Source organism: Gallinula chloropus (genome assembly GCF_964237585.1).
Source record: "Gallinula chloropus genome assembly, chromosome: 2".
NCBI lineage: Eukaryota > Metazoa > Chordata > Aves > Gruiformes > Rallidae > Gallinula > Gallinula chloropus.
Window position 1 is genome coordinate 26,107,148 of NC_140086.1, and position 143,562 is coordinate 26,250,709.

Consider the following 143,562-nt stretch of genomic DNA (forward strand, 5'->3'; position numbering starts at 1 on the left):
CCTCTCCTCATAAGGAAGGTGTTCCACTCCCTTCATCATCTTGGTGTCCCTGCACTGGACTAATTTGAGGAGTTCCCTATCCTTCTTGAACTGAGGGGCCCAGAACTGGACACAATATTCCAGGTGCGGCCTCTCACGCCAGGGCCATGTAAGACACGCATCCCCCACGCCCCCTGGGGCACTGAAGGGCCGGGCCCCGCTGCACAGAGCCCGGGCAGAGCGCCCCGCAGAAGTCTGGCGGGCAGGGGTGCAGAGGCAGGAGGCAGGCCCCCGGTCACGCCTGGGCAGGCTCTTCGGGAACGGCCCAAGGATCTCGGTCAGGGAGAACAAAACCGGCCCGGCAACGCCTGGCGCAGCGGCGTGACGCCAAACCCCGTACCTAACGGCTAGCACACGCCGGCCTGCCTCCGGGCCACCGGGAAACGGCTGGCCCGGCCCCGCCGGCCCGGCCCGGGGGATGAGGGAGCGAGCGCCCGGCCGGCTGCCGGGGACTGACCCCGGACAAACGCTCTGGTCCCCGCGCAACAACTCCCGCCCCACGGCCCAGATCCGCACAGCCGCCCGCCCGCAGCCGGCCCCGGCCCCGCGTCGGCCGCAGCCCCCCGCTCACTCACCCCGCTCGCCGCCTCGCCCCGCCACCGCTCGCTGTCGCGAAACCGAGGCTACTTTTGCGGCCGCTCTTGCTTGACGGCCGCACGGCACGCCCCGGGCAACGCGCCTTCGCTGCCATACTGAGTGTGGCGCAGAGGCCTCGCGCATGCGCCGCTTGCAGGGGGCCAGCGCCCCCGCCACACCCGCGGATCGGCGCCACGCACGCGCACTCGGATGTTTCCCAGGCGGGCGGAGTGGAGCATGCGCAGTTGAAGTAAACCGCCGCTTCCTCCCCCGAGCATGCGTACTCGGCAGTGGGTGCTGTACTCGTGCGGGAAGCCCTGCGTAGGGCGCATGCGCGGCGCGGCTAGCGGGCTGACGGGAGCCGGCGGCGGGACGATTGAGTGACGGGACTGCGGTGGCGGGGCCGGCGGCTGAGGTACGGCCGGGGGCGGGTGGCGTTGGCTGTGGGTGCCTGGGCCGCAGGCCTCCTCTCGCGGGGGCGGCTGGGGCGTTCCCAGCCTTTGAACCTGCCCGCAGGGAGATTCCCCCAGCTCCCCGCGGTCCTTATCGGGCGGCTGAGGCGGAGAGGGCCGGGCCGGCGGCGGTCTGAGGGAGAAGCACTGCACGCTGGGCCTGCTCCGAGGCCTTGCGGTTATTGCTCGTCGGAGGTGGCTTTTTTAAGTGTTAATATCGCTACCCGGGGCGACGCACTCGCTGCCCGCAGTCTGGCTGAGCCGGAGTTAATCCTGCGCCGCAGCTGCTCACGGAAAGCACTCCCCTGGTCACCGGTGTCCGTTCAGGAGAGCGGCCCGTTCAGTTTGTGCTGGAACGCTCACCGCAGCCGCCTTTAGCAGGGTCCCGCTGCTCCAGCTGCGTTGAGTTGCATGTGCGAGATCTCAGAGCGTTCCTTGCACCTGTGTTTTGGTGTAATTGCAGCTGGTAAGGTGCCTTAGAGGAGAAGAGCTCAGCGCTTGCAAAATCAGGTGCGTTCATGAGACGATTTAGGATGTGGTCTCATGGTCCGCTTAACCTGGTCAAGCTAGGTTGCTAATAAAAGGCAGGAGCAGTGCTTGTCTCGTTACCCCAGCTGTTTCCCTCCAGCTGTCCCGAACGGTATTGCAGCTCCAGGGTGCTTCAACGTATCCGTGGCTGTCTTGGAGGAAAGGGCACATTTGCTTGTCAGTGGATTTAGTTGTAATGTGGAAAAAAGCAGCTTTTTAACGAGCACTTTTTAAAAGGGATCTACATTAAGGCACGAGTGCAGATTTTTCAGAGTATTCACACATGGCTCCTTATGAAAAACATTGTGGGGCGAGGAGGGAGAAGAAAAAAGACCACACGCATTAAAATGCTAAGGGAAAGAATCTGAAGGAAGACTACGTGATCAGGAATTGCAGTAATTTTATAAACTGTTTAATCACTCCTTGCCCTGGCTGGGCCTGACTCCCATCTAAAATACCTCTTACTCATTAGCTGTTGCAAAGCCATAATGGCCTTTTTTCTGTATAGCACAGTAAAGATACAAAATACTTATGTTTTTTTGCATTTTTTGTATTTGTTATATTTTATAAAAGCTTATATTTTGAAGCTAGAGAGAGATGTTTATTGCTGGAAGCAACATTGTCTTTTCATAGAATCATAGAATCATAGAATGGTCTGGGTTGGAAGGGACCCCAAGGATCATAGAGCTCCAACCCCCCTGCCACAGGCAGGGACACCAACCTCCAGGCCTGGATCTACACAAGGCTGCCCAGGGCCCCGTCCAACCTGGCCTTGAACACCTCCAGGGACAGGGAATCCACTACCTCTCTGGGCAGCCTGTTCCAGCACCTCACCACTCTTTCTGTAAAAAACTTCCCCCTTATGAAACACAAACCCCAAATGGCTTTTGTAGTTGCTAGTAGATACTACTGGTAATGTTAAATTTAATGGCAGTGAAGTTACCGAGTTATCAAGGGTCATATCTTTAACTTTCTTAATAATTTGCAAATCTCTTATTGACTCTTTTTTCCTTTTATGGTTTGAGACCAAATAACAGTGCAAAGTCCAAGTGGATTTGGAAACCAAAACAATCAGATACATGCAATTTATGAACACTGTGACTCTGCTGTTCCTGGGGAGATGTGACAAGCTCTCGGGTTGAAGTGGGGAGACAGTTCAGCCACGCGATGCTTAGTCCTTGTGTAGAGTTGTGGGGTGTCCTGGGTTGTCTTCCCAAATGCCACTGTGCATTATAGGGTTGGGTAGAGAATTTGTTCAGTTTCACATGGCACCTGAAGCTGGCTGTGCTCAGGGCTGGCACTCACAGTCTGCACCACTGGAAGGTTCTTGATAACCTTTACAGCTTTCACTGTGACTACCAGTTGTTTACTCTGGAGGTACTCCTGTCGTTGTCACAAAGCTACGCCCCTGTTGCATTGGGTTAACTAAAGTTCACATTCTAACACTGTTGCCGTGTAAGTCCAACAGTGAACTGCTGCTGACACAGTTAGGAAAGCTCTTTCCTTTTATTTTTAGTAACAGCCACCACGGATGTGACAGCAGGTCAGGCCATTTTGCTGTTAAAGTTTACATCTAGTAATAACATCATATCCATGCTAATTCTTCAGATATTAGGAAGACAGTGATACATCAGTATCTGCATGTTTGCAATGTATTTTGACAGTACCGTGGAACTACGTCTGTGCAAGTCTTGGAAAGAAAGGTTGTCGTGCCCTGATAAGCCACTGGAGAGCAGAGTAGCGTCAAAAAAAAGTGCAGAAAAACACTGGCTGTTGCAGCAGGTTGCAAACATGCTTTCAAGGTAGAGGTAGAGAGGTTTGTGACTGCAATCTGTATTGTTGGGGAGATCAACTAAAATAAATAGTCTGTGTACGAAGGGAGAATAAAAACAAAGTATGTTCCATAATTTGCTGTACTGTGCTTCTCTTCATCATACCAGCTGCTGGGTATTGCCAAAATAACTGCTCCCAGCTATGAAACATACCTTCAACATTCATTGTTTGCTGTGTACTAATAATGGGCTTTTTAAAAGTACCTTTCTAAGTATTTAGAATAGTTAGTTCTGCTTCAAATTGTCTGTCTTTCTATAAACTGGTGTAAGTTTGTTAAGCAGCCCTATGTTGTGCATCTCTAGAATGTTTCTTGCGTTTCTTGCTATTGAGAATTGCACTGTTAGTTCTTCAAATGAAAAAAGAAGTGTTCAACTGCAGAATTTGCTGTAGTGGATCTTTCTTAGTACTTAAAAAATCCATTGCAACGATGCTACTTTTTCTTCAGTTGTATTATGCTTGTGAATTGTGAATTAAGAATGCTATTTGAAAATCTTTTATGCTGTTGTTTTAAAATAGTGCTTATTTTGTTATCTATGGGTATATTTCGTATATTTAAAGCTTATTCTGACTACAGTTGTCTGTCTTTATCTGCTTCCTTCCTTCCTCTCCACCCTCCAGAGTAGTACAACTAAATATGAGGCGATCAGCAGCTCCGAGTCAATTGCTAGGAAATGTAGCCAAGAAGCCAAGGTTTATTCCACCGGGAAAAAGTATCCCGCTTTGTCTCAAGAGTGAAACTAAGGAGATGGACCAAGAAATGAAATCAAAGGAGGTAAACTCCACAATGTGTTAAAAAGTACATTTGTTTGTACCATGTTATTACTAAAAGATAGAATCTGAGCTCACCGTAAGCGGTTCCTGCTTAAATAATCAGTCTCTTCAGAACAGATTTTGATACCTTTGCTCTTTCTACATTTCATCGTTTCTCTGGTACATTTGGATCACTTCTGTGAAGTTGATGCAGAAAATGTTTTTCAAACAAATGAAAGTAATTAGCATTGAGCCCAAATACAATTCTCTGTGTAGCTGAGAGATGGATTGTATCGTGGTGTGAACTTTCTTGGATTCAAACGTTTGGAATCCTCTGGGAAAAGCAGTTAAAAACCCAAGATACTTAGGAATGAAATGCCAGTACATCAACTTGCAGTTTTGCTGCAAGGAACTTTCTTTGAAACCTTTTAATATCAACCAAAAAAAGTATCGCTGCTTTTGTTGACTTTACATGCAGAAGACTCCTATAAAATTGAATTCATAAGCTATTTGCACAAGTGGTGTATGGTATTATGTGCCCATGCTTTGTATTGTGAAGACTGGGATGTGTGTATTTTGCGTAGTGATGTTAATTTTATGTAGATAACTTGAGAATGAGGATTGGCATCTGCTAAGACCCCTTCTCGTTGCTCTTTTCTCCATTTCTCTTTGACTGCATGAAGGAAATGCTACTGTGAACTTTTGTCTCTTTTGCAGATAGATGAGAAAGAAGGAAGTGCTTCATTGCTTTCTAAAATATGTGGCCAGAATGAAAATGCAAATTTTACACAGTCCGTGGAGTCAACTGGAAAAGTAAAGACTACAAAAGTGTGTTTCAGCGTTAATAAGTGCAACAAGGTGGAAATGAAAAAACTAAATATGCCCAAAGCTGGTAAGATGCTCTTTCTTACTTACTGCCATGTACAGTAAGAGAACTTGAAAGCTCATGGATGATAAACTACTTACTGTTATGAAATATAGGGGTCATGCAATGGTGTCATTATTTTGTGTTCTACTGGGTAGAGACTGGAAGAAACAAACATTTTTGGTTTAAAATAGAAAAGGGGAAAAAAGTTGATGGTTTAGAAGCCAGCTACTCAAATGTGTGTCTTCCAGAAAACCACTATAGTCAACTCAATCTGAGAGTACTATCAATATGAGAGTCATGATACCTTAAATAGTGGAAAAGTGTTGTAACTTGGAGACCTTATTGGTCTCACACAGAGAATGGTAACTGTTCTGAGCAGGTTTGTGTTTTTCAGAATTGGTGAGGGTTTGGTTTTTTGGGTGCAAAATCTGAGCTGTTTTCTTCAGTGTCTCCAGTGGGCACACGAGGTTCAAGCGTGGGTTGCGAAGTGTAGTGTAGCGCTGGAGCAGAACTGGCTCTGTTATTCATGTGTGTGCACTTAATCCTTTATTACCCCTGCTAATCAATATTGCCCTGAAAGCGCTGCAAAGGGACTGAAGTGTCTGAACTGTAGTGAATGCACTTTGAGGGACCTGAATGACTCTGTGGGGTTGAGCGTCTTCATTTCCCACTGGGTGTGTGCCCTGCCCACAGACGTGGTGTGGGGACACTCTGTGTTGTGTGAATGCAGATGTGTGACCTCAGGAGTCGAGTTGCACTTGAACTGTGTTGTTAACATTGCTAGATAAGAATTGCTCCTCTTGGAGCCAGCTCAGGCATTTCAACATCTGTCTTACACTTATTTCACTGTTGTTTCCTCATTAATTACATTGATAATGATCTTTATTTGTTTTAGGGTTCATTTAATTGATAACGTTTCATGTAATGAGTGGAGTTTAAAGAGAGCATTTCATAACCGCTTATCACCTTGATTCTATAATGACTGGAATTACCACAAACAAAATTACATATAAATTTTGTAAAGCCTTCTGAATTTTAAGAGCTGCTAAATCTGGAAGCCAAATAGAAGCAAAGCTGCCATTACTTTGTGTCCTGACATCCAGCCAATAGTGAGGCTTAGCACACACTCCTGATAGGCATGCACACGTACGATGGATGCACAGGCCAACACAGACTGAGCACAGAGCACTTGGACAAATACAGTGGACGCACCCTGTTCCTCTCTCTGGCTGGTCAGGGTGAAAGCTTGTTTGTGGAAGTGAATGAATATGTACCTGTCTATAGATATACACATGGAGAGAATACAACCCCCTCCAGTAACTGATCTTATGTACTCTGTCTATTCAGTAGTTGTTGGACAACCCAGCTATGGGCACGCGGGCATATGAACCACAAAGGCCCATAGCTCCCAGTTCAGTTGCAGGTACTCAGACCTGCATTCCCACGTGTAAGAACACACTATAGGTCCCTCCTGTAACTGGCCTTAGAATCTTGGTCTACTTAGTGGAGGGCTCTCGGATCTACTGGTCTCCCAGTTGCCTTGTGCATAAGAGATGCATACATACAAATGTGTGTCTGGTAGCTAAACCTAGCAGTAGCCACTCCACAGACATCCTGGCCTCTCCAGTGACTTGCTTGGACTTCCTGACCCCTTCATGTAGGTAGTTAAGGCCTGGCAGTCGGAAGATGTCGGGCTGTATGGAAAGGTAGGACCCCCTCCTCAGGTAATCAATAGCGGTTAGCTGATGATGTAAGCAGACGGAAGTGACATCGTAAATCTAGGCTATATAAAACTCTGCCACTCACTAATAAACGCCATTTGCTGTCCACCACATTGGTGTCTGTGCGCTGATGGCCCGAGCGGCCAGGGGTTGGTCGCCGTGCCGTTCCGGAACCAGGTCGCCACACCTCGAAAGGCAACACTTCAGTAGCCAATTCTCAGATCCTCTGGTCTCTCCAATATGTATCCCAGACTCATGGCTATTCTAATACTTGGCATCCAAGCCTCTTCTCTGACTTTCCAGCTAGTCTAGCTTGGTGTTTGCCAGTGATCACACACTGTCATGTGTATGTACCCAGGCAGTTACATGTGGGCTGTTCTCTGCCTGCTGGTGCATCAGGTACCAGGCCTCTGACAGGTGTGTGGTCCAGCTCCAGCAGCTGACACAAATGCTGCCATACACACGTAAGTGTATATGCATGCGTATGCCTATGTCCTCTCACTCAGGAAAATACTTAGAAATGTAGTTTAATAAGATGGGGCAGACTGTGGCAATAGGATGCAGTACATTGCTGAACAAGTGTACTGACCAGTTCAAAGGTGGTGGCATTTTTATTTTCCTGTGCTTGATCCACCCTGAACTACCTTCATCTGCCCCTTTTGCATGTCCTTTAATTCTATTTTTTTCCGCTGTTCAAGAATTTTACCTGGAGATTGCACAAAGCTTTTGCCTTTTCTAGCAGGTTATGAGTTCCAGGCCCCAGTAGGCAGCAACCCCCTTCATTGTGTAAGATGCTCTGGAGAGCCCTTCTCCTTGACTCTTATTGTTGGGTTTCACGCTCAGAAAATAGGGGTTGATCGGTCCCCTGTGATAGCCCTGGGAGGATGCTGCTGTTACCATGTTATGTGACCCATAGTATATGTACTGTGTTTACCTTTTCAGTATCATGCATTCTTGGTGCAGCTGGTATGGGTACTTTGTGATGACTTCAGAAAAATAACCAAGAAGTTGTGGAGTGAGACTAGAGGAGTTGTTTCTGTTGATACTGTGCTGCTACCTTTGTTACTGCCTGAAGGAGCCAGGTTTGTGCCCAAGCCTTTCTATGCCTGGAGAAACGGGGCTAAGCCTGCAAGTCACTGTAAAGCTGTGATGAAATGTGATATAAAATAAGGATATCTCTATTGTCAGTGTTAGTTATGGTTATCGGGCACAGTGGTGGTGCAAGCACTGTATTGTGAAAACAATCCTGCCCCAAGGCTCTGTTAAATCTCAAGTAGTTTCTTAATAACTTATATTTTCCTGAGAGCTTCTACCCTTTACATCACTTTTGTCTGCTGTTTGTTACAGCTAATGTAGCAATTACGTAGATTGTGTAAACCAGAACCTCCTTTATAGTGTGAAATGAAATTGTTTTGTCAAAGCTGGTTTTGGTATGAAATTCGGAAGTAATGGAAACCAGTTGTGAAAGCCAGAGTTGGTTTGGGGTTTTTAATTATTATTTTTATTATTATTGTAATGGTGTTATATCCGACTGCAAGTCTCTGCAACCAAAGACAACTTCTCTGCTAAAGGGGCATTAAAATAACTTAAAGATTGAACAAGTCTGTGTGTATGCATTATTTTGGTTTATTTTCTCCATATCATTTAACACAGATGCTAAATTGTCAGATTTATATCACATTCAAAGTGGCTGAGTTTGGGTTGCCAGTGCAGCAGTGGAATGTGTAAATAAATACCCCAGTTTCCATTGAAATTCTTGGGAAACACCTGTGGATCACTGGACAACTGCACTGCACGTAGAGCTAATCTTTCTGAAACCCAGCCCTGAAAATGCTGTGCATTCCTTCACAAAAAGCGTGTTATCTGACACATGGTCTCCATTTCCTGGAGTAGACAAGTAAGGATTTGATTAGATGGAGTCAATCTAAAAATTATAGCCTATCTGGCTTTAAAAAGTACTTGCTTTTCTAGCCTTCTTTTCAAAATAAACTTATTCCTAAAGTTTCACTAGTAAAAATTAAGTGTAAGAGACTGAAACTGAAGGGAGATACTTCTAAAGACACCTTAATGTTGTAGCAACTGTTGGTGAATGAAACCTACCTATATGTTGTAACTTTAAACAGTTTGAATTGTAAGATATTGAACATGCTGTTCAACAGGCAGTTTAATTGTGATTGAGTTATGAATACATGAAAATTATGTTTTTCCATAAACACATGTTTTTGTAAGGAAATGAACTTTATTCCTGTTTTATGAATCAGTGTTTGCTTGTGTGTTTAAAAGGTACCTTTGTTTTGTAATCAGACTATAGTACTTGTTGACACTGACAAGGATGTGTAGAGGGGAGGTAATTTATTTGACATGGTCATTAATCTGTTTTCTCACATGCCTTCAGAGAATTCTATCAGATAAGTCTGCCCACTCTGTAAAAATGAAAGTTACTTCAACGTTCCTCAACTATTTAACAGTAATTGAAAAACAAAATGATAAATGTGTTTGGAAGGATGCTATTGCAGCTCTTAAATCCCTGGGTTCTACTTATCCTCATTATGCTTTAAGGACCTATAACCAATAACAAAAAAATACAAATAACTTGAATTTGAAGAATCAATGGACAGGCAGATCTCTGAACTATACTGAATGGACCCTCAGTGTTGCTAGTAAGCGGGATTGGCCAGAACTGAGGCTTTTACCTACTTTGCCACCTTTAAGTTAATGTTTTTAATATATACATATTTCTGTAAAACATACCTGTGAATTTAATGTGTGGTTATTACCAGGGTTAACAGCTTGTGTTGTGTTGGTATTTTTAATCTAGGAGAACGTTGCTTTTTTTCTTTTTTGCTTACTACATGGTGTGTGGAAATTAACAGCTCTTTCACTTGTGTACTTAGACACAAGGTGCTAGTTGGACTGAGATTTTATTGTTTGAACCTGACACAGGTGAACAGACAAGCTGGATATGTGGTCTCATTCTGTTACAGCTTGCCTCATTTGGGTTTTGGATCAGGAGTACTTTCATCTGTCTCTAAGATCTGTTACTGTGTCTTCCAAGAGGAACTTTGTCACAAGTCAAATATTATCCTCGAGCTAACAAAGCAGGCAGATTGCAACTGTATTTCAAACAGGGCTAATGTGTTCTACACTACGTCTTGACAGATGTTTTTCATACCTGTATTAGCTGTATTTTTTAATTTGCATATAGTTTTGAATATATTTTCTCTATTTTATCTGGAATGTTAATGTTTACTGAGTATGTTGGTTTATAAAGTTTGGACTCTGCTCATTTAAGTCAGTTTTATTTTCATGATAGGAGTGTTTCTTCCTGCAGTGTTACAGACAGAATAGTTTATAATAGTGAACAGACAAATTTATAGATGAGCTGTTTCTCAGTTGAGGATAGTTTTTTTTACTGCTTAGGTGTCATCTGTAGCTGTTTAAGATCACCTCAGAAGGGGATTGGTTAAGAAAACTAGACTGATGTAAATGTATCAAGATAAATTGTCTGTATCTCTCATTTAGACATCAGCCATGATGGATATACACGCAAACTGGCACTTACTGACCCAGTACTCCATTGCCCAGCAGTCAGCATGTTGTAGGCAGACTACTCAGACTTCTGTCTAGGACTTGTCACAGCTTGTGTTTTCTGGTCTGCAGCTTTGGGGCTCTCTGGCATCTCCTGAGGACATCACCTTTTGCTTGGTGCTCTTCCTTGGGATGTGAGATGATGTTTTCTACTCTGCTGCTGTCATAAGACCTTTGCTACCATTTTCCTAAAGATGGTATGATAGCAAAGCAGGGAACAGCATTTTAGCAAAGTAACTTTACTACTGTAATCTTAAGTGTCCAGAGCTCTTAGGACTTACCAAAAAAAAAAAAAAAAAAAAGAGAAAGGGGGTTCTTGAGTTTGACACTACTTGCTCTCATGACTCTTCAGGGTTTTTCAGGGTTTAGTTTAGGGGTTTTTTTGGCCTTCCTCTTCCTGTAGATTCATCACCACCTGTGTGGTAGTGACCAGAACTATGTACCAAAAAAAAAAAAAAGCCATCTTCAAGGGCTTCTATTTCTGTACTCAGAAACGCCAAATGCAGCAGCCATGAATTTCCTACTTCTTTGAAGTCTGTCAGTGGATAACCCATTATTGGATTGTAACAGTAGTCAGATAACATGGAGTCAGTTGCCATAGATGGAAAGCAACCAAAAGAGTTATAGTACATTTAAGGATACACTAACCTGTTGAAGTTCGCATCCCTAACCAGTGTTACTCATCTCTGAATTTGGGCTGCCTGCCAGCTGAGTGGTAAGATACCCTGTGGTAGTAGAATTGGCAACCAAGAGTGAGATAGGAAGAAGGAACTTACACTGGGTTCACCACCAAATGGAGCGTAACATATAATGTTCAGCGACTGCAAAGCTGCTTTCCTGGACGGGGCGGCTGTCTGCAATGCAGGGCAATAGGCTGCTGTCAAACAAATCCAGGCTTGTGCGGTTCTAGTGCACTATTTCCACAGTTAGTAAACCTCATTAGTAATTTGATATCATCATATCTTGCTGTCATGTGACTAGCTAGGTGCTTTATGTAATGATAGATGATATAACCAGGATATTTCCACGTTTGAGAAGGGCGGTGAATTGACAGTGAAATACACTTATTTGTCATAGTTAAGTGTGCTCTGATATGTGTATTTGAACGAGGGGAGGTAATGAAGGGGAGGGGAAGGAAACCAGAAATTGGGTGGTTTTACATGGTCAGAAAATAAAGAAAAACAGACTTATATTAGATATAAGCTATTCAACATTTTCAAAAAGTTGGAGGCACTAAAGTAGAAGTTTTACAGTACGTGCCTGTTCTGCAACTGTCGTTGCTTCTTTACGATGAAAAAAATTCCTAGGCTCTTTACTTTTGAGAAGTGATGTATCTGCTATTGAAGAAAGCTGTGCTGCATGTAAAGATAACAAAGGGATAAAGATGGTAATATTTTTAAAATGTTTTTATTTAAGTAATTGAAAATTAAAATTTGTTAACAAGTAAAAAAAAAGGCTTGCGTCTCTGTCTCTGTATGAGAAAGAGAATTAATGTTTAAACTGCAGATACAAAGGGGTGGCAAGGGGTGCATTGAAAAATGAATTTACCTTCCCAATAGATTTATTACAATTTAGGTCCCAGGGGCTGCATGCAAGCACATGGCATGTAGTCTGCAAGATACAGAAAACGAAATTATCTATTATCGTAATTTAAAAATGAGGAACTTGGGAAATACGCTGTGTAGAGACTACGTTCAAAGAATCAGATTTACCAGTAATAATCCTTTCAGTTTCCTCATTAATTCTGAGAGAAATTGTACATGTAGTTTCTTTTCTTCTTGATTATCAAAACTTCTTATCAGGCTCTGTGTAACTGTGTGTAAGGAGTGAAGAAAAGAAAACTCCACGGCTTTTCAGAATTTATTGAATATATTTTTCTTTTCCACTCTCCCATCCTTTGGGCAGTCCTGGTTTGGGGTGTGGGTTTTTTCTTTCTTTTTTTTTTTTTTTTTTTTTGGTTTCCCAGCCCTCCTGTGTCCAGTAGATATGATGGTGGATTTAAGGTAAAATGGAGAGAATCCAATCATCAAAATAGCCACTGAGCAAAATTAGAAGAATCAAGAAAGTTGCTCCTATGTCAAATACAGGGAATATGGGCAAATTTTTGATGTTTGTATTTAAAAGCATAATCTCCAAAAGATGGGAGAATCGCAGAAACTTGGGTTCTCTTTCACCACTTTTTCTAGGAGCTACTGGGGATTTAAGAACTTAAAGTATCCTGTGAAAATTATACTTTTAATCTTTCTATATTTCTCAGCTGCTTCTGATCAGTCATCAAAAATCTTGTTGGGAGAGAGGATCAAAGACGATACAAGAATGTATTAGGAACTAGACACGCTTTTGAATTTATTAAGCATGATACTACTAGCTTTTCTTTCTTTAAGGATGTGACTTAAAGTGAAGAGCTAATTTGTGGTGCTGTATAGTCAGTACTATAATTTAGAGTCCCATAGCTTTAAGCTGAACTTAGTTGTAAGGATGGTTACAGATCTGAACGTGTGAGTCCTGGAATGCCAGACTGAGATGAAGAGATGCTTTAAAATTTGGCATAGGGAGCATTTTAATTGTCAAATTTGAGTTTCTTCCACTTCAGTGGGCTAAATTTTGAGAGAGTGCCTTACATCAGCAGAGGGACTGTAAGTGTAGTTAGCTTTTATACTTGGAATTTTAGCTGATGAGTTCTGGAGTAAACCACGTGTAATTCATGCTAGTTTCAAGAGAGTGGTGTCATTGTCAACACCTTTTTTTTTTTTTCTGGACCTCTCATGAGAATACTATGTGCTGTTAGGAGTTAATACATACTAGATGGTGATGACAGAAATAGCTGCAGGAAAGAAAGAGTTAAAATTTCCCCTTGTTCCTTTCTCCCCAGTGCAGAACAGCCTTAGAAATGTTTAGAAATAATGGTGCAGGAAAAGAGAAATGAGTAGTCTGAGGTTCAGGTACAGCAAGGATAGGAACAAGGAAGTGTAAAGTTGATGGTGAAAGTGTTGATGAAGATAAGAACAAAATCAAGTGACATGATAAAGCTATTTTAAATACAATTTAAATGATCTAGAAGCATTTAAAAGACGTCTGGAGAGAATGTATTTAAGCTTTGTAACTTCTAGGTGAGGTTGTCTTGCAACTTTTGGCTCACAAAATAGTCATCCTTAACCCTCTCCATAGTGAATAATACCTCCAACCCTTAATTTTGGAAATCAAATGTCTCTCATAGGGACCAGTTGTTTCATGGGTGGAGTTGGAAACTTTCTCACACACTTTCTGCTGTGGGAGGCTCTTAAGACAGCCAGATCAAATGACTTGGCAGTGTCTTGCTGTTGTATCAGTAAAGGGGACTATATGATGACCTAATGGAACTTTTAAAGCCCTTACTACCTATAGACACTCTCAAGTCATCTTATGCTGCTGCCAAATTCCTTTGTAAGAGTGAGCAACTGCCTCAATACTTGCCAAATGTGTCCACTGCCAGTATACCCCAGTATATTCAGTGATACGTAGCACAGCCCATCCTAGCTGCTGAATCTTCTTACAGTTTCTCATAAGTTCAGGGGTATCGCGGTTTCACTTCAGCTTTGAATCAAATCTTGCAATCATCTCTTGTTCTTATGATTTTCAGGCTCCTTGGTCTCTGCAAATGCCAGACCCAAGTCTCTGAAAAGCTAGTTTGCTTACATGTTATTACGTAAGAACAGATGTCCTTCAGCTTTAGTTTGGGGCTGCTACTTTGTGGGCAGAGCATCCTCGCAGAATTAAGCGATCCTTTATCAGTTGACTTGGTATTTTTTGCAGTGAAGGGTCCCAGCCTGGATCACTTAAACTGGTGTCACTCCTTTCAACACTCAAGCTTACTGTCTGATCCAAATGACATTTTCAAGATACATTCTTTCTTAGGGCATCCTTAATTCTCTGAAATATTATTTGTCTTTGAATCATGGACCATGTAATAATTTAATTTATTTTTTTTTAAAGTCTGTCATGGAGTGATTCTTTCACAGTTCTGTGTGATAAAGGATTCTTCCTCTCCCTCCAAGATGCTCACCTAATTTCAGACAGTCTCTTTTACAGGGTGTTCTGTCTCTTAATGTGTCTAAATTTGCATGGGATACTTGATGCAGCTCTTGGTCTTGATCCAAATCTGTCTCATAACATTTGGGATCATGGAGCTTTTCCAACAACTCTCAGTAATTTGGCTACTTTAATCCCAGGCTGTGTAATACCTGTGATTCATTCATCTCGGTAGCTTCCAAGGTGGCATCATTTGTATCATTTTTTCTTGGTATTTATTCTAGACTTTTCCACCAAAAAAAGAAAACAACCTCAACAAATCCTGAACTTACCTATTACCTGTAGCTTTGAGTAGCATATTTCCCAACTGTTGAAGTTCTGGAAGCTTAGCAAGGCACTGTTGCTCAGTTTTTGAATAACTGTGCTTTTCCTTTCCCTAGAAAAATTCTCTGATCTACTTCCACAGCTATCATTTTTTTCATGAACATCCAAATACAAAGATTTCTTCCACTTGAACACTAGGTTGTTACATGTTAACATCTGATTATTTTTTTTTTAAAGAATCAAGCAAATTAATTAAAAAGGTGAATTCAATACTTTTTTAGTTTCAGAATTTCGAGTAGATTAGTGAATTCCACCTTGCAAATATGAAGGAAAAATGAGCTGTACCTTGCACTTAAAATGGGAGGTAGGCAGTGATGCAATGGGTGCATGTATGAGTTACTTCCTTCAGCAGTGACCAGAATTTCCTCCCTGCTACCTGTGGCTGGCTGTCCTCACAGTTATGCTAATACCAGTTTTTTGTAGGGTGCGTTGCAAACTGTATTCCTAAAATGATCCAGCCTGAAAAAGCTTATTCAGACTCGGTGTATTTCTTTTGTGTGAGTTATCTGTCCTGTGGCACACTGGATCAGGGAGCTGCTGGTGGATAAAACGAACCCTGGATCATCGCCCTGAACTGGCTGGGCACTGTGTTGCAGTGCTAGTGTTGGTGGAAGGTGTAGGATGAAGGGTAGCAACACTTACACTTTTCCCCCCCCTTTTTTTTTCCCAATTATCTTGGAACTACACCTATTGTTTTGTCTATATCTGACACTAATATCCAGGCTTCTCACCTTCTGTGATTTCTTATCCAAGTACTGACATGACCTTGGGCTGATGAGCAGCAGAGCTATTTTAAAAAGGGGGGTGAAGGAAAAAAATCTTGGTTGGCAGCCAGTTTAATTTTTACAAGGGTTATTTTACACTCCTGTAGAACAATATGTAATTCAGACGGATTCCTTCAGGCACTTGCTCAAAAGAAATCTTTGTAGTGGTCTTCTGCTGTAATTGCATTAGTGTGGAAACTTGGTCTCTCTAGCAACATTAAGCAGTGAGGTGATAAAGTAACATACGTTTAGATATGTCTGCATTAGGAGTTGCTGCATCCTGGTAGCCTGATACAGAGGAGGTTGCTGCTGTTCCTTGTGGCCAAGTCCAGCCCGCAGTGTGGCTGAGGATGTATTCCCAAGAGGCACATGTGCACGTGCGTGCACTGAATGTATGTATATGACCAGCCATACAGAAAATACAGTACTCACACAAACGCAAGCAGCATCGAGGGCCTCATCCTTCCCCTGCAGTGTCTGACTGGGACCAAAGCCTGATTGTGGAAAATACATATGTATACAATACAGATCCCTTCAGTAAGTAGCCTTAGACTCATTACTCTGTTCAGTAACTGTTCTCTGGATTCCCTGGTGTCACAGTTGCCTCTCAAATCTGCACCCGGTCTCTCTGGCAGCTGGTGTGGATTTATGACCTTACCAGTGCCCAGGTATCTTGGTCCCTCCAGTAGCTAAATGTCAGACCTAGTCTCTGCAGTATCAGGCCCAGGTTCACAGTTGTGCCAGTTCTTAACCCCCAAGTCTCTTAACCTAACTTGCTGGCTAGTCTGGCTTGGTGCTTGCCACTGACAAAGGTACCCAGGCAGTGCAGTGACCAGGTGCAGGGCCTGGCTGTACAACCATCCTGAGCAGCCACCTGTTCACATGCACCTGGCCCCTTTTATCACAGTGTTTTCCTATGCTTGTTCTGGCTCTGCTTTCATCTTTCCCTTTTCTTGCCTTCTATTCTTCCTCTAAATACCCCTGTACTATGTCTTCTGTAATACCCAGCCACTCCTCTTAGTACTTCTTAACGGGTCCCGTACCCAGTGGACACTAACTCTCCTTGAGTCTGGAAGGCCATCTAGAGAAAACCTTTCCCATGGACTCCTCTGTCTGGGTCCCACCCTTCCCATGGGGCTGCTCATGTTTCTGACGGTGCTGGGAGGATGAATTAGGTACTTCCAAGGTTTACAGGCTCAAAATTGAGGTGTCTTCTTCACAAGTGTATATAATATAATGCACACTGCATGCCTGGCAGGTTCCTCCTTCTCTCTGGTGAAGAAAATAGTATTCATGGGCTTACTGAGCAAAAATGCAGTATCTTTCTAATTTAGTCTTGTTCATCTTACATAACCCATAACTGCTGTGTAACTTTGTGTTGTCTGGGCCCACTGAAGACAAATGGGGATCCTCTGGCTTGCCTTTATCTTACTACTAGGCAGTTGAATAGTGGCTTGACTGGGACTCAGGACATATTGTTTGTTGAAGGAATTCAAGGCTCAACCCAGGTTTCGGTTGGTTGAATTATGCAGCACTGCCCTGTTTAGTCTGGGCTTACAGGACAACTCAGGACTGAGCTATCTACACAGCTCCCCATGAGTTGTCCCTGTGGAGATGGTGCCTCAAGGAAGTGCAAGGCTGAGTTGCTTTTATACCCCCCGCCATGAGTCACCTGGTGCACTAGACATCACCGAAACCTGTTTGTGGAACTCTGAGCCAGATGGTCCTTATATTCCACCCTGTGACCTGAGTCACAATTCAACCACTTATATGTTCTCATTAGCAGTGTTCCTCCTTATCTTATGCCCTATCAGTTACATATCTTGATTGACAATTGTCCTTTATCTTCATTTTACCTCTGAGACTTAGGTTTAGGCCCCAGCTTCCTGCATGACTACCCAAGTCCCCGGCAAATGATTCCCAATGAGGCAGAATAGAAAAATACCACGCCCATTCCATGGTTTGCAAAAGCAACATTCCCCAGCATTTTCCACAGGGTTCAGTTTCATTTGTCTTGTTGGGGTTGTTCTGCCTGACACTTGTTCATTTAGACATCAGGAAAAAAAATCTTCACCGAACAGGTTATTGGGCATTGGAACAGGCTGCCCAGGGACGCAGTTGAGTCACCATCCCTGGATGTAGTTAAAAGACGGGTAGATGAGGTGCTTAAGGATATGGTTTAGTAGAGGATCTGTATGGTTGGACTCAGTCTCAAAGGTCTTTTCCAACCTAGTGATTCCGTGATCTGTGCTCTTTGTGTCTGCCTTCAATCACACAATCTCACACTGACTTTGTCACTAACAGGCTGGGCATCACACAACTGCTTAAACGTTGGAGGGTGCAGCATAGGCTTTCCTGTGACTCAATTCCAATAGTGCCAACAGCCTGAACTATCTGAAGCATAGTTACTATCTGAAAGGGCATCAGTTTAAAATAAAAAAGGATCACCACTGGCTTTCCCCACACTTTGCACCTTACTAATGTTAAGGGTAGAAATAGGGAAGGAGTAGGTGTTTAGAAGTGATGGTTTTTCATAGAGTGCTTTTAACCACGTGTATTTTGTTTCTCAAATCTAGTGTAATGGGCTTTGGACTATAAAATGCTCTATTTAATCTTGTCTTGAAAGATATTCCAGCAAAATGGACTGGTGGCAATTTTGTGAGGTGGTAGAGAGTCCCAGAAATTAACATGCTTGTTATTCTAAATGCTAATTGATTTTTAGCAGTTGAAAATCTCCCTCTGTATAGTTTGATTTTCTTGTTTTGAATACAGTTTGCATCTGCTTTGGGGTTTGGGTTTTTTTTTTCCCCTTAGAGCAAACAAGTTTATACCTAGATCTTTATAGCCTTAAGATATTTCCAACTATAATTAGATTTCTCTTTCCTTCCCTCCCTGCCCCCCCCAGGCTCCCTTGTTTTCAAGGCTGAACATGTTAAGCTCGAGGAGCCACTATCTCCAGCAGTGTTGGTTTCCACCCTCCCGGCTCTTCCAGTCGCGTGTGTCATTTTCCTGACCTTTCAGGTTTTCCCCCTTTCTCCCGTGTGTTGGTTCAGTTTAGACCACAGCAATTTACAGCCCTGCGTGCATGTTCACGTGAAGACTCGGCTTAAGGCGATGCGTTTTCCGGCAAACACTGGGAGCACACGCGCGGCTTGTGAGCAAAAATCAGATTTCTATCCCCAAAGAACGCCTGGCAGTGTTGTGCTAAAAGCGGGCTGTGCCTGCCGGCTCTTAGGGAGATCCCGGTATCCGCACGCTGTGCCGCACTCGCTCGCGTCGCGATCATCGGTCGCCTGTATTGCGCGTGGGCCCGGCTCCCCGTCCCGGCGGGGCGGTGACACCGGCGGCGCTCCGGTCCTGCGGGAACACAGCCGCGGGCCCGACCTGGAATAAAGAGCCCACCCGGCGGCGTGTTGCCGCCGCTCCCGCTCGCCTCGGAGGCTCGGCCGCCGGGGGAAGCGGCCTCTTTAAGAAGCCCCCGTGTAGGTAGCTGGAGCGGGCTGCCAAGTGCAGGAGAAGCTCAGCTTTGCTGCCAATCCCGCGCCTGAGTGTAACCTAACCGGCTGGAGGATATGCCGCCCCTGATTGACAGCAGGACCAGCATTATGCAAATGGCGCAGGGGAGCGCGGCGGCGGCCGGGGGCTCTGTCAGGGAGCTCTCTACACACGCCGCCCTCGCCTCTCGCCTCCCCGCTCCCTGTAACGCTCAGTGCGTTTCACAAAGCAATTGTTGCTTTTTTGGGGGGGACCTGTTAAACGTAAAATCATCTCGAGCGCGGTTTCAGTTTGAGATACGTGTGAGAGAGCTGGGGAGACGTGTCAGAGCTTGTTACTCAAGCTAAATTAGGTAATTTTTAGCTGGGTAACGTGCTAATCTTTAAACCTTTATGTTTTTAAATCCTGCGTGTGTCTGGTCTCTTCACACAAAAGTGTGTTTTGCTTGTTTCTTCTCGTCTTCTTCAGTCTGAAGCCTTATGTAGGTCAGGCTTGGCTTAAGCAGATTTCCTGAACCTGCGTCAGCTTAAGCTGAAGGAATTTTAATAAACCCTCCCTTGTAGGCGTGGGCCTAAATGAGACTAGCCTAGTTAAGCCTGATCTTTTTCTGTTTGTGAAAAAGAGCTGAGCAGAGCTAGGGACTGCATGGTGGCTTCAGAAACGGCTTCCTTAATTCAAAGATAACAATGGTTGGGAAGGCCAGATCTTCTAATTTTACCTTATCTGAAAAGCTCGATTTGCTAAAACTCGTGAAGCCGTACGTTAAAATTCTCGAGGAACATACCAATAAGCATTCTGTAATAGTGGAAAAAAACAAGTGCTGGGATATCATAGCTGATAACTACAATGCCATCGGAGTAGATCGCCCTCCTCGCACCGCACAGGGCCTGCGCACGCTGTACAAGAGGCTCAAAGAATATGCCAAACAGGAGCTATTGCAGCAAAAGGAGACTCACTCCGATTGTAAAAGCAGCATTTCCGAGCCAACCAAGAAAGTTGTGGAGATGATTCCACAGATTTCCAATGTGTGTTTAAGAGACAGGAGCGGTGTTCAAAGGTGAGATGATTCTTTTTTTTTTTTTTTTTTTTTTTTTAATTTTGTTGCTGAATGAAAATTATGGCGCCTCCTATCTACTCGGTAACGCTTTGCTTGTGTTCCGGCTCCGAGAGGAAATGTTACTCGGAGACAATCCCCAACTGGGGAACAATGACAAAGTAATATTGCTTTTGTTTTATGGGAAGCTTTATGGTGACTTAGCACTGCATTCGGTGGTGGGTTTTTTTTTCTCCCCAGCTGTCTTTCAAAGCCGGTTTTGGAGTCTTTGTCATACTCTGGAAAGTGAGGGTTAAGAGGGAATCAAAGAGAAATAGTAGCTCCAACCTCTACTCCTCCCCTACCTTTTAATAGGCAGATTATTCAAACACTGGCAAAGTGATGGCTATTCTCCTCCATTTAAGGTAATACTGCAGTCATTTTGCAACATATGGAACTATTACCAGTTTACAGAAGATTTTTAATTGAGATAGTTCAGAGAGCTGAGAAACCTTACTCGTGCACCTTTTTTTCTCTCATTTACTCTGATGTTTGTATGTTACGTTTTAACTGATCCAAATCCTTTAAAAAAAAAAAAAAGACCCTCCCCACCACAGTGCCTTTGTGAGTGCAAATGTTTTTTTTAAATTATATTTTGCTTGCCTTGACGGTGGCTCTCTGAAACTGGAGCAAAGCTAATTCCTGTCTAAACTCCACGCAGTGCTGTATCCTACGTTAGGTAGTTGAAATACAGGGAGAAACAGAGAGGTGCAGTGCTAGAAGTTTGCTTTTTTTTGGTAGGATTTTAAATTTTTTTTTTAACTGCTCAGTAAAGTGAGACACACTGTCTAGATTTGAGCCAGACATAATACAGGCAGGCAGCATGCAGGCTTTCTCCCACAGCCGGCGAATGCCCCTCATATCTGACTTGCAACATTCTGCTGGTTCTGTATGGGTCCTTGAGGATCAAAAAAAGCCTGGGTCAGGTTTTGGTTCCTCTAGATACAAAGAAACCCCCAAAACCTAAGCTAGGGAGCGGGGAGGAAAAAAAACTCAAATAACTCCCAAGCAACACTGAGAAAGCTCTGATTTTTCTTATTTTCCCAAGCAGATTAGCGGGAAGTGAACTTCCCGTATTTTAATCAGATATACTGATAGTCGGTGCAGCAGCGTAAGGCTCTAAGGAAAGCTGGCATGCGCACACACGCTGAATTGGATTCGTGGTGCCACTGGTTGAACTGAATGGTAACAATTGTCTAAATCCCAACATGCCAGATGCTCTAAAAATATGCTGTTGTGGGTCCTTTGCGTAAAGAAGTCTGAAGCAACTGGGCTGCACTGCTGTTCCTGGTGAATGCCCCTGGAGGAACCGTTCCAAAGAATTCTCTGGAACAAAACAAGGCTTTTAATTGCGCTAATAAAGGTTGCAGTGTCTTGGCTACCAACTTTTGTAAGGAGGGGGAAAAAAAAGAAGTGTGAGAACTTCGGTTTGTAGATCGGCTTATAAAAAGCACTGACGCTTTTCATGAATGATTAAGAGCTAATGATCTCCATAGTTTGTCTCCTATAATTTAACCATTTTTCGAAGTCCCTAATGGCTCTGGGAACGTTGTCTTGATTACTGCTTACCCAAAATGGTTGTTCCTAGGAACAGCCCATGCACTATGTGCTGAAGGAGAAGAATATAATTTAAATTATTTTTTTCCCTGCCCAAATAAATCATTATTTTATAGTTCTAATTTTAAATGCGAGTTGCATTTTTACCCTAATTTTCAAATCCCTGGGTTGGGTTTTAACACACCAGGGTATGGTTTAGGTTTAGTAGGAGGAAAACACAACTTCTAATGAATCCAAATTCTTAATCGCACCTTTAAACAATTTCTAGCTCGCTGTGATTAAACAAAACCTGGTGAATCACGGGTGCCTGCAGGGTTATAAACACCATCCCCCAATTGTGGTAACTGGTGTTTGTCTTTCCTTCAGTTAAGTTGTCAGAAACAACATTAGTAACCACCATACAGGCGGCTCCTTTGTTTCTCAATTCCTTCTTTCTTTCTTTGCTGTCTTAATTGTTTTCCTCTTAAGAGGCTGACTCTAAGGAAAAAAAAAAGTGCCTCATCAGAGTTACCTGAAGCTTTGGTAATTTTCTAGTTCTGTGTGCATTACACTTTAAGAGATGGATTTTTCACTGTTTGGAGACTCCAGTCTGTGTCAGGCTAAATCTTACCTATCTTTCTTCTCTTTAACCTCGCTCACTTTCTCCTTCTGCTCTCTCTGTCTTTCCTTTTGTCAGAATGACCTGCTTCTCCTGCTGGTTGTTTCCACTTTTCTCAGGGTAGGAGCTGGCCAGGAGCCAGCTAACGAGGAGGAAGGAAGCTGTATTAGAAACTGTGGTTGTGGAGGGGGAAACCCAGAATTACAGTCAGCACTAGGAAACACAACTGAGAATTTGTGTGCAGGATAATAGTTCCAATGCTCAGTGAGAGGAGTAAAAGAAGTGCAAGGAAGAGGTATATAGGAAAAGGTGAAGCTTTTCAGCACGGGGAGGAGGGAGTAAGGTGATCTAATTGGTACTCTGTAGGCAGCTCAGGTAACAGTCGATAGAGTAAGATTATCCTGGCATTTTCTTTGGGGAATTATTGAAAAGTCTATTTTCAATATCTACTTCACATGGTTGTTTGGGGTTTTTTTGTTCTTTTTTTTTTTTTTTTAAATCTTCAGATAAAATAGTTTGTGTGGCCTGACAGTGTTTTGAAAATACATTTCTCTGACCTTGTTGAACATTATTATGATTGAATATTGAGAGGCTTTCATGCATTCATTTTATGAATTCTACTTTCATTTTAATAGACAGCAGACTATTTGAGGGTCCTGTGGAAATTGCAACCACGACTGTGTATTTCTTTTTAACTAAGAGTTTTGAAGACTATGGGAGATGCAGATGTAATGTCAAATCATGATTAGAGGTACTGCTGACTCAGGGCTTTACACAAAGACAGATGAGTCAAGTAGGTGGTGTACTTTCAAAAAGAAATGCCCAGAACTATAGGCTGTTTTAATGGAAACATTTCTGTGTCGTCCCTTGAAGCTTCAGAAAAATACTGAGATCTCTGATTCAAAGAGAAAGAGCGAGGATTAGCTTGATTCCCTAACCTATTGGCAGGGTCATCATTTGGGCTCTGGCTTCTTCTCCCAGGGCTCTTTGTGTAATTTTATTCAGTGATTGTTTTACTTAAAAAAGCACCAAATATTTGGGTGCATGAATCTGAAAGAGGGACCACACTGGAACAGGAGGAGATGAATAAGTCTGAGAGATGGAAACGTTTCTGCCACCATCCACTCAATCTTAATTAATGCCCTTTAAAAAGTACTTTACATATTATATAAACTCTCTCCTCTGTCACTCGCATCATTTGCTGGTGCTTTGTTTTTATTCTCATTTGTCACACTAATAGCCCTTCTTGCTTCTCCGGATCAGGAGGGCCTACTGGGACAGTTCTCTGTCGCCTATACTGCCTCTATAGTAACAGGATCTGAGTAAGACTGGGCTGCATACAGGTGGTGGGAAGACAGGAGGAGGAGTATAGGTGGTGGTCATCGAATGAAGTAAGAGTCCCAGGCATAGATAGCGTAGTATTTCAAATGAAGCTTTGGTTACTTACAGCTGCACCTTTTAAAATAGTTTTTAATGGATCATTTAAATATGATTTTATGTGTTCTAGTGCTGGTATTGATAAAGAGACAATTGCTGGTACCAGTTCACCACAGACAATGCTGGATCACCATCCTGCGGCAGTCATGATGGACTTGCAGTCAGAAGAGGATGTCAAACCTCCTCCTTCTTTGATTATAGACTCACAGCAAAATGAGAACTTAGAGCAAGAGGAAGAACACCAACTGGTGCATATTATGGAAAGGTCTCCTTCAACATCAGTATCTTCTGTTGATATGAGGGTGATGATGTCTCCCTCTCCGGTACCCAGAAGAGATGAGTTTTTTAGGCTTGAGGTTGGAGAACGCTTTAGACCAATGTGTGGTTATGACCCACAGATGTTACAAATGCTGAAAGAAGAGCATCAAATAATATTAGAAAATCAAAGAAAAATTGGTCTTTATGTCCAAGAAAAAAGGGATGGATTGAAAAGAAAGCAGCAGCTGGAAGAAGAACTGTTGCGAACAAAAATCAAAGTAGAGAAGCTGAAGGCAATACGACTACGCCGTGATCTGCCAGAATACAGCAATATCTAAATATTTTATTATTCCTGTCATATTCTTTGAAATACTCCTTCCTTATGTTGATACGGATGGATCAAAATCTGGGCTTGAGAGATGAAAGCATTATTTTCCACGTTGTTGTTTATGTATCTTAGAAACTTGTATGGGTTTGAATGCACCAACTCTTGTGGTCTGAAGTATAATCAAATCCTATATATTTAAATGTTTAGGTTGATAAAAATCCAAACTTTAAAAATGTTTCCACTTACCTCTATCAGAGTTGTGATGAGCTAATGGAAATTTAGCTCGGCTCTTTTTAAAAATTTTGATCATATCCATTATTTTTTCAAATAATCACCTGTCCTTTAATATCTTAATGAAGTTGCAGGTTAATAAATACATATATAGAAAGGAGGAATAAGAGGCTATGTTTAAATGTCTTACTCTTTTCGTGTTGGCAAATCTTAGGACAGTTGTGAGGTTTTGCTGATATGTCAGTTTGGAAAACAAATTTATTGGATTGTTATATTTTTTTAATGTTCATTAGACAGTTGAATAAGTGTACATATTTCTAAAAGTTATGAGTTTTAATGGTTTCCAGTGGAGGAGTGTTTCCATAGGATGTTATCGAAGTAGAGACAATGAATGCAACGCTTGGTTTTTAAAACTGCATGCATGTGTAATTTGTGTGTACAGTTACCATGATTGTATATTCAATTTATAGGAATTATACTGGTGATCAAACACAAAAATGTCTAATTTCCTTATTTGCATGCATAATTACTACAGTGCATGTGCAACCAAGACAGTTGCAGGTGCCTTTGATCAATATCACTATGACTATAAGCTACTGAAATGAAATTCTTTCTGTATGTAAGTAACAATGTGACTTGAAATCAGCAGATCATCTTTGTTATTCTGGGTACCTTTTATAAATGCTGTTGTTCTGGTCTTTCGATTAGTTTCAAATAAAAAGCCCCAAATGAAAAAGAAATTGATTCTTCTGTCTGTCCTAGTAGCAGACGTTTCCTCTGCAGTTACGATCAACGTTCATAACTGGAAGATAACTGGAAAGCATAAGTCCCAGATGATTAATTTCTTCATAATTCTTACTCTCCTGCCTGTTATGAATGGATCCACGACTGCCTTAGACTTCTGGCTCCTTATTCGGTGTAACAACACTTTCTCCTTCCTCTAACCTTTAGCACAAGAAAAGGAAATGAAGCACGGCAGCAAGGAAAAAGTGAGAACAAAGGAGGTTTAATTCCTACTGTGCCTCCCTTCTCAGAGGGCCCCAACAACAGAAAAACCAAAAGCAATAGGAAGGAGAATATTTCTTCCTGCAGCTGCCCGTAACTGTTGCTTCTGTCACCACTGTTATCCCAAATTTTGTTGCTTTCTCAGTTTCCACAGAACCTCAGCATGCAAGCGTGGGTCACGGGTCTGCATCAGCAGACTCTGAGGTAAGCCTCACACCTCCTTGTCGGTCTCCTGAGTGATTCAAGTTACCTTTGTACCCACAGGGATAAGTACTTATTAAAAGCTGAAGGTTGGAAGCATGGAAGTTTAATTGAGGGGGCTAGTGGAGCTTAAAGAAATGTAGTTATAATTTTATGATAGTGATACAAAGGAAATAATCCTGACTGTGGGTGCCCAGGATAACTTAACAGGTTGCAGGTGGGAAGAGAAGAGGATGTAAGTCTTTTGTTTACAAACTGAGGAAAAAAACTAGACAATGAAAACAGATGTTGTCAATACGGAGTTCCCAATGCTCTTCCAGTTGTTTTCTGGAGAAGAGAGCCTTGTAAGTGTTTGTTCTGTTGGGAATTTTTGCATGTGCTGAAAATGATGGTGCATGCCTGAATAAGTGGCCTCTGTTTCTGTACAGTCCTTGGCTTTCTGCTCTATTTTCCAGTTCAGGGACATCGATCTGTTTTTGTGTAGCTGGAAGCACTTCAATGAGATACTCACTTCCCTGAGTTTACAAGAGTAGAAATATTGGCTGTAATAAATAAATAAGGTTTTTATTTGTTCTACTTCTCAGAAATGGGAAACAGCACTAAATTCTCTGCGCTCGTCCTGTAATTTGGAAATGCCTGATCCTAACCTTTCAGTTGAAAATGAGAATTTGGGTTTCCAGTGGTAAGGAATTAATTTCTATTTTTTGTTTCTGTCCTTACATTTTATGCAAATGAACAAGTTTTTAATAGTTCAGGAAATAGTTCCCATACGACTCATTGTCTTGCAGTGGTTTTGAATTATATCTACTCTTTATGCTCTAGAGACTTTAGAATATTTTCTGTTGAATTCCCCATTCCCCTCGAGCTAGATGAAGGGGTGACCTCTGGGGTTTCTGTGGGCATGGTATTTTTATTTTAAAGGTTAGAACCAGAGGAATTTCCAGTCTTTGAAACCTTGCAGTCCTTTCTGAACTGACAGGCAAAGTAGATGCAAAAGTAGGACTTTGGGTAGAGCAAAGTCTCCCTTGGCTTGTTGATATTGGAAGGAGAAGGATGCAAATGAGTAAAGAAATAAAATACACTGGCCTGGTCAGAACTGTCTCCCCATAACTGGCATTCTTCCACCTTTGGTTATTCTGGCTTTGTCTCATTTCTTAGTGGAAGGCCTTTCATTCTCACCTGCAGGCAGCACCTCCAGTTCAGAGACCTCTCATGTCTCTTGTTTCCTTTGTTCTCAGTTGTGTTTCTTTTGGTTTTGGGGGAGTTGGGGTGGGGGCAGACAGCTCTTGAGTCCCTGTGGAGCTCACTTGTGTCTTTACCAGTGATCGGACATTTATTTCCTTTCACTGGAGGAACGTTTCCTCCTTCAGTAACATTTTGTTGCTCTGTCAGTGTCATGTGGTGCTGACTGTGTATTCTACCTCTCTGTGGTGGTGGATCTGCGTTTCTTTCTCACCCCGCATCTGCTTTACAGTATCAGGTGTCTGTCTGAGTCAAGACTTCTCACTTTTCAGTGCCTGTTCCTGTTTTTTCCATGTATTCCTAATGTGGGTACATGCACCACAGCTGTGGCTAGTGCTTCTGGACCTTGAAGTGCTACAAATTTTTACTGTTCCAGCAAATGCTATTTCACTAGTACATGTGAAAGGGATGGTAGGAAGCCTTCCCCTCCTTCACCCCCTTTCTTACCCTCTTGCTCCTTTTGCTACATCTGGCAGTGCCATTCCTGGTGTGCATGTTTATAATGTATGTAGTACAAGCAGAGTAATTTTAGGCAAGGACAAATTTCTACCATATGTTCATGTCCTTCTACTAAGATAACTGAAATAAACAGGTTCCAGGAGTAATTTAATTCCCAAAATCTACTGGACTTATGTTTAGGATTAGAGTAAAAAATGACAGCTATGATAACTTTGTGGTAATTGTGATAGCATCTTCTATAAGTTCATCTATCTGGGTAATTGTCTAACAGTCGATCTCTAATTTTGTTGGCTGCTCCCTAAGTATCTTGCTTGCTTTGTCCCTCCCTGCTTTCCCCCACAGGTTTTTAACTCCTGTAGAATCATCTCAGTTGATGTGTTTGCCTTAGATCAGAATTCTTACCAGGTAAAGTTAGGAGAAAGAAATAACCCAAGACCAGGAGAGATTACGTGTAGCTAATCTTGCTTGTCATACTCCTGGTTTCCAACATCCTCCACCTCAATAGTTTAAGTTCCTTTATTTCATTTACATTTCTACATGTTTTCTGGCATGGGACTTTTTCCCCCCCCATACAGTGAAAGTGAGTAGACTAGAGCTTGCATACAGTCTTATTCCAGCAGACTTTGTGTCCGCAGGATTTCCAGTAAGCAAAGCCATAAAATTGCTTTTAATTAAAAGAGAGTTGTTTCTAAGAGGGAGGAACAAATGAGGAATTGCGATACCCAGGCTGGCTGGCTAAGCTGGCTTTAAAAATTTCTTGTATCTTACTTTAAAGTGATTTAGGGTGGTTCCATAGGAATTTCCACTTTGGTAAAAACATAAGGTTACTCATGAAGTAACACATGAAGTAACGACACTCACGAGGTGTTGTTTTCCTGGAATATTGCTTACTTTTCTATTTTGCACATGAAAATAAAGAGAAGCCTTTATAAAGACTGCCTTTCAGCGTTTTAAAAGTTTTAAAATGCATGAACTGTAGTGTCTGAGTGTGTATTGCTTACAGGTCATGCTGCTATTCTGGTTTTAAATATCCAGGTCTGAAATAATGTGAGAAATCTCATTGTCCAAGTCTTATATTTCTTTTTAAAAAAGCATGCCGTTTACAGTAGTTAAAATAAGAAGTCTGTTAGCTGGGTGCGTAACACATGACTACAATTTCAGTCATTTCGTGACCTAGGTTTCTGTGTTTTATCTCTGCTAAACCGAAAGCGTTTGCCTTGATTGCCTGTGATAGTTGCTCTTAAATGCCATCCAGTTTGTCAGGGGAAAGTTTTTTTTTTCATAATAAAGAAACAATTTCCTGAAGTTAAATTGAACACTTAGTTTCTACGAATAATTCTTCCTTGTAAAACCTACAGTTGTTCAATGCTAAAATAGTGGAAAACCTGGCTCGTGATTCCTGTGTAAGGGGAGGGGGCTGAGGGTCAGAGAACCCAAGGAAAGCTCAGCTGCTCACAGGCGTTGGCATTCTCCACTGCCCCTGCCTTTCTTCTGTGCTACGGGATCTTCACACTGTTTTATCCTACTGATGACATGGAATGATCTGTTAATGTATCCAAACAGCTCTGAGTGGATGTTACCTTGTTTTGCTCTGCTGTTTACATAAGGATATAATGTAATTTTCATTGAATACTTAATCCGCAGTACTCCCTGTGATTTATGGTTTCTGTTTGCTGTTGAGCAAAACTGCAGGCTTGAAAAGTCTTACTTTTTGAATGTGTTTTATGTATAGGCAAATAGAATTATTTTTTTTAAAGTAATTTCCTGGCCGTTTCCTGTTGGTTCTCGATTTTTATCTTTAGATAGCATAATCAAAATAATTAGCATAATTTAACATAATAACAGCTAAAAATAATTCCACAGGACTACGGTGCCCCTCCATACTCAATTGATCTCAGAACCCAGTTTGTTCAAGGCCCAGTCATTTCGTTTACATTATTCTGTACATCACCATTTGCCTACTTTGCATGATCCTTGCCTGTATTGCTAATGCCTTCTCAAAACGTGGTGGTTTTCAAAGTTCAGAACTTCATGCGTGCTTGAAATAAGTGCATCAGGTTATAAATTATTGATTTTTATTATGTTTTCTGTAGCTTTAGCTGTGAAAAAATAGGACAAAATGTTAGTCTAGTTTGGGGGAGTGGAGGAGGGATTTTGGGCTGCCCGTAGTTACTGAACATTATTTGTTTATTGTATCAGATAAAAACTGTTGCAGTAGTCTTGAGTTTTATCTATTGTTAGTCACTGAAGATGTCATGTGAAAGAAATTTACTGTAACTCATCAGCAGCTTGTAGGTAAATTTCTCATAGAACCATAGAATGGTTTGGGTTGGAAGGGACCTTGAAGATCATCAGGTTCCAACCCCCCTCCCATGGGCAGGGACACCTCTCACTAGACCAGGCTGCTCAAGGCCCCATCCAACCTGGCCTTGGACACTTCTAGGGAGGGGGCAGCCACCATCTCTCTGGGCAACCTGTTCCAGTGTCTCACCACCCTCAGTGAAGAATTTCTTCCTAATATCCAATCTAAATCTACCCCCTTCCAATTTAAAACTGTCCCCCCTCATCCTATCACTACCAGCCTTTCTAAAAAGTCCCTTCCCAGCTTCCTTGTAGGAACTGGAAGGTCCTATAAGATCTCCCCTGAGCCTTCTCTTCTCTAAGCTGAACAAGCCAAACTCTCAGCCTGTCTTTACAGCAGAGGTGCTCCAGCCCTCCAGTAATCTTTGTGGCCCTTCTGTGGACCCATTCCAATAGTTCCATGTCCTTCTTATGTTGGGGTGGGGGTCTCACAAGAGCAGAGGGGCAGAATCACCTCCCTTGACCTTCTGGCCATGTTCTTTTTGATGCAGCCCAGAATATGGTTTGCTTTCTGGGCTGTGAGCGTGCATTGTCAGCTCACGTCGACCTTCTCGTCCACCATCACCCCCAAGTCCTCCTCTGCAGGGCTGCTCTCTATCACTTCATCTCCCAGCCTGAATTGATGATGAGGACTGTTCTGACCAAGGTGCTGGACCTTGCACTTGGCCTTGTTGAACCTCATGAGGTTCACTTAGACCCACTTCTCCAGCTTCTCCAGGTGAAATTTTGTCGAAACTATTAAGAATACCATTTACTGGAGTCAAAACATTTGTGTGGCATGCATGAGAAATATGGAATTAAAATTGGATATGTATAATATTACTGTTGCTCTTGATACATTCTCTACTGTAATATGGAATTCATTGTAAGCAAAAAAAAAATAATTAAAAGTTTTCTTCAACTGTTAACTCTGCAAGTTTCAGCCAGGTGGTGTTTGCATTGTTCTACTTCATAGGAAAGCTTTGGCAGTAGGTTGTGCATCATGGTGGACTTCCAGGTAATATTAGTGGCATCAATGATCACTTTGGCTAGACTATTTTTGTGCTGGGCTACCTCCTCAGGCCATAACATGTGTGTTCTGTATATGCATTTGTGTTTGTTTATGTCTAAGCTTTTTTCTGAGAAACAAATTGCAGGGAGCATACTCTGTTTCAGATATACTTAATTTTTATCATCTTTCCTTTGTTGTGTTCTAGTTTCTCCAGACTTTTGAAAAACTACTTGAAATTGGGCATCGGGCTGGACTTTGGCCGTTGCTATAAAACCTCACTCAAGTTTGTCTAATTGTAAGTCATTGGCGGCAAACTCAGAGTTTGGTCATTTTCAGTAGAATCACAGATGTTAGGGGTTGGAAGGGTCCTCGAAAGATCATCTAGTCCAGCTCCCCCACCAGAGCAGGGTCACCTTGATTATGTGAGAATGGAACATGTCCAGGCGGGCTTTGAATGTCTCCGGAGAAGGAGACTCCACAACGTCTCTGGGCAGCCTGTCCCCTCACAGTGAAAAAGTTTTTCCTTATGTTCACATGGAACATTCTAGAAGTTTGTTATACATTGTATTTAGTCCCAAATATCTGGATTCTGAGAAGAGCCTGTCCAACCTGGGCACACTGCACTATTGAGAGCAGAACAGGGATTCTCCACTGTGAATGTCTTGGATGAATGCAAGAAAACGTGTCCCTAGTTTTGTTACTGGCAGGCCAGGCAGCCTCAGTAACCAAGCTGCTTTGTTTAGATCCAGACAGGTAACAGCAAGGGTCTTGAGAATAATTACTCTTCCTTTGGGGTGGTGAGGGCTTTAGAGATGTTACACCTGGATAGGTGATGGCCCAGCTCTTCTGCTAAAAAAACCAGCAGTAGCCTAGAAAATATGGTTTGTAGCACTATGATTCAGTGCTGAATAGTGTGTGCAGAAAAGCACTGAACTAAGCTTGCTTAGGGAATTTAGCTGTTGCTGTTGGTTGTAATTATTACTGATGGATAATAAAATTTGTTCCTTTCAGAAGAGTCCTCATCATATAATTGGATGTGCTACTGTGCTGTAGTTGAGTTCTGCAAATACGTGATTCCTAAGTGAACTTACAAGATGGTACTAAAGATGGTTTTCAGTGATCCAGAAGTTTGAGAGTTTCAGGTACTTTAGCTCTGAAGATATAGAAGGGTTTGGGCTGGAAGGGACCTTCAGGATCATCTAGTTCCAATATATATACACATATGTGTAGTGGGCATCTGTAAAGATTGTTTTCAGATGAAATGTAGAAGAGATAAATTTGATTGTTTAAAAAATCTCATCCTCTAATGAGTACGCACACGTAGACAGGCACACGCACACGTACACAGGGGGACACACACATGTACACAGGCGCACACACACGTACACACACACACATACACAGGTACACACACATGTACATAGCTGGGGAGATACCCGTACAGTAAGCTGATAAGAGCTGCCACATGCTGCACAGGCTTTCAAGCGACATCAAAGGTTGAAGCAGTCCCTCGGGAATAGCAAGTAGACCCAGTCTGCTGATGGAAAGCTGCCACATCTCCATGTCTTCTAGCGTTTCCTTATATAAGTGCTCTGTTCAGGACCAAAAATAGGCAGGGCTGACACAAAGTAGTCTCTGTTAAAGGCATCCTGAATTTACGGCTCCCTGCATGGAATCATCTTATTAATTTGCATTGGAATTTCTGTGTGATTTAAGTTGCATTAGATTTTGTTACATTCAGAGCCAGTAAAGGCAGCACAGTTAGCACTGCTTAGCTCCAGAAGGATGAATTTTTCCTCTTCCCTCCTCCCTACTCTGCCCTGTTCCAGTTTTGCTTTCCTAGTAAGAATTACAACTAGAGTTCTAGGTTTTTGTGCTTGGGCCATAAGTATTGCTTTTCTTCTTGGACTACTGAATGGATTACATTTATGTAAATCAAAGTTATGTAACTTGATTTGGAAAGATTACTCTTTCCCTTTCCAAATATTTCGTCAGCCACTCTGCAAGTAATCATTGCTGCATAACGCATGAAAATTCTCAAAAATGTGACTCATCCTTTGTGTGCCTCTTTCCAGGGTAATGTCATAAATTTTAAACAGTCCTGTTTAAATAATTTAGGATAGGAATATCTTATGTTTCATGCTTGTGACAGTGGGCATAAGTTTTGTTGGTTATTTTTTATTTTGAGGACTCTTTATTATAATCCAGGGAAGTCAAAGATGGCCATTTACAAACACAAACTGTACATTAAAAATGTTTTTCCTTCCAGTATGTGCTAAACCAGATGTTAATACGAAGGATACATAATCTTAATAAATCCCTTTCTGCCTGCTTGCATTTTGTTACAGATCTAAGTCTGTAACAAGTCATTTTAGGAACAGAGATTTTGTACAGCACAGAAATAGTTTTATCTTTAATAAAAAACAGTAGACGTAATACCAAATGCTTAAGAAATGCCAAACTATATCTTTTCAAAGTACCACATGTGGCTGTAGCTGTGTACTTTCCATTAGCATTCAAACACAAAAGGATGCATACTTATATCTTGCAAGCTGCTTCAAAAATTGTCTGCTTTTTGAGCCTGTGACTGTTTAATAGTGTAATAACTATTTCTTAGTAATTTGGATTTTTTGATAATTAAATATTTTGAATTTCCCCACTTATATCCCATTTAGACTGTCATTGCAGTAAGTTTCAGTATTTACAGAAGACAAGTATAGATGTTGCTTTCTGACATGAGCTTTATGGGTTGTTTTTGAAGTGAAAAAGCCTTTACTTGACAAATTAATCACAACAACTCTCAGTGTGGATGACAACATTAAGAAGTGCCGTAAACAGTCAACGTGGAATGGCATTTGGTTCCAATGTTTTACTGAGCTGATCTGGCTCACTGCACCGAATTATGCCTGCAGCCTCTCAGAATTCTCAGTGATGATGCTTTTTCCTTTGATAATAGGACTTACACATCTATTTCTGTGGACTTGACAGAAGCTTTCAGCTTAGTTCATTAAATTTTTACAATGGAAGCTGGAGTCAGTTGGAGTTTTAGACAGTTGAGATGTTTAGGAAGAATAGTTTTCTATCATGGAGCTATAATTTTGAAAGCATATGCTCTCCATCATCCCTTCTCTGCAGTTGATACCTTTAAGAGGTGAATGTTTGATTAAACAGTGATGAGAGGATTGTTCCTACATATTCACATTAAGTATGTCTACCATACCTATTATTCTGTATATATAGGGTTCCTGTTTGAAAAGAAAATCAAGGTTACTCAGTACCTAAAAACTTGCAAATAAGTACAACCTGACTCTGGCCTTCTTATGCTGCTGGGTCTTGTCATTAATTACATGATTATGGATTATATTTCTGTAGGCTTGCCAGTTTCAGTTTACAGAAAGGACTCTGTCCACTTTGTGAGCCACTAATTCAGTATTTTCTTTCCAGTTCTTTGTTCAGTTACAGGCTTATGCCTTGTTTTCAGCACGCTATCCAAGCTCTTTTGATTTAATTAGCTGTATTTTTCTTCTGCTGCCCATCGTGATAGCATATGAGTGCTTCACATGTAATTACGCTTCACAGTATCTTTGTGAGATAAGAGGTTGGTATAATCTCCACTTTCTAGGAGATAATGTGGGAGTTGCAGCACAGAGAGAATGAAGCCAGAAAGCCCCATCACTACTAAAGATGCAGACTGGATCTGCTGGGGTTGCGTTATCCTCAGTGTGTTAGTATACCCCCACCTTCCTGTGGCACCCATGAATGCCCACTATTACTGCAAAAGAGACAAAATCACCAGTTGGCCACTCAGAATAAATGTGCATTGCTGGAAAGTTGGAGTTAAATGACTTCCCTCAAACCACAGAGGAACAGTAGAAGACACACACCTAAAATCCTGTTTTCTATGACATTCTTCAGCTTATCTAACCACAAGAGTGGACTTTCTGTCCTTGCAGTCTTGGTCATCTTTATCACACACCTTTTGCAGTTTGCAGCAAAACAGCTCTGGTGTTGTGCAGGCAGATGCAGCCTTCCCCCCCCCCCCCCCTTTCTCTTCCGCTCCTGAGAAATTCAGTTCTCTGCACTGAATGGGCAAGAGGTCCCAGGGCAGTGTAGTGCAGCCTGTTTTCTGTAAAAACGTTATTACTAATGCACAGTGGGGCAGATCAGGTCACTGGACCAGGCTTGTTTTTCGCGTTTTCAAACTTTGCTCAAGTTCACAAGCTCAGAACTACACTTAATGGAAGCTGGGTTTTGGTGGTGAGGAGAGGGGGTGGGTGATGTAGTTTTGTACCACAAGCTTGTAGGTGTTAATCTTTTGGCTTCCAGAGCAAGTTAACATCTCTAAACAGATTATTCCTTATAATTTGATGTTTTCATCTGTGTAAGACATGCAAGGTTGCAAATCTTATCTTTACCCTTTGAGGTAATAAAGTGCATTACTGCATTAGGAGGTCATTGAATTCAGTATAGACCATTAATACATTGGAATGCACAGTTTTGCCCAGTGAGCTTTCCACAGGTTTACTGACAGCCAAGAAACTGAAAGACTGAAAATTTTTCAGGTTGAAGAACAGAATGGGACTTGAGAGAAAAGATGTGATGATCTAAGCTCTATCTCCTGCTTTGCCTTCACCAACCTGTCCACTAGAAATGATTTGTCCTTTTTGGGGTCCTCCACCAGTCCTAGATTCAGAATTGATTTGGGTTTGTCTCGCAGGGTGTGATCAAACTGATACAGTTAAAAAGCTTGATTGCCTCCATCTCTTATGTTGCACTTAAATCTCCCCTTGCAGCCCTGTCCACCTGCAAAGCATCTACTAAATCTGGTTCTGTAACACAATACGGAACAGTGTAACAGTGGCAGTACTGCTGACTACCTTTAAGACCAGGTAGTCTCCAGACTCTGTAGTCCTGAAAATTGGATTATGGCAAAAGTGAAACTAGAAGGGTGTAATTTTTCACTTTCTTTCCCTGTCACTGCCTAGTCAGCCCCTGTTCTCATTTCTTCCTCCCAAGTCTTCCCTTGATTTCCCCTGATAGGCTCCCAGCCTTATATTTTTTAGTGGCCCTTTAATTTTGACTGTCAGAGATGAGAGGCAGAGACATTTTCTTTGCCAGTGCCTGCTGAGAAAATCCCAGCTCTGCTTCTTGACTCATACTGGACTTCAGTCCCAGTCTGCCCCAGTGCTTCTCCCGATCTCTTCTCCTAACACGAACTGTTGTCTTCCTACGCTTTTTACTCCCTGCCTGGTTTCTGACTTCTCCCCATGTGTTCTGCTTTCAGCACAGACTTATGGTCTTATACCTGGTTGTCAATTTTCCGCTGGTTTAACATCAGCTTTCCTTCTCAACACTAATCTTTCTTTTTGAGCTGCTTCTCCCAAATTGTTCTTCCTTGTAGCCGGTCCTAGTTGCCTCTGCCACCTTTCCCTGTTTGGTGTCAAGAGGGAAGATGATGTCTCCAAAGGAGAGGAACAAGGAAAAATTCCCTGCTGGCATGCTTGGAAGAGACCCAGCTTTGATCCAAAGAGTGAGAGCTCTGACTACAGAGAAAGTTATTCTCGGCCTCAGTTAGAGCATGTCCAGTGTGTAATCCTCAGGAAATTAAGCTGCAGAGAATGTGCAAACTGCATTTATTTCCAAGAGCTTTTAGCTTTCAGGAGTGGAAAAGGTTTTACTCCAGCCAAAAAGAAAAAAGAAGTGCTATCTTCTCCCCGATTTTTAGATTCTTCTCCAGGGTGTTGAGTTATTAGAGCTGCTACAAGGAATAATATTTTATTGTGACTAAAACTGCATTAGTCTGTGGGGTTTTATTTCATAAATGCTGATTTTTATTTTTTTTTCCAATGGAAGTTTTCATGGGCATTGTGCATGTGTGTATGTGTGCTTAAACTGAGACAATAAGTGTGGAAGACATACAGACTGTTGAAGGCCTGGTAAAGTTATTAGGTCTGTAAAAGAAGATTTGCTAATGGAGATCCCCATAGTAATGCACATTCAGCAGTCTAGAGACTAGCTGGATTTGAGTTTCAGGTGAAAGATTAGACATATAAAGTGACCAACACAGATGTTTAAAGATATTTAAAAATTTTGATCCTTTGCATTTTTGTTCAAAACTCATTTTGGAAGTAAAAGAGTGATGTGTTTTTCAAAGAAAACATTCTTGCTTGGAGTATCAGTCTTTAGGTGAGTTTGCTAACGATGTTGATGAATTACACATACATTTGGTGTTTGAAAGAGTTGTTCAAAGTACTGGGTTGTAATCAAGCAACTCTGAGATGTAATCGCAGCTGTCATTGATTCCTGTGGTTTTAGGGCAAGTCAGCTCGACTCTCACTGGTTGCACTCCTCATAAAAGTCTGATAGAAGTGCTGTGGGAAGAGTTATTACATATTTTTCCATCTTCGAGGCACACTAATATGCATTTACATGTTAGCTTAATATTAAGTTATCATTAGACTGAAATTGCTTTGCAAATGAAGGATGATGCTATCTGTCTCATACCTTTAAATATTCCTCGGATATCTTAGGAGTGCTTAACAGATCTTTCATATGGAACAAGACATTAAACTACTGTGTAAACATCTGTTCTCTAAATGTTATGAATTAATTTGATTAAGGAACTTCTAGATTACTTCCTCTGCTCAGATGATGGAGATGATGCTGGCTCTGCAGAGCAGATCGATGGCACGTGCACAGAGTGGCTGTTGAGTTTCTGCTGGGATTCACTCAGAGCCTACATCTCCGTTTACCTCAGACCAGATTTTTGGTTCTGCCTAGCTCTCATTTTAATTCCTGAGCACCATAGAGAAGAACTGGAATCAAAATTTTTTTCTTTGCATTGTAATTTTTTGCATTTCAACAATGCTTTTTATTTAGTTGATTCAGAGCAGTTGAGGGAAAGCTCCCAGTTGTTCTGCACACACGGCGTGGAAGTTCAGGTGCAGGGGTAATGGGTAACTTGACATGGCCTGTGGTTTCAGAACCACCCCAATTTAACAGTAGCTGACAGAAAAAAAGGTGGCAGCCTCCCAGTCTCCTTGTCCTGAACCGCACATATCCCTCCCCTCTATGGGCAGGAGTTGCTGATGGATTTCATGGCGTGGGCTTGCCTGCAGCTGAGGGGTGAGGAGCTCAGAGGGAGAGGAGAGGTGAGGTGGGCCCCTGGGCTTTGACAGCAGCTGGGTTGGATGAGGTGAAGCCATCCATTAAACCACACCTCAGGCCACGGTGTCTAGAGCCCTGCTCACTGGAGCATGCTGTGCTCTTCATGGTAACAGGTCTTTGCAGGGCTGCAAATATAGCATAGTCTACTGGAAATGGGTGCTTAAGGTGTCTTTTGCAGTGTCTCATAGTGCAACTTCTTTCTTGGTGCATTAGGAGTAGCCTAATGCACTTATCCTTAAATGCATTTTCTCTAAATCCCACTCATCAGAAACTGGTTAAACTAGTTTGCCATTGGAACCCCTCTCCTGGATCCCGTCCTGCTTTCTGTAAATCATCACCTTCCTGAGACTACTGAAACTTCTCCCCGTATCAGCAAGGCTGTGGTTTATGTCTTGGAACTTAAACCCATGCTTTCTCAAACAGAGAGAGAAAGCTTTATTTTTTTATTTGTGGAAGCATTTGAAGACTTACTAGCCACATCTTTAAAGTTTCCAAGCCCTTCATTCTGGGGGGAAAGACATAGCTCTTGCTAGAGTTTCTTCACGGTTAAAGAAACCAGGCTGGGCAGTTTGCTATTTGGGAGAGAAATGAGTAGGCATGATTTCCTGATCTTTCTCTTACTATGCTGTACACACAGTTCCTGTTACTTATTATTTTTAGTCTAAACTGATTAACAGCAGAGCTCAGAATTTCCTGTTGCAGTTTATCTTCCAGGGTCTGGGCAAACTGAGCTGTCTTTACGGCACTGTCTACGGCCAGTGAGCAGCAAGGATTTTCCTGTTAAAGCTGTTGCTCTCCGTACCCCTGTATCAAATGTTGCACCCAGTCCCTGTGTGTACCTTACCAGTCGCAGTTCAGTTCCCAAAAAGCTCCTGAGTTTGGATATTCTGCTATTGCACTGGAATAAATATCTTTTAAGTTAAATAGATGTGGTGCTGAATGCAGCAAAAATGATGAGATAAAAAGGAAGTTGAATGCAAGTACCTGATCAGCACTTTTTGGTGAACAGGTTTAGGTTTCCTGTTGAAGTAAATAATATGGAAGATAATTTTGAGATGTTTAAAAAAAAAAAGGGAAATACCTTAACACCTTTATCTGAAACTGTACGGTAATTACAGGTAAAAGGAGAATGTTTACTGTAGCGTAGAAACATTGTTATTGGATGTTTTTATAAACAAGTTTTGATAATTCAGAAAACAAATATGAGGGGAGAAAACTGAGTGTTGCAGAGGCTGTGGTTTTCCAGGTTTCCCATAGGAACTTGGTAGTATTATATGGAATATTGGTGCTCGGTATTTTGCTCCTCACTGACAGCAGGTTGCTTTAGAGATCCTTTCTGGCAAAAGCCCCTATTACACAATGCTAACAGTTTCCAGCTCTGTTCCTAAATTATTGATTTTCTTATTATTTTAAAAAAAGAAGGGATAAGAAGAGTTTGAAGAGTCGTTACTGACATGAAAGTTAATCTACTAGTGTTTCAGATAGCACGAGGCAAGACTCCCTGAGTAAAAGAGCAATGACTATAAAACAGATCTCAGGGGTCACCAAACTCATGTGGGAGGTCAGCAGAGGAGACAAGGAGGTGGTTTATGGATGGCCATCCTTCAAGAGAGAAGAAGAATGTTCTGCAGTGAAGTCTCCAGTTCTTGCAGCAACAGTTACTTAAAATCTTAATAAGAGAATGAAGTTGCTGATTAAACTAAGGGAAAAACAGGCTTGTATTTATCTTGTCGGTTCAGTTTACAGTTAAAATCTCAATATGGAATCAAATTGTTCTTTTGTATTTTTAGCAATGTACAGGTTTTCTCTCTCCCCTCACCATTTGCTCCTCCAATTTTTATCACTTGTGATTACTGAAGATCCAGTTAGAGCTCTTGTACCTTTTATCAAGACTGCAAGAATTTATTCTTGCTCTCTGGCTCGTTTCCCAGGTTTCATCTACAAAGAACCTCCTACATTGCAAAGGAGGTGCTCTGTCCTTATTCCTCATCCTTGCATGTGTTCGGTACGTTTCTCATCATGACAGTGTTTGGTAGCTGCTCTATTACCCCTTGGAGATTGGGGGCATCAGGCACATGAAACACTACAGACACTGGCTGAAGCCCTGAAGAAACATCTACCCATGGGGAATCCTGTCTGTGTTAGGCATAGAGTTCTATACAGAAAATAAAACTTTCTGAGAGCTTTGGGAAGAAAATTCTAGTCAATAAATACCCTGTTTTTCATTTAAGTAATACCTTTTTAGTAAATGCTAGTCTGCAAAATTGTACTTGTTATAGACATGTAACTTCGGAGTGTTAGGCGGTCTGAAGGATCTGTAGACTTGATAAAGTTGCCCCTTTATTGGACCGCTGTTGTGAGAAAAGTTTACTCTCACTGCTTCTCCTTTAAATGCCAGCTCACTTGGACATTTTGGAAAGGTTAGTCTGTAGCATAAGCACTTTTTGTAACAGATTTGTATAGTGTTGAATCCCAGATGGAATCAAAGGAGCAAACCGATTTAAGCCTTTAACTGGCGTGCAAGGGTATTTTAATGAAAATTAGTCTGATTCTCCCTTTGAAGCTGTGCATGTGCTGAAAAGGAATGCTACAGATATTCCTGTAGGTAATGCTGGGGACTTATCTACCATGATTTATGTCAGATTGCTAACTCTTGAAAGCACGTGTTTATTCTTAATCGATATTATTATCCAGTGCTGTCTGTTCTAGTGTGATTTCTTAACCTTATTAACCTAAATATTTTCTATTAATATTTACATCCATGACACTTGTAATTAGGTAACTGCTGACAAATCTGAATTGATCTAAGCCTAGTAACAGCATCTGAGTTGCTGCAAACAGAAGAGATTGTCTGTTTCAGGATTTGCACAGTTACTTATTCTAGAAGGCTATAAGGAAAAGAGTAGAAATAGTGTTTTGCATTATTACAATTATGGTTATTCAGCCACTTGTTACTAATGACTTCAGCTCCAGATCTGGTTACTTTGCTCCCTTTCCTGAGCTCTGTGTTCCTGTTCTTGCTTCCAAGACATTGCCCAGCACCATCTCACCAGGATCCTGTTTTCGTTTTCTCTTGTGCTCATTTCCCTTTTGTTTTTTTCCAGTCTTTCCTTTTAGATCAGGAGCTCTATTTATTACTAATGTAGCAAGTAATGTGCTTTTCCTGAAAGTGCTTACTTCCTAAAAACAATTTATGATTCATATTTCAGTGTGAGTCCTCATGTGCTGTTCTGTCTCAGTCCAAACCTATTCTAATTGGCCCAGGACAGGAAATATACCACTTTGTTTATATAAGATAAATGCATAGATTGTCTTTGATTTGTTTGAAATGCAAATGACTGTATTCAATAGAACCTGAGATATTCCTTGTTACTTTATTTCCCTTTTAGATGTACTGCATTTGCCAACATCAGGGACAGCAAAGAAAGAAGCAGCTCAGGAAGAACCTGACTGCCTTGCGAAATACTTCAGCGTTGTGTGGTGTAAGGCATCAAAGAAAAAGCACAAGAAGTGGGAAGGCGATGCTGTTCTGATTACAAAAGGAAAGTCAGTAATACTGAAAGATATGGAAGGCAAAGACATTGGAAGAGGTACTGTAGATTTGCATTCTTGTGTAAGTGAACAACTGGCTTGAAATGATTGTGCTTTGAGTAACAGAGAGACAGCTCTTCAGATAATTTAGAGCTCCCCATACCAATATCAACCACAGAATGAAACAACAGCAGGGCTTTTGGGGTGAGAAGGAGATAGAAAGAAAGCTTTATATTTCTTACATATAAAGCAGATGCATGGGGGAGGCTGGGGCAGGCTGAATAACATTATTCACAGAAACACCAAATGCTAGTCCAAGGAGAGGATCTGGAAATGAACGGCTGTACTAATTCAGCAGAGATGCCAAACGGGGGATGAGTAGTTGATTTCAGTTGCTCACATAATGCATTGGAGAAGGTGTTAGAATTAGGGGATGGTATTCAGGTGAGTTTCTTGTAGATATTCTAGCCAGTAGAACTGGGAATGTCAGGGTTTGGATCTGTACTTTTCAGCCAGTCCAGCAGCTAAAAATATTATCTTTGTCGGAAAGACAAGCAAACAGCAACATTTTCCAGCCCAGCCAAAGTCAACCGTGTAGCAATTTTTAGTCTTGTAGTTTTAGCAGCAGCTGCTGCTGTAAGACACAGTTTGGGTTGATATCGGAGTTAAAAATAAGACTTGCAAGCTATAGGCTGCACTCAACTTGAAGCAGTAATTTTTTACTGAAAGCAAAGCAAGAATTAACTTGGCTAACAGAGACAAAGATATTTTGTAAGGGAATAGGATTGGACAGTGTTGCTGAAAAACATAATTTGATTAATTTTAGCACTGTGGTGGTTTGACCCTGGCTGGAGGCCAGACACCCACCAAAGCTGCTCTATCACTCTCCCTTTTAGCTGGATAGGGGAGAAAATATATATTGAGAGGCTTAGGAGTCAAGATAAGGACAGGGAGAGATCATTCCACAATCAGCATCACAGGCAAAACAGACGCAACACAAAATAAAGGAAAGAAAATGAATTTATTACTCTACACTACACACCCAGTGAGACCAGAGTTGGGTAGTGAGAAGTGCAACCAGATCTTAAAACACCTCTCCCCACCTCTCCCTTCTTAGCAGACTTCACTTTAGTCATGATTTCGCTCTCTTCTTTGCCCCCATTGTGGCACAAGGCGGGCAGGGACTGGCGGAATGGGGTTCTCGGTCAGTTCCTCACAAGTTGGTTTCTTTCTTAGCCAGGGGGGAGCATTCCTCACACTCTTCCCTTGCTCCAGTGTGGGGTCCCACCCACGGGAGACAGTCCTTCACCAGTTTCTCCAACGTTGAGTCCTTTCCCACAGGGCTTCAGCTCTTCACCAGATGCCCCAGTGTGGGTCACTGCTATGGGTGCAGTTATAAATCATAGAATGTCTCTCAGTCTCCCAGGCCCCAACTGTTCCAGCCTGGACCTCCATGGAGTCAACAGCCTCCCCCCCAGCAAACCTGCTCCAGCGTGGGTCTCTCTATTTCACTCATCTCAGTCTGTCTCTCTTTCCACGGGCTGCAAGTGCTGGGAGAGGCTTGTTCCAATGCAGGTCACAGCATCTCCTCTTTATCTCCATCTGCTCCAGCGTGGGGCCTCTCCAGGGGCTGCAGGTGGGGTCTTGGCCTTTTCCATGGGTTGCGGGGGGACACCCTCTCCACCATGAGTTTCTCCATGGGCTGCAGGAGCATCTTTCTCTCTGGTACCTGGGGTGCCTCCTTCCCCCCCAGCCTCCTTCCCTGGCCTTAATGCCTGCACAGTTTCTACATCTTCTCACTCCCTTCTTTGGTGGCAAAAAGCATCTGCTATTGTTTTTTTACTTCTTAAATGTGATTCCCAGAGGCGCTGTGACCATTGCCGATGGGCTCAGCCTTGGTCAACAACAACTCCGGCCTTGAGCCAGCTGAGGCCTACTCTCTTGGGCCTGCAGAGACATTCTAGTTGTTTCTTGCAGAAGCCATCCCTGCAGCCGCCTCCCCCTTCACCAGAACCCAGCCATGCAAAACTACAAGAAAGGCTGAGGAGGCTGCTCTGCTCTTTTGTTACAGTCATGACATTGTGAACCTTCTTTGGACCAGGCAGTTTTGATTTGCAAATCAGTCTGTGACTTAGAAGTTAGTTTGAATTTATTTATAGCAAAGCAATATATGTACACACTTGCTTGGTTTTGAAAAAGGCAGAGAAAGAGAGTAATGCCTGGAATGCATCAGCCACCACCCTGTTGTTCTTGTGGGGTTTTTTTCAAGTCCTTTTTTCTTGAATTAGCAGAAAACACAACAGAAAAATGAATATTTTGACTTTTGCTCATAAAGGGATTTTTGCTGTGTTTGCTGGTGTCAAGGAACACAGTGGTAACTTGCTCATGCAGAGTTGCTTTCAACATTCATTCTTTTGAAGAAAATCATAACTTCACCAGTTTAAACAGTGTAAGTTTTAAATTTCTGCAGTTATTCCACAAGCCCACTGGGTGAGCAGGAAAGGTCCAGCAGTGGTGCTTACCTCAGAAACTGTATTTAATTCTAGGAAGTTTACAGTGAATGTGAATGAACATCCAGGATTTTTATTTCTAAATGGGAAGAAAAGTGAAAAAGAAGATTTTCTTTTTCCTTAGGCACACCAGTGCTGGATCTAAGAAGAGGCATGGGGACCTAAAACCAGCACAAGCTGTTGCTTGGTTTTGAGTCAGCAGACTATCTTGCTTTTTTTTTTTCTCCCCTAAATGTCCTAACAATTATCTCCCTAACAATGTATTACAAAGAATTTAGAAATGCTCTCTTGTAATTTGCTGTGTTTTAGACACAGTTATTTCTGGCAGCTGCCTAAATATTTGAGCTTTGTAGGTTTGTTCTTTGCCTTTCCTAAGTTTCCATCTATCATTAAAGCTCATACTGCCTCAGAATGAGACTCTTCAGACTGGAATCGAAAAGGTCATGCGCAGGGATACACCTGTATTTGGTATGTTCAGCCTGAAGCTATGTAGAGGTAATAAGAGAAAGCAAAAATGCAGAACAAAGGAGAGGTCATAGATGGCCTCTCCAGGCACCTTGTTTAGGAAGGCATGTGTATTCTCTTGTGTTCAGGCGTCTTCAGCTCTTTCTGGAAAGCAAATGTTCTTTCAAGAACCAAAGAAAGTGCTTTTTGAATACGTTTAGATGGTGGGGGGGAAATACCTCCTTTTTTCCAGGCTGCTTTTCAGCACTTCCTTAGATTGTGAAACACCTCAGTAAATTTTTTCTCTTAGAAGAATTCAAATCCAGATCTTCACCTTCCAACCTCTCACATTCCTGGAAGTGGGACACCTGAGCTCTGTAAACAGCTCTGTAAACAGCTCCCAGCAGTCTTTCTATGTAGTGGTTGTTGGATAAAATATGTGTAAAACCTTGGGAGGGTTTGCCTGTTTCACAGGTGAGTGCTTTAGCTGTTGGTCTACAGTCATGTTTTCTATTTTTTTGGGGCTAACTAAGGGTCCAAGCCTGTTTAACCAAAGTGTCAGAAATTCAGCTATTGGGATAAAGCATGTGCCTGATTCTAATTCTGAGGTATAAACGTGGCTTGACACCCCCCCCCAAATTAATTACATATATCTCCTGTTTCTTATGTGAAAGCTTCAATCACTAGAATGCTTTTTAAAAGAAGGAACCACCACTCTTTTCTATATCATTATCTTAAAAGCAAGCAGCAGCTGTAGCTGTATTTTGTAATGAGACTAATTGGGAGCTGTTCTAAGAATACCCACCCAATGGAGTCCCTAAGGGGACACAGAGAAATGCATCACCTCTTTGGTAGGTTTTTGAATGAACAAACTATTGAGCTCATTGACAAATCCTGGCAATAATCCTAGCATCTATGTTTCAGAGCATGTGTGGAAGTAAAGATTTCAGATGCATATGGAACTTTAATTGTAAAAAGCTAACTTAGAATGGTTTTAAAAGTAGACTATTCTGTTTAGATTGATAGCAAGAGGGGCTCGTAGTGTTCTTTTTGGGGCATGAAAGGAAGAAAAAGGGTCCTAGAACAGTCATTGGTTTTGAGCAGGTTCAAAACTAAGGCAAGCTGTGAGATTTTCTGATATGAGGGGCTGTTTTTTCAGTAAAATTCGTTGTGGATGTGGATGATTGAGTATTTGCTCATATATTCCACTACCTAATTCTGATTATTAACACTCAATCTCTGTTAAGGACAGAAAGCCTTTATGAGTTCATATGTGTAACAATTCAAAAGCATAATAATCAAATACCTTTTCATAGTTTTGGTTCTGCTTCTTGCAGACAAGTACTGGTATTAAGGGAGTAGTATTTTCTGTGTTGTCCTAACCAATAAATTTTTATTTTCTTTTAGGTACTGGATATAAATCTACAGAGCTAGACTGTCTTGAGGAAGGTCAGACACTGATGGTTGGAGGAAAAGAAATTGAAGTGATGGGTGTAATTTCGGCAGATGACTTCAGCAGTGGCAGGTGTTTTCAGGCTGGAATAGGGACTCATGACACAGTCCCAACTGCTGTATCTCAGGCTATTATGAAACCATTCTGTAAACCATTCAAAAGTGTCTGTCAACCCAGTACTAAAGAGAATGTGCCGAAAGATTCTCAGAGCTACAAACCTCGTCATGATCCAAATGCTTCAAGTAAGATTCAGATTTTTAAGTTTCTTTAAGCATCCTCTGTCTCTCCACAGAGAAGAGGATGTTGAATATGTAACCAAAATGTTTATGTTCCCTAATACATTCCTGAAGTATTTCTGACATACAGAGCTAGTGTTGTCAATACCCTGTTAGGTTTTTAACACGTGTCTCTAACATGTGAAATACTCTGCACTGCATAAAGTGTCTCATAGTTGTTACAGATGGCTGTAGAAACAAGAGTGGTTTCTGAAAGTTTTGCCAAGAAAAATGAGTTTATTGATCAGAGAAACAGCCTGACTCATGCCAAAAGTTCTAGATGAGTTCCAGCTTCCCACTGGGGTCAGTGAAGCACTGACATAATATGGCAGCACGGTAATTACAGCGGAGGATCAGTAATAGAGAGGTTAAGCCTGATGCAAAGAATTGCTCCTGACAGCACCTGATCCTTCACAGCCAGCAAATGTAACTGCACTGCCCAGACTCATTTTCTTTTGGAATAAATGTTTTGTGTTGTAATGCTTGAAGTACCATGTGCTGAAAAGCCGTAAGAGTTCACAAATTGCCTAGAAGCAGGCTGGTGAAGCAGTTGTGTAAGTTGTGTAATATCTGTTGATATTTGATAGCTGCAGGAAGTGGTGTTGCTTATCTAAATGAGAAACGCTCTTTTGTCTGTCGGTAACCAGTCATTTAGGAGCTATATTCTGCTGATGGCTTAATCTTTCAGATGGAAGATAAAAATTAGTTTAAAAAGATGTTATTAAGCAGAGCAATGCATATGTAAACAAGAAATAAATGAGTTTGTTCTATATTTTTACTATAGTTTTACCTCCATGTTACTTTGTACATTATATCCTGATACTTCAGGACTTTTCAAAGCTGCTCCCTGGCTCCTATGTAAATAAGAACCGAAATCGCAATCAAGTGGTAATTAGTGATATCATTGGCTGTTTTGTAAGAGCAGCATTATTAACATCAGCTTCTGGTCTGAATCCAGCTTGATTACTGTGTATTTGAGACTGTTCCTTCCTCTGGTTGCAAGATGATACTACATAAGCATTCTAACCTAACGTCTGGCACACAACTGATATACTCACCACTCAAATTAACTTCTTTGGGCTTTTTTTTTTTTTTGTGCTAGTCTATCAAAAAAGCTATGGTTTATTCTAGTTCTTTGTCTGCTGTGACTTTTCTTCTCGTGAATTTGAATACCTCCATGAGATTTCCCTAAACTGCCTGATATGGAGAGCCTTCAACACATCAGTGGGTTGGACTCTCAGTCATTAGAGTTGGTGAACACAGGATAATAATGTAATTTATTTAGTGCCTTGTTGCATAAGGTCTTTCAGAAGTAATGGAGAGACTTTTGTAGACCCAGACCTTAGGACTGGGACATCTAGAGGTTTTCATGCTGAGGTCTGTGCCAATAGTTGATTAAAATACAGCTCCTTCAAAATGGAAATCTGCTGATCTTTCTGTAGAACAGAACACAATGACAAAGGTATGAGGCCACATCTTATGTGTATGATTTCTAAGCTTTTAGTCCATTGCTTATCTAAGCCTTGTCTCTTCCCCATTTCTGAAGCTGCAAAATTTTGTCAGAAAAGTTACCACTTTATCACCACTGGCTCTTTCTATATACAGATATGCAATTTGGTGTAATCTCTCAGGACTCAGCCCTTTGTCAGTAGGAAACAAAATCTCCCTGAATGATACAAGCCATCAACCAACCTATTCCCATGAATAAATTACCAGTATAGATCTACTCTTGTGACATAAAAATACCAGCAGCTATAAATGGCTTTCTCATGCTGTCCTCTGACAATACAGCTTTTCAGTGAAGACGTGTAGCATCAATATTAAGAATCCAGTATGGACGTTGCCCAGCAAAATTAGGTCGTTAGAGTTTGTAAACAAATTGTGGCAAGCAAAAATAGTATTTAGATGTAGCCAAAGGATATATCCTAATACTTGATGCTCTCTTTGCCTCTGTATGACTTCAAACCTGTCAACTTCTTTTATTCATGCACCGTGGCAGCCTTGTCAGCTTATTCTCAGTCTTTTTTTTTTCATTGTCTTTTTACCTTTGTTTCTCAGGCAGAGAAGTCTTTCTGGGCAGCTACAAGAATATCCCCTTGAAGTGTAGTGCCTAGACTTTATGGAGGTCACTGTTTATGTTCTTGTCCTTAAACTTTCCTTCAAGAAGCTTTTTAGAAATTATTCTCATTTAACTCTGCATTCAAAGTCATCATACAACATTTACTAGGTAGGCAGTTTCACCTCATCATAAAAAAATACTCAAGATTTTGTCACCTTTGCATAATAGTGCAAACTATTTGGGGAATCTCCATGAAAGGTCTTTTCCTCAGAGGCTATCTAGATGCTCTGTCGGTAAATGCATTTTCTGTCTGAGAATGGTCAATATATTCAACAGTATTTTTAGCAGTCATTAGATCATTGACTTTATTCTGTAGCTGTGTTAGAGAAGCAATACCCTTTGATAACAGACTAAAGATAATTTTGTGCAATACTTGCATGTTTTGAACTTCAAGATTCTCTAGTTATGCCAAAACCAAATGCAAGTCATCAGTGGATGTTCAATAAGGCTGGTTTACCTATGGTGGATGTCGTTGTGGATCCTTACATTGCAAACAATCTCCGACCACATCAGAAAGAAGGAATTATATTTTTATATGAATGTGTAATGGGAATGAGGTAAGAAAATAACTATCCTTTTGGTTTTCAGTACGTGTGATATTTTCATACCTGTGTTCAAGATTAGACAATTTGATTGGGGCGATTTTAGCAACTGTTCAGTTAGTTACAGGCTGCCCAGAGGGGTTGTGGAGTCTCCTCTGGAGATACTCAAAACCCACCCGGATGCAATCCTTGTGCAATCTGCTGTAGGTGATCCTGCTTTAGCAGGGGGTTGGACTGGATGATCTCTAGGGATCCCTTCTGACCTCTGTCATTCTGTGATTTTTGTGATTTTTGTTAGTATGAGTAATTTTCCCTGAATAAAGTTTGCACAAGTTTTTCTGATCTGTTTGTAGCCTCGTGCTTGCTGTGGCAGCCAGATGTGATGAGAAGCCTGTGCACCAGAAGGCCTGTCAGTTCTATTGCAAATACCAAATCTTGTAAACATGGGTACAATCGAACTCATGCTAAAGCACACTGCTTTCTGGGACTTATAATTCATATCAGTCATAATTATTTGTATAATATATAATTCAGGCACTTGGAGTAAAGAAGCTGTTATACACACCTGTTGAAACAATACAGTACAGTTTTCGAAAGAGTTTTCACAAGTCATAGATTCCATAAGGTCTATACAAGTTTTAAATATACCAGATAGTGTTTTTAATTCTATGAGAAGATTTAAACTATTTGGGTTTGGAAGACTACTGCATTAATCTAGAAACAAGGAGTTTCGCTCTAAGGTCTTCTGGTACAACTGAATGAAAATAATAAGCATAAATAGGTTCTTTATACTTCAGAAAACAACTGCAAGGAGCAATTCAGTAAACCATTTGTAAATAATTCATAGAATCATAGAATGGTTTGGTTTGAAGGGACCCCAAGAATCATAGAGTTCCAACCTCCCTGCCACAGACAGGGTCACCAACCTCCACGCCTGGATCTACACAATTATAGATATGTCTTCTAAAATCTGACCACTGCTTGATTATATCTTACAGAGTTAGTGGCAGATTTGGAGCTATTCTTGCTGATGAAATGGGCTTAGGGAAAACACTGCAGTGCATTGCACTCATCTGGACTCTTCTGCGTCAAGGGGTGTATGGATGCAAACCAGTACTAAAGCAAGCACTAATTGTCACCCCTGGGAGTCTGGTAAAAAACTGGAAAAAAGAATTTCAAAAGTGGCTGGGAAGTGAAAGGATCAAAGTCTTTGCAGTCGATCAGGTAAGATTTATTTCCAAAAGGGGATTAGATACTATTTGCCTCAGAATACTGGACTTGTGATTTCCCCACACCCCACCCCCCTTTTTTTTTTTTTAACCAGAGACCAAAATTAGTAGTCCTCTATTAATATTTTTTCTGTAATACTTTATTTCTCCTTCATGTAATTGTCCATAGCTGTCATAACTCGAGCTTACCTGCCTGTGTAGCATATAAAACAGCCTTGTCTTATCTTTCCTCAGTCTTTACCTTTGACGATGTAAAAGTTGACTCTTTGGTTTAAGGAAGAGCTTTCTGTTGTCTGCCAAAGTGCACACCTTCCCTGCTTTATGTACCAGAGCATCTGCCTTGACTGACTTTACTCTGTTTCTGTGGCAGTTGCTTTTCTTCTGTCCCAAAAACTTTTACCTCTTTGTTTCAGCTGTTTCAGGTTACTTCAGAAAGTTACTCCTTTAACTGTAACTGTCGAGAATTAGGTTTCTGTAGGGATGATTTAAAGTCTCATGAGTTACCATTTGCTTTTAGTTTCTTGCATTATCCATATTGTCTGTGTGGAAGAATGAATATTTCAGATTGAAGTTTTGCAATTGTTTTCAAACTCCTTTGTAGAGCGTACAAAATTCTGTAACAATAATTATTTCTTTGAATTCCACCCGTTATTGTCAAACCCTTGAAGTGACTGAACCTACTCACCTTCCTCTGAGGGCAATCCAGGTGTCTGAGTAGTAGGTGCTCTTTGTATCACTTGCTTTTCATAATGACTTGTTTCAAGATGTGGAAATGAAGTAAGCAGACTTGTCAGGAACTGTCATGTGATACAGGTTAGCATGAGAAATATGGAAGTCTCTAAAAGAAGTGGTTACAAGGCACATTACAATATGGCAACATTGTTACCTGAAAAGGGAGTTAGAAATAATTGAACATTTTCTTGCAGTTTTTTTTATGAATAATATTGGGAGGGGAGGAGAAAACCTGAATTTGCTGACAGTTACTATGACCCAAAATGACAATAGCTTTCCTTTTCTTTCAAATTAAATAACTTCAATATTCTTCCTCATCTCTTTGGAGCCATTGGGATTGAGGACACTTGGCAGCTTTTAAGGTTGTCTTCCCAAATAGCAAGGAATACATTGTCATGCAAAATGACAATATGACTTGCCTAGGGTATAATGAGGTATTTCAAAATAATTTACTACCTGTCTTCTTTAAAAAAACAGCAATTACCATACCATTATTTCTCTAGTATGACTTAAAAGGAAGAGCTTGTCTCAAAGTGGGTTTTTTTCTATTTTTGCCTACAAGGGATACATTCAAAGAACTAGCAGACTTTTAAAAATGTGTTAGGCATGTTTTCCTCACTTTCATGCTGAAACACCTTGAACTGATCCTAACCCTTCAGTAATAGACTCTTCAGAACCCCAGGACACTATCTGCTTTTAAAATGTGATTACAGTTTACTTCTGTTAAAATGCAAATGTCATGTAGAGGACATTGTTTTTAAAATGAAGGCATCTACACAAAGGTTGCATTTAGGTCTCCTTAATCCGCGTTATCAACATCTGAGATGTGTTTAAGAGAGTAACTCCTTTATCTGTTTGCAGAGTATCACTTTTACTGGAGTTGGTTTGAGTTTTAGGTCAGAATATCTGGAGAATTAATTAATTCAAGGTTTAAATTGCTTCATGATCCAACGGGGTTTTTTAATTTACACTTCCCCCGCTACATTGGTTTTGGACCAGTGCAAAGGAGGGTCTGTGCAGAGTAAGTCTGGAACATCAGGGAGCTCTAATTCTGATTGACAATTGCTCTGCATGTGGCTCTGGGCAACTCACTTAAACCTGTCAAGTCACTTTGGGTAATTGTGAAAATGGAGGCTATAATACATACATTTGCAGCCAGTTAAGAGGATAAGTTAATTACTTGAAATTAGCTTGTAAATTTATTTTAATTTTTTAGTCCATCATCCACTGCTGTTATTATGTACAGCGGGGAATATATTATGTTTGGCTGCAGGAGACTCAGAGTATGCCAGGACACTCCTGCTTTTTTTAAAGGAGTTCAAACAGTCCAGAAGAGTTGATGATTTACCAGCAGAGAGATGTCAGAGGCAGGTCGGTCTCCAGTGCCCCCATCACGTTCCCTGTAGTTTCCGCTCACACATAGAAATTGTGGGGAAAGAAGAAATAATCTCTGAACCCTGGGGTATCTTTTGATGCTTAACCATCAGAGAGGCATTGCTTCTGTCTTGAGGGCTGCAACGTGGAGCCTGAATACCAGGCAGGGATGACATAGGGTGTTGCCTGCAGGGCTCTGTTCTTCTGTCCCTATGTTGGGAAATTTTCTGCTTCTATTTTGAAACTGGTAGTAAAAATATTAGCCAGAAAATTGGCAGTTAATTACATTCCTGTAAACAACAGAATGCTGGGAGAGCAGTGCATGCCCCTGTTACCTGCTCCTCGCTACTCCTTGCTTCCTCTGACACGACACCTGCTGAGGGTCTTTGTGAGCAGCATGTGGGGGCTGATCTACCACAAGGTATTTTGAGATTAATGTGCCAGATTTGGCCCATAGATAGATTTGAATCACCTGCTAGGAGGCTCTAAAGGTTGTGATAATTAAGTAGTGCTGCTTTTACAGTGTATTACACCATCTGCCTCCAGACTTAGTTGTCTGCATTTGGTAACTGATCTTGTTTGGAAATAAAACTACCTTCTCTAGATTGATTTGCTTTCACAGTTGAAGAGGTCCTTAGTGTGCTTAGTTAGTGAATGTTGTTGGGAAATAGGAATGAGCATGCAGGGAATTAGTGTCTGGAGCCAAATGTGATGGTAAGGGACATGCCCACAGTAGATTTTTCCAATTTTAAACATAATGCAAGAGAGGTAAGCAATCCCAGACGTGCACAAGTCTGCATGGAAGTGGAACGATTTCTAGGAAACAGTTTTGGAAGAATCTCCATTCTGGCACATTATGGTGACTATTTAGTGGGTCAGTTTCCTCCAATAGACATCAAGACTTTTGTTGTCTACTGAAAGAAAAGGGTTTCTTGGGTTTATAAGGGCAAAGGGGCTCACAGCCACTTTCTGACCTTTAATACAGGTTTTAGAAATCAATTGCATTTATTTACCAATACACCTGCATGTTTTCAGGGGCTCAGTTTCCTGAGTTCCAGGCTGCCCTTACCTGTTGGCCAAACCATCAGTTTAATGACTTGTAATGAAATTAATACTATATTCAGTTCAAAACTACAAGAAGAATTTTAGATTGGTGGAAAGCGGTAACTTCCTTCTGGACCACATTACTGCACCCTGCAGACCAAAATCCTAAAGTGAATGTACAGGCATCTACTTACACCTCTTTGCTATCTTAGTTTTAATTATTCACTTGAAACTTGCCTCAATGCCAGGACTGGGAAGCTGTTACTGGGAGCCTCTGCTTTTCACCTTCACAGTAATGTGTCTCTGAGGATTTGAAGGCATAAAAGAATAATAAATTTTCTTTTAATGAGGTGGTAAAACTGCAGATTGCTGTATCAGATCCTGTATTTCCTTTGCAAATTAGGAAAGAATCAATGATCCAGACTCACAGAAGAGATGACAAATATCTTGTGTCTTGCTAGGAAAAATTTCTCTAGACACACAATGTTTAAAACAGTATGATGAATTATATCAAAAAATAGTTGTATGATATATTTTTCTTTATACTTACAGGATCATAAAGTAGAAGAATTCATCCGTTCTCCACTTTATTCAGTTTTGATAATCAGTTATGAGATGGTGCTGCGATCTTTGGATCAAATTCAGTCTGTAGAATTTAACCTCCTGATCTGTGATGAAGGACATCGTCTGAAAAATAGCTCCATTAAGACAACAACAGCGCTCACCAGTCTGTCTTGTGAGAGGAGAATTATCCTTACTGGTTAGTGTCTAGAGCTACTTTTCAGATTTAGCTGTGCTAATAGTACTGGGTTGGAGTAATGGAAAAAGGTTTTGTATGTGTGGCAGAAGAACAGTATAAATTTTGACAATGGGTATTAAATGCACAAATTTAGTGTCTTGTAATTTTTTTTTTTTTAAATAAATGCAAAATTTGTCTAGCTTTGGGGACAAGTGAGGAGCCTGGGAAGTTCTTTGAGGCAGTCAGGACTCTGTTTATGTAGTCATTGTTTTTGTTTGCAGCTATTTAATAAAATTGATTTAGAACTTGTCTGTTTAAATTCCTGTTTCAAAACTATTAGATTTGCAGCCTGTTTAGGTAGTGGGACAGTAGTTGATTAATCATGATAAAGTTTGAGATTAATTCAGTACTCTTGAATAATTTACATTGAAACAAAACATCTGGTTTTGGGAGGCATTCTCAGCATTAAACCCTGCATTCAGTGGTTGTACTTACTTCATTTTAAGGAAAAATGTTACCCTATACCAAATAATTTTTTTCTTTTTCCAGGTACTCCAATCCAAAATGACTTGCAAGAATTTTTTGCATTAATAGAGTTTGTGAATCCAGGAATACTTGGTTCTTTATCCACATATAAAAAGATATACGAGGAACCAATTGTCAGGTCTAGAGAACCTTCAGCAACAAAGGTATATTATTTTAAAAAAATTCAATTATAGAAGAAAATACGTAGATAGCACTGTGAAATTTGCTTTATATGGAATAATATAAAGCTCAGGAGTAATAGTAGCAAAAGCTTTTCACCTTTCTATTTGAAATAAAATCTGTTATTCTCCAAAGGGAGCTGGAGGAGCGCACACATGTTGAGGTGACTGCATTTCAGGGAAAAATTCCTCTTCCAACACCTTGCATTCCCCAAAATGCCATGCACATTACAATGGTAACTTTGTTCATTCTTAGTTTCTCCACAGTACTGCAAAATCTGCATGATTTTATTGCAAGAAATATGCAATATGATTTTATTCAAGAAGTTCTGGAATATGATTTGAGCTTTGGGTATCTTCTGGGACATTATCTTCCTTTGTTTAAGACTTTAGAAACAGGACTGAGAATTAAGCTAATGCAGTGGTACTAGTTGGAGAAGAATTGATCATTACGGTCCCATGTTGGAAAGTGGTGCCCTACACAAGTGGTAGGATGAGAGGAAATGGCCTCAGGTTGTGCCAGAGGAGGTCTAGATTAGATGTTATGAAAAATTTCTTCACTGAAATGGTTGTGAAGCACTGGAACAGGCTCCCCAGGGAAGTAGTTGAGTCACCATCCCTGGAGGTATTTAAAAGCCATGTAAAATTGGTGCTTAGGGACATGTTTTAGTGGTTGGACTAGACAGAGATAGATTAAATGTTAGACTTGATGATCTTAAAAGTCTTTTCCAGCCAAAACAGTTCTATGATTCTGTGATTTAAAATGTTCTTTACCTAACTAAAATCATACCAAAGATTATTGTGTCTGAAATGCAAGATTATAATAATTATATTTGTGCTTTGTTCTTTTAGGAGGAAAAGGAACTAGGAGAAAAAAGAGCAGCAGAACTCACACGCCTCACTGGGCTCTTTATTCTGAGGAGAACACAAGAGGTTATAAACAAATTTCTGCCCCCCAAAAAGGAAAGCATCATCTTCTGTCGACCGACAGCACTGCAACTTGAACTGTATCGCAAGCTGCTCAGTTCTCGAGTTATCAGTTCCTGCCTTCAAGGCAGGCTAGAAAGCAGTACTCACCTAATATGTATAGGAGTTCTGAAGAAGCTTTGTAACCATCCCTGCCTTCTGTTCAGAGCTATAAAGGTATCTATTGGTGTGGGAATGGGTGCCTGCAATTAGTCATTTCAGCAAGCAAAGGTCACTAAAACTATGTTATGGCCAATGTGTGTGTTACTTAACATCGTGCTCTCTTCTCACATAAAAGTTGCTTTAGGAGATCTGTTTCAAAAACATAAAAGTTAGGAAAACTGAATGTACTCAGGGAAGGTATCTCATCAGCTTCCTATTGACTTCTGGTATTTTCTTGTTCTTCATATATTTTCCTTCTTAATCCTTTCTCTGAATATTTTAAATATATATATAAATGTGAATTTTACAAAGAATGCTGTTAGCTAGAGATTGTTCTGTGTACTCTGTCTGCTGGTTCCTCTGAAACCTCCCTGTCCACATGATAATTTCACTCTCAAACTCAGTGACACTAGGAGCTGCTGGCTCAAGATGTCAGTAGTACTAGACATCTCCATTTCCACTTCTCCTGGGATCCTGTCACATTGTACACCTTATTATTTCTATGGAAATGTTCTCATTAATTTAGGTAAATAATGTGATAGAACTTGGTAATACTAACTTCTGTGATCACTAGTCAAAGTCCAAGGAGGTGGGTGGAAAGGTGAAGCTTAAAAGGTGTCCTTCATGACTTGTGGGAATGTCCACAGCACAGACTTCCCTGCAGCTTTCAACAATGCCAAGTTCAGTTCATCACCTTTACTTCACAGTATAATCATTAGAAGTGTTATGTACATGAAAGTGTAACCCTTTAGAAGCTGTTGGGATGGGAAGGACTATGTGTGCAAGTCATTTGTTGGTTTGGTGTTTTGAGTAGTTTGGCTTTTTCCTCCCTGTGAAACAGATTTTCAAATTCCAGCAAAATCTTACCTTGGATTTTATTGGTTTTACATGCTAGCTTCTCTTCATTTCCAGTTGCATAACTGAATCTTAATGGCAGCATCTTCCTAAAAAAAGTCAGTGACCAGGAGGTTCCCCAATAAGGTATTATGGGATTTAGCAAAAATAAACAGCACTCATATCCCCCCCAGCCCACATTTTAGATACAACTTTGCTGAGGGTGTATGACTGTGTGATTGTTTAAGTAGAGAAGTAGGAGTAAACCACATTTTTCAGTTATAAGTATCTCAGCTTCTCTCAGCTGCAGTGTCTCAGATGAGAGGTTGTAAACCAAAATAAATGCTATCAGTATTTTAAAACTGCTTTCAATCCATAATTGGGAGGTGGTTGTGCTCACATGATACACTACTTTGTGGCAGTGTTTGATGCCTCCTTTTGTCTCTTGAAGAAAAATATAGCAAACTTTAAAAAAAAAGAACAAACCCAAAGCATATTAGAGGGGATATTGAGCTTGAATTCTGTTATTTTCAATAGGAAAAAAGTTGTGATCCTATGTCTGGTGAACATGATGAGTCCAGTCTCTATGAAGGTCTAACACATGTCTTTCCACAAGACTATACTTCGGATACTTTCTCTGAAAGGGATTCAGGAAAACTGCAGGTGCTGGTGAAGTTGTTAGCAGCAATCCATGAGCTTAAGACTTCTGAAAGGTAAGTGTAAAAGAAAAATAAAAGGGAGATGATGGGATATTGTTTAGCTTTTCAAATGCACAGGGACGTAATATTAAAAATAAAAGTGTTGCAGAGGTACCAATGCATATTTATGTGTTGTACTCCAGGCTCTTCCTTGTTAAATTACTAAACTAGGATTTGCAGCAGATGTAAAATTTTGAAGTTGCTGTTTATATTTTCTCCAGATAAAAATCTTTGTACTTTTCATACTAAGTTCCAGCAACTAAGTTTGCAACAGCCTCTGTGCTATGATGCATTATCTTTACTTGCAAAGACTTTCCAACGTTTTTATCTCCTTAAGGAGATGTATTCATGTATTAAATACTTCAAATTGCACTAAAATGCTTTTAATTACTAAATTACAAGTTCTTTCCTCTTTAATCATGTTTAACTGCTTACATCTTGCTGCTTTTTCTGCTCAGGGCAACCAGACTCAATAGGCAACCTTGCACAGCAACTGCTTATTTTCCCCATGGTAAATGACACCAACTTGTCAGAAAGTCTCTGTTTATCATGGGGTAACAATGCACGTGGTTAGTGACTATGGAATTGCTGATTCATGGAAATCTCACATGACCTTGTGTCTCATAATAACTTTTTTATTTACTCATGCCTTAAAGTCCAGCTGTTCCAAAAGTAGCTTTTAACTTTTACTTAAATTGATGCTTAAATAGGACATGCTGTAATTCAGTAGCGGGAAGTAGCAGCAGATCTCCTGGCACTGATGTAATGGAATTTGTGTCTTCCTGACACGCTCTCAGTACAAATCAGAAAGCTGAGCCTATCACTGGAAGTTATATGCTTCACATCCTTTGGAAACAGTGACAGCTAAATATCTAAATGTACTGGCTTTATTTCTTGTCGGTCAAAAGAAACAGGGCTGTCAGGAAAAAGCACTTTTCCTCTATGAGTATTGTAGGAGCTACTGAAGCACAGCATTATTTTAAGTCTTTAAAAGTTTTGTTGCTTGAATTCAGTGCTGATCATGTTTCTTTTCCTTTTGTTTCTCTGCTTGCATCAGTACTAATTTGTGCTATATACAGACTCAGCACCAGGCCTCTTAGAAAGTTTATATTCTGTTTTTTCAGTAAAAATGAAGGTTCAAATTTGAGGTAGATTGACCAAAACAAATTAAAAATCAATCTTGCCATCTTTATAAACAAGTCTTGGATGTAGTTCCATTGTAGAGTCAAGTCTACTGATTACTTTAAAACAACTTTAAAATGTTAATTTACCAGATGTTCCCTGAATTTTTTTATCTAGTTCTTTGGTACATGTTTTTAATCAATAACTATTTTTAAAAATGGAGGACCTTTGATGGACTCTCTTACATTTAGTTTAGGTTATAGTAGACCTCCAGAAAATGCCCTAACTTTGCCTGTTATTTTATTTATATCTTAAATTAAAAGGAACCTTCTTTGTTCCTTCAGTAGAATCATCCTCAGTATCTGTCACCTTTGTGGTGAGTCCAGAGGAGGACAGGCTAAAGAGTTGGGCTTGTTCAGCCTGGAGAAGAGAAGGCTCTGGGGAGATCTTATAGTGGCCTTCCAGTACCTGAAGGGGCTACAGGAGAGATGGAGAGGGGCTGTTTATCAGCTAGTATAGTCACAGTACAAGGGGTAATGGCTTTAAGCTGATTTGGTACATTTAGATTAGATATTAGGAAGAAATTCTTCACAATAATGGTGGTAAGGCCCTGACAGGTTTCCCAGGGAAGCTGTGTATGCCCCCTCCCTGGCAGTGTCCAAGGCCAGGTTGGATGGGGCTTTGGGCATCCTGGTCTAGTGGAGGGTGCCCCTGCCCATGGCAGGGGGTTGGAACTAGATGGGCATTTGAAGTCCTAGCTAACCCAAACTATTCTGTCATTCTATGACCCTAATATCTGGGAGGATAGAAGTTCTAGATTTGTAGAACTCTCCAGCTTATTTAGTGGTTTTATCTCTGAAATTTTGACTGACATAGTATGGCTCATTAGAGTAAGGCATCAGGAGACTGATTTTCCTTTAAAGAAAAACCAACCAAAAGCCAGACTATGGTGTTTGTGATCTCTTTCTCTATCCTTCATCTTAGTTCTTTTCAGTCCTAAAATGTTGGAAAGAATCACTTCTTTCACATTTGATACTCATGATTTTGTTTATTAGAATTTTCCAAGATTGTCTATAGAATATTATATATATATATATGTATATATAAAGAAGTATTTATTAGCTACACCACCTTCTGCAAGCACTGCGTTAACAACAGTTATTTTGTACAAACAGATTTTTTTTTTTTTAATCTCTCTCTGTGGTTGGTTCTGGATCCCTGCAATCTGTACATTAAGCCAAATTCTGTTGCAAAGGAAAACATTCATTATTTAATGTTTGAATGCTTTTGACAGTAGGTATAATGCATCCAAATCTAATATGTGCTTCAAATTAATAGGAAATGTTTTGTTTCTTAGGAAATATGAGTAACTTCAGATTGATGTGTAATTTTTTCTGTAATTTTATTTTCTTGGATGCCTTCAGTAATTTGTTATTGGACTTTAACTTTGCCAAGATCTAAGATGATAACTTCTTTTTACTCTTTGACAGAGTTGTACTGGTATCCAATTACACTCAGACATTGAACATATTACAGGAGATATGCAAACAGTATGGATACTCTTATACTAGACTTGATGGACATACTCCTGTCTCCCAGAGGCAACAGATTGTTGATGCTTTTAATAGTAAATTCAGTCCAGCTTTCATCTTTCTGCTGAGTTCAAAAGCTGGAGGAGTAGGACTGAATCTGGTCGGAGCATCTCATTTGATCCTGTATGACATCGACTGGAATCCAGCTACAGATATTCAGGTCTGATACAACTGTGTACATGGGTGTTGGGATGGGCATCAAATGAGCTCTTGACTGACTTTGAAATGCCTGGTTTTACATATCTTATTGCTATGCAATTATCACATGGCATCTGGACAAGTATAGTACCGGAAGAAAACCCTTATCTAAGAAGAAGAAAAGGAACATTTCTCTGTCATATTACATATATAGTATAATCAGAAACCCCCTTGCAGTAAAAAATGAAGAGTAAATTCTGGTTTCCTTCAAGGAGTGAGTCATGTATCCCCTTTTGTGTCCTGACCACATTTTAAATGGAAAGTTGCCATATTTGAAAAAGAAAATAAAATTATGGTTAGACTGCATAGCAAGTGTTGCTGTTGATATGCAATATCTCAGAGAAAGGGAGATACTCTGATCAGAATTAAGAGAATGAGAAAATCACACTGTAAGGATGTGACTTTTCTGGTAATGGCACTGCTGCACTCCTGGGATTATTTAGTTGGCATAGGAGCATTCAGTTAAAATAGTACTTAATAACAGTTTTTAAAAATCTTTACAAAAATGCAGTAAGAAACTTGTTGTAGAGTAACACTGTGTGCTTAATACCTGAAATAGGCTTGGCCCTGCTTCTATTCCATGTGTGAATTAGTACCCTCATGTGGTCACTTGTGATGCTTGAAACAGTCCAAGGGGAGCACAAGTGGTAGAAAGTAAATTATGTTTTCACAAGTATTTATAGTTAATGACAGAAGATGTTTATAAAAACAAAGGCAGTTACTGAAGAATGCTTTCTTTGGGTGAAATCATCCTGACTGAGCTAGCAGAACTGGTAATTTGATCAGTAGAGGCTACAAGTTTTCGCTGAAACACTGTTGTATTGTAGGCTGTTAATGCTCTTCGTCTTTCTGCTTTCTTTAGGCAATGGCCAGAGTGTGGAGAGATGGTCAGAAGCACACTGTGCATATCTACAGACTGCTAACCACAGGTCAGAGATGGTACTCAAATATACCCTAGTAGAGTGAGACAGCTGTTGAAATTCTGTCAGTAAAAGAAAAAGTCAGTGTGTATTTGGAAATCATTCCCTCTTTAAAAATACATATCATTTGCTCTGAACTCAGTTGAAATAGAAGCATCACATTGATTCATTTAGCTTTGCTTTGCCTTTGCTTAAATAACTGATAATAGTGGTTTAGCATTTCCTATGAATATTGTTATAAAGATTTGATTTTTTCTTGTCTTCTTGAGAATAGTGGTCAGAATTATCCCAGTTTGTCTATTTTTTTTCCTCTCACTACAGGCTCAATAGAAGAAAAGATTTATCAAAGACAGATCAGCAAACAGGACCTTTCTGGGGCAGTTGTAGACCTTTCCAAGACGTCTGAACACATCCATTTTTCGGTAGAGGAGCTTAGAAATCTCTTTACTCTTCATGAAGATTCCATCTGTGTTACCCATGACTTGCTTGAGTGTGACTGTATGGGAAAGAAAGACCATCAAAGTGAGTTTCTTCTTCATTATCTCTGGCCATTGTTGAGGGAGTGCATCCAGTCTGAATATATGGTCTCTGACTAGAGAAAACCCTGATGCTCATTAAAACAAGATTGAAGTAATGAGGTTCATTATGGGATATTCCAGATATTGGCTGTTTTTTCTAATCCATAGGAGCCTGTCACAAGGTGAAGAGAAGAGAAAAATTAATTCCTTGCAGTAACAGTCAATTCATGATTCATACTTTTTAATTCCTTGACTTAGCTATGGCCAGCAGTGATTTGTTGCAACCAAATGATATTATATGGTGCTTTGTTTCTAAATATTCAAGGATAGTAATGAATAGCTGGTAAGGGTTAGTTCAAAAGTTGTTTATCTGTGGACTTGAAATGAAGCAATGAAGCAGTCACGGATCATGTGGATGGGTTGCTTGCTACACTACTGGCATTCAGATCAGCTGCAAATCTGTAATCCTGAATGGGTTGTAATTTATGGAGTTAAAAATGCAGAACCTGAGGGGGCCTCAGCCCTTGGGAACAAAACTCCAGGTCCATGGAAACACAGACCCACTGTCAGTGAAGGAAGAGCTGGTATGTGAACTATTACAGGAGCTTGACCCCTACAGATTGATGGGCCCTGGCAATATCCACTTGGAGGTGTTAAGAGAGCTGGCTGATGTTGTTGTGAGGCTGCTCTCCATAATCTTTAAGAAGTTGTGGAGATCAGGGGACATCCCAGAAAGAAGGCTAATGTCACCACCATATACAAGAAGGTTTAAAGGAGGATCCAGAAAATTATAGGTCCATCAGTCTTCAGTCCCTGTGAAAGTTATGGAATGAATCCTCCCAGGGCTACCAGAAGTCAAGTGAAGCATGAGATTGGAAAAAGCCAGTAGAAATTCACCAAGCAAATCATGCTTGACAAACCTGATCACCTTCTATGACAAAGTAACCTGCTCAGTTGGTGTGGGATTGAGTGGTGGACATTGTCTATCTGGATTTCTCCACGGCTTTCATAGGGTTCCCCACAACCTCCTCCTAGAGAAACTGGTGCATTAGTCTAGACAAGTGGTCCATGCAGTGGGTGAGAACTGTCTGACAGTCTGCACTGTAAATAGCTCCTTTTCAAACTGGCAGCCTGTCACAAGTGAGGTCCCCCAGGGATTGATACTGAGCCCAATGCTGTTTAATGTCTTCATAAGTGGTCTGGGTGATGGGATCAAGTGCACCCAGCTGAAGTCTGTGGGTGATACCAAACTGAGTGGGGAAGCAGATGTGTTGGAAGGGAGAGCCCCCCTGCAGGAAGACCTGGACAGGCTGGAAGAATGGGCTAATGAAAGCCTTATGAAGTTCATCAAAGGCAAGTGTAAGGTCTCGTATCTGGGACAACATAATCCAGGAGTGCAGCACAGGCTGGGATCTACCCAGCTGAGGAGCAGCTCTGTGGACAACAAGCTCAATAGCGGTGAACATCTGCTGCTGTGGCAAAGCAAACCAACAGGATGCTGGGCTGCATCCACAAGGACATCACCAGCATAGATGAAGAAGTCATTATCCCACTCAGTGCTTGTCAGGCCACACCTGGAATACTGTGTTCAGTTTTGGTTTCTGCTATACAAATGAGATGTGAGCAGGCAGGAGAGCGTCCAGAGAAGGGTCACAAAGATGGTCAAAGGACTGGGAAGCCTGCCATAAGAGGAAGAGCTCAGACAACTGGGTTTGCTCAGCCTTGAGAACAGAAGGCTTATGGGAGACCTTATCACCCTGTTCCAGTATTTAAAGTGTGGCTACAAAGAAGATGGAGACTCTATTTGTACAAGGAGTCACATGGAGAAGACAAAGGATAATGAGTACAAGTTACTCCCGAGAGATTCTGACTGGACACGAGAAAAAATTTCCACAGTGAGAGCAATCAGCCACTGGAGACATCTCCCCAGGGAAGTGGTGGTTTCCCTGGCACTGGGCACTTTTCAAATGTGCCTGGACAGGGTGCTGGGCCATCTTGTCTTGCCAAGAAAGGTTGGATGAGGTGATCCTTGAGGTCCCTTCCAACCTGGTATTCTGTAATTCTCTTCTAAATTTTCTCCCGGCCATTAAAAGAACACGTTTCAAGTCTAGTGTTAACGTGCATCTTATGTCAGTCAAAAGTAAAGTCTTGCACCTGTGAGTCTTTGTGGGCTCTCCAAAAACATTAAAAGACTCAACAGTACTCTTCACTCATCATGCTGCTCATATTGCTGCTGCTTCCTGAGGAGCACGTAACACTGCTGCGGAAGCGTTTGATGACAGATTTGAAACCAATAACAGCAATGATGCAATTTTCTTCCTTCCAAAATGATTTATTCTCTTACCACATGATTCCAGGTGAATCATGAAGCCAGCAACCTATGACATACCCTACAATGACCTGCTACTGCTTGAGGCTTTAGGATCCTTTGTTGAAAGTTAATTCCTCTCTTTGTGTTTCACAGGCAATAGTCTTTTCCTCACTACCATATACATTAAGCAAGAGGGTGCTTGGTATGTGAGTAACTTGGTATAATCCGGATGCATGTTGTGCACAGCTCTAGTGTGCTGAGTCAATGAAATAGCTATTCAAACTAATGTTAGATGGTTGGAATGACTCCTCTGGGAGGAAGCAGAAGCTAGCATGAATTTTGCTGCAACATACTTCTAGGTTCAGATTTACTTAAAAAATGGGACTGGCCCAAATGTCATAGAATTAGGAAGACAGAAGAAAGGAAATTGCCAGATAAGATGTTTCCTTTCACATCCATGTGTAAAAGGATTTGCCTTTATGCTAGCATATGGTGGTTTTGATAAACTCAGTCAATGAGCAAGAAAAAGCCTTTCCCCTCATACTGTCGACGCGTATGTTTGGGTTTCAGTGACATAGAAGGATTATATATGCTGTTCTATTTTCTCTCATTTGTTGACACCAACTGGCTTATTGATTCAGACCGAAATTTCCTGACCTAGTTTTCTCTGATTAGTCTACTGCACAACTTTTTGTTTTTCAGATCCGTCCTCAGAAAAGCCTTCTGTATCTGGAAGTTGTCAGCTTGGCCAAAACCAGGGGAAGCCTGATTCAAAGAAACCACTCTCCATGTCACAGCTGATGCAGTGGAAACATTTCTCTGGGCAACATCAGACTCTAGCAGATCCTTTCCTTGAAAGGATAACAGAAAATGTTTCTTTCATTTTCCAGAATGTAACCAGTCCGACTTCCCCCACCTATTGAAACTTAAGTGTCTTTCCCTACCACTTGCATCCTCCTCACAGGTGTAGTAAACAACTGATGTGCAGTTACCTTCTGTTCTTTTTGCCAAGTTCTATGTATTTCTGACAAGGTTTCTGGGGAAATATGATTCCTGGTGTTTATACAAAGTTACTGTTATTACTAAGTTAAACATACTTAGTATAATTACGATGCAGTTTTTGAAAACTAACTTGGCTTTCCAGTCCTCTGTTCCTTTGGTATCAATAGTTAGGCAGATTGTTTTTACGTACATCCCACGTGTGTCTACATTGTTTTATAGTTTTCATTTGATCACAATGATTTATTGCTTGTAGAGCTGGCAGCTCTTCAGCCAGACTTTGTAAGATGAGGCAATGCCGTGTGCTTGTACATGCATAACAAGACCCGGGGTCGGATTTTTGTTTTCAAGTTACGTGTTTGTGTAACAGCAGCTTTGTTACAAGGCAGGTGCTTGTTCCCTTGGATTTACAATTTAGTGAAACTCAAGAGCAATAGTGACTCAGGTCCAAAATTCTGAGGTCACAGCTTGATGCCGTGTCAGAATATTCTGCAATTCACCTATTGCTTTTACTTGGAAAAATAAACAAACGTTATTTCTCAGACATGCAGAGTACAGGCTTATCTACATTTAGCTAACTCCTTAAAAGGATACTTTTTGCCAAACACTGGAGTACTGAGCATATTTTCATGGTATATTTCTAATGACTATATTTTCCTCCTTTGAAGGCACGGAAGTTTGAAATACCAGTTTACAGCTCTTAAGTGAAGTTCTTTGAAAGCCCACTAAGAACAGAAAATGGGGCAGTTTTCTGAAATGCTACAAACTTACAGAATTTGGAAGGCCTTTAGCAAGAATAGGGCTCCATTGTGCCACTGATACCTTGATTTTTCCGGTATCAGCACTATGTGTAACCTCTGGATATTTGGTACATGTTGTGGTAGCCATGGCTAAAAGCCCAGTGAATATTCAGAAAACAATTAAAATCAGTTTGGTCTCTGTGGTTTAACAGTTGGTGCTCTCTTGTTCCCTTGGCTGTTGCTGAGTTCACCGTCCATCCTAATCCATCATTAAACATTTCCCTTGTATTTTTATACCATTTGGGAACAGAAAGGTGTGTGCACTGACCTCTTTTCACCATCTACATTTATTTCAGGGGGTTTTCTGAGTTTCCTTTGACTCTAGATATTGAACAACACCGGAAAATAATGAAACCCAAAGTGAGAGAATGATTGACAAAGTCATCACTTATGAACATCTCTTTTGGCATGCCAGTTGTGTTATTAACAGAATTATGCTTATAGGTAGAGTTTAATTCTTTAACATTTTAGGCTGGCATGGTGGTCACGCTTGTCCAGGTGCTGTGCTGCTGTGGTGCCCGTTCCCTGTTAGGCGAAGGGTGTCTGATTTCTTACAGCTCATTTTAATTAGCAAGGGCAAGGTTTGCCTGCAGCTCTGTAACTCAGGAAAGAGATTCTATGTAGTAATGGTTATTGCAATTAGTAATTATCTGAGACTGATGATCTGTGTTGCCCGTAAGTTTCTGTTAAGTTGAGCTGCTGCCCGTGTCTGCAAGAGCCAGGACAGCATCCTCTGCTGATGCCCATCTCACATGTGGTTCCTCAGATTTGGTGATGAACAAGTAGACACCAGCTCCGTTCCGTCTGTTTTGTGGGTGGGACCCTGGTCATCTCCACTGAACACACACAAGCCCACTCTTGTTTGGAACAAACCAACTGGCCATGCCACTGAGGAAACCTGGGCATTAAAGAGAAGGAAGTTTGCTCCAGGATCCCCATGGTTCATCCTCTCTGCCTACGGCAGTCCCTCTGGGGTCTCTCAGCAGGCCTTCTCACCTCACCTGTTGTGTCCTGCCCTCATGCAGTCCTACCTGCTGTCATGTTTCACACCCCTCAGCACAAGACAGCTGTAGCTGTGATGGCAGAACACCGGTCTGGCAGAGAAGCCCTTTTATTGTTTGGCCTCCAGAGGAGTTTTATTTTAGCAGTTTTTAAATAAACACAAAAGCTGGTGCTTGACCACTGTGGCACTCTCTTGAGGCCAGAGGAGAAGGGCCCCTGTCATAGCCCTGCCCCAGTCTTCAGCTAAGTGCTGAACAGCCACTCCCTCACCACTTCTTCCACGAGGGGAGGGGAATAAAGAAAACGTCATGGGTTGAGATAAAGACAGCTTGATAACAGAGGAAAAGAACAATAACAGCAATAATAACAGTAACATCACCACCACTAATAGTCATAATAATGATGCACAAATGCAATTACTCGCCACAGCAGCAGGAAATGCCCTTCCCCTCCCCCCCCAGCTGACGGTGACTTCTCAGTGCAGCATGAGAAAGAAGAGCAGCAGAAGCACAAGGGGAAGCAGCACATTTTTCAGCGAGCACTAAGCAAAGATCGCTGGGGACTATTTGACATTTATTACTGATACTGAATCAGCAGAACCATAGAGAGCACAGGGATCTGCCTGAGAGGCTGCAAGCGGCGACTGCGGTGTCAGCTAAACGTCCCACTGCCCTTATAGGTGTGAGATGCTGAGGGTTCCCAAGCCCAGGTGTGCTCCATCTGAGTCATAGGGCGCTCCGCTGAATAACACCGATTTGGGATGCTTTGCAGCAGTGGCCTTGAGAGGAGCATGCACCCTGTCAGGAGAAGAGATCACAAGGACACGTGCTCCTAGGGAACGGTCTGCTAAGCTTAGAAGAGCTACTGCAGTGCTCTGAATCACACCGGGCAGGGAGGGTTGTCAACCAGCCCTCGGATTCAGCCATCAATATTGTGTTCCTTGCCAGCCCTCAGCTGGGAGGAGGGGATTTGGAGAAATTCTCCTACTTCTGGTGTAGGGCGTACTGCCAAAGAGACAAGCGTACTGCATGTTCTTGACTGAGACCAACCCTGATTTTGAAAAGCAGAAGGGGTGGTGGTTTATTTATTTTTGTATATTGCAGCAAGGGTTTTTTTTTAACTGGTTTCATATGACTAGGTTTGTTGATTCAGCTTTTATCCATCTTGGCTCAGGTTTCTTTGTGATCTCGATGGTGATCTCATGTCATTATTGGCTTGCTGAATAGCAATCTGAATTATAACTCTATTCGCTTTGTGTCAGACAAGGAACTATATAACAAGCCCTGGATGTCACACAAGTTTGCAGACAACTGGAGTAGATGTATCCTGCATTCTGACAAGAGGTTGACATCAAGTCTGGTTAAGGGTCTGCCTTTTTCAGAGACCATTAAGTTCTTTGACTTTCTTAAAATGCCAAATATGGAACAAGCTTTGACAATTGCTTGGGGTTACCACTGGGAATTTTTGCTAAGAGAGACTCCAGCCCTCGCAGGCAAGTAACACACAGAAAGAAAGTAGTTCTTTCATGGCCTTTTTGTTGAATGAAAAGTTGATGTAAATCATGGCTGTTTATGTGTGGCTTAAATAAATGATGTGTTTGTGGCTAGAAGATCTGGGACAGCTCTAAAGAACAATGAGGAAGCCCACTTTGGGCTTTATAGAGTATCTGAAGGATAAGCTGAATTGGAATCTGTTTTTAACAAGCTTTGTGTGCTATTACAGTCCTTAGTACAAAAGCAAGGCTGCTTTTGTAGACACAGGTACTTACAGGGCTTACGGGGTATGACGCAGCGTTCTGCTCTTGCAGGGCAATACGTGTTTGCACAAGCACCATGAGTCAGGACCCAGACAAGTAATGCTGCACAGCACAACCAGCTTGTAGGGATCCTGCTGGAAGCTCCTCTGGTCAGACACATGGGTTGCTGATACCTTGCACCCAGCATTTCAGCAGCACATGGAAATCTAAACAGGCTTGAAGGAAATAGGTCTGTCTAAAAGCATCTGCAGCTGTTGCTGCTTCCAGCCTCTTCTCCCTCAGCCTTGGTGTCAGCCTGAGCTCTCCCCCTTCTCGTTTGTTTGCTTAGTTTGGTTTACACCCACTTGACAGCATATGCTCTTTGCTATCCTCTAATTCATTTCCTTCCAAACAGGCAAAACATCAGCCACCGTGACAAAACCCTGTGCCCCAGCTAACAAGCTTTTTTGGATATTTTCTGTCTGCCTGCTAAGGGTATTTCCCCTCTCTTCATTATGATGGCCTCAGCCCACGCTTTAGTTTTCTGGAGTGTGAGTTATGTCGTGTAACAGTGAGGTCCCTCACAACCCTTGGCTGTTTAAGGTTCCTTCTGAAGGATGGAGTTAGCTCCACAATAGAAGTGCAGCCTGAAATTTCCTCCCTCCAATTGGAAGGTGTTGTCTTTGATGGGGTTTTTCATCCTTTCCTGTAGCTGGCTTGGACACACGAATCTCAAGGTGCAGGAGTCAAGGCTTATCCAAAACCCACCAGACCAGAGATCTGGATTGGATGCTCAAATCGTTAACTAGATGAACTTTTGTGTGTTGCTCATGCTAATGTTGTCTTTGATACACTCACTACAAATGTAGAAAGGGTTAGCAGTACTTCCTACCATTAAAGCTGGCCAGTGCTTCCTGCTATACGTTGCTTTTCTCAGTCACTTGTTTCTTTGAAACGTTTCCTGTTTGGGCTGAATTTTCCCCACACAATTTGCTGCTGCCAGGCTGATTTCTGTTTGTGTTGGGTCAAAAGCTTCAGCAAAAATGGCTGAACCTGTTCCTAAGACTGGGTAGGAGAAAACAGTTTGTTTTGTCCTATTCTAGAACTGGAAACCTTTCTGCTGAAATGCCTTCTTGCCTAATCCATATTTTGGATTAGGACTTAAAATAGAGGTGGGAAGAGATGGAAGGAAAAGGCATGACTTCTGTATTAGCATGTTTTTCACTCCTCTCCTTAGGCTCTGCATCAATTTATAAATATTTGTAAGAAAAAGGCAGTAGGAATGTGTAAGGTAAAGACGACTTCTTTCTCAGCAGCTAAAAACCTGCTAGGTTTCACCAGCGTGAGGAAGCTGCATTTTACAGAGCTTTTACCTGCGACCAGGTCCTGAGCACACTACATCCCACAGACTGAACAAATACACTCCCAACCAAGTTGTTTCAAGGGATTTTTCCAGTAATTCTTCCTTCCCCTTCTCTGCTGGGCAGGGCTAAAATGCAGCAGCTGTGAGCAATAAACTGCCTGCTCGATCAGCCTATCAGCATCCCCTCCACCTCAAGGAGGGAAAAGAACCAGGTCAGAGCAGCAAATCTAGGCCCCTAGGGTAAGGGAACTGGTGAAATCAGGACTGGCACAGAGAGACAAAGTGGGGGGACCTAGAGGAGCAAGGACATGGGCAGGTAGGAGGGAGGTCTGAGACAGGGCAGGCTACAGCGGGGTATAAACTCAGGTAGAGAAGCCTCAGAAAGCCAGGTCCTGCTAAGTAAGCAGGATGGGTGGGGATGGGATGGTGGAGAATAGGGGTTGGAACCAGATACTACTACTGAAAAGAAAGACCCATTGAGTTTGGTGAAAGGAGAGAGGATGTTCTCCTCCAGATCCTGTGATGCCCAGGTCTCACCATTCTCCTGCTCTTGGCAAATGCCTGCAAAGTCACTGATGCAGCAGTTGTTTCCTCTGTAAGCTTGCACAGTCATTGAATTCGCCTTGCTAGCCATTGTAACTGGAGATCTGAAACTATGACCCAGATGAAAATGTCTGCAGCCTTCTCTGCAGCACAGCCACACAGAGGATACAGATACTATTGTGCAAGCTCCAGGCTGTAGGGATTAACGTGGCCTTGTGCATATGCATCACAATGAGGTTTTGCATGAACACATTTAGTCTCTGTGCTCCACCTCATACGTGCAGTTAGTAACTCATGTGATAGCAGTGATACGAAGATAAAGTAACAAAATTGTGTGCAGCACTTGACTGTGTAGGGCTGTATACAGAGAAGATGAACGTGAACTCTTGCCAGAGGAGCACAAGGAAAGAGCAAGAGGTGACAGTTATGAACTGCAGAAGGTAAAATCCTGACTGGATATAAAGAAAAGAAAAAAACCAGCACAGCAAGAGATTAAAATTGAAAGAGGGCTCCCAGAAGGCTGTGGAAGCTCCATCTGTGGCAGTTTTCAAAAATGGACTGAATGCAATCCTGAGCAACCTGATCTAATGTTGATGTTGGCCCTGCTCTCAGTAAAGGGTTGGACTAGATGACCTCCAAAGGCTCCTTCTAATGTAAGTGATCTTCTGGACTGTGCTAGCAGTATAGAGAAAGTATGGGTCTGCAAGGTCTGTGACTGACTAACAGTCACTGACTATCTTCAAAAGCCCCTTGGGATCTAAAATCTGTGATGGACATAGAAGGATTAGAATCTGCTCAGGAACAATGAGACTTTAAAATCAGAATTCAGGAATCCTGTTTTGTGGAGGAAAATATACTGCTGCCAGTATGAAATCAGTGACCTGGAAAGGGTTGGGAGATCTTTCACTGCGTGTGTTGGCAGCTTCCAGAAGCCGGGGTTAGCCAAAGAGCCTGCAGCGTGCAGATGGAAGGTTGCTGTAACCTGAAAGCCACTCAAAACTGTAGCACCAGCTTTCCTCAAGTTGCTTTTAGCAATGGCTCTCCTCTGCCTAGCCATCGAGTCTCTCTGTGTGGTGTCTGGAGTAGCTGTACCATGAAGAAAAGCATAATCCCAAAGCAAGAGTAAACTGTACCTCCCCCTCCTGGAGATTCTGTAAACTTTAATGGCCTGAAAAGGTCTCCAAGAAACTGCTGAAGTGTTGCAAGTTCTGAAATCTCGGCTTTGATTTGAAAGCTAGACACAGCTCAGAAAATACCTTGCTAGGGATTTTGTTCCTTGGCAGCTATGATGGTCTCAGAATCCAATGGACAAATACTGGGAGGGAAGAACATGCAGGAGATTAAAATATTGCTGACCCTGACACTCTTAGGAGCAAACCTTTTGTGGAAAAGAATTTCTGCTTGGTCTCTACTTCAGTTTGCAGGTTACCTCTGGAAAGAAGCTTCCAAGAAAAATCCTTGTCACCAGCAGTAATTTTAAGCATACGTTGTTGAGAGATTCCCCCAGGACATGGCTTATTTAGTTCTGCACTTAGATGTGCCAATAAAAGAGGTCTCCAGACAGTTAATTTCTTTTCCTCTTTCCAGGAGAATTACTGAAGTATGGCAGAGGTGAGAAGATCACCGGCGCAGCAGGAGAGCAACAGGAACAAAGATTTTTCCCACCTTCAAATTGCTTTTCATTGAAGTGGCTGGGCACTACAACCCACCCCCAGCTGCAAAGGGCTATCAGGGGTGAGGCTGGCTCAGCAGAGCTCATCCCTCCTCCCACAGTGCAGCAGCCCTGGGAGCGAGGAAGGACATACTGCTGCCCTTTAGAGCAACACCTTGCCTCGCTGCGCCGGCGGTTCCCCCCTGTCCCCATCAAGTCAAGACCTCTGTGCCCCTCAGCTGGTACATGTGGATGTGCATGGTGGTATAAGTGCAAGCAAAACACTTATCAAGAAGCCTTAAAGAGGAACTTATCAGATTGCTTGATGCAGGGCTGTTTCCAAGACTTGGCCACAGCTGTGGGTCTAGCTGCAGATGTGCTGTTACTGTGGGGAAACAGGGGTGCAAGGGACTGAGCGTCTAAATTCAGCTGGGGCTTTACCGGGGTGTCTGGAAGTGGGGAATTAAGGTGACTTCAGGCCACATCTTTCTTTAGCTCTGGTTCCCAGTTTCCCTCTTGCTGTTCCAGCCCTTGGAGCTAATGTGTTCCCAGGGCCAGCACAGCTTGTTTTGAGCTTCGTGTTCCGGCAAGCCTCGTGCAGCTGCCTGGCTGGTTGCCCAGGTGTGCCAGGCTGGGAGGTTTCTGGGTGGTGGAGGGCTGGGGCACCACGCAACAGAGGAGCACGTGCTGCTCCCTGGCTGCAGGCCTGTGCTGCATTCTCATTCCCGGACTTGGAACTCAAGTTGCGTGATGGGACTGTGGCCCTGTCCGTCCTCCTGTGTCCATGCCACCCGTGTCAGAGCTGCCTCTGCTCCAGCTCTTACATCGGGTGTTTTAGATTAAAAGCCTTCGCTCGTCGCTGGCCAGCAATGCTGGCACGCCAGGAAGGGGCAGGACTCACGCTGGCCGGCGTCTTTGCCGAGTTTGCTTTTCATTATTTCTTTTAGAGACGGCACCCAGCAAAAGCAGAAAGGGAGGTTTTGTACAAGGTGACCTGAGGATGGCAGCAGCTGCTCACAGGACCGTCGGTCCGGGCTGTGCAGTGCCAAAGTGCCTGTACCTGGGGTGCGAGGCGGCGGCAGAGCCTCTCAGAGAGAGCAGGAGCACTGAGTTATGGGGTGATGGCCCAAGGGAGCCCTCAAAGGTGATGGTGACATAGGATCAGTCACGCATTGGGAGGGCCTGTGGCCAGGAAGGCGACTTTGCTACAAAGAAGACCTTATGCTGGCCTGGTTCCCTCTGTCTCTGTAGTGAAATCTGTGAGGTACACATCGGTCTGGTGACCAGCCCTGCCGTGAGTTATGATGGGATGACACGTTCCAGCGAAGGAAGGGCAGGCGGTGCGGGTTTGCAGCTGACGTCAAAGCCCACAGCTTGTACATCAAAGCTGTGCCTGGCACGCGACTGACATCCCGAGGAGCCGAGTGCCGGTACCCTGGCTTACGGCAGCAGCGGGATCTGGGTACCTAAGTGCTGTCCTGGTGCTGCTGTAGGCATCTAAAACCCCAGCTCCTAAAATCACTCTGCAGCTGCAGGCTGAGCTGCAAAATGTCAAAACACTAAGCACCTACCCGAACCAATAAGCTCCCGGAGGGTGATCTCAGGTCAGTGTTTTGTTGCCAAAGACTCGCTGCCCTGATTAAGAAGCTAGGAGTGCCCTTGTGTCTTTCTTGTGATGCTGTGGACACCTGTGGGCCCGGTTGCCCAGCTCTCTTCAGGTGTTGTGGGGTGTACCTGTGCACCTAACTCGGGGCTCTGGTTTCTGAGCACAGGGGAGGCACCTGAAGGCTTGGTGCTGATATGCTGAGCTTCAGAGCACCTGTCTCGCTGCAAACCAGGCTGATGCTGGCATCCTTCTCCAAGGCTTGTGTCCCAGCTCGGAGGGAAAACCAGGAATGACTGCAGAGAACCGCTCCATTGTTTTCATACCCAGGGCCATCAGAAGATCTTGTAAGTAACTTAAGGCAGCCTGAGGGCTTCTCTAAGCTACAGTGCCTGGTAACAGTTCAAAGAGGTTGCTTCATCACAACCCATTATAACCTTCAGACGTGCCTCCAGTAGTGGTTAAGAACATGGAAGGTCCCAACCCTATCCCTTACCAAATCTGGCTACTTTGCATCATCATATCAGGATCCAGGATCTTGGCATTTCGTTTGGGAGGGCCAGAGCCCCATGGGACAGAAGTAATTCTTACTGCATTACAATTAAGCAATAAAATCTTGAGACCACACACAAAATTTCTTTCAGGCTACACTTCTCCAGAAATCCTTGAGTAAGAATTGAGTAGAAGAGGAACCAATGCTTCAAGTTTGGCCTTTTGCTTATTTATTCCGAATCATGAATATGCTCAGAGTCAGTTCAAGCAAGTCTGCCATTCTTCAGCTGTTGTCAGGGGTGCCCGTAAGCCATCATACCTTAGGAGTGCTCAGCTGCAGGCAGGGCGGTGGGTAAGATGCCAAGGGCTGACCTGCCAAAGGAAGGTGCCTGGAACTACTCTGCCTCATTCATTTTTCTTTCTTCAGAAAAGCCCACAGGGAAGAGCTTGGTAAAATGCAGGGAAACGTTTGTTTGCATCACGGATGATTGTCTATCAAAATGAGTGCCACTTGCATTTCATTCTGCAGTAAGCTGGGCAGATAACTTCAGGTGACCAGAAATGCTCTGCAGAGGGGTTTATTGCTAGCCAAAGGTACTTGCTGCTCTGCTTCTCCCAGACCCAGGAGAACCCACTGAGCCTCCTGGAGATGGGACTGATGAGAGCTTGTGTTTGAACGAGTACAGCTTTTCAACAGTCTCTGCCAAAGGAGCTGATGCACAGACAGGTTTAATGACAAGTTAAAATCAATTAGTCAGTGTACGGCCCCAGGCTGCTACAAGCAGTTGTCTGCAGCAGGTCCTGTTTTGGGGTGGCTGAGGGTGGTGGTGCTGCCAGCTGGAATGAAACAAAGTCCTTCTGAACCTGAGCTCTGAAGCTGGCCTGGAGACTTCCTGCAAGCAGCCCGCAAGTGAGAGCCGCGCGCTCCCTGGATGGTGTGACAGAAAGACACTCGACTGCAGGGTTTTAAAAACAAAAAGTAAGAATTTATTTAAAACCCACGTGCAGATTCAATGGGCCACTACTGCAGGTTCCATGGATACAAGGGAGAAACACACTGTTGCAGTTTAGAAGCCACAGCCACAAGAGCTTCCCAAAACGCGCTACTGCCAGCACAGCAGCCATGAGATGCGGCGTCACCACCCGCAGCAGGGTCACACACCCACTGTCACTGCTCATGGGCAATCCACAAGATGCACTTACAGCCACAGCAGCTCCACGGAACACACTGTCACAACTCACAAGCGCACTAAATACTACACCTGTGTTAGTCAATCACCTGAGGTGAAGCATATCAACTATTCACTTACCCATCACTCCAGGTAAGGGTTCTCAGTACGTTACCTTAGCCAGCATCCCGGCCAAGGGGGAAGGGTCTCTTTGCAGAGTTGGAGAAGTGGCTCCCCCTTATCTCACGCCCTGCATATCTTTGCATTGTCTGGGCCCACTGAAGCCAAATGGGGATCCTCTGTCTTGCCTTTATCTTAATGCAAGGCCGCTGAATAGTGGCTTAACTGGGACTCAGGACATATTGTTTGCTGAAGGAATCCAAGGCTCAACCCAGGTTTCGGTTGGTTGAATTATGCAGCACTGCCCTGTTTAGTCTGGGCTTACAGGACAACTCAAGACTGAGCTATCTGCACAGCTCCCCATGAGTCATCTCTGTGGAGATGGTGTCTCAAGGAAGTGCAAGGCTGAGTGGCTTTTACAACCCCCCATGAGTCACCTGGTGCGCTAGACATTACTGAAACCTCTTTGTGGAACTCTGAGCCAGACGGTCCTTACAGATGGCCTCTCAGCAGATTTTCTCCCGTGGGACATGTGAGGGGTAGGTAGGATGGGAGACACTAGAGTGGATGCTCCAACCCACAGCGTTGAGACCTGCTGCCCCGTGAACACCCCAGCAGGTGGCTTGGCTGAGGGCACACCCCGGCTTCACCACTTCTCACCCCTCTGAAAGGTGGTGGCTTCTGGCCCACATTCCCTGCTGTGTTTTGAACGGCTGAGACAAACCATCTGTCTGTAAGGCTCTGCAGAGGTAGCTCTGCCTTTCCTGGACATGAGATGCTGCCATACTCCTCACCAGGGCACAGCAGCTCTGCCTGAAGTGCCCACCAGGTCCTGGTAGGAGCTGTGTCTGGAGACACTGTGGGCTTTGCCTGAGCCCTGCAGGACATCCACAATGGGATGCCTTTCTCTCCAAACTGCAGTCCGTGCCTCTTAGGAGATGCACTCTGCATTACTGCACTGTGGTCATGGGGCACATACAGGGAAATAGGTCAGAGATCCAGGAGCTGGGAAGGAGGACAAGATGTTACAGTGAGCAGATGTTCCTCTAGAATGGAAATCAGTTTCTGGGAATAATGCAGAATAATTCTGGGAAATAATTCTGTCTCTTTTGATACTCGCCAGTTCCTTCCCTGGCTGTAGGATTACCCCTCCTGCTCATGGTGATGGCCAGCAAGGGACTACAGCTAGGTTGACACTGGGGCATGGGGACTCATGCCAGCCCCTGGGCACGGTGGAGTGGAAGGATAATGGCTTTCTTCAACCAAGCAATGTTCAAAGTTATTTCTTCCTCTTCCTCCAGCTCCCCATGTGATAAGCAAAGTCAGGAAACATATGGCCCTTTGTTCTTACAGCATCTGATTTCAAGAATTCAGTCCATGATTTGCAGTGAACAGCAGTTGCAGCAGTAAGCTGTGCTGATAAGAAGCTCTGATCTTTGCACTGCCTTGGAGAGAAGGTAACTGTCTCCCGTCCTCCAGCCCAGCTCCTGAGTGCCATCCCAGTGCACTGTGGCCATGGCTGAGGACTGGAAGGCTGCATGGAGATGCTTCCAGTGAGCTGTGTTGGCTTATTTGCTGCTGCTTTCTGACAACCCTGGGCCCCGCATGAGCTCACCTGAGTATCTTCCCACCACCACTGTGACATTCCCACCTAATGCTGCCGGGAGCAGTTGGGCCTGGGGAGGAACAACTTTCAGCGATGTTTGGGCAGGCCATCACTGGTAAAGGGTCTTTCTGCCCCTCTTGGGAGGAGAGCTGCACATTTGTGGTGCTAGACATGGGTGTGAGAGGAGATGGGCAGAGAAGATGGCATTGTGATTACTGGCTTGGCGTGCTGCTTGGGGGAAGAAGGCCTAGTGAGGAACCATCCCCAATGTCCGAAGTGGGTAATGCAGTGGTGCTCAGAGAAAGGAGTGCCAGCTTCTGCCAGATCACACTGACATCCCTTTCAGTACCAGAGCAGTTACAATGCATTTTATCATGTTAAAATGCAGAACAGAAAAAAAATTAAATTATAAAATTAAGAGAATTATTTACAAGTGTTAGAACAAAGAGATCCATTTGTAATCACTGGTGACATTGGTGTGGACTCTGGAGGTGCCCCTCTGTGCACTCTGGACTAACAGAATTAATTGCAGTTGTTAAGGTTGTCCCAATCCATCATGTGCACCTTTACGCTCCAGCATGTGATGCTGGGCAGGGGCCTGCATAGCAAGTGGTCTCCCTTTGCATATATACCCTTATTTCCTGGAGATCCACTGGTTATAAACACACGCTTCAGACATAGAGTATTGAGATTTAATTAATTGTGATATAAAGTTCTTCGTCTCACGTTAATTAATTTCAGCAAAGAGCGTATGCACTGACCTCCTGTAGCTGGTGAAGCTGGAGACGTGCTTCAGTGTAAAAGCTGCTGGAGGCAAATCAACGGCCTCGACTGCAGGGTTCCCTGGCTTGTCTCAAGGGCAAGCGTTGGAGCCAGCTACTTTTCTCCTCACGCTTCAGGGCGGCTGAGGTGCCTCTCTCTGCTAGCTTTGCTTAGCTCGGATTTCCTAGGCAGAGATGCATCTTAAAAACACAAGGGTGCCCACGTACTGGTGTAACACCTTAATAACCTGTCACTGCCAAGTCAGGAGGGAAGATCTAATGTCACATTGCTCAAGGCTGTTTTAAGAGTGGGAGGCCACGTTGCACTTGCTAGTAAATGTGGGATGCTTTGCTGCTGGAGGCTCCAGGGCTGCTGGAGATGACTCTTGCAGAGTGTCAAGGTAGGGTGTCAATATGGAGGGTGTCAGAAACTTGTGAAAGCTCTGCATTTCCCCCCATCCCGAATGGGCATGCCCCAGGCTGTTTATCAGCACTTGATGCTGTACCAATTCAGTGACACGTGTTCAGCACTTTAGGTGCCTTCCAAAAAGGCAAGAGTTTTTCTCTCTGGAATTCCTTGTACATTGCTGTAGCAGACACATTTGGAGCCAAGCTCTGACCGGGTGGTTTCATCAGCCTTTCAGGAGGATGGGAGAGTCACTAATTGTAACTGCATATTTTGGCATCGGACTCTCTCCTCCTGCCTGCTGCGACTAGCTGGTCTGCCGGTCATGCTGTCCGTCCAGCCACTGATGGCATCTCAGAGAAAGCACTGAGGTAGGTAATGTTTCTTTTAAAGAGTTCTGAGCTCATGAGAGTGAGATAGTGCATTCCCACGCGGTTAAGTTATGCTCTTGCAAGTCCTGGCTAGAAGTGTTAGCAAAACAACCTTTGGTTGCTAGGAGGTGCTGTGTGGGGATTAATTAATCAGGATGGTTGTGCCTTCTGTTTGCTATCATCGCTGGTAGAAAAGAGAGGTTTCCAAAGCTGAATGTTGTGATGGAGTCTCGTTGGGCCGAGAGCTATACCTATAGAAACACACACTAAGACAGTTGTGGCAAGGGTTAGTCGTTTCGGGATCCGGCACAGAAAAAACACCCCCATAAACAAACCGTGAGGCCCACAAGAGGTGCTCTGTCAGCTCTGCTGAAGCTGTTCCTCCGCCCGCACTGTTACGGGCAGCAGCGACACAGAGACAGCTAAGGCTCTGCTGGTGCAAAAGATCTTCCTCTTCCACGAAATACAGAAAAGAGGCTGATATTTAGCTCCAAGAGTTCTGGAGCAACATGCTAAACTTTCTCTACACATAAGTGATCTTCAAAGGTCTCTTCCAACCTTGTGATTCTGTGATAAGTAAGAAATCCGGCTTGCCCCATAGGAGAGCAGAGGATGCTGCCACAGGTTGCAGCTCCCCTGCTGCTGCTGGTCCAGCTGCCCCTATGATCACTTTCTGATGTATCTCCACCCATGGTTTAAGTTAACTGATGGGGAAGCAGATGTGGTAACAGTACGTTAGTAGGCAAACCAGAAAGCCTATGAGGAGAATGGTGCACCTTAATGGAGCCTGGAGCAGTCTCTTCCGCTAGACAATGATGTGTGCCCAAAGCCCTAAACTGCAGAGGGACAGTGCAGTCTTGGCTCCACTCAAGCACACAGAGGATTGCATCCACACAGCTTTTAAATGGCTTTAGACATTAAACTTATTGGATGAGTGATCTTGCTGCTAGTTGGCCCAAGGTGTCTGATCCCTGGGAAGGAGAAAAATATTCAGTTTCCCCTCAGATAATTCCTTGGCTCTTTGAGAAGTGTTGTAGGTGAAAAGCAGGCACAGCATTCGAATCCCCAAAGCCCTTACGTTGGTGGCACTGCACAGCGAATTTCAAGACAGCTGTCCCCAGTGACCACGTATCCAATGTGACACGAACCAGGGATGGGTAACCTAATTCTGCATCCCCTGGGCTAACGCTCCTCAGGACAGGTCTGTGTTATGTGCTGCACTGGGCAGGGATTCAGAGACCCCACCAGTGCTGTTTGGTGCCTGAGTGGCTTGGTGGGTGCAGTCACACCAGCATGTCCAGCACTTGTGGAGGAGCATCAGGCAGGGAGAAGGCTGGATCTGAAAAAGAGCACAGGAGCTCTTCCAGTGCAGTGCAGGGGGAATGTGGGACATGGGGGACTAACCATACAGAACAAGCCTCAAAATCACACCTAACCCCCCTGTGCACCCAAGAGGTATTTGTGTTATCTTGGTCTCTCTTCTAGCCTTGAAAAGAGGTAAGCACAGAAGGTAAAGGCAACCTTTTGCATAGCAGTCAGATCCTTACAACATTCATCCATAGTCCCAAAAGAATTCAGCTCTGCAGCTCCCTCTTCTCAGGACCGTGCCTGCGCTCCCAGTTTATAGAATTGCAGGTGACAGGGAGCAACTGTCTGGCTGTCTGTGACAAACCTGATAATATTCATGGAAACAGTCTAATATATAAAAGTGTGAATGTGGTCTAGTGGTTAAAAGATTAATTTTGGTGGAGTGGGCTTCAGCCCTGGGCTCTGCATTAGTTTCTTCGGGGTACATGTTGCAGCAGCAGCCCAGGGAACCTCTGGCTCTGAGCTACTTCCAGGGGAAGAGAGGAGTAAATACTGCTTTCCCATTTCCTCCACGAGTGATTTATCCACAAGGCTGCTATGAAAAACTTGAATTCTCCCTCTGGATATGTCAGATGGAAATGACTGCTGGTTGTAGTGGTTTTTCATTTGATTGGCTTTTGGTAAGTGGATATTGCTGAGTGGTTTGGATACGTGCCGTGAATCCCTAAGGATCCAGGCTGTCACGACAGTGAGCAGTTTGTGAGTCTCAGCAGAAGAGTTATGATGCAGCAGTAGTACCCAAGGACACGCATGGTGCAGAATTTTAGGCACCTGAGAACATAATTTGGCAAAACCTGTATGCCCGTATCCTCTCTGGTGTACTGTTGGGTTTGGTTTGGTAGCTCTAGTCACCCAAATTCCTCCTTGCATTGCACGTCAGTAGCTCTTATGCACATTTCTCTCCCCTGTATCCCTGGCATGAGTGCTCGGCATGAGGACTGATACAGCCACTGCTCTTCTGTACTCAGTGACACGCAGGCTCTGACACAAGTGCTAGAAGTGACTATATTCGCTGCCTTCCCCTATATGCTGCATGCCTCCTTGCTGGCTTCAGCACAGATTACCCCCTGCCCAACAATGAGAGGGGGAACACTGAGCAGTTTTGTGTCCTCTGGGCGCTAGGACGTTTCCTCCCTGGGGATGAGCCCAGGCACCACAGCATCACTGTCCTGGTGTTGCTGTCACTGTTCTGCAGCACTGGAGTATCAAAGTGTGTGCAAATCACATTGTAAGCTGTTTTGCAGCCTGCAGCGACAACTATCTGCTGTTTATGATGAAGAGGATTATGGAAACACTGTGAGATAGCAGCCAGCAGCCTTGCCGTGCAGGCGGCGGAGCTACGGTAAATCAGGCTGCGGAGTTACCCCTGCACTTCCAGAAAAGGAAGGTTGTGCTGCTGCAGGAGTATCACATTGCTCCACCGGCACTGGCACCTCTTTTTGGGCAATGTAGCTTCTAGCAGTAGGTTTGCAGAGAAGAGTGGTGACCCTTCAAACCTACATTTCGTATCTGGCATGAAAGGCTTGTTGCCTCATGCTGCTTGTGACAATAAAGTGGTAATCAGGTGGCACAACAGCATCTGTGGCACAGCTCCCGGGCTTGCAGACCTGCTGCTGCTGGGGATTCCCAGCAGTGACTCCTAACAGTGGCTTTTAATGCAGCCAGGTACAAACTGGTGAGGGATCATGGCCCTGACCCTGTAAGTTGTTCAGGTTCCTGCAAAGGGGATCAGTGGGGACAAGTTGTGCAGATATCTTTCAGAACGTGGGACCTGTGGGACTGTTCTTGCTGCCGCGGCTTGAACGTGTGAAAAAACTCCTGTAAATATTTCATTGCCTCCGGGACAAACTGTGATGTGGTTGCAATAGGACGCACAAATATGCCTCCAGATGATTAACCACATTGCAGTGGCGGTGGAGAAACCCAGCTCCTGACCTGTTCACAGCTAACACATGCAGAAAGACCAAGCACAGTTAGCATTTTAGAAATAGGCTTTGCACCAACACAGGATTTCAATGCGCTTTTCAGATGCAGCAGAAATAACATGCCTATCTGCCCTCAGATTTTCCTCGTTAGCATTAATCGAGCATATGACTTGCCTGCAGATGAATTTGATTAGAATCATGTATACTCTTAGGACTCAGAAATAATGAATCCTGGCTCGAGTGCACATGTTGCTGCAGCCAGCGTTGCTGCCTGGTGCCCGCTGCAGCAGCGAGCCGACAGAAAAAGCCTAGGAATGGAATCTGAACCCTCGGCAGCGGGAGAGGGTGAATGGCACACGTGAGATACAGCAAGCGGGACCACACAGGGAAAGCTCTGAAGCTCTCAGTTATTTAAATGCTCATACAATTGGTTGAAATTCCTCTTTTTCTGACATAGGAAGAGCTGCGACGGGGAGCTTCACTCTGTCTACATGCATACGTACACAAATATCCCTGCATACGTTCCAGCCTGTGGCCCACAACAAGTCGCCGTGAGATCTGTGACCTCGCTTACACTCCTTGTTTTACAATGCTGATGGACTCCTCTGCTCCTCGTCTCCTAACACTGGAGAAAAACAGAGTCTTTAAAACCAAAAAAAAAAGGCGTTTGAGCCATCTTCCCCTCTGCACGTGCAGTCGTGCAGCTCTGCGTGCAAGTCGTGCCTTAGGCACGCGCTGCCACACGTGTCAGCCCGTGCGAGGCCCACGTGCACGAGCTGGGGCTGAGGAGCCGGCAGGGGCTGCAGCACTGTGCTGCCTGGAAAAGCATTTGTTGATAAAAAGAAAAAACAAGAGGAGAAAAGTGTTTCTGTTTTGGCGGTTTATTGATATTCCACATAAATTATCCTGACGCTCTGCCGCCTTCCCTTGTCTCTTTCTTTTACAGTTAGTTTTATTGTGCAGTAATCCTTATTCATACTCATCTCAGGACTGTCTGTGTGATAAAAGGATGCGAGTCTATGCATTATCTATTATCCCCGTTATCATGACAGCTGCCTGGGCATTTGATAGATCTGAAATCTACTGAATCGTTTACCTAAGTGCTAGAAAATGCCTGTAAGAGGAGAAGCAGACATCTGAAAAGGGAATAATACATAAAGAAACATCTGCATTGAGATCATTTGTCATTTTTGGAAAGGTCTTGGAGAACAATACATACATTTGGTATAGCGTCATGCACATGACACTGCAGGTCTTTTATTCTACTGGCAGGCCTTATCTGGATCACAAGAGTGGGTTAGACTGGAAAAAAAACTCGTATATTGAGCTTTTGTCATGTTTTAAAGATCCCTGCAGTGTGCACTGGCTGCAGAGCCTTCCCTGGCCAGTTCTCACATTGGGTTAGGGGCAGTGCCCTCCCTGCTATGCAATGCTTAACAACCAGGTGGCACAATAGGCAGGGACCGCCCAGCTTCTGCAGGTACCTTTTCCATTAGGTGTTCAGGGTTTTTTATCTTCCATTTCCCCTGATGGCCCTGGGGCTCCCTCTCTCGTCACTGCTTTCCATTCTCTGATGATGTTGCTGCAGATCCATCCAAGGGGTGACTTCACCCTGAAGTCTCCCACCATGAGGATGTCCTGTGCCCTCAGATCCTCCAAAATACACTTTGAGAACCACCTCGTAGAATCACAGAAGGGTTTGGGCTGGAAGGGACCTTAAAGATTGTCTACTTCCAACCCCCTGCCATGAGCAGGGACATCTTCCACTAGATGAGGTTGCCCAAAGCCCCATCCAACCTGGCCTTAGACACTGCCAGGGAGGGGGCAGCCACAGCTTCCTCAGGAACAAACCCCTCTACACCAATAGATGCAGCAGACAGAGAAGGAAACTGCTGTAAGGAGCAGAGGATGCCCCAGAAGCAAGTGTTGGTAGAGGATTTCTACATTAGCTCAGATCCCAGCCAGGGAGTTCCAGTTATCTTTTCTCTCCTCTTGTGGTGATAACAGCACCAGATAAATGTTCCTGGCATTGCACAACTTCTTAAGAGATAAAAGCTGTGGCTGGGGAGTCACTTTGGGAGGGAACTGGTGAGACAGCATCTTAACTGGCAGGTGGGTGTGGGCTGATGTTGCAACTCCCACGCTTCCACTGCTTGCTGGTTTATGAACCACCAGAACTGCCTCGGGGGTAGCTCGATGGCAAATGCTGAGCTATTAGGTGAATGCATAAAGAAAGGAAAGTTAGAAAAGCAGAAACATATTTCATACAAGGTTTTTATGGACTTTTTCAAGTGCAGATGTGCCAGAATGTTTCCACTGGAAACTTTATATAAAATGATTAATGTAAAGGGGTTCTGCAATCCTGGCATCTCTCTCCCCGCTCCTAAGAGCTGTCATGGCTTGTGACAGTGCTGTTCTGTCTGCTGGAAGCATCAGCAGCTGGAAATTATCATTTGTTAGTCTTAGTCTTTCTGTAGCTCCTTTCAGGCACTCCTCTGGTAATCAGGGCTCTTGCCCTTTTACCTTCAAGGTGGCTTGGAGTTCCTCTTCTAGGGTCAGAAATCACTCAGGGACTGCATTTATAACAAGCAAGGGAAAAAAAAAAAGAAAGAAAAGAAAAAGAAAAGCATTTTGGACAATATTCAGACCCATTCTGGGGATTCCTCTAATTTCTTCAAAGGATAGTCGGTGGGACAGAAGTGTCATTGCAGCTCCAGGCTCTCTTTCTCCACCACCCAGCTATTGTGTGATGCTCTTCTTAAAACCTCCCCCTGCCTTTTTCACTCTTCATTGTCTTTCTAAAGACTTTACCCAAGAGTTTTCAGATGCTTCTTGGAATCATAGAATCATAGAATGGTCTGGGTTGGAAGGGACTCCAAGGATCAGAGTTCCAACCACCTGCCACAGACAGGGCCACCAACCTCCATGCATGATCTAGACAAGGTTGCCTGGGGCCTCATCCAACCTGGCCTTGATCCAGGGATGGGGTATCCACCATCTCTCTGGGCAGCCTGTTCCAGCACCTCACCACTCTCTCTGTAAAGAACTTCTGCCTAATACCTAATCTAAACCTTCCCTCCTCTAGCTTCAATCCATTCCCCCTTGTCCTGCCATTGTCTACCCTTTTAAAAAGTTGATTCCCCTGCTGTTTATATGCTCCCTTCAGGTACTGGAAGGCTGCAATGAGGTTGCAGCTCCCTCAGCCTCTTTTCATAGGGGAGGCGCTCCAGCCCTCTAATCATCTTCGTGGCCCTCCTCTGAACCCTCTCCAACAGTTCCACATCTTTCTTGTATTGGGGGGTCCCACACCTGGACACAGCACTCCAGATGGGCCTCACAAGGGCAGAGTAGACTTAAAGTTACTTTTAAATCTCAGAGTTCTCTAATGAAATCCCGTCCCTTCTTGCACAGCTGGGCTGCTGCGCGCAGGTCTGACAGTCCTGGGCTGCCCACTGCGGGTCCTGAGCTGTGGTCTCCTGTTCCGGGGACCACGTGGTGGAAGGCACCTCTCTCCAAAGACAGGGAGACTGGGGATCCGCCAGTTTGACAAATGCCACATCTCATGGGCTTCTGACAAGGTGGCACCTGGGACATTACTTTTGATTACTCCTTTACTGTAACGTCAAGCTGCACGGGACAGAGGGTTTTCCTGGTGGTTATTTGCCTTCTGAGGAAGGTGGGACAAGCCTATGTTTTCCTCTTCTTCCTGGGCTCACATGGACTATTCCATGAAAAGGTTGAGATGAATCGAATCCATACACAGTAACCAGAGAGACCACAGTGATGGTGTCAGCCTTACACTGCCAGCATTCCCTGTATGTCAGAGGAGTTCTTAGAATAAAGAGAGTGAAGTAGAAAAAAGCTGTCAGCTAAGGGCAGTGACAAGCATCTAGGTGGCCTTTCCTTCCCTGTGTTCCTCGGAGTGTGGCATTTGCCCGCCTTTGCCCCGCCAATGCCTGTGTCCGTACTCTCGACCCGTGCAGCATCCTGGGATCCTCATCCCCCACATGTTCCGACCTGGGACCTAGCATGGCTCATATGTGTGTGTGTGTCTTTTGTGCCGGCATCTCCTTCCAGAAGGACGAGGATGTGTGTTCATGGTCGTGCTCAGGACATGACCAGCGTGCCCACCCTGCCCACGGGACAGCAGCGAGGTGGTACTGCCAGCAGGCACCCCGCTGTCACCGGGAGCCCCCCTTGCTGGGCAGCTCTTACTCAGCCCTTTTTCCTACTGATGCCAAGGCTGCCTGTTTTAAGGAGCAAATTAATCTGCCACAGGAATCTCCTGTGTTGGGATTACATGTGCTATTAATAAAAACTGCCTTCAACTTCTAAATTGAGGCACTTAAAACCCACAATGAATGCATTCTTCATTAACGAAAAAAGCCAAGAGCTTTTTTGTTGAAATTTAAGTAGACCCATGAACTTTTGTGTCATGTGTGCTATTTTAAAACTGCAAATCTATTCCACTTTTTCCATTGCGGTTGTTTTTGCATTTCATTATGTTCTAACACAGGCGACTCTGCTCGTTCAATATAAAGGATTTTGCATTTCCAGGCACAGGTTTTCATGTCCAGCTCAATGGGCTGGGTAAGAACCTAGTTTTCAGGCGCCCTTTTTTTCTAAGGGGTGAAATTAAAAAGCAGAAATTAAGAGAATTAAGGCACCAAGGCATCAAGAAGTTGTTGCCTATTTCTAGAAATGCAGAAACATTTTTAGAACATGAGGAAAAACGAGCAAACATAACTATGGAAAGTTAATTATTTTCTGTAATTTCTGTTTTTGAGAAAACTGCGCGGGACTCAGACTAACAGACTAAGGCCAAAAGTTGTGTTATGTCATACGTTACGAACGTGGCCTGAAGATGGATGATAAATTCTATGGTCAAAGTAAAGGCATGCTAAGAGCCCCCAAAGCCATTTGGAATTCTGTCCGGGAATGTAATTGACTGGGCTGCAAAGAAAATCTCTTTTCTTTTCCTTTCCATAGCAATGAAGGAGCATTTATCTACAGTTTCCACACTTCCATACTTTCCCCTGTGCTGTCCCTTGTGCCTAGAAGACCCCTATGGACCTCAGAGCTATTTCATTCTCTGCTAAACTCTAGATAAATGTTGTTTTTGATTGTTCTGCAAATATTTGATGACTGTTGCGATGCTGATTTGCTATGGCCATTGCCTCTCCTATTGACCAGTGCTCTCTGTTTCTTTCCTTCTCTCTTTTTCCATGTCTCTGGTTTAATAACAAGCCTGATGGTTTTCTGGGACAAGGGCTATATTTTTTGATATACGTTTGTATAGTGCTCGGCACAATGGAGCCTGGTCCCTGACTGTCTATGTCAAATAATAATGATGATGTTTACACTTCTTTCAATCTCCAGTTCTGTAACTGTTTTGAAAGTTTTCTTTTAAATAGCTAGAAGTAAATTGCTATATTAGCAACATTTTCCACATCAGTTATGACTTCTTTTAATAATCTAAGCACTTTTTCTAATATCCCTCACAAGCACTGCACTGTGTGCATAACATTTTACTGATCTTAAAGCCCAAGACCTGGGGGTATGGATGGAAGTAGCAATCGTGTATTTATCCCCCCTGTATGGGGGTATGGAGGTCTGCCCCCTGAATAAAACTGCACAGCACAGCCACTGAAACCCAGGCGCTGCTGCTGTGGATGGAGTGCCTCACTGAGGAGAGCCAGGACAAGGAGCACAACACTCCATCTAATGCCTGGCATACGCCCTCAGTGCAGCGATAATTTAATCTTTAGCGTTATTCCCTGGAAGCATTTACCTGTCTCTGAATGCTTAAGGGATGCCCTTGGCTGTGCGTGAGAAATGACATAAACACCACTGTCACGGCTGAACATCCCTAATTAGTGAAACCCGCTGTGCGCTGGTTCGTCATCGTGCCTGGGCTCTATTATAGGCCTGTTAATCTTTTTCTGTTTCCTAAGTGGTCCATCAGGATCTACTTCTGCATTAAGCCAGCCTCTAATCCCTGTACCCAGCTAAACATAACCACAACCTATTTGCGTAGTGGGCTATCCCCAATTACACTGAAAAACACTATAACCTAGTTCAGCCGTTGGGTAACACCGGGCATTAGTGATGGCTATTTATATCCTTAAGATGTTTCGGTCTTGCTGTGCTAAATAGAAGCTTGGGGTAAGCTTTTTAGCACTTGCTGTCACTTAGAGCTGCATGGGCTTGAATACGTAACGATGTGATGATGACCCCCCCACTCCCACCTCTGATTTTCGGATCTGGTCTCGCTCAGGTGTGATCTCCTGCTGGTTCCCCATCTGGAGTAGCAGCTGAAGTCCCTGGCGTGCCCCAGCCCCGCAGGAGGCAGCTCCTACGTTGGACAAGAGTATTTTTATGTGGGTTTGAACTTGGCAGCTCCTTCTCTCCACTGCAGCTGGCGAGGTGACAGCAAGCAGGAGGGGCTGTTCAACATGCTTGGGAATTTCTCCGTGTACATTGGTGTTTGATAGATCGGTGTCCCCCCCCAAATTCCAAATGCAATAAGCACAGTTTGTGCATTTGGACAGGTGGGGGTTTGGGAACTTGCTGCTCCGTTTGCAGGGAAGTGCATGCTCCACAGCTGCATCATGGAAAGACAATAACTAAAGTAGTGACGCAGATTTATATAAACAAAAAGGTGATTTGTGCAGCTCTAATGAAATTGGTAATTAATGACAGAGATGGTGCATTGCATTTGGCCCTGCAAGGCACAATATCACTGTCTCATGCCTGAGCTTGGGGTTGTTCTGTCTTCTGTTCTGTCTTTGCCACAGGATGCACAGAACTGGTCTGGCTGCCAGTCTTCAGCTATGGCTGTGTTTGTCAATGTCACTGGATTTTGGTTTTTTACAGAAGGGTAAATACACAATTGCTACTTCCATCGCTTCTAGACCCAGCCAGGGCCAAGCAGCTGAATTTCTCCTACTACTGGGTGCTTATATGGTGAAGGTGGACCAGCATCTTCAGCAGGGGACTATGCTACGTGCAGCTGCAGTCACTGAGAAAGCACTGCCATGGCTTGGAGGTGAAATTAGAGTTGTGAGGCCAATAGCAGAGTGTAGCCAAGTGCATTCAAGATGTGGAGCAATTCCATGAAATAGTTCACTTCCCATACTCTGGCTGTTAAGATTCTGCCCTTTCATTTCCATTACTTTTTCACTATACCTTTCTAAAATCCAGGAACTTTCCCTCTCACTGTGAGAAGTATTTTCCAGTGTTCTTCAGAAATGGAAAATAATCTGAAAACCAGCTGCTTGCTAGACAGGTATGTCCTTCTTGGGAAGTTACATTTCATGTCTGATACCTCCAGAACCTGACTGCTTCCTGCTGGGGATAAGTGATCTCATCTCGTCTTGTCTCAGCTCCCCCCTCATCATTGACAAAAGGTTGTTAACGCAGGCTGTCCTCATCTCCACATCCTCGCTCTCTCCCAGTCCTACAGACTTTAGGGCTGAAGTTGATGAAATGTGTGGGTCCCCTTTTCTCTTGAATGTGAGTGAGGACTGCACAGGAGTTTGTATGTTTGCCCCATAAGTCCCCAGTGTGAACAGAGCAGCTGATACTCACTTCAGGTAGAGTTGCAAGTGCTCTGGAGTCAGGCAGTGCTGGGGCTCCATGGAGAAACTCCCGGGTCTTCAGAAAGTGTGAGGACTGGAGGGTTTTCAGAAATCCATGATGAGGACTGTTCTGTTACTGATGGTTGATGAATGCTTTGGAAAAGCAAAGTGGTGGAGCTCTTAGGTCTGTCCTAGTTGTTTTGGGCTGAGTCGTCACATTACTGTAAGCAGGATGAGACTGAGACACTGGGAGTTGGGAGTCTAAGGACTTCCAAAGAGAGCACTTTCTTGGGATGCTGGCAATCCATAAAAATGTGAGTGATACTCTGCAAAAGATGCAGCATCTGCAAATAAGGGACAGTGCTTGAACCTGCACGATCTCAGGAAGGCTGTTCTGGGAGTAAGACATCCCTCTCTCTTTGGCTGTCTGTCTCTCAACCTCTCTCCCTCTCCACTTTTTATATTTTTATTCAGCTAGAAGATTAACAAGTTACCAATTTATACACGATGTATGAGGACAATACTGATCATGTGGCTAATCAGAAAATAATCCAAAGGTGTTGTCGAAGGCCTCCCGCAATGTCAGGGCAGACATCAGGGAGAATCCAGGGCAAAGGGCAGTAGATGTGGTCTGTCCTTTGTGTGAATTGTAAGAAGCATCCAGGCATGTGTCTTGTACTGGTTTTACTGAACTAGAATTGTGCGAGTATATGGGGCATGAGATGGTCATCCCCTGAGGGACTCGTGGACTTCCACTGATGTTTTCCCTTTACACGATTTTGACATGGTTTTAAATCTCAGTTATACTTGGTTTTGACTTATTTTAAGGGTGTTTTCTGATATATGCCAGTGTGAGAGCAGAAGGTGGCATTTCATAAGAGCAGATATTTGAAGATGTTCAGGTAAGCTGTCAGACAGAGTTCTTCCATGTGATCCTCTAATGAAAGAACATTTTGTCCTCTAAGGGTGCTGCTCATTTTAGCTTCATCTTTTCCTTAAGCTGCAAGTGAAGGAGAGAGGGGGAGGCAATTCAGTGCCGGAGCTGCTCTGCCTTCCCTTCTGAAGGAGCCCACTGAGTCACTGAGGCAAAGCTGCCCTTGTGAATACCCTGCTAATGAGGCAAAGAGTTTCTGGAGGCAGCATTATTCTGCCCAGCAATGGTGATGTAATAGCCAGCAGCACAGTCTTGGGGCAGAAGTCAAACAGGAGTGGGCTTGTAACTAGGAGATCAAAATATTTTCTCTGCCTTTTGCAATGGGATGTGTCCATATTCTTCCTCCTCAAGCTTCTCTTTGTTCACTATGATATGTTTTATCGTCTCAGTTCATGTTTGTGGTACATTGGGTCTTACTTTACAACGTGACAGAGCTGTTTAAAATCCATCAGACCACAGCTGCAGAGAGCGCAGAGGGGTGGGAGGGAGAACGTGGCCGTGCGGCCGGCTCTCTTGCTCTCCTCCATCGGTCAAAGGGTGAGCTACATAGAACCCCGATTTGTAAAGCACCAACAGTCAGCTCTAGTTTATGAGTCACGCTAGAATTACGTTCCTTGAGCTTGTGACTTTGAATTAGCTACTTTTCTTTTGTTGTCTAAATCTGCCAGCCTGGTCACTGATTAAACTTCCGTCAACATGGAGGATTTATGAGAACCAGGGATGTAGCTACTTCCACAGACTCCAGAAATCAAAGCCTTTTCCTACCAGCTTCTCTAATTTCGTGCTTCACAGGAACAACACATGTCAGGCACCCACCTTCAGAGAAGCTCCCCTGAGAAACCTGCTGGAAGACATTGATGGACATTTCCTTGTCTAGCCACCCACGTCTGAGTCAGTGGCATGCTCAGTGCCCTTAGCTTCATGAGAACAATCCTCTGTTATTAATGGGAAACTCGCTCAGAAGAGAGAGAATGCTCAGAAAGCATCAAATAATGTGTTAACTACTATGAAGAAGGATGGACTGGATGATCTCTTGAGGTCCTTTCCAACCCCTGCAATTCTGTGAAAATGTGTGTGACAGAGACTTTGCAGTCCACCACTTCTGAAAAGGGTGGTGTGGTCCCACACATCATCACAGAGATGTACATTTTGCAGATGCACGATTTGCACTGGAGGACAAAGTAGCAGAAGTAATAAAGGTTCTTCTGGCCACCAAAATGTGTTGATTTTAGTTATTAATGATGGCTTTTTTACTATGCTCAGCTCTGTGTTTACTGCTTGCTTTCAAAATGAATACATTTTATGAAAACAACAGAGAGAAAGCAAAAGACAAACAAGGGGTAGTTGTAGGAAGCCACCCAGAAGCTTCAGCATGGACACGTGTACATACACGTGTCCCAGCTAGAGAGCTTGAGAAGGGCCCGCTGTGTCTGTGCCACCCCTTTCTGGCTCCTACAAGAACGTGAGAGCTTTCAGTGCCAAGGAACTGGCTTTGTGAAGTAAGATCGAAGCTGACAGCACTGTAACTGCTGGTATTTTATTGACTTTGTTCCCTGCAAAACATGCTGGCTGTGATCTTCCTGTTTTCAGGAGGCTGGCTGGCCACAGCAGGACATGTCCGTGGTGATGCACAGCGATGGCACGCACCAGCTTGCAGAAGCAGGGCAGAAAACTCCACAAGCTGTGCTGCCATGTGTCAGAGGCTGTGAAGAAACAGAAGCTGATGCTCGGTTGGTGTGGATAGCAACAGCAGCCAGTCCTTCCCAGTAGCTAGTGGGGAAAGACCCCTGCTGCCACCCGTGCTGAACACAGCACACGTACTGGTTTCCACAGTTTTTGTAGCCGGGTTGCTTGTGCATTTAAGCACCTCTTGTACTACAGCAGGACAGTCTTATTCAGCGTTGCATGTGTAATGATTACATCATAAACCTTGTCTTACTGCCAGTCTGAAAAGGCACTGGTAAAAACCAGCCTTCAAGCTGTTAGGAATTGCTTCATTGCATTTGACTGCCAGCCTAGCTTTCAGACAGCACAGTTTAAGGCTCGTGGCTTGTATTAGTGCAGGGACACTCATCTCCTGGGGGGTCCCGCTGTTGCTGGTGGGAAGAGCAGGCATTTCCATGGGTGATTCATGCAGCCTGTGCTAGGTGAATCACCCTAGAGCAGCTTGGTTAACCCCATCCTGTTCCCTCTGGGAACCAAGGCATGAGGTTTAAATGAGGTGAGGTGAATCCTACCCACAGGACCCGGTGCTCAGTTGTCCTGTCATGAACACAGTACAATAGAGATAAAGAATTAGGTCTTCAAAAAAAACCCAAACAATGTATCTTCACTTATATGTTCATTTTCACATCTTCCAGTTTGGAAAAGTGGAAAGTACATGCTGAAAGACATGGGAGTAAAGCCGTGTAAAGAAAAGAGGTGCCGTTGTTCAATTAAATAGACATTAATTATGCCTGACCGTGTAGAGCATCTTGCTCAAAGGCATTTTGTGTGGCTGAAATCTACTTGCAGCCTGATGCTGGAGAGCGCATGTGTTTTGCTGATAAACACGAGCCTGGGAGCCAGAAAATCCAAACAAGGCAGTGAATCACCAAGCCATCACATGAAGCATCACTTTACTCGGTGCTGGTGCTGCGAGTGGGGAGGCCGAGTGCTGAACCAGGGACAACAGATGGACAGTACTGTATGCAGGGGAAGAAGAGAGCCACTGGCTCCTTCCAAGCAGGCCATATTTAGCTGTGGTTTTGTTACTGTTAGTTGTCTGTGCAGTAAAAAGAGAACTGGGGAGGGATGATTTGCCAAGGGATGCTGCTCTGGTGCTAGCGCGATCCACAGTGGAGCAGCAGGTCTTGTCATCCAGGGTTTTCCCCAGAGGATGTGATGCCCAGATGCCATAGTCCAGCTGTGGCCTGATCTTGTTTAGGAAGAAGAGCTAATTCAGCCACTGCCACGTGCCATGTGGTTTTTGTACAGTACACATCACCTTTGTCCCGCTCCAGATGTGAATAACAGCCCTTGCACGACCTCAACTGAAACCGGCCTGGCTGAACTCAGCTGTGCCTGGGCTGAACCTCAACCACATGCCACGCCACCCCTCCCTCAAGGAGTGCATCAGATGGGTGCTGGGCCCCTCCTGAGGGCACCCACAGCCATTCCACACACCCCTCCAGTGGTCCCCCACCCTGCCCAAGACCCCATGTCAGCCCCTGGAGCCTCAGTCCCTGCCCCAGTGATTCCTCCACCCAGAAGTGATGCAGAAGTTGCCTATAGTAAGTTCCCACCATGACTTAGTGCTGTAAAAGCAAGTTGAATTTGTTGTTGGAACCCATGGCTCCTGTCGCAGTTTTGTGTAGCTGAGCTGCTGAGATGGCTTCTGCAAGAAACAGACATAAGGTCTCTGCAGGCCCCAGAAGGTAAACATGACCGATTCAAGACCAGAGCTGCTGCTGACCAGGGCCAAGCCAAGTCACACAGCCTCTGTGAATCACATTTAGGAGAAAAATAGATGCAGGCAGCTGCATTTTTGGCACCAGAGAAGGGAGTGAGGAAATGTGACAAGCCCTGTGGACACCAAGGCCAGGGAAGGAGGAGAAGGTGGGGGAAGAATGAGGCACTCTGGGTGCGGGAGAGAGAGATTCCCCTGCAGCCCGTGGAGAAGACCATGGTGGAGTGGGTGTCCCCTCGCAGCCCGTGGAGAAGGACGGGGAGCAGAGACCAACCATCTACAGCCTGTGAAGAGATTGATCCACGCCACAGCAGGTTTGCTGGGGGACTTGTGACTCTGTGGGGGACCAGGCTGGAGCAATCTGGGCCCAAAGGTCAGCACCCCATGGAAGGGAGCCATGCTGAGGCACGTGGTGAGGAGATGACTCCCCGATAGAGAGGACTTGCGCTGGAGAAGTTTGTGGATACGAATGTCTCCCATAGGTGGGACCCCATGGTGCAGCGGGGGAAAGGGATGTGTGTGTGGAATGCCCCCCCCAGCAAAGAAGGAAAACAACTCAGGAGGAACGGACTGAAAACCCCCATTCCCCATTCCCTGCCCCTCCCCATGCTGTGACGGGGGGGAAGAAGTGAGCGAATTTATGACTAAAGTCTGTGAAGAGGGGAGGGGTGGAGGGAAGTAGAAGTGTTAAGGTCTGGATAAGGAAAGCAGCTTGTAAGGAGCTGACCGGAACCCCACTCCCCATTCTCTGCCACTCCCCATGCTATGGTGCTGGGGGGAAAAAGGGAGTAATACCGTGAATGAAGTTTAAGTCTGCTAAGAAGGGAGGGGTGAGGGGAAAGGGCTTTAAGACCTGGCTGCACTGCTCATTACCTGACTCTAGTTCACTGGGTGTGTAGTTGTAGTCGTAATAAATTACTTTTCCTTTATTCTGTGTTGAGTCTGTTTTGCCCATGACGCTAATTACAGAGTGATCCCTCTGTCCTTATCTTGAATCCTAAGACTCCCAATATATATATTTTCTCCCTTTTTTGGCTGAAAAGGGGAGTGAGCAAGCGGCTCTTGTGGGCATTTGGCCTCTAGCCAGGGCCAAACCACCACAGCTCCTGAGGCTGAAAAGGGGCCAGTGGGTCCCAAACCTGATTGTGCTGAGGAATGGACATAATAAAGTTGCCAACTGCAAAAAAGATCTTTGCTGGTACCACTTGCCTGCAGGCATTTTTAGCTCTGTATTCGAAGAACATTTTTGACTAGCTCACATCCTTCTATTATTAGAATATTATGGTTTTGCTTTTTTTTTTATTTTTAATTTGCATTGATTCCATTAGAAAAGCACATTTATTTATGTCATACAGGACTTAATCCCATTCCCTGGACAATTATTGGCAGACTTCATTAACGTCACTCAGAGAAAGGGTGGGAAATAGGCTAAATAACTCTTACTGGAATAACCCATGTGCTCTTTATCATTGCTCTTTTTTATCCACAGCTGATAGTGGATAGAATTTGTTTTCATTTCAGTTAAGTAAATTTTCATTTCAATTAGTAAACTAAAAAGTAACTTGTATCTTATTATGAACTGAACTGATTCCTTTGGCTGCTCATTTTTTCACACTTAATGCATTAACGAAGGAAATACCTTTCAGACACCCATTACAGTCACCAGGGCTCTGCAGTGCACAGTTATGGGCCATACTTTCCTTTTGGTACATCAGAATCCAGATTATCTGCAAGTAATAGACTAATGAGGGGTTCTCTAATGAGGTAGCTGATTAAAAGCAATCCTGTTCCCTGAGAGCTCTAATGCTGGCTTTACAGTTCTCTTGCACACAAGGAGTATGGAACATTGCTTTTTCCCTGTTCTTGTGCTCCACCATCAAAGGTTCACGTTCTGCTTTTAGCACTCCCTTAAAGAGTTGTAAAAATGCTGCTGTGGGGTGGGAGAAGAGGAGGTGGTGGAACAAATTCAGTATCCCTTGCAAGCAATTCCTACAACAGGGTCTATCAAATCTGCTCCTCTGAGAGAATAGTGGGGTTTTCTTTAGACAGAAGGACAGTTTCAGGTGTTTCTGACTCTGTTTCCATTAAAATAAATCCAATTTTTATTATTGCTTAATTTCTGAGTGTCTTCCTCTCCCCTACCCCCAACTTAAGACTCTCAGTAGTTCCTCCCAGGCACATAATCCTCCATTTACCTACCTCGTATTTTCCAGTTTTGGAGTATTTTATCTCTGTTACCTTTCTCACTTAGCATGACACTTCTTACCCCATCACTGGATGCAAAACAGGAAGAGGCTGCAGGCGCCAGTTGGTGTAAATAAGCTCTTGGTCCCATTGCCATGGGCACAATACAGCTTCACTGCACTTAGATATATTTTTGCTTTTTATTCTACACTTGCTCACTGAGCTGCCCGTGTCCTTCTGAGCTGCAGGAACCGTGACACTGGAGTAGCTCCCCTAAGGCATACAGTCAGTGCGGGTACTCCTGGTGTGCCCGGCACCGTCCAGCCCAGCATCAAGCTGAGACCCAAACCCGTTTCTGTCCATAGCTGATGGTGGTGGTGTGGCTGAGAGCTGCCAAGGGCCAGCACTGGCAGAGGTGAGAAGCCAAGTGAACCGTGAAATGCAGCGATGGTCTGGAGGAAGGGAAGGCGGTGGGCTTCATCCCTTGCCTTCACTGGTGTCTAGCTCCTGGGAACACAGACTGCTGCATCTCCCCCCCTCTGAGGGGAAGAACGAAGATGTACTCTCCTGCTAAATGCATGGGGAGGAAGTGCACTTTTGGACACTCTGAATTCAATTTCTGTTAAAATAAATATGAATTTCATTTGTCCTGCTTTTTAAAATGATCCCCCTCCCGCCTTGGATTTTCCTTCCCCTTCAAGCCCACTCAGTTCCTCTCTTTGCACGACCCTTATGCCAGAGGTGATTTGAGGAACTACTTTTGCCTTCATGTACATAAATGCAAACTGGCTAATTAATTGTCAGCTAAAAAGCACTGCTCTTTTACATCCAATGGAAAATTTCTGTCTAATTGCTCTGGGCATCACCTGGACTAATTGTAACTGACTGAGAAGGACTGCAGGGCTGTTACTCTCTGATGTTTACTTCATGCTGGCTGCAGGAGCCATTCCTTAAAGACGTGATTATCAAAGCAGGGAACGGACAAGACGGGTGACAAGCAATCTCTCTGAGTTTTAAATTGCACCAGGTGGTAACATCCGAGCACTCGTGTGCTTTACAACAGCACCTGGCCTTATGATTTTGTCCAGCTCGTGTCTGTGTCTCAGGGAGTCTGAGTTGTAGAGGTGTTCACCAGCAAAGAGTGCAAGAGCACCTCATCAGCCTCCATCAGTCTGTGGGACAGTACTTGGAAACCCAAACCTATAGTCAGCCCTTTTGAAAAATGGTCAGTTCACATATTTCATTAATCAACCTGCTGTTCTCCCTTCTGAGTAAGCACCAGGAGGCTGAAAATGCTGAAAAAAAAAAAAAGGAGAAGTTTTCCCAACAGATATAGTGATTTAAATTTGTAAGTCCTGATGGCATTCCCTGAGGAAGAAGAGCTCCTCATCATGTGGAGGCTGACAGTAGTACAAAGCAGGTCCTGGAGAGTTAATTGTCCAATTGGAAAACCAGAACAGGCTCAGAAGAAGCAGTACAAGGAGGAAAAAATTCCAACCTGCAAGTTTCCCAAGCACAAGTGCTTTGTGCCATGGTTGGAACAACCCTTATGGATGGCTTTATAGAAGAGATATATTGTGTGGTTGCTGCAGAGCTCTTTTTCCTTTGTCTGCCTTGAATTTTATGAAGAGGATACGGGAGATGATGTCTAGCAATTCCTAATCTAACACTAACCATAGCTAAACACAAAGGCTTTTCTAACTTTGGTTTATTTCTGCTGTCTGTGCTTTCTACTATGATATATGTTAAACATTTGGGTGAGACATTAGAGCCTACAGTTCTGCTGAGATCAATCTGGCCATAAATCTCTCCAGTCCTGCGGAGGACAGGTTTTGCTTTTTTACTTGCATGACAGATTACAGAGAACTTAAAGAGAGCTAAATGTACCTGAGGTGCAGAGCATGGTACTCCAACCACCCACTCACCTTCACAATTTCCATCAAGTTTCAACAAAATGAGCAGCTTCAGTTGAGTATGCCGACAGCAAAAGTCTTTTTGCAACCCCCTGGCCATGCCATAAACCTTTCCCCAACAGAGATGTAGCATTTTGTGCAGGGAGTATTAAAAGCCACTCCATACATCCTATGGAGAGCGAGGTGGCCCTTCATGATCTTTGGGACTGCCACTCAGCAGCAGAGACTCAGAGCCTGATGTGTAAGGGACAGGTGAGGTTCTGATGTGGAACTTGGGACCACCTCAGCTGCTGCCGAGAACAAGTCAAGGAAAATCGGGACATGCCTTTTGCTCAGTTCTCCCCTTGGTAGATCTGAATAATTTCCACATACACTGATGAGTACATACTACTTTGGGAAAAGCTCCCGGCTCTTCAAACTGGAGAACGGGCTCAGGAGGTCCCTGAAAATCCTCATGAAAGACACAGGAATGCAATAAAGCCAAAGGGGAAACAAAGTAAGCAGATTCCAATTGAAGAATTTCGTAAAGGTCTGATTTTTCCAGAGGAAAAAGAATTTTACAGCAGAGGAATGTGAAGTGCTAGGCTGGAATCACAGCAAGAGGAGTTCTTTTCTGTATTATCGCCTCTCCCTTTAATACCGGCACGGTGTCAGTTGAAGCCTTGCTTGCCTGTAGCAAGAAGGGTGAGAAGAATGGGCTCATGACAATAACACCCTTTCACATGCTCAGAAACAAAGTTGTTCAGTGTTTCATGTGCAGGGGAAGAATTAATCACCTGCTAGATTTAGGGGCCGATAGAGCAACTAGGAGACTGTAAACATGAAGTAAAGCTGTAGGAGCTTGGTTTTGATCTCATGATAGTTAATCTAGAGTCTGGATAATTGACAGCTCACACCAGAGTTCCATTTACTTTTACGTAAGTTGTCGTAGCCCTACCAAGTAGTTCTGTGAAAGTTTATTACACTTCATTTGTCAATCAAAGGGTATTTTGCACAGTTGTTGCAACTGTCACCCGGTGGCACACGTTACAGGTTTGGATTTATTTTGTTTTCCCCCTTCTGGCAGAACTCCCTCTGCCAGTGAGCGATGAGATTAGCAAAACGTAAGGAGCAGACCTTGGGGTCGTGGCGTGTCCCCTGTGTATTCATCTGTCCCTGGGCAGGATCAGCACTGCGCTGCTCCTACTTTGTGCAGACTCTGCATGTCCTGCGGCATCTTTGCCACCATCCAGCTGAATTTGTAGCTGGGTGTTTTTTCAAGCCCCTGCTAGCAAAGGGCTGCAGAGGGAGTGAGAGCTGATTCTGTGGTTTGGGAAAGTGGGTGCAGTGCACTTGGAGGCTGGCAGAGAAAAATAGGACAGTGTATATTAGAACTTTAAAAAACCCCAACAACCAACCCCCCCCAAACCCCAACAGAACTGTATTCCTGCTTCTGAATAATTCCAAAATAACATTCAGATACTTTATTCTCAAGAAGCACTTTATCCAGGCAGGGGAAGTTAAGTGTGTTTTGCAGAGAGAGATCATGATACATTTACAGTCTTTATGCATTAATGAAACTTATGTTGTCCTATAAACATCATTAGTTTTGATAATGTTTGAATGAAAATCCAGAAGAGGCGAAGTGGCATGTATTAGTCTGTTTTTTTCCACTTTCCTGTTTTCATCATGCAAGAACTAAATGTGTTTATTTTACTGGCAATATTAAGACAATCATATGATTTTGAGTAAGTCTTTTGAGCTTATTTGCAAGTTTTTGCTCTCCTGCATGTCTGCTTCCTCCCAGCTGGGGGCTGGCTGTTGTATGGAAAGGCCAACCACGTCACGGAAAAGCCCTGTCTCTGATCAGATGGGCTTAATATAAACCAGGTTTGCTGAGGAAGAATTAAAGAGGCAGCCCCAAAGCAGGAGAGGATTTACTCCGGCCGAGCAGCTCAGCGTAAGGCAGCCGACCGAGAGAGGAGGGCAGCGCGAGTAGCAGACCCGGCTGGCGGGAGGAACCTGGAAGAAGTAAGGCAGCTCCGCTTCAGACACAGTCAGCCTTGTGCTGTGGGGGCTAGAGAACCAGACAGCTAAATGCTGTACGGGGTATCAAGACCAGTTTGAACTTGGAGGGCTGTGTGTGGTAGGGCTTTGTTTAATGAAGGATGGTAATTTGCTAGGGGCAAAATCGTGAAGTGTTCATCGTTGCGATGGTTTAGTGAGTGACTGCCTGTTTATTGCAGGTTGTTTGGCTGAATTGGAGCTGGCTTTTCTCATCTGCTCTTTTTAGCGGGGTAACTGCAAGGAAAAAAACCCGCATTTTAAAATTCAACTGCAGTAAATATTTCATTTTGGTTGTGAAGCAGCCTCTGCTTGATGCGTGGTTTCTGCTGCAGGTGTCACAAAGCTACTGTGACTAGGACCATGCAAACCATCCCACTTTGCCCCCAGTACTGCGCATCACAGAGAAAATACTGCGTATGCGGCGAGAAGTTGAGATAGGGTGTGCTTGTTCTGCGTATCAGTCCTGTCTCCTGCCCTGCATGTATTCACAGAAGTTTTCAGACAGTTTTGTGTGAAGAGGAATAGTGTTTTGTACATGTTGATTTGATGCCTTTGTGTACTTTTTTGTTTGCTTCACTACCTGTGATTCACATTTTAAAGGGGTTGTGTGTGTTTTACAGGCAATTGTCCTATTTGCTAATATGGAGAAGAGACATGGCAAAAAAGCAAAATGTCTAAGTAACTGTCACTTTGGGAACTGGGATGAATGCATCAAAGTAACTTTCCTAAAAATGGTAGCTGTTGGCGTGTGAGAATGACATCACTATCGCCTACCTCCAAGCAAAGCGAAATTGAGTTTGCTGAGTAAAATGTAATTAAGAGCCATGCTTAGATAAGGAGAGTGGGTTTATCTAGCTGATTGTGCAGTAAATTAAGTTGTTCACTTAATATCTGTAAATTTATGAGCTTTTTCTCCCAGCGCTCCCTCCTGTAGTGTCTAGAACCTGTACCTCAACAAAAACGCTTTTGGGCTTGACTGTGTCCTCCCTCTTACCAGCCCTAAAGGCACTGTCTAAAGTAGAGTCATTCTTTGTTTACCTGGCCATAGATGCAACCCAAATCCTCGCCACCGTAGCAAGACTTGCCTGCATGGCTCTCTTCTCATACCGGGGCTGTATAAGGCTGCAGGGAATGATTGTTTTTTGGTTTCCCAAAAGTTTCAGCTCTTAACTGAGACACTTTGAAGGATGCTGTACTCCCAGCTGCATTGGGAGTTGGAGGCAACTGGGGCCAGTGCCTCTCTTTGCCCCCAGTTAAGCACAAGGGAAGGGGCGCAGTAGTGTAGGTGCTGCCTGTGCCATGGGGTGCCCCTCAGCAGGGATGCAGCTCCCATGCAGGACAACTCTGGTGAACGCTACTCCTTCCTTCTCCTCCCGGGATGCGGCAATGCCTCGCTTTCCCCAGGGCTGGCTGCACCTAGCACAGCCGTGAGCTTGTAAAGGCTAAACAAAGATAGGATTTAGTATGTGAGGGTGGTATTAGCCTTAGGGAAAAGCCTCTGACTCACTAACTAGGAATATTTATTCGTGTAGCAGCAACTGTGAAGGAGCGTGGAAAGTCTCGTTCTTCTTTTGCTGTGTGCTAGACTCTATCGAAGAGCAGGGTGTGCTGCCTTGAAGTCAGTAAAATGTTTTGTGTGTAACACTTGTGATTTCCCTGTTTCTCACTAGGGGTAAAAAATGACTCTCAACAATGTTACCATGCGTCGTACCCACAACAGCAGCCTGCAGCAGCAGCAGCAGCGATGGAGCATCCCGGCCGATGGAAAGAATCTGTTGGTCCAGAAAGACTCCAACGAGTACAACCCGCAGAAGCGATACACCATCAGTCCTGATGAGTATTACAGAAGGAGCTGGTCCTCAGAGTCATCCGACTCTGTAATCTCCTCCGAGTCTGGCAGCAATTGCTACCGGGTGGTGCTGATCGGGGAGCACGGCGTAGGAAAGTCCTCTCTGGCCAACATCTTTGCGGGAGTGCATGACAGCATCGACAGCGACTGTGAGGTGCTGGGAGGTAGGTCGTTATGTCCTTGGGTGCTTGTTCTTGCTTACAGTCAGCTTTTCCAGTTGTGTTTGGCACAGAAAAACATTTAATAAAAAAATGAGGTAACAGACATCAAAACTGATCCAACTCATGCAACTCTCTTATGAAAATAAGAAAGAAAAGTAAGAAGAGTAAGATACCAACAATGACTGAAAGCCTCTGAAAGAGAACGATTAGGATTCCCATGCTATTTCATTCCAAAATTCCCATTGGGAGCTGCCTAATTCCTGGCTGTGATGATGGTACACAAGTCTGGTTCAGCTTTCATGCTAGTCTAACATTTGTGTCACTGCTGGCTCCACGGGGCTGTCTCCAGCTTTCTATGAGAGAGAGAAAACAACAGAAGGTCGTCATAGTCTACAAGCATGAAATCCTTAGAAATAATATATAAAGAACTACAGAGAAGCCAATGATGAGTCTTTCAGTCACTTCCAAAATATTTACCATTAGAAGTCATCTCAGCCTTTCTATGTAAACATATTGCCTCAGTGTAGGCTGTATGGAGCTTGAGAAAAATAGACCTCTTCCTCGTTTCATGGTACTTGCACAGCATGGGTTCCCTTAGAGTGAAAACAGATAAAGGTTTGGTTCTTCAGCAGTGTAGAAAATTTCCTGTTGCCCAAACAGGGAGGGAAAGGCAGAAGCTGTAGGGTTTTCTTTGCTGCTTCCCCCTTGCCACCCTCTGCTTTGTTTAGGATTGCAAAGTGTTCTTTAATCCCAGAGATCAGATCATGCAAAAAGTGAAGCTGTGGCACCAGGTCCTGAGCTTTAGTTGTATGTGAGATGTTGATGTGGCAGGGTTGTGCTGCAACAGAAGTCTTCTGAGGCTCTAAGGACACAGACACTGTCACCTTCGGAGGACACTTGCTGGCTGGTTTAGCTTGTCAGCATGAGGACTGTCCTCGTCTTCTCTGTATCCCTTCCCTCTCCTGCCTGCACTCCCTTGGTGCAATGGTGCCAGTGCCAGCACAGAGTTTCTAGGCTTCTCTTCCAGCCTTCAGTGGAGCACAGGCAGGACAGCTTTTTGTGTCTTTAACGCTCCGGTTAAGAGAGGGTTTTTTCAGTATTTGATACAGCCCAGTATCAGGAAGGTCAGACCCGCTGTTTCCTTGCTTGTTGTCACAACCTGGGGACACAGACCTCTGTCCTCTGGGGAATTTGAAGTTCCCCATGGTGCGGTGACTATGAATCAGTTATTCAGGTGTGCTTTGTCTTCAGTGCCTACCACAAACTCTTGTCATAATCCCACCAGCTTCTCAGCCTGGAGTATCTCTGAAAAGGGTTTGTCTAGTCCTACACGAGCAAGCCAGAGTAGGACCCTTGAGCAAGCAGTCAGAAAATGGAGCTGATTTGCCTTGCACACCCCTCTCAGACAGCTTTTTTTCTCCTCCATGCAAAGCCATGTGGTTTCCCCTTTCCTTCCAACCAATTTTGCCTGGAGCGTAGTGGTGACAGACTTTCAAGGCCAGCTCTGCTGAGGTATTGAAAGCTTGCTGTTGGTACATCTCTCTTGTTTTTTTAGTATCAGCTTTGAAATATGCACAAGATGAACTATAGTTGATCACTTTCAGAGTGTTTTATATCCTATGGAAGCTCCTTAGGATTGACCAAGGTGCAAATCACTGCTGAATATGACCATTTGGGCATAATATTTTTGAGGAGTATGATTACATATTTGTAGCCTCTCTGTGTGTAACCGAGTGGAGAAGCAGCTTCCTCTGGATCTGTATGTGGAGCTTGTTCCCATGCAGATGCCTGGTCTGTTGAAGAAACTAGTGTCCGATCTTTAGCTTATAACCTGGAGATTTTATTACAAGAGAGTCTGGTGTCAGGGTAGCCAGTTCACAGAGGGAATACCGCTGCTTTTATGGATAGGCTTTGCTGCCGTTAAGATTAAGCCAACTGATGAACACAAATGTCATGCTATTGGGCCTGCAAAGGAAACAGCTCCTACTGATTAGCTCTGTTTTTTTTTAATCTGGACATTTTAAGCTGTGTCAAGCCTGGGCTCTTTTTGATTTCATTTTAAATGTGCAATACTTTCAGCTCCTACTTTTGCATTGATGTAGGTTCCTAGCTTTGAGGAAAGGCTCTGATTACAATTTAGGGGAAAGCTCACTCCATTAATGCCCAGCAAAAGTTTTATGATGTGAGGCTTAAGGCACAGTCCTGTCTGTAAGTGTGGCTGGGACAGACCCCTTATAACACTGCAGTGCACAGGGTGGTATGCTCAGAAACCCCAAGCCTGTAATTTTTCACTGATCAGTAAGGCAAGACTAGAGATGGGTCCAAAGCCCTTATGACTCATCCAAATATCCCCAGGTTTAGGGAAAAAAAGGAAGATTGGTATTTGAAGCAGAAGTTGGACCAAGATTTCACAGGAAAGGATGATCAAAATTATGAGTACAGCTCCTCCCTCCCCCCTCCCAGCATTAAGCAGAATTTTGTCACTTGGTGGATATAACCTAGGTATGAATTTCTGTGGCCTCAGTACAAAATAACTGAATGTCTGTGTTTTGTCGATTCTTTTGCTTTTTGACATCAAATGTGACATGGGAAACCATGAAGTGGGAGAGGACTAGGACACAGCAGAAGACTCAGTCTCTCTAAAACTCAGCAGCTCTTGTCTCACGAAGCCCTGTCCCCACTGCTTGGTGGGCTGTTAGCTGTGTTACTCTCAGCCGCGGTGACTGTTCACCCGTAAACTGTCCCTGCTAAAGCGAAAGCAAATAGTTTCCATTACTCAGCCTCTCTGGACTCTGCTGCTCCCATGGGGCAAATGTTCAGCCTTTGGTTATTTCTTCCACTGGTTCTATTTTCTCTCTCCCACATAAGATAAAGAGAATATCAGCCAAAATAATGAACATTTCGTTTCCTGATCTTTCAGCCTCCTTCATATATCATGGAAAGTAAGACAACCAGTAATGAACAGAGGGCAGGTTCAGTGCTGATGGAAATGAGGAAAGAACTGAATGTGAGCCAGCGTAAAATTTGGCTCGATAACTTGAACTGTGAGCAAATCATACATATTCAACTACTTGGGTTTTTTTTTGTAATGTACATGATGCCACAAAATAATGTATTACTGACCTTTCTGCTTTTCTTTCCAGAAGACACGTATGAAAGAACCCTGATGGTGGATGGGGAAAGTGCAACCATTATACTGCTCGACATGTGGGATAATAAGGTACTTTAATTTGTTCTAGTCAAATGCCAAAGCAAAAATGCACATGAATGACTGCTAGTATCAGAAGTAGGTATCTTCTGGATAAGAAAGCAGGTGTTTTCCATACGTCAACATCAGGGAAAACATAGGATTAACCCCAGCCCTGCACCAAGCCAAGCATGCATAACGGCTCTGCAGTGTGAGCCTGAGAAGTACAAGCCTTCTTTATTTTTTTAATGATAAAACAAAGCATTCAAGCCATTTTTCCAGACTGTGTTCATTCCAGTCTAAAGCCAGCACAATGAATTATTTGGGGCCGGTTTTGTCCTCTTTTGTGGTGAAGTATTCATACCATCACCGCATTGGAATTACTTTTAGAATAACTGTGATTCAAACCGTACCCATTACAGTTACAGCAGGAATGTATTTGGATTCTCTAATGTTATACTTTTGAAGTAAAATCTGCTCTGGGCATAACGATGTCCGACCACTTCTTTTGAACAGCGTGAGGGGGAATGGATTCGAGACCACTGCATGCAAGTGGGAGATGCGTACTTGATTGTCTACTCCATCACAGACCGAGCAAGCTTTGAGAAGGCCTCTGAGCTCAGAATACAGCTCCGCAGGGCACGCCAGAAAGAAGATATCCCCATTATTTTGGTTGGCAACAAAAGTGACCTTGTCAGGTGCCGTGAAGTTTCAGTGGCAGGTAAGAAAAAACAATCAGCATGGAAATGGCATACACGTTAAGAGTCATCTAGTAGCTTTTAACCAAACTGCAGAGCTCTGGCTGAGGGAGTATGCTGTGATCAGGTTTGGGCAATAAAAGAGCATACAACAATGGAGGGCTCAAACAGAAGGCAGAAGACTGCCAGAGGGGTCTGCCTGGTCCTTAAGCTTCCCTTGGTAATACTGCTACAAGTCAGATAATCACTTTCCTAAATTTATTAAGTAGCATCATAAAAGCAGCCTGAATTTCTTCCCTTCCAGCTCTTGGTGTAACACCACCGCAGGTCATGTTTATACATAATGAATTTAGCCCCCTTTATTCTGCTGCCAAAGATTACCTTTTTTTTTTATCACCAGTTCTCCATCCTCCGTGATGCATTAAAATTCCCTCTCACCCTTCATGTTGCTAGACTGGGCAGGGACTGGGCAGCCTCTCAGGAGAGGTCTCTCTGCTGCCTTGCTTTGGGATGCTAAACCAGCCCTCCCTCTGCTGCACGTAAATGAATAACCACCAAGCCCATAAATAGGAATGGAGAGGCTGCTGGGAAAGATGCTGCCGACTCTCCAGGTCTGCAGACAGTAAAATCTCCTCTTGTCTTCCTTAAGGCTTAGGTGCCACAACATAGCACGCAGAAGTGCATTAAATGATCTAATCTTGGCCCATCAGAAACATGGGTCCTCAGTTCAGCACTTTCTTCTCTCCGTAGCTGTTCTGCTCTTTTATTTCCCACTTGAACTAGACTTGTGTGTGTATGGTTTATTTTTCCACTAGGGATGTGCACAGGTCCTCTGGCCCCTGTCACAGTAACCTGGAGAGTTTGAATTGCAGAGTTCATTGGGAGCCCACGGGTGTCTGTTTGCCTTCTCATTCCTCTCTGCCACACTTGAAAAATCTTTGGAACAATGGCAGGTGCATTCATGTCACTTTAGTCACTCTGACAATGAGTTCACAGCAAACCAGAATAAATTGGCTTGTATGTGACAGCTGTCAGGTTTAGCTTGGGCTCATGTAATAAAGAATAAGAACTACAGTTTCAGATGTATCTCTAGAGCCATAGACATAGTTCTGCCTTTATTTATGGGTTTTGTACTTGGTGCCTGTTGGAGTCTGCACGTAGGATGACCAGGTGGGTTTGAGTCATGGCTGACCTTTCCGCCTACAGGGTCGGTGTCTTGGCACAAGACAGTCAGCCCCAGCTCCTTCCACAGCTGACGGCAGGGACAGGGCTTTTCCAGGAGGGATTCACCCCCCCCCTCCCCCCCCACCTTGCTGGGAAGGGATTGTGACACAGAGCAGATGAATCAGGGCTAATAGGCAGCATTGGCTGATTAAAGACTTATCCGTGCCTATATTAGGCTTGAGGAATTCCCCTGGTAGCGCTGGCTGCGCGCACGTGGCAGCCTGCAGCCGCTGTGCCTCCCTCCCTGCTCGTGATGCCTCATGACATACCCGCCTTGCAATTTTGCAGAGGGACGAGCCTGCGCCGTCGTGTTCGACTGCAAGTTCATCGAGACCTCGGCAGCCGTGCAGCACAACGTGAAAGAGCTGTTCGAAGGCATCGTGCGGCAAGTCCGGCTCCGGAGGGACAGCAAAGAGAAGAACGAGAAGCGGCTGGCGTACCAGAAACGGAGAGAGAGCATCCCGAAGAAAGCCAGGAGGTTCTGGGGCAAGATAGTTGCCAAGAACAACAAGAACATGGCCTTCAAACTCAAATCCAAGTCTTGCCATGACCTGTCGGTACTTTAAGAACGTTGGACTCTGCCAGAGCTTGTGGCTTTTTGTGGACATTATCGAACTATGTTGTGGGACAATCAATCAATCAATCTATATTAGATTGGGCTATCAAAGTGACTTAGGTTCACAGTTGTGATCGTGATGATACGTGCTGGCATAGGAACAGCACCATGCATGGAAATATCTCTCTTTTTTTTGTTGTTGTTGTTGTTTCTTGTTACATTAGTAGTTTTAAAAGGAAAGTATAGACCAGAATGACCCAAAGTTATGCTGGGAAGTGTTCTGGAATATACCTGTTCTTTCTCCTCCCACCTTCGGATGATAGTGTAAGAACCTCAAACCATCATGACTTGGGAAATGAATACTACACTCTTTACTCTTTCTCCTAGTTGTTATTATTATTTTTTTTTTAAACTGTGTAAAGAATTGAGGTACTGACTGGGGATTGGTCCTTTGCCAGTTGGCTGGTCAGGCTTGAGCACCCACAGCTGAAAAACCTGCATTTTTGTAGAATAACCACCAAGACACTTGTTTTGTTTTTTAATTTTGAGGATTGGTTTCAATGAGTTTACACATCTCTTACTCTGAAAATATTTAAAGGAAGAATCCTATAATCAAACAAATTTTCCTCTCATATTTTCATATTATGGGACTGTTTAAACATAGCAGTAAAATTCAAATTAAAGTGCAAGTTGTATCAAAGTGCATCAAGTGCAGGATGCCAAAAGTTTATAAATCACCTGAGCTTTTTTAAGAAACCACATGGACTTCTTGTATCCAGCCTTGGCCTTTCTCTATGCCAGAGCTATGCCATGCCATATTTATTGTTGTGCAAAATAACAAGCATTTTAATGGTGAGGGTAAATGTATTTATTACCAAGTTTCTTAAAAGAATAATGTTAATTTTATTACTGTTTTCTATCTAATATCTTTTTCAGATATTCAAGTTTTTACTTACATGCCTTGTAATAAAATAAATAAAATATATGACTGCCTGTGAGCCTCACTGGGAAATCCCTAAGATTTTTTTTTTTCAAGTTGAAAAAATATTCTGAATGCTGGACAAGATTCCTATATGAAAAGTAAAGTGAGGATTCCTTATATATGTGAACACAGGCTACTTAGCAACCTAAGATCACAAAGAAAGGATCACCCGGAGCCTCAAAGCTATGAGTATACGCTATCCCTCATGTGCTAATGGGGTTGCAGTGCCAGAGATAAAAATAAATCATTCCTAAAAAAGGTATTTGGCCTTCAGCCTGATAACACGTCAGAAACACAGATCAGTACTGTTACCCCAATTTTGGAGACTAAAAGAAGTGAAATACTACTTTCAAGGACAGAAAGCAGGTAGCTGGCATCACGTGCCTTAACCCTCGGTTACTGTTGGGAATAATTGCTGTGTGCCCACAGAAATCAGCAGTCAGGGGGAAAATAGCACAGAGGTCATGGTAGAGGTACAGTCATTGCATTTTGCCTGCAGATGGCTCAGAAAAGCCAAATATCCAGCCCAGCAGCTCATCTTCCCTGATGATGAAGGCAACAAAATGTGACACTAATAAGATGAGAATTGGGTTCCCCATCTTGGGCAGAGCAGCTTTCGTGCACCAAGCATTCTGGAGGAGAATGAGCTTGCCGAGTGTTTGCCCAAAATTCCCTCTCTTGAGGGGGGTGACTTTTAGCAGTTCTCTGGGGGTAAAATAATATGTTGTAGGATGGCTCCATGCTCATGCAGTATTCTGATCTCCCTGGAAGGGAATTCCTGATCTAGAATAAACTGCTGGCAAGACCAGAAAACAACATTTTGAATAGAGCACAATCAAGATCCCTGTCACTGGATTTTGAGTGAATGCTTTTGAGATGTCAGCATGCAAATTAAGGTTGCCCCAGAGCAGTCTAGAGAATGATTCTCACTCTGACAGCAGTTTTCAGAATTTTTAAACTCTCAGAAACTTTTCCCCATTACAGAATGAAAAAAGAAAAAGAGTCACACAAATTAAACTCAGTTTTAAGAACTGAAATATAGCCAAACACAATCATCACATTTCTTTAGTCTGTTCTGTATCTGCCAAGCTATGGACCCAACAGCTCTAAACCAAGGAGGTTCTGAAGAAATATAAACAAACCATGTTGATCATAAAGCCTTTAGAGGTAAAAGCCAGCCACGTTCACAGCATCACTGGATGGACTGATGGTATAATAAAAATTTGGATTTACCTTGTAAGCTTTCATGTCCTCACTCATCTCCTTCCACCCTTCTAAAACTTTATTTGTTAAAAAAACAACAACCCAATGTGGTAGGCCCATTCCCCAGAGCTGCCACAGGCTGTCACCAAGAGCTGTGCCAAACTGACATCACTGCAAGTCTGTCTTCTGGGGCTGGTCTGCTGGACCAGGACCGGTCCGTCTGAATAGCTCAGCATTGCTTCTGGACCAAAACTTTGTATGTCCCAGCCCACCTCCTGCTGGCCCTCTTGGTTTACCCTGCAGGCTCCTGTCTTGCCCTGAGTTTTCAGGGAGAGCATGAAGGAACATGTGGGGTGAAGAACCACCAGCAACCACATGCCCTCCATGGAGCTGTTGCTTCAGTTTGTTCAGACACCATCAGGGTGTGTTACTGTCCTGATCAGAAAGGTCCAGTCTGAGAAGATTTGTTGTTATACCCAGAGTGAGATTAAGAGACAACAAAGTCAGATGCCGTAAACAAAAGCAATTTATTGTTTACCTTAAATATGCATAGATGCAAGAGAAAGAGGGAGGGAGTGAAAGGAAAGAAGGAAAAGAAGAAGAAAAAGCTGCAATAGCTACCACCATGAAGCTGCGGCATCCTGTCAGTCTGATTCGTCTTTAAGTCCAGTGGGGGAATGTTCTGTCTGGTGTTGATCATCTCTGCTCTTTTACTGAGGTGTAATTGCTCCTTCCAAGAATCCATGAGCATATTCTGTTTAGCTTAACCTCACCTACCACTTGATGGTGGTGCGCATACCCAATACCGTCACTAGGGGGTCTCCAGATGTCTTCAGTGGTCTCCAGGGATCTCTGGAGCCTTCTGTTCTTCTGACCCTGGGTCTAAGAACATGTACAGGGGTAAGGTTCTTAGACTTTGGTCCATAAAAAGGTACATAGGAAGGCAGGAGGTAGGTCTTATGGTTTGACTGATGCTCCATCCAGCAATACTGACACAGACATCTGTTCAGACAAACAACAACCATCACAGGATTTCTTCTGCATCCTATGAGATGAACCTGAGTCATGGTTTTAGCTGATCATCACCAAACTATCAAATACTGAAATGCTTGCTATATATAACAGTTTGTGTACCTGGAATGACTAATTAATGTTAACTTAATCTGGAATGCTGATGTTTCAAACCCTTAATATCCATAACTCTTCTGTTCATCTCAGATGTAAATGTCCAAAGCCATGGAATGGGTCAATCAGCAATGCTAATCAGTGGTCTGCCTATTTATTAATTCAGGGCCATAATGACAGATTCTAATGAGATAATTACAATGCCGTCCCCAGAGATCTGGCAGTAGCTGTGGAATACGTGAGTCACAGCAGTGAGTGCACCAAGGCCAAAATGGCAAAACTCACGGAGTCCAAATAAAATAAAATAGATAATTCAACAACAAAAAAAAGTCTAAGAACACATAAAATGCCAATTATAGTGTAATAGCTGTTATAAAAATCTCTTTTGAGGAAGAAAGATCAGATCAGCAAGAGGAATTAGGGGACATGTCCAGTTTTAATTAATCTAATCATGACAGATTAACTGCAAGAAGAAAGTTTTACTTGTTCTTTGGGACAAAACTACATGAAGTAATTATTCATTATTATGGCACTATGTGGATTTGCAGAGTGCTGTGTCCTTTTGGATTTGGGAGGATTATTGATAAAATTTAGTCAAGTAAAGTATAGCTGTTTTGAATAAAATAAATAGATACACTCTGGATTTGACCCTTACATATACAAACCTTTCAACATCAACACCTTGGAAAGCTTTAAAGAGTGTGGACCAGAGTTATCTCTCTTGGACTGTTTGGAGTACAGACGTAAATGGCAGAAAGGCCTCCTGACAGCAGCAATCCTGGTGATGATAATGTGAACTACAGAGGAAGGAGTAAGGAAGCAGTGGATTTCTGGGCAATATTGCCTCTACGATCAGCTACAGCTCTTCCTTGTCTCTGGGAAGGCTTTCTAGAGAAAGCTGTGGCAGGAAGAGAGGAGATGAGCTGTGAAGGAGTGCTAATGGTGTGTCAGCAGTGAGATTGGATCAGGGCCTTCTCACATGGACCTTGCCAGTGTTAGGATTGCATCACACAATGATTAGGAAGAGAGATGCCTCCAGTTAGTGTTTGCAGATATTTGCTCAAGCAGTTGGTCCTAGTTGATGTCACACTAGTTGCATTTTGAGAACTAGACAGTGTCCTTTTTACTGAATCAAGAAAGGACTATGTGCCAAAAGGACTATGTTGCTTGGTTGTAATTCTCTCAGGTGAAAAGGGAATACATCATGGTTTCATCTGGCCCATGCGATACTTCCTCCAAAGTGTGTTCTTATCTCTGGTAAGTGGGGCCTGGCAATGCTTTGGCACACACTGAAACAAGATACTTCATGGAGGCTAAATACAAACTTTTTACTGAAGTTGTCAGATATGGAAGCATATTGGGTGGAGAAAAATTGAATTTCTGTGCAAGTATAATTTTCCATTTGGTAGGTACAGGCAGCATCTTCCCTAACTTCTTGTCCAGATTACCAAAAGCAATTAAAAATGGCTACAAGTCATGAAATAATATGTAGACCCACTAATTGACTCACATTGGCTCAGAAAGTGTAATGTCATGCGTAAAAATTCGTTGGAAAGAGGTCTCTCTGAGCTTGCAGAAACCTCAGCACTAAGGACATCTTAATTTTATTCCTGATCCTTGGCTTCAGATCTGATGATAGCCAAACACGTATGTCAGTTTGCCCTCTACCTACTGAGAGCAGTACTGCTTCCTTTTCTACCAGATGTGGAAGAATGCCTGTGGGGACTCAATGCTGCCTGCTGCATTTTGAGAAGCATGTTCCTCAGGAAGCAGTAGGTGACTTCCAACCCTGGCTGGCATCTTCCAAGTGCAGCACAGTGCATCTGCTTGCTGGGGACCTGGGGATGACAAGAAACATGAGTTTTGCCATGGGGAGTTTAAAGACACTTGGGCCTGCCAGCTGGGAGGTCCAGGTAAACCTTGCCCATAGTCCACTTCCACATCCAAATGCCACTAGTTTAGTAGTTCCTACCTGAAGTATTTAATCAGCATTGTGACTGAACACTTCTGTTTACATACTTGGCTCTGGAAGGCAGGCTTTGCTATGAGTGCCACAGGAACTCCGCAGAACATCTGCATCACTGGTGGGTGACACCTGCTGCAAGACTGCTAAAGTATAAGCTACCAGTAACAGGATTTTTTACCAGAGTGAAACCATTAAGAGGGAAAAAGCTAATCCTGCTGTGGGAGTCAGAACATCTTGGTTACAATGGTCTGGAGTGATGTATGGTAAAGGAAATCCTTCTGAAGAATTGTAACCTCAGACAGATGATCAGAGGACTGAAGAACCTCTCTTATGAAGACAGGCTCTGGCAGGGTAGTTGGAACTAGATGGGCTTTGAGGTCCCTTCAAATCCAAACCATTCTGTGATCTATCATACAGTGTTGAGATTTTGACATTGAACTGGAATTAAAACCTGCATTTATCTTCAGAAGCCACATTATTGTCTGCATGCTGTGTAAGTAACACTGATGCTGCTCACTTCATGTGGCTTCTCTGTCCTTTGTTCAGGGAACTATAGGCTGGTGAGCCTCACCTCTGTGCCTGGGAAGGTCATGGAAGAGATCCTCCTGGATGACATGTTGAAGCACATGAGGGATAAGCATGTGATCCGGGACAGCCAGCACGGCTTCACCAAGGGAAGGTCGTGCCTCACCAATCTGGTGACCTTCTATGATGGAGTGACAGCATCGGTAGATAAAGGGAAGGCAACTGATGTCATCTACCTGGACTTGTGCAAGGCCTTTGACACAGTCCCCCCACCACATCCTTATGTCTAAATTGGAGAGAAGTGGATTTGATGGGTGGACTGTCCACTGGATAAGAAACTGGTTAACAGACCATAGCCAAAGGGTTGTGGTCAATGGGTCTATGTCCAGGTGGAGGCCGGTGACAAGCTGTGTCCCCCAAGGGTCTGTTTTGGGACCGGTGCTCTTTAACATCTTTATCAATGACATCGATGATGGAATTGAGTGCACCCTCAGCAAGTTTGCGGATGACACCAAGCTGAGTTGTGTGGTTGACACAACAGAAGGAAAGGAAGCCATCCAGAGGGATCTTGACAGGCTGGAAAGGTGGGCCAGGGTGAACCTAACGAGGTTCAACACTGCCAAGTGTAAGGTGTTGCACTTGGGACGGAAGAATCCCAGACTAGATACAGACTAGATACAGACTAGAAGAGCTCCTTGAGAGTAGCCCTGCTGAGAAGGGGTTCTGGTAGATGAGAAACTTAATATGAGCCAGGAGTGTGCTCTTGCAGCTCGGAAGGCCACTGGTATCCTGGGCTCCATCAGAAGAGGGGTGGCCAGCAGGGACAGGGAGGTGATTGTCTCTGTCCTCTCTGCCCTCATGAGGCCCCATCTGGAGTGCTGTGTCCACATCCAGAAAGATGTGGAACTGTTGGAGAGGGTCCAGAGGAGGACCACAAAGAAGATTAGAGGGCTGGAGGACCCCCGCTACGAAGAGAGGCTGAGTGAGCTGGACTGTTCAGCCTAGACTGAACTAGATGATCTTGGAGGTCTTTTCCAACCTTAATGATTCTGTGATTCTATTATTTGAATTGGTAGCAGCGCACGGGGCCAACATCTGACTCAGAACTGGGGAGCAGCAGATGAAGGGGAAAGCAGGCTTGTTCTGTGCCAGACACCCACTTAGCTCCACTGTGCTGGCCTCTGTGGGACACAGCTGTGCTTGGGTTGTCATCTGTATGAATGGTCCCACACGGTGCTCCTGGAGGCCCTCCTGGTGGCACACAGTATGATTGGGTTTTGTTGGGGGTTTTTTAGATTGGGTAAAAATAAAAATTTAAACGGTTCTACAGATACATGGAAATGGGCTAAAGATACCAAGTAAAGTGTTTATATTTGCCATATAAGAGATAAAGAACTAATGTTTACAAATAAATTAAGAACACATGCATGTATATGTTACATGAATAAAGTCTTTATTATTTATAGTAGACATCTCTGTAGTTCCAAACAGCATACTAATTAATTTGAAAAATACATAGAAAGTTCAGACAAAGTTATATTTTTGTTTTCTGAGCACAATGTGTTAAAAAAAATTATTTTTGTTTGATAGCTTCTACAAATCTATGAATATTTGAGAAGTCCATCTTCTTTGAGAAGAATGGACTCCATGAACTGCTGGGTTCATTCAACACTTACAGAACACCCAATAAAACCAGGAAGTTCCGGAAAACTGCTGTTTAACAGGCTGGTTTTGATTTTATAGATGTGCTACCAAAGTGTGCTGGTCTCCCTTTGGAGTGGGAGGAGAATCCACCCTGGGGCTGTGAGCTTCCTGGGTGCTGGGCCTCTTGTTTGCTCAGCCCTACCCTGTTGTACCTGTTCTGAGATATATGGTCTGGGAAGCAGTCACAGAAAGGAAATGCAAACCTGAAAGCAGGATAGATGCACTGCTCTGACTCGAGCCCAGATGACTGCAACAGCTCACTGGAGCCTTGGGGTAAAAGGAAATATCTTTGCGCTTCTATTTCTTAGAGAAACCTTTAACCTTGTGTTTGGGCTCCTCAGGAAGAAGTATGTCCATGTTCCTGTTGTCTTTGACCATGAAATTAACCCCTGAGTGCACAGCATTTAGTTTTTGCTGGTCCTGGATAGCTGGGTACTAGGATAGATGTTGGTACCAGCAGCCCAGGCTGGCACCACTGCACCTCTACTCACAGGCACTGTGATGTTGAAAGCACTGGTTCATCCTCTGGCTGCACTGACTTTGAGATGCAAAAAGGCAGAAGTATGTCCAAACTGATGAATTTATTCTACTGCCTACCCTTTTAACTTGAAAGGTAATGAAACAGATGGCATTTTAAGGTGGGAGATGAGGCAGGAAATTGTCATGCTGTTTCCATTAATGTCAATCAAACAGAGGTGTGTGTCCAGGAAGGCATTTCCATGTAAGTAACAAATGAGATGGAGAAAGAGCTAAAATGGTTGCACTGCAGCCTTTGGAAGTACAGAAGAAGTGAACATGAAGTACACACACTGATAGCCCAATTCCACAGCTATTTAGTCACAGAAAGAGTCCCTTGAGGTCCCAGCCTGTGTATAGTACGCCAATGAAAACTGGTCGTCCACTGCTGGAGAAGTTATAAATATGCAGTATTTCTGGCATTTTCTATTCTAAGCACCAGAGTTAGTACTTTAAATAATGTTCATTGTAGATGGCTACAACACAAACTGCACACAGTCCTCTCTTGCAGACCATAGGCCTTATCTTCAAATGTCTCCTCCATGTGACTAAGCCTTGATCACCAAAGTACCTGATCAAGAAACTGAAATAAATTAGATTATTTATGTTTGACTTGGCCTCTGGTACATGTAAAGTTGCTTACAGTAGATAGAAATCAGTCTCAGCATTGATTCAGGTTTATAATGTGACTCTACAATTAGTCAGATCCCTAGAAGACTCAAGTATACTTCTAGCACAAGGGAAACATACTCTGGGAGCTCAGCTATCAATAAGAATTCCTGATGAGCTGGTTAGCCACTTTTCTTACAGTTTCTGATATCTTATCAGTCTGTAAAAGTTCCACCCTATGATGTAAAGCAGTGTCAGTATGAACATTTGCTACATGGGGAATAGAAGACCCAAAACCAGGGGAAAAGGAGCCAGGGTTGTCTGAACCTTGCTTAGGTAAAGACCACCATTACTTTTAACCCATCTCAGAAGAACAAGTTAGTTATAAACTATAAAGATGAAGCAGTTTCATCTTCACTGGTCAAGCTTTCCATGGAGCTGCCCAGGCACTGCAGATTTGTGTGTATGGCACAATGAATTTCATTTTGGCTTTACTTAGTCAGTCAGTCACCACATATATATTGCATGTACGCTTATGCACCCTATGCATTTTGCATATTTGTGGTTGGTTGACCTTGGTTTGATACCAGGTGCCCACCAAGCCACTCTACCACTCCCCTCCTCAGCTGGACAGGGAGGGAAGAAAAATAAAATGGAAAAAACCCTCATGAGTCAAGATAAAGTCAGTTTAATAAAGCAAAAGCAAAAGGCTGCATGTAGAAGCAAAGGAAAACTAAAAGATTTATTCCCTACTTCCCATCACCAGGCAACGTCTGGCCATTTCCAGGGAAGCAGAGGTTGTACACATACAGGCTGCTCCAAAAGGCAAATGTCACATGTAATGAATGCCACACCTTTCTTCCTCTTTACTCCCAGCTTTTATTGCTGAGCAGATGTCATACAGTATGGAATATCCCTTTGGTCATTTTGTATCAGCTATTCTGGCTGAGTCCCCACCTAGGATCTTGCCTACCCCTGGCCTGTTGGTGAGGGGGGAGAAGGGCAAGGCAGCCTTGATGCTGTGCCAGCACTGCTCGGCAGTAACCAAGCCCCCAGTGTGTTATCAGCACCTTGCTGGCTACCAACACTGTGGGGGCTGCTATGGGGAAAATTAACTCCATCTCAGGCAGGCTCCATACAGTATTGTAAGAGTTTTTAATAAAGTTGTTGAGAACCAGATGTAAGAAAAATCTTAAACACTGCTCTGTGCTTTTTTCTCAAGAATTTGGAGGAAAATCCAACCCCCAAAGCTCCAAGATTTTACTCCTGACCCAACAAACAGGGACACCTCTGGAGGGCAAACCCAGGAGGTGAGGAGGCAAAGCAGTGAGTTGCACAGTGCGGGGGACCAGGGAGGGCTAAGTACAGGAATACACATAAGCACCTGCCCCAGCTCTGGGGCTTGGCTGCCTGCAGGACAGTTCCTACACCAGGGACCCAGAACCTCAGATCTTCCCCCGGGGTCTGTGGGGATTGCCTGTTCATGATTTCTGAGGAGTGGAGAAAGGAAATGAAGAATACCTGAGTCCTGCTTCAGTTTGAAGGGGGAATCTTGGCATCTGGGCTTTGCTCCCAGGCTTATTTCGGATTTTTATCCAGTGACTGCTGTATGTAACAGTCCAGGCAGCAGAATCTGTGATCACAGTGATAAACAAAGCCCTGGAAACTACTTGGTTTTATCATCCCTACTACAGTGTCCTACAGGTGGGCATATGAATCCAGATGATAGAGTGTTCTAAGACCATCTGCTTCATGGGTCCTAAGGCCATCTGCATTTACATACATACATGAATAAACAAATAAATAGTGTCAGCCTGACAGATTGATGGTTGTTTCATGTCATAATAATCATGCTTTCTAAACAGACTGTAGTTGAGAAAAGACTTGGATTTCCTATTTTGTTTTCACACAGTGTTATATATTGTGAGCTGTGCGAACTGTGGACATGTCTTTATATGCTTTGAGTAACGACCAAAAGAGGCAAAACAAATTGTTTCTGCATTTGTAAGGAAAAATGTGTGGCTTTGAAATATGCATTTCGTAACTTCTAATGCATATGCCACCCTAAGATGTCATGAGAATTAGCTAGAGGACACCGGCATGCTTAAAGAAAGTGAATTTCCTGGTGCTTCAGTATGGAGCTCAAGTTTTAATCTCCTTTGGAGGTCTTGCAATAAGTAGTGTAAACACAAGTAATCTCTAGAATATGCATTGTTTATTCCAGAAGAGCCATTTGGTTCCATTATGTCATTGCTTGCAAGAAGAAAAAGGGAAACTAAAATCTATCATTTTGACCTGGGCAAGTTTAATAGCCCTGGAGTTTAATAGCATTAGCTCAACACCTAACAGAGGCCAGGACCTGACAGCAGCAAATAAGGGAACTTCATGGAATCATAGAATCGTTCTGGTTAACAAAGACCTTTAAGAGCATCAAGTTCAACTGTTAACCTAAAATTGCCAAGTCCACCACTAAACCATGTCCTTTAGCACCACATCTGCTCAATGGGTCTCTTCTCTCAGTGAGGAAGAAGCCAAGCCAGTACAGTCTGTGTGCAGTGGGAGAGGTCAGATGTCTATGCCTGGGGGAAATGGACACCATGACTAGCAGCACTACCCATGTGGGGCAACTTCTCCAGGTCTTGAGCTGTCTGAGGCCTTCAAGGAGACCATCTGAGAACAGGCAGGGAGCTGTTTGAGCTTCCTCCTGATTTGAGGAACCGGCAAATGAAACCAGCTTGGGATATTTCTGCCCAAATTCCAGTGGAGGTTTATTGAGCTGTGAAGTAGCATTGGTGTCAATGTGAGCCAAAACCAGAGTACCACAGGTGTGAAGGGCTGCCAGGGGAAGTGGCTAGGCTGAGATACATCAGTGGTGGGAGAATTTCATCAAAATAATGGATGTATAGTCCTCCAGGGATAGACAAAGAAAGATGCTGGAGCAACAACAATGGGGAAGGAGCAGGCCCCTCCCCCTCAGTGGGGTGTAAATGGCCTGTGAACTTCCCTGAGGAAGGACAGAGTCCTTGTCTCACAGCAAATGAGCAATTATCAGTGATAGCTCCAGGGGTGAATGAAAGCCCTTGAGAGACTGCTTCTCCTTCTGAGGCAGTGTCCATTTTAGGTGCCTTATCTGAGCTCCTGGTGCTGTTACCTGTCATGTCACGGTCCCTCATCCCCCTGTCCACCCCCCAAGCACTAAGAACCTGGCCAAGAATTAAGATTAACAGGACAAAATTGAGTATCAGGTTCTGGGAATTGGGATTATTCAGGTAAGATTTTCTTCATCCAAGGGAAAGACATTCAAGGGCCATATCTCCTGGGTAGGGAACAGGGTTGCACAGGTGTAGCTTCATCAACCTTGGTGATCAAACATCCGCTTACCCTTTTTGTGCTCCTGTTGTCTAAGCCAGCAAGAAGTGTTTAAAGGAGGATCAAAGATGGCTGTTTCTGGAGCTCCACAGTACAAAAATTATGCAGTGAACTTTCTGCACAGTGTCATGCTTTGTTCATATCCCAACACGTGCTTACATAGTAAACACTCTCCCTCGCCCCCTTTACATTGGTACCTCTTGTTTTGGATGATTGCTCACAAAGCCATGTCCATCTAATCCACCTGGTTTGTGCTTTTTGTCCAAGTTCTCTATCCCCAGCACCACATCTTGCACCACTGTATAAACATAAATTATCTCAATGTGATAAAGGAGGTAGAAAGAGCAAGGCTATCAGAATAGAATGAGAGATGTAAAAGCAAGGTCTGAAGAACATCTTAAATGCAAGTAATATGAGGCCTTATGACTCTTAATATGGTCTCAAGATTATGAGAACCATGGAGATTTGGCTGAATAATTTGAGACTGGACTGTTTGTATAGAAGGGTAAAGTGCTTCAGAAAGAACTGTCAAAAAAAAAGTGAAATGTTGATGGGGATGAATATATTTATTTTGAAGTGCATAGTACAGGAGATGGGGTGATGTAAGTGTCTGGTAATTATACCATGATGATAATCCACAGAAATTGAAAAGTGAAAGGTGGTAAAGACAAAAAAACCCCAAACAGTAGACTTAAAAAAAACAGATTTCTATAAAATCAGATTATCAGGAAGAACAATTTAATAGGGAACAAATATACAAAAAAGCATTAGCGGGAATGACCAGATCTTTGTATAAAGGAAATGAAGGGCATAATATGTCCCAATGCAGAAGTAGTATTAGGAAAGTTAGTATGAATAACTTTGTTAAATCAGAGTTCTTCAGTGTCCTCAACTCACACAGGAAGCACAAAGACAGTTGGAAGCAGGTTGCATCACTAAAGGTGAATATGTAACATAGGTAAATACAAACAAATTCAGAATTATGGAAGTGTAACTACCAATATAATGAAGACAACATGAAAATATTTTGTAAGTGCATTGTAAGAGTTGCATGGCTCAGGAAATATTGTTTGTTTATTTGTTGTTTGAAGTATTGAAGTATTGCTGCCTGTCCTCAGCAGCTCTAGGAAGTCTCACCTGGGAGAATATGGGGCACAGTGAAGCTGGGGAGTGGCTGAGCAGTGTCCAGAGGACAACAATGTGAATGAGCAGATGTCTGGAAGTGCCACAATGGATTACCTATGGAGACTAGGAGTGGCCATTATTTGCATCTTTTACAATCAGGAAGATTGCAGGTGCAGCTGATTCTACCTCGGGAGACGGTAGAATAAATAGAAACCTGAGTTTCTTTTAAGCATTATTTTTCTATGCTTCTTCTCCACTGGTGCTAGCTCATTTTTATGTCCACTGGTGATGTTGTGAAATTATCATGACCTAGGCGATCCATAAAAGCAGTACTTTCTAAACAAGCAGAAAGGGAATGAAGCTGAGGTCAGGGAGGTCCCATTAGTTTTGGAAAGAGAGGAGGTATGTGGAGCAACATCAGGTGAATTGAAACAGAGTAAAAGTAAAAAGACGAAGAGAAAAAAAGAAAATGGAACAAGGGAGGAATGACAGAAATGATAAATGGGGGGAGTGAAAAAGATATGATTAAGGATATGAGAAGAGTTGTTTCTGGAAAAACTGACTCGTTGAACAATGATTCACACAATAAACACCTGGACATTTGCCTTCTTTTCATCAGATTTACTCAGAGAAACAGCTGTCTCAAGGCACCAGTCTCACTGCTGAGTTTCTTCTTGTGATTTTATCTGTGGCACCATGTTATGACTGTTGTAAAGCCTTAAGTGCTTCTGGACTTTGTAACGTATTTGACATGTGTATTTTTTTTTCTTTTCCTGTGTGGTTCCAACCTATAACCACTTGGCAGCTGAAAGTTATTTCAGCCAAAGAAAGACACAAGGGGTGAGCAGGCTCACCTCTTCTTGTGACTTTAAAAAAATGTGGGCATTAATTTACTCATATTAGGCACCTTAAATTGTATTTCAAACACCCCACTGAACTTCCCAATGTTTGGACTTCTAAGCCAAGACTAGCATTTAAAAGACAAACCCCTAAGTTGTTTATGAGGCTCTGACTTCTGAAACCATGGGTCGAGTTATTCCACACTTGTCATGTGCAGGTGAGATAAAAGTGACATTAAGAATTTTTTTATATGAATGTGTTACTGCAGTATGAATTCTGGCAGGTTTGAAATTTATGCTTCATGCTGAAAGTACCTCTCTTTCATATCCAACTAGTAGACAATTAATCTGCATTTAAGTCACTTAGAGACAACATATTTCTAAGAAAGTTCAATTTCCTCTCCCTTATTATATTTACATTGAAATAATTAACAATGAGTACTAATGGTTTAATGGAAACTGTTGGGTTTGAGCTGCATTCTAAAGATATCTCACTGCTAGCAGGCAGCTTTGAGAAAATCTGAATCATTCTGAGTGCATGAGCAAATGGAAAACAATTTGGTTTGAAAGTGTGCTGAAAGCACAGTCTAGAGATTTTTTTCATTGGAGAAACAAATGGCTGATTTTGAGGGCAAAGTGTGATCTGAAGCATAAACAGAAAGCTCACTTTTCCCAGAATTGCACACCTTCCAGGTGCAATCGATTCTAAACACTTCTCGCTTTGGATGCAAAACACTTACTGCTCTGCACAAATAATTCAACAATGCTCAAGAGCAATCTGGCATACCAAGGAAATTCAAAGCAGAATTTAGAACCTGGATAAAAAGTAACATTTCATGAGAAAACAAAAGAAGCCTGTTCAAACTTTCTGAAATAAATGTGATATTAAAAAAGTGAGTTAGCAGAAAACATAACATTTTAAGGATTATGATTTTTGAAAAAAAACCCAAAAACAAATCCAAACCTCTGTTTTTCACTTTTTAATTTTATTTTTGAAAAAATTATAGTCCTTTACAGTCCAGTTGATTTCAGGTCCCCTTACTACAGGTACTATAATGCAGAGACAAACAAGGACTGGCTCCCTGAAGGGCTGGACATGAGAGATGAGACATGAGGGAAAGAAATAATTGCATCCATTATGAGATGGGTTTCTGGAAATGGGCAAGTAGTGATTTGCCCAAAGTTACCCAAAGCAAATTTGTTGCAGAGCTCGGACAGAATTTGAACTTTCCGAGTCAACAGCCAGAGAGATGCTAGTTCCCATGCACAGATCTGCTGTGCAAACAAGCCATCTTTACATCCATGTTCTTGTCTTCTGAAGGTTAATTATTCCTGAGACTAGGCAAGTATCAAACATGGTCTCCACCTGAGGCCCATGTCTTATTTCCTCCTCCTGTCCTACAGAGAGGACAACTTTCACCTTGTGGCTCCAGCTCCACCCCCACATGTTCATTTCTCACAGTCTCACTCAAAAAAAAAAAATATTCAGAAAGAAAATCCTAAAGGACATTAAAATATTATGTAAATTATCTTGGAGCTACGTTTCGTACTTACGCGGCTGCTGTTTCATACCACACCTAGAGATTAAGAATCAATAACTCCAAGCTGTTAATGTTTGAGCTGAAGCTTGAGGGCGATCCTGAGGAACTATAAACTGTGTTGGAGAAGCACGGACAGACACTACCAACCTGTGCAAAGGTGATTCCCACAGCTGAAAGAAAGAAGGATTTTTTAGAGCAAACCAAGCTTTTCATGTTACAGGTAAGGGACAATCTGATTTCATAGGAAGATTTTAAAAGCTGAAGCAAGGCTTTTGCTGAAGGCTTTTCAGGCAGGGTTAGGAACTCAGCTGTTCTTGTAACAGAGATGACTGCTGTGCTAAGGTTTAGTCTGGTTTGTATTTGATTTGGATTGATTTCCTCTGTTTTTCCTTTACTGAATTTGAGGGATTGAAATCAGTTGTTTACAGAAAAACAGATTTTTTTTTCATGGAACCAAATACTTGTGATTGGTTTTGATCTTTAACCTCCAGGAATATTCTTTGTTCTCTTTATGTGTATTATTGAAAGTTGTTGGGATAGTTGTATATTGGTTATCTTAGAGATTTCTCTTCAGGCAGGGGAACGGTAAGGGCTTATTAGGGATATAGCACCGAGAGGAAACAAATGAAGGGGAAAATATGGCTCCAGTCCTCAGCCAGATCTCAGGCTACTTTTAGTTAAGCTGATCTTATTCTAATCCTGAAACTGTCTATTACTGAAAACTTTTGTATGAGTTTATATATACTGAAGCTCTATTCTGAGTGACAGAGGAGTATGTATTTTGGGGCTTTGTTCCTTGGCAGGGAGATGCTTCGTAAGATTTGGTAGTGGCTTCCATGCAAAAATGAATGTTTAAGGGCTGATCAACCCACTCATCATGGCCTTGCAACAGACATGTCAGTGGAATGACATTAGGGAATGATATTTCTATTCAAAGAGAAGAGAACAGCAAAGGCACAGATCATGCAAACCCATAACTGTGAAACGGTTGTATTTCCACCGCTGTGTATTGTAGTTGCATCTGGACAGATAAACCTGGCTGAGACAGGGGTCAGCCAGGTAGTCACAAGGAGGAGTGTATTTTCCAGCATTTTCTGGTGGAAAATGTCCGCTCTAAGCCCGGATGTGTTTCTTTCTTAAGTTTTCTCCTCACTATAGTAGATTTTGCTCCTCCTCTTTTCCCTGAAGTGTGGTATTCTCAGACCTCCCCATACCCTTTTTCCTCAACTTTTGCCAACCTCCTTCAGCACTTCTGGCTCCCTGGTGTCCCTCCACTGCTGTCTGGCCAAGGGGCACATATTGCCATGCTTCCCTGGGAGAGGCACATGAAATCATGCAGGCTACTGCTGGACACACCCTGCAGTCCTATTCTTGGGAAGGGCAAGGTTTGGGTCCTCTGTCCCACCTGCCACCCCAAATGAATAAGGAATTATTTTTTTAAGTTCTCACCATGCTATGAAGTGCAGCCGAGACTGGACAATGTATTCAGAAAAGACCAGGAGGAGGGGAACGGAGAGGCTTTTGGACAGATGGAGGAATGGAGTGAATTTCCATTGACAACCTAATTGAAATATCAGCAATGGTCTTTCGTAGAATCATAGAATCATAGAATTGAAGGGGTTGGAAGGGACCTCAAGAGATCATCAGGTCCAACCCCCCTGCCAAAGCAGCTCTCTAGGACAGGTCACTCAGATAGGCGTCCAGACGGGTCTTAAATATCTCCAGAGAAGGAGACTCCACCACCTCCCTGGGCAGCCTGTCCCAGGGCTCTGTCACCCTCACTGTGAAAAAGTTTTTCTGCATGTTGGTGCGGAACTTCCTGTGCTCCAACTTGCAGCCATTGCCCCTTGTCCTGTCTCCACAGACCACTGAAAAGGTGCTGGCTGATTCCCCCTGCATCTCCTGCTTCAGATAATTACAGACTTTAATTAGGTCCCCCCTTAGTCTTCTCTTCTCAAGGCTGAACAGCCCCAACTTACTCAGCCTTTCCTCATAGAGGAGATGCTCCAGGCCCTTCAGCATCTTTGTAGCCCTTCTCTGGGCTCTCTCCAGGAGATCCCTGTCCTTTTTATACCAAGAAGCACAGAACTGGACACAGTACTCCAGGTAGGGCCTGACCAGGGCAGAGTAGAGGGGGAGGATCACCTCCTTTGACCTGCTGGCCACACTCCTCCTGATGCACCCCAGGATCCCATTGGCTCTCTTAGCCACCAGGGCACACTGCTGGCTCATGGTCAACCTGTCATCAACCAGGCCCCCCAGGTCCTTCTCCACAGAGCTCTTCTCCAGCAGGTCATCCCCCAGCCTGTATTGATACAAACGGTTGTTCCTTCCCAGGTGCAAGACTTTACACTTGCTTTTGTTGAACTTCACTTTGTCCAAAGTGTCTTCCCAGGATGTTCAAAGTATCTTTTCTACCCCCTGTCTTGCCTGTGCCAGGCCCCAGCTCCCCTGGCTGCAGGCAGGGCAGAGAGGGACCCTCTCAGCAGGCATCACTGCCAGGCAGCTACTGGAATTTTCCTTCAGCCTTTGTTTCCTGGAAAATTTAATGCTTTTCCTGATCAATTCTGGTTTCCAAGGAACATAATTTTATTTTCTTCAAGCTCCCACTGAGCTAGGTCCAGCCCAAGGAAAGAACCCAATAATTTCAAAGGTCATAACTGCACACACAGTAAGACCCTGCTCGGAATGGGATTTGCAAAATAAAGTTCTGTAGCACATCCTAAAATGACTGCTGGAGAGAACAGCAATGTGAGAGGCAGTATCTATCATCACAGGTCCCCTTTTCATAACAGAAAACACTATTGAAGATGGCAGCTGGCTTCTCTCTCCGGAACTGGCCTAGTCCTTTTTGTTAAAATCTAGAAGTAGTGAGAAAGTGAGATGTCATTTTTGAGGAATCCATCTATTATCAAGAAGGATATAACAGTCACAGCAGTGTGTACTCAGTGTAGTTTTGAAATTAAAGGCAGGCAGTGCTTCTTGGAACCCAGTAGCCGTGTTGCTTAAAGGGGTGCAGATACCTCCACTTTCTTCTGCTGCACTAAGAAGCTATGGTTAACCTGTAACCGTCACACAGCAGCTTCGGAATTCAAGGCCTTTTCAATGGTTTATAGTTTCCTGTGTAATTTAATGGGTTTTTTTCTGTCAGTAAAGCAGCAATGAAAATAGGGTGTTCACGTCATAGAATCCCTGCCATGGTGATATTGTGTGGTTGGAACTTTTGTGCAGTTTTCAGTCTCCGGTGGCTGTTTGAGGGTCTCCTAGCATGTGGCACATCCTGGACCTGATAGGACAACCTTCCTGGCCCAGCCCAGTGACACCAACAGTCTTGCCTCCCACGGGCAGAGCTGCACCCGGTCCTTCAGAGCTCACTCTTCAACTGCTCTCTGTACCACTTAGGGAAAGCTTAGCTGTAGCCTTTATGTGCAAATAGATTGGGCCATGTCTGTGGGGTTAAAGTGACTATCACTTCTTCTTTATAGGAGCTGAAGCAAAGAGTATTCCAGTATGTTTAAGCTGTGTGGACTTCAATTTCTGCTTGTCATTCACTTGGTGAGTAACAGCTTTTCCTTCATTTATCTGGGAGCAAACAGCAAAGGTTGCCTGCGAGACTCTGAGCTCTAACCTGTGGGGCATCCCAGTCTGCAGGTTCAGGTTGGCATTGTGTGCTGGCAGAGTGGCTGTAGCCCTGAGTGTGGGAGTGAGGCCCTGACACGTGTGTGCCACCACGACCAAAAGCTAAGATGTGACAGTGTGTACTTCAGAAAGCCTAGAAGAAAACATTTCACCTATTTTGCTTTTTGTAGTTCCTCTTAGATACTACTTTTTCCTGAAAGTGGATTTGATACTAGAAAAGATTTTGAAATGCTACAACAAATCGTCCTGTTCATGTGTATTTAACCCCATCCATGTGCTGACATATTAAATGTATTCTAAGACATATAATAGCATATAGTTTAAACCATGTGTATTGATTGTTTATCCTCATTATTCCATCTATGTAAATCCCTTTTCTGAAGACTTTCTGGAACTGAGATGTATTAGTTGTGCTATTTATGGACCTCATCAGTTAAAATAGATTTACTGATGTTTGTAAAGACTACAGTGATGGCTTCTACTTTAGAGTTGAAATTAACAGGAAAGATAAAAAGGAAGTAAAATTAAAGCCTATGAAAAATAAAAAGCCTCAAAATACATGGACTTTGGGGGAGGGGGGAGTTGATGTACAGTAACAAGTACCACGTTTTTACTTACCATTTCAAAAGGTGCTGGGCTTGGCAGTGTCAAGATGTTACAGCCATCTTTAAAAGGGAGGCCAGCCAGATATGAGCCAAGGAGAAAACATTTTTCCCCTTCAGGTCCCTGAGTAGTGATTCATCCTGTAGACATACATTTGGAAATATTTATGGTCCACATAAAGTAATTTTAATCAACAGGAAGAGATATCTCTTACTTGCTTCACAGCCTGCACTTTGCACTCATTGGGGTTTATGGTGTCAGCCTTTGTTCCTCCACAGCAAGGAACCAATGACCAAGCAAAATGGCCCTGGGAAGAACCTCCCAGAGCTGGGTGGTGCCCACCAGTATGACACAGGAACGGATGTAGCAGGTCAGACCTGGGGTCCCTGTCCCTGGCAGAGGCCATCAGTCAGCATTTAGCAAAACCATTAACGGGTAGCTGTAAAGTAGTGTAGTCTTTCCTGGTATGTGAACCTATTACATTGCTTTTTTTTTTTTACATATTTCTACTGTCATTAGTGTTCACTAGCATCCCTCCTCCTTACCTAGTTCTCATAATATTTTAGCTTTCCTTTTTGTAAAAAGAGTTACAAACCCTCGTAGGCAAGGAGAGCAGGATCTCTGGCTGTTATTAAGCAGAATCTGATGTTATTCAGTCACCACTTGTGACACACACACACACAAACACACACACACAGACCAGTGCTTTAGGGTAAGTTGCATGGAACTTAGCTATGTTTTTGTCATACCCAGAATTAAGTTTTCCCCTGGTAATATGTAATCTGTGCTTTTCTGTGGGAGGCTGAATCGCTGTCCCAGCAGCACTAGGACCAAATCCAGGGGAAAAGTCATGCAGAAGAGAATGCGCATTCCCGGAGCCCAGCTCCATGGGGTGATGGACAGGGTGGCAGTAAGACCCCAAATCCATAAAGTCATTTACATGGGAAGAAAGGGTGTTTTACATGTGCAGCCAAATCATGGAGCCCTAATTCTGGCAGGCAGCTCTCAACATTGGCAAGAGGAGGGTGACATGGAGAGAAGGGTAGGTGTTTAAGGCATTTTGGTCTTGCCTTTGAAAAAAATTAGGTAGATTACCTAAACCATAGGCTAAATTGTCTTGTGTGCAAGGGCTGCTCTAGGAGGCTGATTTTTGCTTTACTTTTTTTTGTTTGAAAACAAGAACAGCCCTGAAACATTAGGGCAGGTGTCTGTCTGGAACCTTTTTGGCACTAGTTGGGGGGTGGTTATAAAACTCATTAAAAAGATTGCCAGAACAAGCGGCGTGTGAAGGCATTGCCAGGCATTACAGAGAAAACAGAGGCTGACACAGACTGACATGGCATTTTTGCTGTGGGGTAGAAGCCAGAGATCAGCAAGATGTGCTTGCTCTGGCTGCAGTTCACGTTCACATGTAACTGGTGTGAAGGCACAGGGCCTGAGCAGCTTGCCCAGTTCACCGAGGTGCTGAGGGTGGTGGGGTAGGAGACCTGGGGAGCTCCACCTTTTTCCTTTACAAAAAAAAAAAAAAAGGTTTGGATTAATTGAGTAAAAATACAAGGGGTGCAGCCCCAATTCTTCCTTGTGGCCACAGGACTGTGTGGCTCCTGGCAGGGATGTGACTGGTTCAGCAGAGGACATGGGTGTGATCCAGAAATGCTCGTATGAGTTTTCTCTTGCTCTCAGTCTACGCTCAGCTCTTTGAGAATTCTGTTTGCTCTTGAAAATAGATCAAATCTCATTTAATTATGTAATGCTTAGAAAAGGACAAGGCCCAAATGCTTGTTTTCAAATTAATTAATAAATAATGCTGCTTTTAAAAATGGATGTGTACTAAAGAACCCAGAGATGTTCAGTGCAGGCAACCATCTTGTCTATGACGCTACTTGCAAGAAGCTCAATGATGGAGAGGTGCTGTTTGTACATGGTGACAGCATACATCCCTCAGCTGCTTTCCTCCATCCCTTTTTGTCCCTCACAGGCTATGTGCCAGAATTTGGAGGATCTGCATGTAGCTGGGCCTCTGAAGGACATAGAGTTCTCTGTTCCAGAAGGAGGGAAAATGAGCATCATTTACCAGGTAATCAAGTGTCTCAGTATTCACTCTGGTCAAAAACCCCAATGGTTTACACACAGTGACCTCAAAGGCAGTGTTGTCGTCTACGCTGGTGGGAAGAACAGTCTCCTGAGAGGATCTGAAATTAACTTTGACATCCTGTAAATGGGAATTTAAGAGTCTATATTCAAAAAACAAGAGAAAATCCCTTCTCTCAAACACATTTTAAGAGGATATCATAAGACAGGGATTAATGAAGTCAATTCCTAGAGAAAGGGTTTCAATGTAACTTGTATCATCATTTTCTTTCAGTTCTGAGGTTTTCTTCCCAAAGTTGTAACCACAAAGGGACAGATCCAGCTCCCAGGCAAATGGAAGATGTGTGTAATTTTTTTCCATTCCTGTGCTCAGACAAAGCCCTGTCCTGAGCAGACGTTTGCTTTGGAAAGAAACCACAGTTGGGATTTCCTGCAGCATTCAGGGAATACTGTGAAAGCTCCTCTGTTGAGGATCAGAAAAGAGCAGATATTTTTGACCAGACTCTTGGAATAGCATTGCCCCAGCCAAGCACACGGTTGGCAATAGAACGTAGAAGACACAAAAGCATTATATTATTTAGATTGTGGTAAAAATGCTGAAAATAAGATGATTTTCCCTCTGTTTTTTCCTCACTCTAGTTCATATCCGAGCCACCGGCTGTGAGTTTCAGATTGACGGGTGATAAAGATGGAATAATTGACATTGTGCCAAAGACAGGCGTTCTGTATCTCAACGGGTCTCTGGACTGGGAGGCCAAACCAGTGCACAGGCTGCAGGTAAAAACTCAACAAAAAATGGGTAGGGAAGGTTATTCATATTTACCCTTTTTGGTAAACCCACAATTAGTGGGGAATTTTAAAAAATTCAAATGTTTTTGTCTGTTTACAGACAGCTTTTTCTTTTCTAATATAGAGCTTTGCTGAAAGTTGTGTGGGTTTATAGTTGGGAATGACTTCGCACAGGAAGGTGTGGTTTTGCCCCAGCTGGCAGCTGAGCACCACACAGCCGGTCTCTCGCGAAGGGTGGAAAGAAAGGGGTAAATGAAAACGAAACAAAACAAAAAGACAGACCTTGTGGGTTGTAGTAAGGACCATTTACATGGACGGCAGAGGGAGGGAGAAATGACAATAACAGGACTTTATAGCGAAATATGCAAAACTGGTGACACACAATGCAATTTCTCACTAAACTGCACAACTCAGGCCATGCAGCTCAGCCCAAAGCTGGACATCCCACAAACCACATGTCCTGGAGCTGTGCACTGCTCCCCCACCAGCCCTCCTTTATGCTGACGTAATGTAATTGGCATGTAATGCCCTTTTTGGCCAGTTTGGGTCACCTGTCCTGGCTAGGTCCCCTCCCAACTTCATGGGTGCCCCTCTCCTTCTGATTGGCAGGGCAGTGTAAACAACTGAAAAGTCCTTGACTGCTTGGCAACAACTAAACATGTGTGTGTTATCAGCACTGCTTTCATCCTAACTCCCAAGCACCGCACTACACCAGCTGCTAGAAAGAAAATTAACTCTATCCTAGCTAAACCCAGGACAGAAGTTTATGTTGAGAAATAAAAATTAGCCTGATGCCCACAGCAATCCTTTAATTCTGCCAATGTGAGAAGGACACTTGACTAGAAGTGAAATCTGGCCTCATGAAAGAGATTAACTTGTTATCCCTGAAGACTGATAGGCTGAATTGTATGGCTGGATCTACTTGCAATCTACTTCGCAAGATTGTAATCTGTTTAGTGACAACTGGTGTGAAAAAATGACTTTTAGGCAAAGGGGCACAGATCTAAACTCTGTTAGGTAACAGCAGAAAACTGTTGGAGGCTATTAGAGGACAGAGAACTGTCTGCTTGTCTTGTTATTATACTCTTCATAAAGATCTCATCATAAACAGTGTTAGGAGTGAGATAGTGGGTAGGCCATCTTTTTGGTCTCAATATAACTTTGTGCTCTTATTCTGTGTCAAAACCAGTATTGTCTTTTTCAAGACACTAGCAACTGAGAAGATGATGGTCAGGGGATCAATATCTGAACAAACTACATGATGATTTTTTAGTTAGCCTTATCTATCTTAAAGTCTAGCACCTCAGGTTTAATGGTTTCATGTCCTCAATCCTAAATCTCCCTTGGACTGGTATTAGAGAGGATAATTTTATAGCCCCAGATATTACTAACCCTAAACTTGGGAATCCTTTACAGAAAAGTGATGATAGAACTGAAAAATTATACTCAGTTAGGAATAAGTAATCATGATTTGATCTATTATGTGCAAACAAAATAAAGTCTGACAGACATATACTTGGTGCTTTGAAGTCAAAGAAGAAGTCAAATTGTTTGGAACAAAAAATGCAATCAGAATTAAGAATGAAGTTTTCTTTACAAATGCTTAGACCAGCCTATTTTTCTGGTTGCTACAATAGCACACTGAAATCCACTGGTTGGTTTTTCCCCTTGTTCTTTAGAAAGTATCTATTTCGATTTAAAGAAAAGCATGAAGTCCAAGCTGTGTAAGAATACAAGTGGTCTGCTGAGACTGGAAGTGAAAAATTGCCTTCTGAAAAGTGTCATCAGAAGCAGTAGTGCATTTTGGTTTGATGGCATTATACACTGTGGAGAATTATTGTCAGTGAGCTACTGTGGTAAATTTGTCTTTGTAGATGAAGCCACTCAGTGATGGCTCCCACCAGATTTGTGTTACAGTAGGAATGGTTTGGCATTTCATGACCTGATGTTCATTTGTATCTTTTAATTTATCTACATTAAAATATTTATTTGCTACTCCTTCCTTTTTCCAAATCAAGGTGGAAGGACTGGATGAAAAGGGAAATGTAGTGAAAGGTCCCTACACTGTTACAATACGTGTGGAGGATATCAATGACAACCCACCAGAATTTGACCAGAAGTTGTATACTGGAGTAGTGAGACAGAACTCCCGTCCAGGTAATCGTTATAATAATTAAATATTTTAGTGTCTAGGAAGCTAGTTAGATCAGCTATACAAGAGGATAAAGTGGGTGCTATACTTAGACAAGCTGAAAAAGATCTTCCAAAGGATTGTACAAAATAAGTATACAAGCATGTATAAGATAATGGAAGGGCAAAGAGGGTAAAGGGATGAGCGTAATCAGAAATATTTCAAAGTACTTGTTGCTTTGCAAATATACTTATCAGGCAAATACTGCTGCCCTCTTCATTGCACTGAAAAATAACCCTAAGATAGAAAGATATTAAAGATTGTCGAAGACTATACAGAAAGGAAATGCCAAAATATGTAAGTCTTTGCACGACAGTGAAGTTAAATGCCAGTGTAGCTATGGGGTATGTGTTTACTGGGACTGATGCTTCTTGGAATATGGGCTAAACCTTAGTATTTAAGAGTCTTAGATCAAGGACTACAGTTACCCCGCTGCTTCTTCTCTAATCTGAACAGGCAAGCCCTTCATGTACGTTCATGCCACTGACCGCGATGATCCTACAACTCCCCATGGAAAGCTGGCATACAGCATTCTCCATCATTTTCCCAAGCCTTATGCAGATATGCTTTTCCAGATCGATAGTGCAACTGGAGCAATCTCAGTGAGTAAGGCGGGTATGTAAAACGATTCTTGTTTGTAAAAGAAAAAAGCAAAATAAAGCAGCTTGAATTCCTGGGTGTACATAGGAACAAAACAGCAACGTAGCTCTGATATTAAATTCTGAACTAAGGTGGTCAGTGGGGCATACTCCACTGAGGCTCTGTTTTAGGGGGATTTGTCTTGTCCCCCACCAAATTCAAATGAGACTAACAGAAATGGAGATTGGGATCTAAAAGCACAATGAGAAGAGAGGTAGATCCTCTGGCCCTAAGGACTACATCGAGTCATCTCTTGGGATTAATTCTCTTCCTTGAAATCTAGAAAACCAAAAGCAGTAACAAAAATAATACAGAGAAAACTCAGCCACCCATGTGATCTCAAGTAAACTGTGATGTTTTAAAAAACCTGCCCCTTCTGCTAGATGAACAAGTGCCTATCTAGAGGGAGGGCGGTTCAGTGGTGCATCTGCACAACATGAGACCACAGCACAGAGGTCTAATATGATTATATACATGTGATGATGTGCTGCATTGCTCAGAGAAGCCAGATGAAACATCCTGCTGACATTTGGCACAGAGGCCACCCAAAGTGTGAGCCTGGAGCAGAACAAGAGGCATGGTTCCTGTAGGAGGCAATGGGAAGATGAACAGTATCTGCTTCATTTCACTCAAATCTTTGCTCTGTATCTAGGCTCTTATTACTTAGATCCTCAACAGCAAGACAGCTTCACGCTTGTTGTTGCTGTGAGGGACATGGCAGGGATGACAACAAATGGTTTCACTGCCAGTGCTGATGTGATCATCACTGTGAAAGAGAGCCTGTGGAAAGCTCCTGCCACCATCCACATCACAGAAAACTCAACCCAGGTTCACCCTGTCAATATCAGCCAGGTAAGCTCATGCTCCCTACACGTCTCCTTGCTGCCAGAGTCTTACTCTAACTGTAATGGTGCCTCTACTGCACTCAACACTAGGTTATTCAGAAGGACTTTGGCATCTTCCAGTTATTTTTTTTTTGCGTGTTATCTGTTGTGTCATTTGGAAATAATCATTAGTGCAGATCTCATTAACTTATTGTTGGTATGAAAGTTAATGGTTTGAAAGTGACAAAGATACAGTCAATACAAGCATTATGGTGACTGGACTTTGCCCTTCAGTTTGGAGAGGCTGTTAGCACAGCCTGTGTATGAGAATATCCCATGGAAAGAGGAAATTTAGAGTTTGTCACAGTGTAATGACTGGAAGAAAAAGGGTGTTTTACAAGGCTATTTGACACAATGTGAAAGATAAAGCTCTTGAGACACCCCAAGGAAGCTCACAGACAGACACGTGGCAGTTTGGTGCCTCTGGAGTTTCTCTCCTTGTGAGCTTCCTTGAGCACTTCCAGCCCCCACGCTTTGGGCAAACCACAAGCTAACCTATTGAAGGTTATTTTAAGGTCAGTATCTTCCATCTGCAGAAGAGCCTGGTAGGGGTCCAGCGATACTGTCACCAAGCTGTGGGCAGTCCCCTGCACTCAGGGTCCAGTTTCATGTGATGCAGCACACCTGCTATATCTAAAGAACCCACAGAGGGCTGAAATTCCCTCCTTCAGCATCCTGCATTCCCATGGCATTCCTCTTTTCACAATGCAAATGTAAAATATTTTGCCAGTAACTGCAGACCAATAGCGATATACACATCAGTAAATATTAACTAATAAGCCAGCAGCCTTTCACAAATGTTTGACTTTTTGAAAAATGCCTTGGCACTGACATCCCCCATGCTGTCATCCTTTGGGCATGGCAGGATTCCTTGGATCCTGTTTGCAAGCGTAACTGACTTGGTCCTATTCTCCCTGGCCTCAGTGACAGCCTGGGGATGTCCAGAGTGAAAACAGGTGGAATAAAACCTAACATGCAACAGTGCTCCCGTTCTGGGGTCACTTGTATATAAATTTCATGTGCCAAACAATGACATGTTGATTCTGTCCGGGGGAAAATGAAATGCAGTTGCTGCTATAGTGTATAAAACATAAACAGTAATACTGACTCCTTCATTAATTTGGCAGTCTGTTTACTGCATTGCGTTTTAAACTTGAAGCACCCCACTAAAGATCCTTCATCATGGGCTTTGATGCACTTAAAGAGCATTCACACAGCTATGTGCAGACAGGTACAGAATATTTGCTTTAGTGTCCCTCATCTCCGAATTAGATAAACCAAAACAACAGGCAGGAATAGATGGTGTAAGGAGATTGAATAAATGAATGTCAAGACATTCAGCTACATATAATGCTTTCTTCATATGTATTGCTGTTTAGCTCCACATCCCAAAACCCTTCCAAAAAAGATACATGTAATAACCCATCTGGACAGCTGGAGAAACTGAGGTAAAATGGCTTCACCACAAAAATTCAGAGAGCAGCAGAGGATTATCAGTCTGATTTTCTGCAGCTCATCCCAAGAGCCTGCCAAACAGTTAATTTTCTGCTTTATGAAGCTATCAGGAATGCAATCTTTTCTGCTTGTGGTCCAGAAACAATCCCTGTTAAATCTCAGTCTACACTTCTGACTTCCTATCCTGACTTATTTTTGTGGTTTTAGGTGCAATCAAATGAACCAGATGTAATTTATGATCTTTTTGAAAAAGAAAAGCTGCCCAGGCTCCCATTTTCCATCGATCAAAACGGGTTTATTTATGTGACCGAACCTTTGGACAGGGAAGAAAGGGAAACTGTAAGTAAACACATAAAACCTCACTGCTTGTTCTCTCAACAAGCAAGATCATAGCAAGAACCTGATCATTGGTGTGGGAGTAAACATGAGAAAGCTCAATAGAAAGGACGGGGAGTGGGGGGAAAAATAAAAGCTTAATTTCTTGTCTTTTCTACTTAGTCATGACTTGATAGATGTAAAACATGTTCATCTATTACTGCAAACAGCATTCAGTTTGGTTCCCCACATTTTTCCTTGGGTCTGGCAGTAGCAACCACTGTTCCCAGCATAAATGTAATGTACAAGACGGAACCACGATGGTAGGATTGTAGGTGCATGAGCACAAGGTAGGCAGTGGCATTTGTGGAGGGCAGGAGATTTGGATGCTTCAGATCTACTCCAGATTCCAGGACCCTCAGAGATCTCTCCATGGCAGAGTTTAACTTGCAGTTCCAGCTGTAAAGTTACCCTGAAGTTGCCCATCTTTTAGACAGAAAACCTTCTCACCCCTTTTGTTCTTGGAGGAAATTTGGGCACAGAGTAGGCTCTGAATCAGATCTGCTGGAGGAATCCCATCTCTGTATGTGACAGATAAATTTGCAGTGACAAAAATGAGATATTTCTGCTTTTCTTAAATGTTTGGAGAGCAAATTTGCAGTACAGTGAAGTATTCAGGATGTTCAAATTCTTTTGAGAACTCAGACCTCAGGCATTAAGGGGTGATGGAAGAGTTCTGAATCAGAGTGAAAATACTGAACAAACACGAGAGGATATTTTGTTAGCACAGAATGCTCCCATAGATATACATTTAAATGTAAAATGTTGTCACAGGGAACAATCAACACATCTAATCTCAATATTCATATTGCAGTACACTTTCTTTGCGATCACAAAAGATGATGAAGGAGAACTGGTGGACAAGCCTCTGCAAATTCATATTATTGTGGAAGACATTAATGACAATCCTCCTGTGTGCCAGCAGGACCTCACTGTAATTGAAGTTCAAGAAAATGAAGGTGGAGGTAAGCAAACAGCTTCTACTCATTTATACACATCATCCTAGTGCTGTTATTATTTCCAGCTGGGTGCAAATAAAGGTAGAAATTCTGATCTTAAAGAGCTCTCCTAGAGAAATGTTTTCCTGTGCAAATAGCCCTGTTGTTTTCACTTCAATAATTCATGTGGAAAGGATTTCAATAACCTGAGAAGGACAGACTTGGGGCTGTTACTTAAAAAGTGCTGTTCCATTGAAAATACAAATTTGCATTTTCCCACAATTTTCCCACAACCACAATTTTGGACAACTGCTTATAACATAAAAAGAACAACACCCCTTTCATTGCTAATACAAGAAATACTGCTCTATATGTGCCACCAGCCCATTTTCCCTCATCTAGGTGCTCCTCCAGCATGCTGTCTTTAACTTCAATGGACAGAATCCCAGAATCACTAGGTCAGAAAAGACCTTTGAGATCATGGAGTCCAATATCTACTAAACCATGTCCCTGAGCACCTCATCTACTTGTTTTTTAAACACATCCAGGGGCGGTGACTCAACCACCTCCCTGGGCAGCCTGTTCCAATGCCCAGTAACTCTTCTGGTGAACAATGTTTTCCCAGTGTCCAACTGGAACCTGCCCTGGTGCAGCTTGAGCCCATTCCCCCTCACCCTATCATCTGTCGCTTTTGGACCATTATTGAAATCTGTCCCTAAGTCTTGACATCAGGTATTTGGTTTCAAGACTGAAGTGTCTGTTGTTCCAGTCACTTCTGATCCAAAGATGAATTGGGATGCTAAAGGAAAAACTCCCAGAAGTCAAATGATTGTGTCCATTGCAGTGGTTTGCACACAGCTGTGTTTTTGTCATCTCTCTACTCTTTACATTGATATCACTGTTGTCGATATGCACCTTTGTGGAGGAACAGGACCGCTGCATTATCTGACTGATACTGGTCTCTCCTCTGCCACAGGAAGTAATATTGGCACCGTGTTTGCTTCGGACATGGACAAGGAGAACACCCTTAACTCTTATCTGCGGTTCAAAATCAAAAGCCAGGTTCCTGAAATTCCTGCAAGCAATGTGTTCTTTATCCAGCAAGACACTGGGATTTTGCAGTTAACTGGCCGTTCATTAAACAAGCAAACTGCATCCATCTATAACTTGACGGTGCTGGTGACAGATGCAGGTGTGTAATGCGTGCTGTTATGTATCAGAATAATTTTGTTCACACTAGTATTCCCCATGCTCAGTGTGCGATGGATAAGAGGAGACTTGGGGGATTCACTGGACAGCACTGAGAGCTGGTTTCTGCTGGTGTGGTACTGCCTTGTTCTTGAGATGCAGGGAGGTTAATCATAATTCATAGTGCAAGTAAGGAAGGAAACCAGCTCTAGGGCAGAATGTGGATAAATTGTCAAGCTTGTTAACAAGTACTCCAGTAAGAGATTTCCTTCCACAGGGGAAAAAACAATAATGAAGAGATCATGATTGAGTTTTTCCCTGAAAAGTCTTTTAAAGGCACTCACTGAAAAAAAAAAATAATCAAACACAGCTGCTCAGAGAGTCCAGATAATGTATTTTAAAAGATTAAGTGCTGACATTAATCTTTTAAAAGAATCTTGTCCATTATGTGAGTTCACAGGAGGCCTTTGTGGTTCACTGAATGGAAAGGAAATCAAACTCCAAACTAGAGTTGAAAGCTTTGTGCTGGAGTCCTTATAGTCAGGCAAAACTTGTGGATGGAGGAACTGGCATGTAAAGAAAGCATTGTGACATGTCTGTAAACGAAACAGCATCATTTAGGCAAATTATATGAAAACCTTGCAGAGGGAGAATCTGGTGATTTGTTTTGGATGCTAATTTGAATTCCATACAAACAGTTTTGTTTAGAATATTCCTTAAATTTCAGCTCATGAAGCATGTCCATAAACCACTAAAATCCAGCTATGACCAAATGGAATGTGCTTTCAGAACCACAAACTCACATTGCTCTAGGTGCCCCTGCTCAGGTAGCGCTTAGGTGATCTGAAGCTTATGTCTGGCTGTAATGAAAATGAGGGTGCTACCCGATGACCCACCAAGAGGACAAGGTAGTGTAACAACCTGGTGCTTACTTTTTGACATACAGAAATTATATTGAGAAAGCTAACACAATACAGAGCTATCATTGTCCTGGTAAAGGGATATGGTTAAAAAAAGTGAGGGAAATGAAACAATGCTGAAGAAATTGGGAAGGTAAATAGTAGGATAGAGAGTGAGACTGTCACTAAGAGATATTGAAGCTCAAATGCTTCTTATGACAGCAGGACTTTGTTCAGATTTTGCTCACAATGAACCCTTTGGAGTGAAGGTATTTTCAGCAGAAGGGTTGCTGTGACGTTGTTTGTTCTCTTTTCACGCAGTATTCGAAACAATCTGTGATGTGCAAATACACGTCATCGACATCAATGATCAGATTCCTGTCTTTGAAATATCAGATGTAAGTACTTTAACACCTTTTTTGATGTCCCAATAACTTTAGACAAATGTTGAAACATATGTTCAATGTGTATAGGATGTCAAAGGGAAACTATTTATAGAACAAGTAACAGCAATTCACTAGTGAAAATAAAGACAAGGTATTGCTGCAAAGACTCTACAGAAGCTCTATCTAGACAGTGGACTGTGGGACTGAATCACAGGTAATTCCCAAATATAAGGTAATTTGCTCAGTGGAAAACTATGTGTACAGAAAGAAATGATTCTATTAGTTTATTCCAAAAAAGCAAGCTCTGTAGGGAAAGGGAGAAGAAAAGGCTTTAAAATTAATTAAAATAGCTAAATGGAAAAAATTTAACGTCTCCCAAGTTCCCTTCCAAACACAATATTAGTGTATGTGGAAAAGCCAGAAGGTGAATGGACATCAAAGGCTCTATTTGCTTTAACCAGATGCTGAGGTCCAGTGATCCAATGCCCAAACCCATACCTGCTCGCCCTTGGTTCCAGAATGGGAGTCAGGCTCCTGTCTCTTCCTCTAGTAGAGGTGCTCGCATCTGGAAATACTTGCAGATCTTCTGTGACTTTTTCTGCTGGCCCAAGCATCCCTGCAGACATTGCAGTGTCTACATTTATGTGTCTAATCTCCCACCATACTTGTAGGCAGTGTGGGCAGTAGGCTCACACCTGACACATCAGATGTAGGTGTCCTCTTGGAGAAGTTGGGTTGGTTTTGGGGCTTTGCTGAGTGCCTCGCTTAGCTCTCTCTTGATGGTAACAGGACGTTGCACACACTCAGACTAGATGCCTACATAGCAAGCTGTTGACTTTCTCACCTCAAGTTTTCAGTCCAGGACCTGGTCCCAAGATGAGACTGCTGGATCAGGGCACAGATGAAACATAGTAAATGGAGCTGCAATGCTAATGTGGCAACTATGGTGCATGGAGCAATTAAATATTTAATGCTTAGTGTCTAGGGTGCTCACTGGGTACAGAGGAGCTGCACTGTCCCTACAGCTGTGAGCACTGTGTGAATGTGGAGTTGTTGCTATACTAGTAGCATACCCAGTGACAGAGATCTCATCACTTTTGATAAGTGTATGGATTAAAAAGGGGATATAGCAACTTTGCAGAGGCTCTAGTGTCTGTCTTACAGCTCTGTGTTCCCTGGACAACAAGGTAACTCACCTGTACTGCTGCAAGGTACTTCACTAGTGCTTTTGTATGTCTGTCTAACCTGGGTATGTCTCTACTAATAAGTGTACCCACAGCATCCCTCCCTCACAGGGTTGCTGTGGGTTAAAATGCATCTGTGCTTGTGGGTCTCAAGCTTATTGAAGTGCTCAGGTTTTTATCTGCAGATGGTGCTTGGTATGTCATGTTTCAATGATCTTTCTCTCCTCAGTATCACAATGTGACACTTGCAGAAAATGTTCCTATAGGGACAGTGATACTAGAAATTCAAGCTACCGATGGAGATGAGCCTGACACAGGCAGCTCCCACATCATTTACCAAGTGAAGGAAGGAGATCCAAACAACAGTTTCATCATAGAAACAGATCCCAAAACAAACCGAGGGTTTGTCAAGATTAACAAGGTGAATAAATGGGTTTATTTTTCTTCTTCCTATATACACATATATATGTATTTGTCATAAACATTAACTTCCCTGATGAGGATTTGAGGGGGTTATTGGCTGGTGGTGGGGTGAGGAATGCCTGAGCATGGTGCAGAAAGCAGGAAATCCCACTCTCATGCTCAGGTGCTGTCTCTTGTGCAGTGCTCGGGCACACACACCTGTCTTCCTGCCTTTGCTGTCCCTCGCCCACCATCCAGCAGGTCCCTCCACTGGCTCTGCAGCTGGCCCTTTCTCCAGCAGAGCAGCTCTTGCCCATGAAGTAGGTCTTTATGCATCATAAAGAAAAAAAGAATGGCATTATTTGAGTGAATTTGTACTAGCTAAATGCTTCCATGGGCTGTGGTCATGGTGGTGGTCTGTCACCGGGCAGATCTTCCTTGCTGGTGATCCAGGCCATTGGTGGCTTTTGCAATGGGAGATGCCAGTGAGACTACATCAGGATAGAGAGGCAGTCTGTTCCTGCTAAGGCAAACATTAAATGAGGTAAAGCCAAGGTCAGCCAAGGACCTAGGTCCAGAAAACCTACCATTCCTTTTCCAAGGGGTGACATGTTGCTTGCATCCAGTTCACCTGTTCCCAACCAGGCCAAGGTCAGGCAGATGCCACCATTTGGTGGATCATCTTCAGGCTCAACCACAGAGTCATTTTCTTCCCAAAGAGGCAATTGTGAGAAACTTGGCAGTGTAACAAACCTCACATGATTTTTGTCACCTGAAGGTCACACAAGGCCTTCTCATACAGATTATAAATACTTTTGCTGTAAACAGGATATAGTTATTAAACTTCGGCAGGCAGGTGGCAACATTATTAGGAAATGCAGTTGCTGAGGAGGCTTCCAAACAGGCATATGGTTTCATTTAGACTGACCATTCCCAGCATCGTTTTGCTCTCCCTTTTTTTGGCCTGTATCAGGGATGCAGTCCTCCTCGAGAAAAGGGGGACTTTGTGTTTTTCCCATGGGAGCTCCCTGTGGCAATGAGGCTGTTGCTTAAAGCACCTTTTTATTTTTAATTTATCCAGGCTCTTGATTTTGAAACAGCTCCGGAGTACAACCTAGTGATCAATGCCACAAACCCCGAACCACTGGTGTCAGATGTGGAGTACAACGCAAGCTCCCTTACCTTATTTAAAGTTTTTGTAACAAATGTGGATGAGCCACCTGTTTTCCAAAAGTCACTTTACAAAGAAGAAGTGTCTGAAGACATCGCTGTCAATACCCTGATCATGACAGTGGAGGCCTACGATCCTGAAGGGGATACTGTACGGTAAAAAGAGTGACCATGTTTTATCTATTGAATTTAGGAATTAGAAAATTGTTCTAAAAGGGGTACAAGCAACACTATTCCAATATTTGGCGTACAGGTTACAAAAGTCTCATCTCCCAGTAGAAAGTAGAGGTGTGGTGTGGCGGTGGCCAATGACACTGCCTGCAGCAGACTTCTAGGCAGTGCCTTTCTCATCAGCTTACTCTCTGTTCTGTCACAAGCATCATCCAGTGAAGCCCTTGAACTAGGAAAATAAAAGGGAAGAAGTCAAATAAATGTCTCCCAGGAAAAGGCAGAGCCGGTCTGAGGATAACTGGGCTTCCATACCCATAATGCCGTTAACGAATGAAGCATATACTACGTACTTGTTGGAACCAGGCGGACAGTATCTGCTTTTCATGTCATACAAGCAAACGCACAGGGCTTTTTCTTCACCAAAACACACAACCTGTAGTGACACCCAAGTCTGTAATCAACAATTTGTTTGTTTTCTTCTCCAACTGCCAAAGACGATCCACCTGCTTCTGCCTCGGAGGCAAAGCTCTGCTGCAAGACAGCTTCTAGACTTGTGAGTGGGATGCAAAACTTCAATTGGCTCATTCAGGAGCCCAGCACCATGTTGTATGGTCAAGTCACCTTGAGTACCTGCCAGCTCATGGATCTATGCACAGTGCTGGGTTGTATGGTGTAAATGTACCTTACACAGTAGAGTCAGACAGAAGAACAGATCAACCCAAAATAAACAATCCTGAAATTTAACTAAAAGTCAGCAAAACACCAAGTAGTTAATGGAGTTACAGAATATGACTGTTAGGCCTCCTGTGGATTTTTATTCCCAGAGATTTCTCATCTGGCTTTTTACTTTCCCCTAACTTTTGGGAACTTAGTGTGTTTGGCCTTCTGTCAAACTGGTTTGAAAATGAGCCACAGAGTCCAGAAACTCTGGGGGATCGTGACAGAGACAGATGACAGGAATTCATATTTACATAAATGACATTTGTGCTAAAAAATAGGTTAAAGGACATAAAACAAAAAGTATAAAAAGTAAAAGATGTACAAGCATGTCAGCATGTTGATTTTTATGCAAGGGGTACTGAAAGAACAAAAACATTGAATGAGAAGGTCAGGTCACATCTACTCAAGCAAATGCCTGTGCTTTAACTGGGTCATATGTTCATGGTTAAATTTGTGTAAGTAAATACCCAGAGACCTTGGGGGGTTTTTTGGACAATAATATAAAGGCAATTATGTGGTGATGTTTAAAGCACTCTCTGTTCCAAGGCTGCCCCAATGATAATTACAGGCTGATCCAGACTGACAGCAGATGACCACTGTAGTCTGCATTGGGGTCCCAACCCCTTGTTGATCCAAAAAAGGATGCTTGGCTGCACTATTCCCCCTGCACCCAGCCTTTGGCTTGTGCC

General features: G+C 43.2%; 4 protein-coding genes across 4 annotated transcripts in view; all 4 read left to right on the plus strand.

Moving 5' to 3' along the window:
* Positions 1-4,062: 4,062 nt before the first annotated feature.
* On the plus strand, positions 4,063-64,933 carry RAD54B (RAD54 homolog B; the record flags this gene model as incomplete). Its single annotated transcript, XM_084260914.1, has 14 exons — positions 4,063-4,200; positions 4,896-5,070; positions 41,324-41,524; positions 45,827-46,114; positions 48,661-48,823; positions 49,807-50,032; positions 53,740-53,947; positions 54,476-54,615; positions 55,483-55,773; positions 57,130-57,305; positions 59,903-60,164; positions 61,065-61,131; positions 61,444-61,644; positions 64,654-64,933. The coding sequence occupies 14 exons, from the start codon at positions 4,063-4,065 to the stop codon at positions 64,872-64,874; spliced, it is 2,757 nt and encodes a 918-aa protein (XP_084117040.1). The 3' UTR covers positions 64,875-64,933.
* On the plus strand, positions 19,651-25,232 carry FSBP (fibrinogen silencer binding protein). The gene is made up of 2 exons (XM_084260915.1): positions 19,651-20,063; positions 23,762-25,232. Exons 1-2 carry the CDS (start codon positions 19,693-19,695, stop codon positions 24,285-24,287), a joined length of 897 nt encoding a protein of 298 aa, XP_084117041.1. The 5' UTR covers positions 19,651-19,692; the 3' UTR covers positions 24,288-25,232.
* Positions 64,934-99,874: 34,941 nt separating the features above from the next.
* On the plus strand, positions 99,875-107,773 carry GEM (GTP binding protein overexpressed in skeletal muscle). Its single transcript, XM_084259970.1, has 5 exons — positions 99,875-99,934; positions 101,641-101,983; positions 105,124-105,200; positions 105,684-105,888; positions 107,378-107,773. Exons 2-5 carry the CDS (start codon positions 101,650-101,652, stop codon positions 107,653-107,655), a joined length of 894 nt encoding a protein of 297 aa, XP_084116096.1. The 5' UTR covers positions 99,875-99,934; positions 101,641-101,649; the 3' UTR covers positions 107,656-107,773.
* An 18,886-nt stretch (positions 107,774-126,659) lies between these two features.
* CDH17 (cadherin 17) overlaps positions 126,660-143,562 on the plus strand; it is a gene marked incomplete at both ends in the record, with an annotated part of 24,537 nt that continues 7,634 nt past the window's right edge. The window contains 12 exons of the mRNA XM_084280266.1: positions 126,660-126,704; positions 129,370-129,468; positions 130,122-130,259; positions 132,290-132,428; positions 132,919-133,077; positions 133,754-133,953; positions 135,648-135,779; positions 136,630-136,780; positions 137,730-137,945; positions 139,162-139,238; positions 140,640-140,831; positions 141,894-142,138. Of these exons, the coding sequence (XP_084136392.1) occupies positions 126,660-126,704; positions 129,370-129,468; positions 130,122-130,259; positions 132,290-132,428; positions 132,919-133,077; positions 133,754-133,953; positions 135,648-135,779; positions 136,630-136,780; positions 137,730-137,945; positions 139,162-139,238; positions 140,640-140,831; positions 141,894-142,138 (1,793 nt within the window). The remainder of the gene's footprint in view (positions 126,705-129,369; positions 129,469-130,121; positions 130,260-132,289; positions 132,429-132,918; positions 133,078-133,753; positions 133,954-135,647; positions 135,780-136,629; positions 136,781-137,729; positions 137,946-139,161; positions 139,239-140,639; positions 140,832-141,893; positions 142,139-143,562) is intronic.

What these genes read in the sequence shown, in the direction of transcription:
- GEM (XM_084259970.1), top strand. Translation starts at nt 101,650, where the DNA reads ATGACTCTCAACAATGTTACCATGCGTCGTACCCACAACAGCAGCCTG. An exon ending in CGACTGTGAGGTGCTGGGAG is followed by an intron (nt 101,984 to 105,123) that starts GTAGGTCGTTAT and finishes TTTTCTTTCCAG; the next exon opens with AAGACACGTATGAAAGAACC. An exon ending in TCGACATGTGGGATAATAAG is followed by an intron (nt 105,201 to 105,683) that starts GTACTTTAATTT and finishes TCTTTTGAACAG; the next exon opens with CGTGAGGGGGAATGGATTCG.
- FSBP (XM_084260915.1), top strand. Translation starts at nt 19,693, where the DNA reads ATGGTTGGGAAGGCCAGATCTTCTAATTTTACCTTATCTGAAAAGCTC. An exon ending in GACAGGAGCGGTGTTCAAAG is followed by an intron (nt 20,064 to 23,761) that starts GTGAGATGATTC and finishes TATGTGTTCTAG; the next exon opens with TGCTGGTATTGATAAAGAGA.